Consider the following 144,179-nt stretch of genomic DNA (forward strand, 5'->3'; position numbering starts at 1 on the left):
GACTGTAATAAATCTCAACCCAGATAATTGGTACGATATACAAGAGGTGGATTATGACCAACATCCTTTTAAGTGAAAGGTATTTCATGAGTACAGACCCTTTGCTAGAAGCTACAAAATGAATATAAAGGAGTAAGTTACAAAGTCAAGTAGAAGAACAAGATCAATGGAAATAGTCCAAAAGGCGAAGAGGACTAGCCAAATAGACTAACCAACCATGATATAACAATCTAGAAGGGAACAAAGGAAAGGGCCTAGCTTCTCTAACCCAAGCAAAATTAGCTCCAAGAGAGGGTACTGACAATCAGGGTGCAACAAAGGCTAATACAAATAGTTTCGAAGTGCTCAACCTAGTTGAAGTGGAAGGTGAGATTCCTTCAAACAACATCCCTCCCTCTCTAGGGAGGGACTCCAAAGCCTCTCCTATTCTTCAAAAGGATTACATTCCACCCTTTAAGTATGCCATTGTCCATGTGACAGGCGAAATCAACTCTTCCTCGGGTGAGGGTGAGTTCCACTGTCCTAAGGTGGCTTAAACTAGCCCCTCCTTCACTAGTTAAACTTATGAAAAATTAGAGACAAAGAAAGAGAAGGAACATGATCACATTCAACGTAAAGTGGGAAGAAAAATGAACAAAGAGCTTCAAAAAAAAAAATATTTAAAGGAAAAAAAAAATTGGAAGATAAGGTAATCTGGACAAACACATTACAAGGAACCAAAATAAAAGGAAAGTATGCAATTCAAGCCTCAATCAAGGGGCCAAAAAATCTAATAGAAAATGATGAAACTAATCTCCTAGAATTGCAGAAGGTTGGGATTAGATAAAGGAATGTCAAAGGTTAAATCATTAGTTCAAAAAAGAAAAACAATGTATTCTCTTACTCCAAGAGACTAAAAATGGGGGATTAAGAGATTTCCCAAAACTAGTTTAAATTATGGAATGGTAATGATATTTCAACAATCACTTCAAGGGGGGTTGTCAGTGGTCTTGTACTCTCTAGGCTTCCTCATCTCTAATGCTTTTGGATCAACATTCCTCTTGATTCTGCTTGGCGATGCAATTTTTACAAAAAAGTAAGTTCGATAAAAAAAAATGGATTGCAAGGCTTCTCTAATGGGCTTAGGAGACTTAGAATATGGATCATATTGCATCATAGGAGGATATTTTAATACTACCCTATATTCCTAGGAAAAACAAGGAATATATATAGTCAAAGATCGGTTTCAATAACATATGGAGGATCTCATCATAAAATGAAATCCTTTCAATTTCAAGCCCTCCTCTGATAAATATACTCAGAGCAACAAAAGATTGGGCCATGGTCATATTGCTACTTTTTTGGATTGTTTTTTAGTATCAAATTCTCTTCTAGTTGAAGATTTTATATGTTCTTCTAAAATTTTGCCTTGGTGTAGCTCAGATCACAGACCAATTTCTCTTGAAATTATTGAAACTCAAGACTATGGTCTTATTCCCTTCAAATTCAATCCAATTTGGATTAAATCATAAGGATTCAATGATATAGTTAAATCAGTTTGAAGCCAGTGGATTGTAAGCAGTCTAATCACCATTTGGGAAGGAAAAATCAAGCTTCTAAAAGTAGCTTTGATAAGTTGGCCTAAGGTGCACAAGGATTAAACGTCCTCCAAAATGCTTCTCCTCCATTTTAAATTAGAATAAACCCAACTTGCTTTAGAACATGACATTGTGACCCACGATCTTCTTTTTCCACAAAAGATAGAGTTTGAGCAATATCATAGTGCGCTGAACGAAGAGGAAGAATAAAGGAGACTCAAATTGCGAAATCTCTAGCTCCAATCTAGTGATATGAATTAAAAAATATTCCATAATTAGGCAGAGAATCGAGTTTGGAAGAATAATATAAGAGAAATAATGGTTCAAGGAAACAAAATAGATGATTTCTCTCAAACACTATCAGAGGTTATTCTTCATTATAAAGATATTTTCATAAATGTGGGCCCAAGTAAAGAAGAATCTAAAAATTGGAGCACATATTATAACTGATCTCTTAGAAGGATAACTTTCTCTTCTAAAAGAAATTTCTAAAGAAGAAATCAAATCTGTTGTGTTCTCTTTTATCCCAAATGAGGCCCTTGGGCCGGATGAATTTTTTGCCCATTTTTATCATCAATATTGCAATGTCATAAAGTTTGACCTTTGTAAAATGATTGATTATTCCTTTAAACATAATTGCATTGGAGGGGGTATTAACTCGACATTTTTGGCTCTTGTCCCAAAGGAGTCTCATCCCTCCTCCTTTGCTTGGTTTAGGCCTATTACGTTGTGTAACATATCTTATAAAGTGATCTCTAAGGTTTTAATATCCATACTCAAACGTATTCTTCCAAAAATCATTACTAAAAATCAAGAGAGCTTTTTTCATCAACAACAAATCTTTGACAACATCGTTTTACTCCAGGAAGCTATACATTCATCAATCGAGATGATAAAGGAATGGTGATAAAACTGTTTTTTCCGAAAATGTCTTTGATCATGTCTAACATAGCTTCGTCTCCAAGGTAATGTCTAGATTTGATTTTGACAACAAATTTATACAACGAATTTCTCCTTAGATCTCGCCCCTAGTAAATGGGCGCTTTGTTGGGTTTTAAAAAGCATCCAGAGGTCTCCATTAAGGTTGTCCCATTCCCCCTTCCTCTATATTATTATTGCAGACTCCTTAAGTAGGCAAATGGAGTATGAAAGGAAAAATGGTTGTCTCCTGTGATTTTTTGTATAAGGGGAATCAAGAATATCAATCACTATCAATTTGTGAATTATACCTTGCTTCTGGGTGGAGCTTCAACTATAATTGCGAAGAGATTTAAAATTGTGTTAGATCATTTTCTTGATGCATCGGAGGTCTATTCAATTCTGGAAAATCACATATGTATTCTTGGAATATTAGCACAAGGAAGAAAAATCAAATTATCATTTTAGGATTTCACTTGTTGGAATCCTGAAAGGAATTTAAGTATCTTGATATCCCAATTTGTCTTAAAAAACACTCATCTCAACCCTAGGAAGGGACAATTAATAAGTTCAAAATCAAGTTTTCCTAATGGGGTGCTCACCGACTCAATTCAACGATTTGGTTGGTTTTGATTAAGAATGTTCTTACAACCCTTCCTCTTTATTAGTTTGTTACCTTACTTTCTCCTCAAAATATTCTTTAATAGTATGGAAAAGGCAATCAGTAAATTGCTTTCGAAAGGAGGAAAATCCAACACAAAGAAGTTTCATCTAAGTAAATGAGCCACAGTGTAATTGCCTAAACTACATGTGGGACTTAGTATAAGGGGTCTATTGTTAATGAAAAAAGTTATTGGGGCCAAACTGGTTTGGAGGTTCTTGTCCCCAAAAGAAGAATGGTGGAAAGAAGTGATGTGAGCAAAATATCTCCTTGGATGTTCTCTCTATTTGGACTCTCTTCATTTGCAGCACGAAGCTTCTTCCATTTGAAAGCTCTTTGTATCCTCTAACTATTTCATATATCTTTTGGAAGCTTAGGAATGGCATGGTATTAATATTTGGTCAAATAAAATCATGAAAAACCTCCCTTAGAAAGGAACAACAAACTTGTGCCCCTTAAGGAAGTATCTGCAGCCAACAACAAATACACATTAGTCGATATTTCAAGCAGGTATGCTGAAGGTAATTGGAATAGTTAGAAATTAGATTGCCTCCCCTCCCCCTCCTAAACCCCCTTTGTAGTGCATCCTGCCAAAGCCTTGTAGTCTCCTAGCTGGATAAGCTCCTTGGAATCAGGATGTTAAGGATGAGTGGTTGGAAGTCTTCGAATTATTCAATTCATGAAGGGTACTCGTCCCTCCTCTTCCCCCATGGAACTCTGTCAAAACCACGTTATTGGTCTAAGGTATGGCTTCCAAGCTGCCTCCCTAAAATCAACTCACTTTGTTAGTTGTTGGTTCACAAGAAGATTTTAACAGCAAAAAACTTGAAAAAGTGAGAGATCTAGGGTCCTTCTTAGTGCCCCTTGTGTAAACAAAATGAAGAGACCATAAAAAATATTTTCATATAAAACTCTTTCACAAGGGAAATCTAGGCTTGGGATTTGTCTCCTCTATTTGATAGATTGATTTTGACGGATTTGATCTCTGGATTATTTTCTTCCTGAGACTCAAAATATGTTAGAATATTCATTCAAAAGCACCTTCTCAAGAAAATCTAGGATGCATTACCAAATTTCATTTGTTGGAAACTTTGGCTAGCTCAAAACAAATGTATCTTTAATGATTCAAATTCACCTCCCCAGTCCATAGCATTGAAAGTGTTGTACATGTGCTCGTAATTTTGGTCCAATAAGACATTTAGAACTCTTTCCAACTATGGAATGAATCCTTCTGAAGTTGCATGACTCTCCAAAATTTCCTTTAATTCAGTTAAATCTCAAATTTTGGGGGTTGTTAAAAGGCCATATGCAGAGGCATGGAAGCTTTGTCTTTAGTGGATGGACTTCAAGAGTTGGAGGCAAGCCTCTTTTGACTACATTCTTAGCTTTAATGGTGCATCAAAAGGAAATCTAGGGGTGGAAAGAGAGGAAGGGGTCCTTTATGGGCCCAAAGAAACCAAAATTTTAGAGTATTTATGGGGCTTTGGGAAGATGAAAAATAATCAAGCATAAGCCTATGGTTTACTCCAAGGAATTCTTCTCACCAAAGAATTCCAGATCTCTTCTCTCATTATGTTGGGTGACTCCTTTTTAATAATTCAGTATTTGGTCAAAGGATCTTCCCCTAGAGACAAAGTTCTGGATAGTATCCTAAATCAAATGAAGGAGGTATCAAAAGATATCACAAATATTAGTTTCAAGAACATTCTAAGGGATAATAAGCATGAAGAAAATCAATTGTACCAACCAAGGTTAGAATTTGAAGTTTGGAGAGTTGATAGTTAATGGTCAATTAAGACCATCCTCCATCCCTTAGTGGACTAAGCAAGAATCCTATGTTCAAAAATCAAATAATTTGGGGGGCCTACTAATCAACATGGATTCGGGGAAATATGTTGTAATCAAGGACTATTTTTGAAGTATGTTATATGTATTGCGAGTTTTGTTTAATTTCGGGGCTCTATTGGAAGGTATTCACCTCCAAAGACTCGTATATACTTAGTATCAGTTGTATTCCTTTTCAAAATATATTTTTGGTTCAAGAGTATGTAAATTATACTGAAGATAGAATAAAATCACAATATAACTCCTAATGTACAATTGTGATTTATGCACATATTTGCAATTAATACAAATATTATCTCTCTCTCTCTCTCTCACTGTTATAGACATTTTTGTGCCTTACAGCTATAAGCATGAAATGTCCATAATTCAAGGGATCCAAAGTCCCTAAAGATGTTGTTACAACTCCTAAAGGAACAAGGTCAACCAATGACAGCTTCTCCCAGAAGTTCTCCACCAAAAACCACTCAGAAATAGTCAATTCAGGATCAATTCAGAGGCTCCACTAGCTGTCTGCGTTGAAATGCAGAGACTACACTGGCTAGGTGCACTGCAACGCAGGTGGAAGCACTACCAGGGTGCGCTGAGCGGGAAATGACAAATGGCAAGCTCATTCAATGAGGTGGAAAGACCCTGGAAGCTTCCAGAATCTTCTCCAATGACACTTGCCTCAATGAATTCGACTAGTGATGAGTAAGAGGCCCTCAACCTCCAAGTGGAAGCAAGAACTGACAGAGAGAAGCCACAAGTCAAAACATAAGCTGACTCATCCTCTCTGCTTGCATCTATATATGGATCTCTCACCCAGAGGTTCAGGAGGCTGGAATTTTGTATTTTGCAGAGAATTGCTGTTGGTTTGAGATTGAGATTAGCACATTGGGTGATTTATGCTTTGTTGGAGGAGAGGAAGGGATTCCTTTGCTCGGAGGTAGATGCTGGATCGGAACTCACTTGGTTGTATCTCCTCTTGGACTTTCTTATTCTATCAATAAACTATTTGAGTTTCTCCTACATGCTGTGTACCAATGATGTTTTGTTATGCTTACATGTTTAGCTTAATCTGATCTTGAGCTTTTTATGAATGTATATCTGTATCTTTGTGTAGTTTCTCTCTCTTGTGATCTTGCAGGAATTCGGTGAAGCTGGGTCGGTGAAGGAGCAAGGAGCTGAGAGCCACCGAAGAGAGGAGTGATTGGATCGACAAACTAGCGGAAGACACAGGTTAGTTACATCCTTCCTCCTCATTTACATTTCATAAAGAAGAATACTCAATTAGTTTACCTTGTTTGTTGCTAAGGCACTATCACACCCTAGAGTGGGATAGGGGCATTCCGAATTGGATACTTTTCCCAACAACACTCACACACACTATTTTTTTTTTTTTTTGTAAGCTTGATGGGACTACATCTTCATCATGTTCACTATATCACCCCAATTAGGGTGGGGAATTGAACCGGTGACTTCACATCAAGGAGTGCCTTAACAGAACACCTGATCACCGTCTATCCAAGACCCTCGTGGACACAATATTTTTATTTTTTTATTAATGAATCATTTTTTTAAATGAAAAAGCAACATATATTAATTATATCTACATATATATAAACATACTTGAATACATATCCAATAAAAGATGTTATTTTTTTCCTTTTAAATTATATATATGTGTGTGTGTGTGTGTGTGTTGTTTTCTCATTTAAAAAAATGATTATATGAGAAATACATCTATTAATGGGTGATTGTCTTAACATAAATCAATTTACCCACTAATTTAATGTTTATAACTATGTTTATCACCAACATGGATCCATCTTAACTTTGAATCTAACAAGCGTCGGGAGGGATCAAATCTCCTATCACTCCAAAAGAGGTTTGCATCTCAAGAGATTCGATATCTCTCAACGCTTAGTAGATCCAAAGTTAAGATGGATACAGGTTGGTTTACTTAATTATAATTATAATTCTATTTTTATTTTTATTTTATTTTGACCGAGTCAAAATGTTAAATAGGACATCACAACATCTCTACTATAGTGAGTTGGAGAATTTTATGTTTTATTTTTTCTACTTTATTTTTATTTTGTTTTGTTTTATTTTGACCGAGTCAAATTGTTTAACAAGACATTACAACATCTCTACCATACTAAGTTGGAGAGCACCTCTCGGTGCAACTAGATATAGCTTATTAATTAGTTTTTCAAAAATGACTTGCAAAAAAACTGCCTACTTGTGTCCACATAAAATTTCATATAAACAATGTAAAAGAAAAGAGAACAGTGTTCGTACCCTGACATCAAATAGAGGGGGATTAGAGGTTTTTTTCAACCTACCCATCCTCAACTCCCCTTGTAGTCTTGTCACGTTCTTGCTTTGTTGTTGAAGGTTGGCCCTTACCATCACAAATAATATGATTAGATAGGTGACATCTACACCATCATCCTGAAAATTGGGTTGCTTCCTCCTTTGTTATCGATGTGGCTGAGAAACCAATTCCAAAGACCCCTTTGCTCATTATTTCAAATCTTCCATGAAAATTACATGTTGTGTGTAAAGTGTCTTCATGGGTTGCTTGGGTCCTCTCCATGACTTGAGCTATTATGGTCTTTACCAACAAGTATGTGTTAGTAATTTTGAAATAAATTGTTTCCTAAGTGTGTGAATGGATTGAGTCAGGGACCATCCTTGAACCTCTTCAAGAATTTGGTCCTCTATCATGTTCTTCCTTCTTTCCTCCACCCATTTCTCAAGCTCCTCCATCTCTCTTTTATCGTCCACAAAGCACTTGTTATGGTAAAGTTCTTCCACCTCCCAGGCGCATCCCACAACTCTAGAGAGATGATTGTGATGTGCACAAAAGGAGGCCCTACAGGTCCTCAAGTTATTTTTTCGTTGTCTCCCTTCTTTGGTTTGTCCAATACACTACACCATTAAGCCTTGACACACAAAATTTCTCCCAACAACAACAACCTAATAGGGCGCACTTTCTACCACAACGAAAATATACGATGAGACTCAAAAGTAAAATGTGAGCTTGACAATCTCAGGCTAGCTTAGGAGAGAGCCCTTGGCTTTGTAAGGCCTTTGTCTCACCCCGTGACGCCAACAAGGCTGAAAAATCCATAAATAATGCAACAAAGACACAATGAAATGGAAAGATAGTGCCATTGAGAATCCAAAAAATTGTTAAAACATAGAACGAATGGGTACTCTCAAGAGCCAGTCAACCAAGAAAGGAGAGTGTTGCCTCCAAGTCCTTTAAAGTTACCATACTCGTAAGTTAGTTGATGCCCCTCACCTAGTCATGATGTATGCACCAAATTCTAACCATCCTTCATCTTGGGATCCAATTATCTAGGCCTCTCATTATTAGGTGCTTGCAGGACCTAGTTGAAAAACCTTTTCACACCATAATGGAGTCCAAACCTAAGAGGATATCGCACTCCTCCCCATCACTTCCCTATGTGTCAAACTATGGTGTCATAACCTCCCTTTTCCATGAAGATGATGGGAGTGTGACGACACACAAAGTGGCGGACGAACAACACACATGAGCAACGATGTCCCCATCTGTAGGAAAATCCATTTTAACTTAATAGATTCATTTTTATTAGTTTTTTTTGTTTATCTCAATACTAAATAAATCCACATATATATATCTTAATGTAAATCTATTTTATTTAAAATATTTTAAATCCAAAGTATTATTATTCCTGTCGCTGGCAAGTAATAACGTAATCGATTTGCGTTGAACAATGAATTAATTCAAGTTGACTAAAAATTAAACTTTCAATATATAAAGTCTACTTTATAAATGATTTTTTTTTTTTAATTTAAAATTTTGTTTATCTGTGTTTTGATTGGTGCAGAGGACTTCCCTCTTATTCTACAATGATGATTTTGCACTTCGATCGTACACTGTACATGGTACATTTATGTCTGACAATTCATAAAATAAGATATGAAAAGGGTGAAGGCTATTAATGACTATGCAAACAAGATATAAATGCATGCTCACCAAATGTGACACGTAACCAGAACAAGAAAGACTACGCTAACAAGATATAAATGCATGCTCACCAAACGTGACACGTAACCAGAACAAGAGAGGGAAAGATTTGAACATAACATAATTTGTAAAAGAAATTAAATGTTTTGCAGAAAAAATTAAATGTTTAGAAGAAAAAATTGCGTGTTGCGTACTTAATTTAGAGGGTTTCCATATATATGCTGACCAATATTCTTTGTCTGTTTTTTTTGGAGTAACTCCTCTTTATTTTCAACTAACTTCCATCATGTCCCTAATTTGTAGCTCCATTTAAGTTTGCACAAGAATGTCCTTATTCGAATAAAAAATAATACTATTTAAAAATAATTTATTTTACTCTAATCAAAATTTTAGTTCTTTTACATTTTAAATTTACATATGAATAAAAATAATTAAATAACAATCATAATTAACGAATAATAAACCATTTAATCAATTAATATATTAAATTAAAGTAAAATAATAGACCATTTTTTATTTTATAAATATATAAGTGAAATTAATCAATCTCAATTAAAATAAATAAAATGCAAAAAAAATCCATATTTTAATTATTCTACTTTAATTGTCCACGGGGTCTTGGATATACGAGGAATGGGTGCCTTGTTAAGGCATTCCTACATGTTAAGTCACTAGTTCAATTCCCCATCCTATTTGGGTGTTATTCTTGGACATGACAATTATGTAGCCTCACTGTTGCTGAACTCTCTCTCTCTATATATATATAATTTAGCTATATTTAAACTAAGCTAAATTTAAATTGAGTGGCAGGAAACGCTAGCTATGAAGCCTTGTTTTTTTGTGAATTAGACTATTTTTATATTACGAGATAGAGAGAGGCATTACATGTTCTTATTTTTTGGTTTCCCGCTAAGGAGACCATCTAGAAGTATTAAAACAATTTTCTATGTTTGTCTAGATATGCATAGTAATCACTAATGCCATGCCTATCTACTTGGTTGTGCAACCTTAATATTCTTCCAAAAACCAAAACCAAACTATATCTATCATTATTATTCATGAGCGAAATCCACCTTAGCAAGGGTTTGTGCTACATCATCTTCATGATTGTCGGGGAATTCCAACTTGGCCAACGTGGTGACCCACTATGGGGGGGGGGGGGGGTGTTGAGATTGGTTGATGCTACTTGAGAGCATTGATCCTTTAAGTGGATAGGAATGGACTCATTACATTGGAGGCAATAGGAGATCTATCATAGTCTAGGTCTTCATTTGCTAATTTGTTAGTGAGTTTGTTCCCTATTTGTTTTCCGTGGGAAGGAATGACCACATGTATTAAATTGAGAAGCTCACTAAGTCTTTCTATCCTTCTTGCCAAGCATCAACCAGATGAGACCTTCAAGGGGAGAGTTCCATGTAGAAGCCTTTTTTACCAAATGAGTAATGAGTTGTCAATGCCCTTTGATGACAAGGCTAGAAAAGTTGTACATAATGGAGATTCAAAGGTCGTGTTCTAGAGTAAATAGTTTTGCTACATGGTTAGAGTTTGAGCCTTAAGAGCATGCTTAGATGTGAAGAATGCAACCATGACTACTTTTGAAAGATCCACCATAACTCGTCGAGCTTAGGTTACCTTTAGAAACAATTTCGAAATTTAATTTGATGAAACCAGGGGGAGAGGTTAGCTAAGAGGCGGATGGAAGGGGATGGAGAATGGGGGGGATGGGGAAGGGAACATGATGGGGGATGGGAGAGATCCAGGGATTGGAGGATGATGGTTTCAGAGGGATTACTCTGCCAATTTTGGGAAGACCAAGGGGAGAGGAGAACAATTTCTTTGATAGAGTACATGATGCGATTCTGGATATTGTTCTCTGAGGCTTTGATTCCTTTGAAGATCTTATGATTTATTTCCTTAGATGTTTCCCATAGCAGAAAACCAATTAAAAGTTTCCAAGCCCAAGCAAAGTTTGGATGATTAAAGGCTTGGATGTTCTAGTGGGCAATGGTGGCTAATGCATCCTCCTTGTTATGATCATATTAATGAAATGAAGCAACCCTTTTATCCCATTATGAATGGGAAAAGGTGTTGCATTCTAAATGTAAGACCCTATGATTTCACCACCCTTTCATATGAGGTCTTGTTCTTCAATTTTATTTGCATATTTCCTTTGCCAAAACATGACCCATGATGCACATGGGCTTTCAATCCATCACTATTATGTTTTGGTGCCCAAGACTTTACTTGAAAGGTTTGGGTCATCTAAACCAAGTCCACATTTCCCTTTAGGGAAACAAAGTGTGTCCCCATATGGGCCCATTTCCTCTCTTTTTTTGGAACCTCGTGTAGTAAAAGAGTGTTGTGGATTTTAGATTTTATTAATTATGGTTTTGGGGAAGGGATGAGAAAAGGCAAAGAGGTATGGATTGTAAAAAATATTTCAAAAAAGGTTAGATGATCAACAATGTTAAGGTCCATCTCACAAGTTTGACTTCTAATTTGGACAACAAATCTTCCCATGTGGAGTGGTAGAGGGAATTCTTAATGAGTGGAGCTACAAGGTATTTTGATGGAAGGGAGCTCCTTTGTAAGCCCAAGATTTGAGTGATGAGAACTTTTGTAACAGCGCTGGTGAAAATTCCATGTAAAAAATATATAAGGCCACAGTTGATGGGACACGTATTCCAAGTTGAATGGTGGGGGAAACATCCTAGTGGGTGTTGATTTAGTTTATTATGGTTAAGGAAATTGGCAAAGGCAATGGCTAAGGCTCTGGAAATACAAAATGGCATTTTTGGCACATTTGTTTATGAGAATAAAGGAAATTAGGAGAAAAAGGAGTTGAAAGGTCACAGGTTGCATGCGAGGAGGAAATCAAAGGGAAATAATGGAAAATGAAGAAAATAGAGGCCTCATTATTAAAAAGGCTTTTGAGGATCAGTGGGCGGGACTTGGTCAGTTCAGTTTTAGAGCTCTCTCATTATTCTCTCTCTCTCATACTCTTGGAGAGTCAGAGTTTTCTTGGAGAACTCTTGGAGGGTGTGGCATACTTAAGTTCTTGGAGCAAGAAAGCAAAGGAAAATCAAGAAAGTGCAATAAGGCATCGAGACCAACACCTACATCAGATTTTCTTGCAGGTACCGAGTTGCATGTATGTTTCCTTCACTAGTTTTTGGCATGCATGGCATATGCATGTGGATTTTTGGTTGTGATCTGTCATTGGCATGGAGGATGGTCGAGATTGACAGTGGATTGCCTAGCCTTGCCATTTCCTGGATAGCAATGGGGTTTGTGGTTTTACTCTAATTGTTTGTTTTTGGTTGGTTCTCATGTTTCCTTAGCTTAGGTTGAGTTAGTAGTCCTGGAAGCCCTGATTGGACAAACGCTCTAAAAGCCCTGTAACAACTTGGGTTGAGTTACTAGTCCTGGAAGCCTTGGTTGGACAAATGCTCTGGAAGCCCTTGGTGGGTTGAGATACTAGTCCTGGGAGCCTTGGTTGGAAAAACGCTCAGAAAGCACTATACAAGTTGTGCATTGAGTTATTAGTCCTGGAACCTTGGTTGGACAAACGCTCTAGAATCCCTGGAAGGCTTGGATGGAGACCAATTTGATGATGGTTTTGGTGATGTCTGATTGGGTGGTGGAATCACTATTTTACGGGTTGAGGTGGATGGCCTCTCGAAGCCTTGGGTGAGTTTTGATTGATGTGTTCTATGATATCCCACATTCATGCTTGGAATATGGCACAGGGGTGAATGGTTTAAGAAAGACTTGGGTCAGCCATTCTACAGTCGGGTGGAACGTGGAAGTCCCATCCCAGGTTTGGATTTTGCATCATTAACAAAAGGTTATTTCTCCTTGTATTTCTATGAACATTTTGATGGATTATATGTGGTCTATATGGTTGTACTTCATAAGTATTTTTGTTGTTATTATGTTGGTTATGTATCAGTTTTATGATAACATCTATGTATGGATTTCACCATGTTTTTACTTGTAATTGAATGATCAATGATATCTATGGACTGATGGATGGAATGGCAGTTAATGTGTTGAGGCACCAATGCTTCATGGTGAATCTCAAATAAGTATGACACCCTTGTGCTCATATCTATTATTTACACCTGTAGTTTACATATTCGTGATATGTTTGATGAAATGCCTGTCATGGCTAGTAGGGGTCTAGTCAAGGTCTCAAACAAGAATATGCTTTATTACTATCATTTCCATGCTATCTTACTGTTCTGAAGGTATCATGAAATTATGGGTAGTGACTTGGGCTCTGAGCCTGAAAAAGTTGCTCAAATACGAGGGACACTGGCATAACATTGGCAAATTGGGTCTCTGGACACTGTCATGCATATAGCATGAGAGCAACTGAGGCTTAAGTTGTCCCAAAGCTCAGTGGGACCTAAGGGCAAGTTGTCTAAAGAGTTGGATTGGTTACTGAGGGTCCTGAAGATGATGTTGAATGTCTGTATGGTGTGTTTTCATCGGTTCCACTTCCTTAATGTGACTTAGGAGGTTGAAACATATCATAGTGGCCTCTCGTCGCATGTTTACCCCGACTGGCCAGTTTCTTGGGTAGATGTGGGAGGAGGGTGTTACAGAATGGCATCAGAGCATGGTTGTGCTCTCCTTGGGTTGTGTGTTTATCATGCTTTCATGTTGGTTGCATATGTGTTCCTTATGCATGTAGTCCATGTGTTTGTTGCATTTGCATGGTGTTGATCATGGTTGTAGTGATGTCGTCATGTGAAGGTTGAAGGTGTTGTCGTGGAGTATGTCTTCACGTGTGTATGGTTGATTATGCAGTTTGTAACAACCCTCCCTTGTGTGTCAAGCCATTACAAACCTAAGTTGAGGAAATCTAGGTATGATGTATAATATGAAAAGAAATTACATTATTAAATAATTAATAAATTGATCACTTGGAAAAGCGAGACACCAAGAGATGAGATTCTTGCCAAATCCCATTGAGGAATGGGATAGGAATAAATATTTCATGATAAAGCTTCTAGATGTGATTCTAGATAAGCTGGATGGATTGGAGATAAATATCCATCAGATGGATTGGAGATAAATATCCATCAAGAAAAACATAAAAGCTTTGCGAGAGATAAAGGCAAGCTTTTATGAGGAAAAGCCTTGCAGGAGATAAAGGTGAGCTTTTCCGAGAAAGGCCTAGGAAAATGGATAAAAATCCATAAAAGCGGGATGTCGCTAATGGAAACTATATCATGAAAGAGGGTATTAAATACCCATTGCATAGATCAATTGGAGGCAGTTGATCCATGGTAAGAACCTCAGCTCAAGGGGAATCAGAGGTGATTCATGGTTGGGTGGTGGTGCTCCGCTCTCCAAGTGGTGTTCTTCGTTTACTCTAGTCGGTTTTACTCACATGGAAAATGTTGTATGGTTATTTCTAACCTTTTTATGTTGTTAAATATTTTAGCTCATATGGATAATTGATGTGTTACCTATAAGCATGTGAATCTCTGCATGAATTATATGTACCAATTATACCTGAGTAGATTTACTTGTGTTAATGGTGTTTATGAGAATGATAGCAGTTTTATGCATGTGACTCCTTTTACATCCGTGAAAGAAGCTGCATGGGTACATAATTAGAACTACTTGTACTAATTGTGCTTATGAGATGGACATATATGGGTGCGTGGGATATCCAGTGAATCTAAACTTGAATATCATTAAAGTTAGCAAAGGAACCTAGTATGCTTATAACATGGTATCTCTAGTATTATGTGATAAGTTGGCCACTACTTATGCATGAGACATTGGTGCATGCCGAACAGTTATGGAATGTTGCTTCTAATTGTATAATCGGTGGTTAAGGATTTTTTATGCCATGCAAGTCATAAGAATTTGTATCCAAAGAGGCTAGATCAGCTGCTCTTTCATGTTGCATAAAAGTTATATTCACTAACCCTTTTGACTATGCATGTAGGTTTATGATCATGATTCCTAGCCATGCTATTTTACAGTAAACTCAAACATTATTCTATTTATGTTTGCATAGGTTTATCAAGAGTTTTATCAACTACATGCTATTATTAAATCCTTTCTCCAAGTTGTGAATGATCGAACTATCTTACAAGTCTTATATTTGAACCTAAATATAATGTTGGCAACGGGTGAATCTGAACTGTAAACAAAGAAAAATTACGAGTATGGGAGCCTAGTAGCTAAATCTCAGGGTAGGCTCAGGAGGTATGTTACAAATGGTATCAGAGCTTCAAGTTCAAACCTTTTAGCCTATGGGCCAATCCGCCTCTGCGGAATATGACAAAGTATGAAAACTAAATAAGAAAAATAACCCAATTTTTTTTTTTAAATGTGAAGTTAAATCTTGGAACTTAGAACATGTTAATATCATATTGATTTCTTGTCATTCAAAAAAGTTAGGATTCCTTAAGTTGAAACCAAATATTAACATGGTTTATTGAGGAATCATTAATATACATATGTTAATTCAATATATATGTAACACTTTATTACATCATGTAATTAAATTAAAGGGGAAGTTTCTATGAATTGGTGGAAGATGTTTGACTTCTACCCCATCTAGGTTGTATGCTGAAACATGTCCTCTCGAAAGACTATATGGTGTCCAAAAATTTAATATTGGGTCAGCTCTAAAAGAAGTCACAAGGGACTTCAACCAACCCTACCTCAAACAACTATCAAGATAAGGTGTGTCTCTATGAAGGGCTACATACAAAGGCTGCATTTATATGTGTGAGTACGTAGAATGATTTTTTAAAACTGCTCTCAGGTAGACCGAGACATGGTCTACGGGCTCTGGCGGAAAGCTCTGCAAGACAAGCAGAACTACAGCTAGCTCGTAGAGGATTTGCACCACATGGTTAGACATATCTCTGTTGCGTTATATAGAAGCATTATATAGCAGCGATGCTTCGTTATTTTTCTATGGAGCTCATCCAGAATGCAAAGGATAACCATCGTGCATTTGGTGTTCAACCTTTGTTGGAGTTGTAATTACAAGATAAGATAGCTGTAACTTTTACACTGTTGGTGTTCAATAATGAGATAGGAATTCAAAAACCCAATATCGATTCTATATGTAGCGTTGGACGCTTCATAGAGAAGAGGAAGGGTTTTAATGAAATCGGCAGGTTCGGATTACGGGGAAGGAGTAATATTGTCTTCAAATGAGTGCTCTATCCATCGATGTGTTGAAGCTACTCATAAGTAATTGAGCAAGCTCGGTTCTCTATAGACCTCGTTATGCTCTGCAGACAACATAGGGTAAGTGTGGTTTCTATTTCGATCGATTTTGCTTTGCTTGATCGAGTTTGATAAATATATATGTATGGATAGTGTGTTATAAAATTGTTCTCAAATCGTTTTTTGTTGTTGTTGAGGACATTATGAGAAACTGCGATGGTAGAATTTTCGTCTGCAAACTCTGTCTAGCAGAAAGAAAGAAAATAATGAACTACGTGCTGAGATAAATAATTATGGATTCGAAGAGAACCTGGGTATTCATTCCTTTTATTTAGAAACTGAATCAGGTTACAATTACGAGTCTTTATGTGCATCAATGTTGTTTCAAAATTGCTTGTGATGACAATTCATTGTCAGAGTCTTGCAATTGAAAAGTCGAAGTCAGCTGAATAATTTCCTGTATGGTCGACGATGGTATAAGTTATATATTTTTTTACGTTGAATATGCATTGAGTATTTTAACGCCAGGTGAGTCAAGACGCTCGCAGGTCTCGAATATAAAAGGTTGTGTGTTGCCGAAAGTTTTTTTTATAGCCTTTCATTGGTCATTAAGATGACATCATAAATTATTCATCTCCAATAATGTTAGTCATTGTTAACCATCATTTAAGTTGGTCGCACAGACCCATGATTATGGAAATATGAGGACATTCACAAGAGTTAGGAAGCATCACACCCTGTATCATTTTTGCAACCAGAAACATATTCTGTTCCCTTCAAGCCATTCCTCAAGGGAAAATCACTATCAAACCCGTCTGTGGTCGCTGTTGCACTCAAGCGATTTGATACCGTGTGAAAAATCAGCTGGACATAGTTATTTGAAATTAGTAAAAATGTGGTCATCAATGCAAGACTGACTTGCCATAAATTTATCTATATGAAAGGTTTCAAAATTTATCTATATGAATGATTTCAAAAGTGGGGTAAGCGAATAATTATATACCGCCTCGCAAATAATTCAGAGGTTTCATTGAGTAAAATCATCCTTGACGAGGCAAAAATATACTTTTGAATGTCTATGATATTATAGTAACAAAAAATCTGAATTCTGAAAGTACAGGCTATATTCGAAAACATGAAATAAATCCAACAAAAGATGTATGCGCAGGCTAGTACTTGCTTACAGTGGGTGAAAGCAATTTTATTAAAACTAGCTCTGGAATTAAGAATTGTATGAGTCAACACCATTCGGATTCAATGATTGGTAGAAAGGACAAATACCTAACCATAGCAATAGGTATTGTATGCTAAACTATAATGGGTGCAAGCACCACAACATGCCAATAACTATGTCATGGACAATGCTCTTTCCGATTTTCTACAACTTATTTAAGCAGCAACAAAAACGAGAGTACTGTAAAAACACCGTTTTGAATTGGCATGCCTCATTATGTTAAGTAGATAGTACCAGACTGAATAACATGAGGTTATCTGTGGCAAAAGCAAACTGCACATAAGCATGTGTACCTAAATTATTTTGTTCCATGCATAGCGTTAGGTAAGTTACTTTATTTATTGTGTGCTTGTGATAAGCAACACAGGAATGCATGACCAAATTATGAGCATTTTCTCATGTCTAAAACAATAGATTTAAGACACAATGGAAGAGACATAGTGACTTGATGAGTAACCGAGTAGGTATTAATCTGTTAGGTCCCTATACTAATAGTGTAACCCCTTATTGTTATTAGTGCAACCCCCTTATTGTTATTATTGTGCCCCATAGAAGCCCACTATTGTTATTGTTGTGCCCTTACATTATTATTGTTATGTCGGCTTTGATTATATTATGACCCCTTAGACTCCTATATATAGAAAGGAGGTCTTATCATTTGTATCATTCAAGAATTGTTCATTTGTGTAATGTAAAGGAGGTTGGCCCCTTAAAGAGGTTGATTTCTAAGTCAATGATCTATCTTTTCTATCTTTTTGTGAGTTTGTTTCATAACATTTGGCATCAGAGGCTTGGATTCTAGGGTTTCGCCGCTCCAAACATGTCATCATGGCATTTTCGCTATAATTTTTTTCTGTGACGTTTCAGAAGCTAAAAAAAACCATTTGAGCCGAAATTTCTCTGAACCTCCGGTCCGAATTTCAGATCTTGTCTCGCTATATTTTCAGAGATATGATCTGAGGAAGTTAGGGTTTTTGCAGACTCCCGAATTACATTCCAAACAGGTGACCTTGGGAAAATCGTCATAACTTTCTCTCTGAGCATCAAATTGAAATTTCGTTAGAAGTTCCAGAAAGAGGACGGACTGTAGTTTTCTGTGTATCTTTTTCGGATCCGAAGGTTGAAACAATGACATGTGGCACGTCGTATAATTTCGCTCTACTGCAAAAAAAAAAAAAACAAAACAAAACAAAACAAAACAAAACAAAACAAAAAAACAAAAAACAAAAAAAAAAAAAACAAAACAAAACAAAAACAAAAACAAAAAAAAAAAACAAAAAAAAAACAAAAACAAAAATAATATATATATATATATATATAATCAGGTCATCTTGGGAGATTGGGCATAACTCTTTCTTGGAGAATCTAATTTCGATCAGACTGATGGCATTGGAAAGAGGATGCAGAGGGCTACCACAGGTCGCAATTTCAGATCTTGGAGATCCAAAATTTCAGAGATACAACAGATTCAAGATCGAGATCCTAAAATCAAGAAAAAGTGATATGAGGAAGTTTGATGGCAAGGATCCGGTAAATTGGATACTACAGATGGAGCAATATTTCGATCTACATGATGTACAACTATTACAAAAGGTACATATTGCATCTTTATATTTAGAACAAAATCAGTTTGTATGGTATAGAGAGCTTTGTTTTCATAAACCTCTTGTCACCTGGACAATTTTCACGGAGGAAATGATAGCACATTATGAGGATACAAAGAGCAACACCTTCTTTAGCCAATTGATAAATCTCAAACAAAAGGGTTCAATGGCAGAGCACATTGAGGACTTTCAAAAATTGAATATAAGGGTAAATGATATTCTAGAGAAGCAAAGGATCGATGTCTTCATAGGGACTTTAAAGGATAACATTCAATATGAGGTTCGTCTTTGGGAACCTGATTCATTGGAGAAGGCATTCAGGTTGGCAAGAAAAATTGAAAGCATAATTATGGAAAGAAGGAATCCTACCACTCACAACTATAATATGGAAGTGTTTTTGCTCCTAGCCTTCCACAACCTACAAGGTTTACACCACAACAATTGGAAGAAAAAAGAGAAAAATGGATTTGTTACAGTTGTGATAGCAAATACGCTAAAGGTCATAAGTGTGCTGAGAATAAATTATTTTACATAGATTGTGAAGAGGAGGAAGAAAAGGATCAAGAAACGTCAAAAGAAGAGGATATACACCAGGAACCAACCCCAGAGAAAGAAGAAATGAATCCGACCATATCTTGTAAGGCATTGGCAATAATTACCACTCCTCAAACTCACAAGATAGAAGGACATATCAAGAAGAAAAATGTTCAAGAAGTGAAAGATCACATCGAGCATCAAGAAATGAATCCGACCATATCTTGTAATGCATTGGCACGAATTACCGCTCCTCAAACTCTCAATATAGAAGGACATATCAAGAAGAAAAAGGTCCAAGTAGTGAAAGATCACATCGAGCATAAACAACAAGTTCTCCAACTTTTAAAGGATAACCCCACTTTGGGGCAGAATCGAATGAAACAACAGGTAGATCAACATCACAGTGAAAGAGTTTTGATGTAGGTGATTGGATATTTTTACGCCTACATCCATACAAACAAATGTCTCTCAAGCAAGCTAAGAAGGATAATAAATTATCACCAAATTACTATGGTCCTTACAAGGTGATGCAAAATATTGGTACTATGGAATACAAATTGGAGCTTCCTACATCTTCCCAAGTTCCCCCAATTTTCCATGTTTCATGCTTAAAGAAGGTTATAGGTGACAAGCTCCCAGTTCAAACAATATTGTCGGAACTTGACGAGGAAGGAAAAATCATATTGGAACCTGAAGCAGTCACGGAAACAAGAACCCAACAGCTATGAAATCGATCAATTTCAGAGTATCTCATCAAGTGGAAGAACTTACCCGTTGAAGATTCCACATGGGAGGACGATAATTTTATACAGAAGCATCCATAACTACTCAAGCGTTGAGGACAAAACTTTTTGAAGGAGAGGGGCATGTTAGGTCCCTATACTACTAGTGTAACCCCTTATTGTTATTAGTGAAACCCCCTTATTATATTGTTGTGCCCATGTAGTCCCCATATTGTTATTATTGTGCCCCATAGAAGCCCACTATTGTTATTGTTGTGCCCTTACATTATTATTGTTATGTTGGCTCTAATTATATTATGACCCCTTAGACTCCTATGTATAGAAAGGAGGTCTTGTCATTTGTATCATTCAATAATTGTTCATTTGTGTAATGTAAAGGAGGTTGCCCCCTCGAAGAGGCTGATTTCTAAGTCATTGATCTATCTTTTCTATCTTTTTGTGAGCTGATTTCATAACATAATCCCTACAGTTATATATAAAGTCTTATAACTAAATTATTATTACATGCTTAAGAGCATACAAAAACTATATACCATAATGAACAAGTAGTTTAAAATGATGATGATAGATTTCGTTTAAATAAGTATGGTTATGGTATACAAATATTGCTTGAAGAATTGATGATATGCTATGTTGCATGCAATAAACAATGCTAAGTGGAGAGTTACCATGAGTTGCTTTATTGTGTCCCCTCCTAGACGAGGAACTTAAAATCTTTATAAGTTGTCAAAAATTAAGCCTTGAAAAATGATGCTTGCAAATATGTACAACATGGTAGATAAATAATAGATAACCATGGGAAAGCATGGTCATCAGATTAATACAATGTTAAAGATCGATAACAAGTAATGCATATAGGAGGAAGATATGATTACTTGAGTGGTACACTTACATGTGTTGCCTTCATGAGTGAAGGAATCACAATTATCATAAACTAAATTATGATAAAATCAAAGAGGAAGTTACCTTGTATGTGGGAGAATCTGGGGTGTAATTGGTTTTGGATAAGAAATCAAAGATTAAACTATGAGATCTTAACAATCATTAAATGAATATATGAGCAAATCATTACACCAATGATAAACATACAAGTTGTTGGATAGTTGTAGTGTATGGGGAAGAGAGACTCCCTGGAAAACTATAATGAAACAGGGTCAAAACTAATTAGTTTAGTAAGTAATAAGTATAGGTTTTAACCCCGTACAGAAATTACCTGCACACGAATTCTAAAACACAGAAAATAAATAATGTGAGAGCATAACACATAAAACACATATACACGGAGATTTTCCCCTAGATCCCAAAAACCGAGACTACCAGCTTGATTTTTCATTATGTTCCTTTCAATGTTATAATAAATATTTATACATGCCGAAGCATCTAATACCATGGACCGAAAACCATCGCGTCCAAAAAAACATGTGCGAAAATCATGCACAAAACCATAGGTGGGTCTGCCCAACCATAAAGTGGGGTTATGGGTACACCTCAAACCCCCTGTGACCCCCCCATGCTACACAATCAACGCAACGAAGGGGGGCTCCATCCCCCCCTCTAACCCCCTGATTAACTACGTGGGCTAGTCATGGAAAGAATATAACACAACCCAACAATAAGTGGTTGATAGATTTGATGACATAGTCATTATAACATATTTAAAATTTTAAGACTGTATGGTTGCCATATAAGGGAAAAGCCTAAATAAAATACCAACTCATGAATGTAATATAGTGATAAGTCATCTTATCCTATCTATATCTGAAATCAAATTATGAGTGTATGTTGTCCAAGAAAGAACATAACTTAAGGAAATTAAGTTATGCTAAGAAGGGATGGGAGATGTGAAAGACAAACTTTTATACGTAATATGAGACTAAGTACTTTAATGTTGTCTTTTAAGTTAAATGTGACTGTCAGATAAGGAACAACAAATGAACACAGTAGAAAACCAGCTCGCCATTATTGCCTCCACGCCCAACATTGATGGTTGGCGAAAAGTGGAGAAAAAGAAGGGCAGGAAGACTGAGGCCAGCTGGTTTTTGAGGGCTGCTCTCCGGTTAACTGGAGAGCCTTTTTCTTTATTATGCTTGTAGGCAAGAGTGTATCCTGCGGGCTGTATGATCCATTTTCATACAGTCAAATTGAATGCTTAACGCATATACTTGTAACTTTTTATTTTTATTAATAAAAAGTTCGTTTTTTTTCTTTGGAAAAAAAAAAGTTAAATGTGACTGTATTAACGAGTGTGCATGCAAGTCATGATGTAATTAGCCTTGGATATGGGTTGCCAATAAATGAATCATTTTAATAATAAAATGATCTAAATACACCTTAATGAAGGAAACCAAACCTTACCATAAAATTATGGTTAGTTAACATGCATAGGTTGGAATCTATGGGATTCCGGTTAAGTAAAGCAAGAGTCATAAAGTACATGATAATCTAACCTAAACCAGGAATGAGATTGTCAAGTGGGTGTGAAAATATGACACAACCTATTGTAAACATCATATATTAATAATGATGGTATGATAAGAAGGACAATGAATTGACACCAAAAGTACACCTAGTGTACATACATAGTGGAAATCTAGAAGAAAGTCCTGGTGCTTCTTCATTTATAATAAAAAGACAGTGTAAGCTTATACCTTCTCAACATACATCAAGTAAGATAAGAGAGGATAATTGATCTCTTAGTCTTAAGGGTGATTTAATGTTAAAAGAAGATGTTAACATGTAAATACCCTGGGGTCACACCCCCGAATACAGAGTCAAAGGGTGTGAAGTTGTGAATATTATAACTTTCACTTATAACTCCTACATGGGAGTTGTATGCAAGTGCATACTATTTAACCATAATGTTTAGACCTACATGAAACTTATCATAACCAACAAGGTGTTGGAAGAAGGAAATCATATGACATGATTATTTAAGTGTGAAATAATTATTAAGAAACTAACCAACTTTGTTCTAATGGGCATGAGACTTCAAATATATATGATAGACTAAGTATCATAGTTAATAGTTTGCTTTATGATGTATTTCATTGTTGTTAAAACTTGGTACAGGTGACAGATTTAATCCCAAAACTAAAAGTTATGGGTATGATTGAGTTATAGTGTGCATGATGACTGTTATGATACTATTATAGTGTGCATGATGATTGTTATAGAAATGGAACAGGTCCATGAAAGTCCTTAGCAAGAAACTAAACACAGTTTGTTCTACTTACCAGAAATAGATGAAGGAATGTTTGGCATAATGCTAACATGGTTGAAAACATGTGGATAAGTGTAGATGATGCTATGGACATTGGTAGGATATGCATTGGTACAAATTGTACTATGTACAAGCAGTACATATGGTACTAGTATGGATATATGTATGGCATGATTAAAACATGATATGTATAGCTATGTGTGTAATACACCTTGTGTGCAGGTATGCATGAAGACACTGGGTGGGTGTCTGGCAGGGCAACCGACCTGGAGGTTGCACAGAAGAAGGAAACTAAGAAGTGGTTCAAGGATAAGTAACAATGGTTTATTTGCAGTTTGGCATACATATGATTATGATGAGTATATATGGTTATGATGGTTATATGTGAGCTAACCTGTTATGATGTTTTATGCATATTGATTTGGAAAATATGCTCGTTGACTTACTATATGCAGAGAAACTACAGGAAGCAAGTGTTCGACAAAGAACACAAAGGCTTGGAAGAATGCAGGGTAGCAATGGAAGGAGATGTGCTCGGAACACTCCTTCTAACCAAGGCTATATATATATATATATATATATATATATATATATATATATATATCAGATGATTTGCATCATATGTCAAGGCCATAGAAGTTATGGATTCAGAGATAGCTACCTCAGAACTAGGATGCAGTAATACACCGAGGACGGTGTAAAATTTAAGGGGGGGAGTATGTAACACCCCTCCCTTGTGTGTCAAACCATTACAAACCTAAGTTGAGGAAAGCTAGGTATGATGTATAATATGAAAAGCAATTACATTATTAAATAATTAATAAATTGATCACTTGGAAAAGCAAGACACCAAGAGATGAGATTCTTGCCAAATCCCATTGAGGAATGGGATAGGAATAAATCTTTCATGATAAAGCTTCTAAATGTGATTCTAGATAAGCTGGATGGATTGGAGATAAATATCCATCAAGAAAAACATAAAAGCTTTGCGGGAGATAAAGGAAAGATTTTATGAGGAAAAGCCTCATGGGAGATAAAGGCGAGCTTTTCCGAGAAAGGCCTAGGCAAATGGATAAAAATCCATAAAAGCGGGACGCTGCTAATGGAAACTATATCATGAAAGAGGGTATTAAATACCCATTGCATAGATCAATTGGAGGGAGTTGATCCATGGCTAGAACCTCGGTTCTGGGGGAATCAGAGGTGATTCATGGTTGGGTGGTGGTGCTCCGCCCTCCAAGTGATGTTCTTCGTCTACTTTGGTCAATTTTACTTGCATGGAAAATGTTGTATGGTTATTTCTGACCTTTTTATGTTATTAAATCTTTTAACTCAGATGGATAGTTGATGTGTTATCTGTAAACGTGTGAATGTCTAAATGAATTATATGTACCAATTATACCTAACTAGATTTACTTGTGTTAATGGTTTTTATGAGAATGATAGCAATTTTATGCATGTGACTCCTTTTACATCCAAGTGCAGAGTTAATAGTAGAAGCATAGTATGTAGTTATAAATACTTGGACCAAGGATCCTCTTACTCATGAAAGAAGTTACGTGGGTACATAATTAGAACTACTTGTACTAACTGTGCTTATGAGATGGACATATATGGGTGTGTGGGATATTCAGTGAATCTAAACTTGAATATCATTAAAGTTAACAAAGGAACCTAGTATGCTTATAACATGATATCTCTAGTATTATGTGATAAGTTGGCCACTACTTATGCATGAGACATTGGTGCACACCGAACAGTTATGGAATGTTGCTTCTAATTGTATAATCGATGATTTAGGATTTTCTATGCCATGCAAGTCATAAGAATTTGTATCCAAAGAGGTTATATCAACTGCTCTTGCATGTTGCATAAAAGTTATATTCACTAACCCTTTTGACTATGCATGTAGGTTTATGATCATGATTCCTAGACATGCTAGTTTACAGTAAACTCAAACATTATTCTATTTATGTTTGTGTAGGGTTATCAAGAGTTTTATCAACTGCATGCTATTATTAAATCCTTTCTCTAAGTTGTGAATGATCGAATTGTCTTACAAGTCTTATAGTTGAACCTAAATATACTGTTGTCGACGAGTGAACCTAAACTTTAAACAAAGAAAATTTATGAGTATGGGAACCTAGTAGCTAAATCTCAGGGTAGGCTCAGGAGGTATGTTACACATTGTTAGGCATGTCAGTGTTCACATTTTATCAAGTGCAGTTAATGTCGCCATGCATGAGGTCATGGTTCGTGTAGTTGATGTCGTCATGCATTGATGACTGGACTCTAACTAGAATGATGTGTATATGGTTTTGTACTCGTGTTATACGTCTATATGCAGTTGTTATGCATGTATGGTCTTGGTTATAGTTATGCATGTATAGTAGGTCAAACATGCCTTGTGTAGTCATTGTATGCAATTTAAGTTATCCTGATGCTATTGGTATGTTAGGATGCTAATGTGTTGGACGAGATAGAACAGGAGATGCAGATCATCATAATGAGGTTGCAGCATTAGACTTTGGGATAAGAGCAGATCGTCATACATGTTTGCATGGTGGGCATGCAGGTAAGTAAGTTAAGGATTGTTATATGCATTAGGTTTATATACATTAGGTTTATGTACATGTACTTTTATGTTATGGTTACATAGATGATAGATGACAATTGGTTAGTATAGTCATATGCACATGTGTCAGATAGTCAAGAATGATAGTAACATGTGGTTGTATGCATTTCTATTGTTGTTTTATGTTAGATGATTTAATGATTGGGTTATATGTTGTTGACAGACATGATATATAGCTTGTTCTTGTTATATGCTAGTAACTTGATGATTAGGGTATTACATTAAGATCTTGATGTTATATGTATCATGTTAAATTGGATTGGCCTATGCAGATGGTTAGGGTTACGACATTCAGGTATGAGCCGACATATTTGTGATATGGTGTTGTACTAATCTAGATTGACTTTGCATATGTGTGAATGATAATTGTTTATGAGTTTTAGTGACTATTATGGATATCATGATCTTATTTATGTTTGGGTTGATATGTTGTGAAGTTATATCATGCTAACTAGATTGATTGTACAAACAAGATAGCCTCCCCTGAGACACATTAAGGTATGAGCTTGCTTATGTCATCTACTTTGTGCTTGACTATTTTATTATGTCGTCTATTTGGTATTTGAATGTATGGTGTCTAGTTGATTTATTTAACATGGTATGTTTGCAAGTTAGTTGAATGTTTGACGAATTGCATAATATGAGTATGTGTTCAAATGATCTTGTTTCAAGATGATTGTAATAACACATATGTGTTGAGACAATTGATATGTACTTGAATGTAGTCGACAGTTGTAGCATTTTGTCTAATGACAATGAGTTGACTATGGATTATGACATGATTGTTAGTTTTGGTAAAAGTTGATTTCAATTTGATAGATATGACTGTCTTGATATTTGGAACATGTCGTTGACATGTGTGAGCAGTTGCGGGGAACATGCTTGGTATTAGCGTGACAAGGTAATAGTTGATGTTTTTATATAACTAACAGTTGGGTGATGTGACAGTACATAGTAAGCCTCGATTGCAGCGAGGTAAAAAGGTAAAGGAAAGGAATTATACAATAATTCCTTTGGCTATGTTTGGAAACCCTAATTCCAAACGAATGAGTGTCTTGCATACAGGAAGTCTTCTTAACCTTGATTTTGTCTGACATTATGTGGATATGTGTTATAGTCATGAACATGTACTTGACAGGTATATTAGCTAGTCTCTAGTTATAGGTGGATTTGTCAAGGGAATTGGAGTCCCTTGAGAGATGGTGTGGATGTGTTCAGTTGCAAGCAAAGTGCTTGGCACAACAAGGTAAGGTAACTAGTGTATTGTTATATTTATTTATGCACTGACAGTTATGTGTTTATGGAAGTATGATGCAGGAGATTGCATGGCAAAGAGACTACCATGAAATCTTGAAGAAGGCTCGGGTTGAGATTTCCTTAGAAGCACTTGGAACCATGGGGATTGATTCATGGTGTTTGTTGTCAGTCTTGTGCTTTTGGTCTTTCTTGATTTGTTGTGCTTGGTTGGCGGCTTTGGTTGTGTCTAGTGTATGGCCATACCACTTTGTTTGTGGTGTCGTATTGTTGTGGTTTTCCATGGTTTTCTTCTTGTTTATTTCTTGGATTGCTTTTATGTTTTGAGTCTTGGGAATTGGATGGGAAAAGAGGAAAGTCAATGAAGCTCAGGGAGAGTTGAATGAAATCTAACATGAAATGTAAACACGAATGAAGCTCAGTGCATGAGTAAGCATAGCGGAAGGTAAGCGTATGACAACTAGTTGGATTGGTTGGGTCCACTGGTGTAAATGGACGATGGTAGAACATGCATGAGAAAAGTAATGAAGAAAGGTAAGGTGAATGGACTTGAGGTGTCATATGCCTTGGCTATGTTGGGAACTGTTATTCTCGATGTTGTGCATATGTTGCACACATAAAGGGAATTCTCTTGACCTTGACCTTATGATAGTTGGTAATTATGTTATTATTATGATTACGCTGATGTTCATATAGGTATACACATATGTATGTATGTATGTTGTGTCTAACAGGGTCGTCATGGATCATGGTTGCTTAATGCTAATGTTTATATGTATATATGTGTGTATGTATGTCATTGTCTAACAGGATCATGATTGTTTTATTCTAATGTTTATGCATTTGTATCCGTGTATCTATGTATCTATGTCAATGTTTGACAGGGTTGTGAGGGATCATTCTTGTGGAGGAATGATTACTTATGTAGGTGAATGGCATGACGAGGTTCCTAGTCTTATGGGAATCAAGTGGGAAGAGTAGTCATGAAAAATATATGAGGTCAGTAACATGTGGTTATGAGTTTGATATTACGTGATTATATTATGTCTATTATATGGACAGGTAACTCGAGGGATACATAAGTGAAATGAAAGCAGTGTGGTCTGCGACATGTTGGGACAAGCATGGATAAGACACTGGAAGCAAGGTTACTTGGTAAAGACAGTGTGGTTTGGATGTGTGGTACTACTATTATGTATATGTTTCATTTGTGATGTTGTGCGCATACGATGTTGTGTATATATAGTGTGTGCACATGTTGTTTATGCAATGTTATGTACATGGTGGCACAAATAGTGTTGTGTGAATGTTCCATATGCAGTGCTGGGTATAGATAGTGCCATGTACATGATGGATATGCCGCATTGTGTGCATATGGTGTTGTGCGCATGTTGGATATGCAGTGTTGTGTATGGTGCTATGTACATGTTGCAGTGCTATGTACATATGGCATTGTGTGCATGTTGTACACATGGTACTATGTACACATGGTGTTGTGTGCATGATTGTACAAGTGATGTTGTGAGCATGTGGTGTTGTGTACATGTGGTACAAATGGCATTGTGTTTAGGCGGTGTTGTGTACATGTCGTGCATGTGGCGTTGTGTACATGTGGTGTCGTGTACATGTCGTGCATGTGGCATTGTGTACAAGTGGTATGATGTACATGTGGCATTGTGCAGGTGGTGTCGTGTACATGTAATGTTGAGCACACGTTGTGCAAGTGGTGCTTTGTACAGTTGGTAATGTGTAAGTGTTGTACATATTGTACTGATGTACATGTGGTATTGTGTGCGTGTCGTACATGTTGTGTTGTGTACATGTGGTACTATGTATGTGTATTGTGCAGTTGTGGTATCGTGACATGCGTACTCGTTGTGTTATACTTTGTGTAGTACATGCATTTTGTTGTGTTATACACTAGGTGTAGGTACATGTATTGTGTGGCATTGTACATCGGAGTTGTGTTGTATATCGGGTGTATGTGTATGCATTTGTGGTGTTGCATGTTATGTGTGGATGCATGTCTTGTGATGTACATTGTGTATGTATACGCATTGTGTTGTGTTGTACACCAGGGGTAGGCATATGTATTGTGTTGTGTTGTACACTAGGTGTAGGTGTATGTGATGTATGTCAGGTGTAGAGGCATGTATTGCATGGTGTAGTATGTCGTGTGTGGTGGTATGGGTGTGATCCACACAATGTGTATGCACACACAATTGAGGAGAATTCATTGGGTGTTTGTTGGGTGTGGCAACCGATCCGGAGTGCGTACGGAATAAAAACAATGGTAGAAGCAAAGGATTGATGAAATGATAAGTATCAACATTTTATTTCAGTTTTATCATGCATGTAATATATGATTATGGTATATGATGGTTATATGTGATATATGATTATGGTTTATGATGGCTACGTGTGATTTATGATTTTAACCTATGATGGTTGTGTTTCGAGCTAACTTGATGTGATATGTTATATATGATGATTTGGTCAAAGATGTTAGTTTGACTTGTCGTGACAGGAAGCGAACATAATTGCAAGTATACATTATTGACGGGCTACCAATGAGGTATGATTTGAGCTTATTTCAATTTATTTTAAATCTAATGGAAGTTATATGCTTGGTATAGGAAGCACGGAAATGCCCGATTGAGTGGTTGAAATTGATTGCAAGAATTAGCAACAACAACAAAGGAATTGAAATAGGGAGCAGTATGTTGGTAAAGTACTTCAGGAGCAGGGCCACTGTGGGACACTGGTAACTAATAATGTCCATTGATTGGCATGAGCATGCTATGACTGGTATGATGGTTTTGAGGTAGGTATATGCCTTGATTTTGTATCTTTCGATGCGAGGAAGCCTTTCCAAGGGCTGGATTTCCTGGGATGGGGGTGCCGACAAAACTTGGAAGGTGAGTGATTGTACGAAAGGGGATGACTGGATTGCCTGAGGGACTGTATAGCAGAGAAGGGAAGTTCCTAGATGGATTTGTTTTGGTCATTAGCATTGCCAGATGGAATCAAATGCACATTAGGAGTGCGTCGTGGAACAATGAGTCAGTAACTGTTCACTGAGAGGACACGTAGCACGGTATTTTGGCGCTGGACATTGGATGCATATTTGACTTTACAGTGGATTCTAGACTTCACGGGAAGGAGGTGAATCCTAGTATTACTTTGAGGGTGGAGGTGTGAGCCTCTAGATTCCCTTGTTGCAGATGCATGCATCTTATCCTTTTATTTGTTGGTTGAGAAAATGTGCATATGTTTGTATTATTGTAAATGTTGTATCAAGCCGGATTTATAAAGCTCCATAGACATTATGGTTATTTGTTGGTTGAAGCAAATGTCTATGTGTATATGTGGTTATTGTAAGTACCGTAATGAGTTATGTTATAAAGCTCCAATAAATGGTATGTTTGTCATTTTTTCAACAATGATCATTATATATACTGCAACGAGCTATGTTATAAAGCTCCACGAGCAATATGTTTTATTTTTATCAGTCTTGTTGCTACTAGGTGTCATTGAACACCAAGGATGGTGTTCCCCCAAGGGGGAGGGCTATATATCAGCCCTAGTGAAAAATCCATTTAAAAAATATATAAGTCCACGGTCGATGGGACACGTATTCCAAGATGAATGGTGGGGGAAACATCCTAGTGATTGTTGATTCGGTTTATTATGGCTAAGGAAATTGGCAAAGGCAATGACTAAGGCTTTGGAAAAACAAAATGGCATTTTTGGCACATTTATTTATGAAAATAAAGGAAAATAGGAGAAAAAGGAGGTGAAAGGTCACAGGTTGCATGTGAGGAGGTAATTGAAGGAAAACAATGGAAAATGAAGAAAATAGAGGCCTCATTAATAAAAAGGCTTATGAGGATCAGTGGGCAGGACTTGGTCAGTTTAGTTTTGGAGCTCTCTCATGATTCTCTCTCTCTCTCTCATACTCTTGGAGACTTAGAGTTTTCTTGGAGCACTCTTGGAGGGTGTGGCATACTTGGATTCTTGGAGCAAGAAGGCAAAGGAAGAGCAGGAAAGTGCAAGAGGTGTTGGAAATAATACTGAGAGGGGGGGTGAATCAGTATTATCAGATCATTCAAACTTTTTCAATGCTCAAAACATATACGCTACTTCAGTTAAGTGAACCCGCGTGTACACGCTACTGTGTCTAAAGCAACTAGCGTATATCCAGAAATCTTATGATTCAGTTAGCTTATCTTCAGTAAATGCATCAGAACATTATTAAGCATATTAACAGTAAACAGGTGCAGAATAACAGAACAGAACATCACACAAGAGCCACACACATGAACACCATGATATAAGGTGGAAACCCAATGTGGGTGAAAACCACCTGCTGCAATTCGTCTCTTTCTTCTTTAATAAGAAACTTCTTTTACAATGCACTGGTGCAGTCATTTACCAGCACGCAGGCTGCAACCTGCAGAGGGCTACAACCCTCAAAGCTCTTGTACTAGCCGATCCATTTACTAGTACGTAGGTGCCAACCCTACAGAAGGCTACAACCTTCACTCGTTTTCCAGCTGCTCCTGGAAGGGAGCTACAACCCCCTTGGCTCTTGTACTGGCTGATATGTTTACCAGTACGTAGGTGCCGACCTACGATCTTCCCGGGACCACGTTTCATACATTTTCATACTGGATCCATGAAACAATCACCATTGTAGAACAACCTGCATCATCAATCACTGAAACACCCAATTCTGAATCACTGTAACCCTGTCAACAACAACCAGACAACATAACAACAACCAGATCCAACTTCATCTTCAAATATCATACTTCACATTGTATACGCTACTTGGATGAACCCAACCTGCGTGTATACGCTCTTTTACCAAAGCCAAACCGCGTACAGATCTGCAAATTCTAACTTATAACTCTGCAGCTATATCAGACATCAAAACATACCCAGATCACAATAATAAACATGCGTCAGTAGATCTGATCTATCCACAGGCAAACCATATGAAGATAATCAATCCAATCCTTGAGATCTCGTTCCATCATTCATCATCCTCCACATGAGTGAAACCTTGGTTCAGATCACCAACCCATAACCAGCACTTGGATCTCACACTTCCTCAGATCTTCATCACTCACACACTCTTGCACCTTGCTGACCTTCATTTGCCTAATGATCTTCTCCTTATATAGCCTTAGGCCCTTTACAATACCACGGTCCAAAACCATAGTAACACAATACCATCAACTTCAAAACTAGGGATCAACACGTCCGTCGAGACGCCATGGTCCAAAACCATAGGCACAACTTCCAAGGACTAACCGCCATGGACCAAAGGTACGTTTTCACATACACGCGCTTTTACTGAAGCCAACCTGCGTGTACACGCGACTTGGGCTTAACGAACCTGCGTGTATGAATTGTCTTGGCCTGCTATACTCAGATCTGTCCTCTGATTAAGTTGCCATCACCTGTACCACCTGTACCAACCTCTGAGCACCTGTACCAGCCTCTGAGTGAGTTGCCATCAAGGACAACAATTGAATCATAATGCCAACAATCTCCCCCTTTGGACTTGATGGCAACCACCACACCAAGTCACTCTCCCCCTTTGACATCAAGGGCAAAGGGCGTACCAAGATATCCTCTTCTTTGGTATACCTTCTGCTGTCCATACTCCCCCTGAGTACCTGCTGCAATCTCCAAATGTGCTCCCCCTTTGTGTATGCCAAAGTGTACCAATCTATCCATCCTGCTCTTGCTGAATTGTGCTGTTCATGCTCCCCTTGACTGTAGGCAAGATCTGCAAAAGATGTTCTTCAAGAAGAACAAGGACTTATACATCATAGAAGACCTTCCTATCACCAAAAGACTCAATACATACATTCATCACCCAACCTAGTGGGGATATACCAATATTGACTCATCTACCTAACCATGTGGAGATAAGAGTTTACTCATGATAAGACATGAACATTACATCATTCATCCCAGGCATAGTGGGGAAACCAACATAGGCCGTTACATGACCTTGACATCATAAAAGAGATACATGACATAGAGATGAAATATCTAGACCAGGACTTATGAAGGCCACCAGCAGCATCACGATTTGTACCATAAGCATCAGCCTGCAATACCATTCCTTTGATCAAACAGCAAGATGTATCATAGACTTTATCAACAGCTTCTAACCATAATGCCAACAATGCATTATTTGAAGTATATGCTCCCCCTGAGCCTGTGCCATAAGTATCAAGACATTTCCAGACATCCTCAGCAGACTGTAACTGTTAACCAATAGAACATACACTGGACTGGATCATATCAGACCCCTTTTCTGAGTCTGTCCCCACTGCTTTTTCACAAACTGACATATACGCGACTTTGTAGTGTGAAACTCGCGTATATACGCGGATTTGCTTCATGAAACTTGCGTATTAGAATTAGAACACTGAAGTTCTATGCCTTCAGCTCCCCCTGAGTCTGTTATGTCTGTGCTGTGCTGAGTACCCTGTGCTGTGCCACATCTTTCTGGCTGAACTTCCTTCTTCTTCCATATCTTCAAGCATGTTGATGATTTCTTCTTATCATGAGCTTTGTTCCTGCAATCCTTTGCTCTATGTCCAAACTTGTTACATGCATAGCATCTTACATGTTTCATATTCCTCCTATAGCAATCAGCAGCTTTGTGGCCAAACATATTGCAAGAAAAGCAATATCCATTAAAGTACCTTGAATGTGATGATCTTTCTGCATGATGGTCTTGAAACCTTCTTTTTCTACATATGGCTGCAACATGTCCAAGATTATGACATACATAACATTCAACATTATTCATGGGAGGAGTAAAAGATTTTCTTTGAGGAGTCTCTTTCCTTGATTGTTGATGAGGTTGACCTTTCATCTCCTTGTAGAGCCTTTCAGATTTTGCATGAGAGATTCTTGTCTTACTTTGTGAACCAGATTCACCTTCAATAGACTTATGAAAACCAAGACCAGTTTTGATAGCAGGGGACCTTTGACTACTAAGAATATCATCCAAGATCTTAGTACTATCTTGAAATCGTAATAGTTTATCCTTTTCTTCTAATTTACTTTTCAAGATATTTACCTCAACTTGATGTTGTTCTTCTTTGTCTAGACATTGCTTCTTCAAGGTCTCTTCAGCTTTCCTTCCTTCATCCAACTGATGCCTTAGTTTGAGGATCTCGTTTTCTTGCTCTTTATTCAGTGCTAGCAGCATTTGTCGAGTTCTGGAGGCACATTCCAACAGATCTTCTAATTTGATGATTTCTTCTTTGAGGGCATTCTCCTTTTTGCTAGGTAGATCTTGCTGATCTATGGTTTGATCTGATACTTCATTTGTTTGTCCATCTTCATTCTGAGGTGATTCAGGATCTGAATTCTTACTTCCACTCAACGGCAGGTTGTCATTGTTCCTTTGAGTTGTCTTCTTCTTCTGACGTGCTTTCTTCCCCATTGTTCTACGAATCTCCTTCAAGCGATCAAGCTTCTCTGAAGGACCTGCTCTGATACCAATTGTTGGAAATAATACTGAGAGGGGGGATGAATCAGTATTATCAGATCATTCAAACTTTTTTAATGCTCAAAACATATACGCTACTTCAGTTAAGTGAACCCGCGTGTACACGCTACTGTGTCTAAAGCAACTAGCGTATATCCAGAAATCTTATGATTCAGTTAGCTTATCTTCAGTAAATGCATCAGAACATTATTAAGCATATTAACAGTAAACAGGTGCAGAATAACAGAACAGAACATCACACAAGAGCCACACACATGAACACCATGATATAAGGTGGAAACCCAATGTGGGTGAAAACCACCTGCTGCAATTCGTCTCTTTCTTCTTTAATAAGAAACTTCTTTTACAATGCACTGGTGCAGTCATTTACCAGCACGCAGGCTGCAACCTGCAGAGGGCTACAACCCTCAAAGCTCTTGTACTAGCCGATCCATTTACTAGTACGTAGGTGCCAACCCTACAGAAGGCTACAACCTTCACTCGTTTTCCAGCTGCTCCTGGAAGGGAGCTACAACCCCCTTGGCTCTTGTACTGGCTGATATGTTTACCAGTACGTAGGTGCCGACCTACGATCTTCCCGGGACCACGTTTCATACATTTTCATACTGGATCCATGAAACAATCACCATTGTAGAACAACCTGCATCATCAATCACTGAAACACCCAATTCTGAATCACTGTAACCCTGTCAACAACAACCAGACAACATAACAACAACCAGATCCAACTTCATCTTCAAATATCATACTTCACATTGTATACGCTACTTGGATGAACCCAACCTGCGTGTATACGCTCTTTTACCAAAGCCAAACCGCGTACAGATCTGCAAATTCTAACTTATAACTCTGCAGCTATATCAGACATCAAAACATACCCAGATCACAATAATAAACATGCGTCAGTAGATCTGATCTATCCACAGGCAAACCATATGAAGATAATCAATCCAATCCTTGAGATCTCGTTCCATCATTCATCATCCTCCACATGAGTGAAACCTTGGTTCAGATCACCAACCCATAACCAGCACTTGGATCTCACACTTCCTCAGATCTTCATCACTCACACACTCTTGCACCTTGCTGACCTTCATTTGCCTAATGATCTTCTCCTTATATAGCCTTAGGCCCTTTACAATACCACGGTCCAAAACCATAGTAACACAATACCATCAACTTCAAAACTAGGGATCAACACGTCCGTCGAGACGCCATGGTCCAAAACCATAGGCACAACTTCCAAGGACTAACCGCCATGGACCAAAGGTACGTTTTCACATACACGCGCTTTTACTGAAGCCAACCTGCGTGTACACGCGACTTGGGCTTAACGAACCTGCGTGTATGAATTGTCTTGGCCTGCTATACTCAGATCTGTCCTCTGATTAAGTTGCCATCACCTGTACCACCTGTACCAACCTCTGAGCACCTGTACCAGCCTCTGAGTGAGTTGCCATCAAGGACAACAATTGAATCATAATGCCAACAAGAGGGCATTAGGATCATCGACTACATTAGATTTGCTTGCAAGTACCAAGTTGCATGTATGTTTCCTTCACTAGTTTTTGGCATGCATGGCATATGCATGTGGATTTTTGGTTGTGATTTGTCATTGGCATGGAGGGATGAGATTGACAGTGGATTGCCTAGCCTTGCCATTTCCTGGATAACCATGGTGATTGTGGGTTTACTTTCCTTGTTTGTTTTTGGTTGGTTCTCATGTTTCCTTAGCTTGGGTTGAGTTACTAGTCCTGGAAGCCCTAGTTGGACAAACACTCTAGAAGCCTTGTAACAACTTGGGTTGAGTTGCTAGTCGTGGAAGCCTTGGTTGGAAAAACGCTCTGGAAGTCCTTGGTAGGTTGAGTTACTAGTCCTAAATCCATGGTTCGACAAACGCTCTGGAAGCCCTGTATAAGTTGTGGGTTGAGTTACTAGTCCTAGAACCCTTGGTTGGAAAAACGCTCTAGAAGCCCTCGAAGGCTTGGATGGAGACTAATCTGAAGATGGTTTTGGTGATGTTCGACTGGGTGGTGGAATCACTATTTAACAAGTTGAGCTAGGTGGCCTCTGGAAGCCCTTAATGTGTTTTGATTGATGTGTTCTATGAGATCCCACATTCATGCTTGGAATATGGCACGGGGGTGAATGACTGAAGAGAGATTTGGCTCAGCCATTCTACGGTCGGGTGGAATGTGGAAGCCCCATTCTGAGTTTGGATTTTGCATCATTAATGAAAGGTTATTGTTCTACTCTTTCTTCAATTCCATCTTTTTACCAACAATATTGAGTTTCTCTTCTGAAAATGAAATAAACTACAATTTAAAGTATAAGGCTAATTATTGATTAATTCCTCTCTCGTCCACATTCCCCAACATCAAACAATGCAGGAGTGTAAAAGTTTCCACAACTCCAACCGAATAATGCATTTTGATGGATTATATGCAGTCTATATGGTTGTACTTTCATGAGTATTTTGTTGCTATTATGTTGGTTATGTATGGGCTTTATGACAACAACTATTTATGGTTTTCACCATGGTTGTATGATCAATTATATCTATGGACTAATGGATGGAATGACAGTTAATGTGTTGAGACATTGATTCTTCATGGCGAATCACAGATAAGTATGAGACCCCTATGCTCAAATATGTTATTTACACCTGTAGTTTACATATTCGTGATATGTTTGACGAAATGCCTATCATGGCTAGTAGGGGTCCATTCAAGGTCTTAAAAAAAAAATTCTTTAGTACTGTCATTTCCATGTTATCTTACTGTTTTGAAGGTATCATGAAATTCTCGGCAGTGACCTGGGCTTTGGGCTTGAAAAAGTGGCTGAAATCCCAGGGACGTTGGCATAACACTGGCAAATTGGGTCTTTAGATGTTGGCATGAAAGCCTGTTAGAGCGACTCTGGGTCTCTGGACATTGTCATACCAATAGCATGAGAGCGGTTAAGGCTTAAGTTGTCCAAAAGCTAAGTGGGACCCAAGGTCAATCTGTCTAAAGTGTTGGATTGGTTCCTGAGGGTCATGAAGCTGATGTTAAATGTCTGTATGGTGTGTTTCCATGGATTCCACTTCATTAACGTGACTTAGGAGGTCGAATCATATCATAGAGGCCTACTTGGCAGGTATATTAACTAGTCTCTAGTTATAGGTGGATTTGTCAAGGGAATTGGAGTCCCTTGAGAGATGGTGTGGATGTGTTCAGTTGCAAGCAAAGTGCTTGGCACAACAAGGTAAGGTAACTGGTGTATTGTTATATTTATTTATGCACTGATAGTTATGTGTTTATGGTAGTATGATGCAAGAGATTGCATGGAAAAGACACTGCCATGAAATCTTAAAGAAGGCTCAGGTTGAGATTTCCTTGGAAGCACCGAGAACCATGGGGATTGAGTCATGTCAGTCTTTTGCTTTTGTTCTTTCGTGATTTGTTGTGCTTGATTGGCAGATTTGGTTATGTCTAGTGTATGGCCATACCACTTTGTTTGTGGTGTCGTATTGTTGTGGTTTTCCATGGTTTTCTTCTTGTTTGTTTCTTGGCTTGATTTTATGTTTTGAGTCTTGGGAATTGGTTGGGAAAAGAGGAAATTTAATGAAGCTCGGGGAGAGCTGAATGAAACCTAACATGTAATGTAAGACACGAATGAATCTCGGTGCATGAGTAAGCGCAGTGGAAGGTAAGCGTATGACAACTAGTTGTACTGGTTGGGTCCATTGGTGTAAATGGACGATGGTAGAACATTCATGTGAAAAGTAATGAAGAAAGGTAATGTGAATGGACTTGAGGCATCATATGCCTTTGCTATGTTGGGAATTGTTGTTCTCGATGTTGCACATATGTTGCACGCATAAAGGGAATTCTCTTAACATTGACCTTATGATAGTTGGTAATTATGTTATGATTATGATTATGTTGATGTTTATATAGTTATACACGTATGTATGTATGTATGTCATGTTTAACAGGGTCATCATGGATCATGGTTGCTTAATGCTAATGTTTATATGTATATATTTGTGTATGTATGTCATTGTCTAACATGATCATGATCATTTTATGCTAATGTTTACGTAAGTGTATCTGTGTATCTATGTCATTGCCTGATAGGGTTGTCAGGGATCATTCTTGTGGAGGAATGATTGCTTATGCAAGTGAATGGCATGACGAGGTTTCGAGTCTTATGGGAATCAAGTGGGAAGAGTAGTCATGACAAATATATGAGGTCAGCATCATGTGGTTATGAGATGATATTATGTGATTATATTATGTCTATTCTATGGACAGGTTACTCGAGGGATAAATCAGCGAAATGAAAGCAGTGTGGTCTGCGACATGCTGGGACAAGGATGGATAAGACACTGAAAGCAAGGTTTCTTGGTAAAGACAATGTAGTTTGGATGTGTGGTACTATTATTGTGCATATGTTGTACATGTTTCACCTGTGATGTTGTGCACATGCGGTGTTGTGTATATATAGTGTGTGTACATGTTGTTTATGCAATGTTATGTACAGGGTGGTACAGATAGTGTTGTGTGAATGTTGCATATGCAGTGCTGGGTATAGACGGTGCTATGTACATGATGGATATGCGGTGTTGTGTGCATATGGTGTTGTGCGCATGTTGGATATGCAATGTTGTGTATGGTGCTATGTACATGTTGTATATGCAGTGCTATGTACATATGGCATTGTGTGCATGTTGTACATATGGTGCTATGTACATATGGTGTTGTGTGCATGATTGTACAAGTGGTGTTGTGAGCATGTGGTGTCGTGTACATGTGGTACAAGTGGTGTTGTGTGTAGGTGGTGTTGTGTACATGTCGTGCATGTGGCATTGTGTACATGTGGTGTCGTGTACATGTCGTGCATGTGGTACTGTGTATGTGTGGTATTGTGTAGTTGTACAGGTGGTACGATATACATGTGGCATTGTTTACACGTTGTGCGGGTGGTGCCGTGTACATGTAATGCTGAGCACACATTATATAGGTGGTGCTTTGTACATGTGGTATTGTGTATGTGTTGTACATATGGTATTCATGTACATGTGGTATTGTGTGCGTGTCGTACATGTTGTGTTGTGTACGTGCGGTACTATGTATGTGTATTGTGTAGTTGTGGTATCGTGCCATGCGTACTCGTTGTGTTGTGCTCTGTGTAGTACATGTATTTTGTTGTGTTGTACGCCAAGTGTAGGTACATGTATTGTGTGGTGTTGTACATCGAGAGTTGTGTTGTATATCAGGTGTATGTGTATGCGTTTGTGGTGTCGCAGGTTCTGTGTGGATTCATGTCTTATGATGTACATTGTGTACGTATACGCGCTGCGTTGTGTTGTACACTGGGTGTAGGCGTATGTATTGTGTTGTGTTGTACACTGGGTGCAGGCGTATGTATTGTGTTGTGTTGTACACTGGGTGTAGGTGTATGTGTTGTATGTCAGGTGTATATGCATGTATTGCATGGTGTGGTATGTCATGTGTGGTGGTATGGGTGTGATGCACACTATGTGTATGCGCACACGGTTGAGGAGAAGGCAATGGGTGTTTGTCGGGTGCGACAACGGATCCGAAGTGCGTACGGAATAAAGACAAAGGTAGAAGCTAAGGATTTATGAAAGGATAAGTATCAACATTTTATTTCAATTTTATCATGCATTTGATTTATTATTATGGTATATGATGATTATATGTGATCAATGATTTTGGTTTGTGATGGTTATGTGTGATTTGTGATTTTGATCTATGATGGTTGCGTTTCAGGCTACCCTGATGTGATATGTTATACATGATGATTTGGTCAAAGATGTTAGTTTGAATTGTTGTGCCAGTAAGAAAACATAATTGCAAGTATACCTTATTGACGAGCTACCAATGAAGTATGATATGAAGTTATTTCAATTTATTTTAAATCTAATGGAAGTTATATGCTTGGTACAAGAAGCACGGAAATGCTCGATTGGGTGGTTGAAATTGACTACAACAATTAGCAACAACAACAAAGGAATTGAAACATGCAGCAGTATGCTGGTAAAGTACTTTAGGATCAGGGCCATTGTGGGACACTAGTACCCAATAGTGTCCATTGATTGCCATGAGCATGTTATGATTGGTATGATTGTTTTGAGGCAAGTATATCTTCCGATGCGAGGAAGCCTTGCCAAGGGATGGATTGCCCGGGATGGCAGTGCCAACGAAACTGGGAAGGTGAGTGACTGCACGTAAGGGGATGACCAGATTACCTGAGGGATTGTATAGCAGAGAAGGGAAGGTTGTGGATGGGTTTTTTTGGTCATCAGCATTGCCAGATGGAATTAGATGCACATTGGGAGTACGCCCTGGATCAATGAGTCGGTAACTGTTCACGGAGAGGACAAGTGGAGCAGGATTTTGGCGCTGGACATTGGATGCATATTTGACTTTACAGTGGATTCTAGACTTCCTGGGAAGGAGGTGAATCCTGGTATTACTTTGAGGGTGGATGTGTGAGCCTCTGGATTCCCTTGTTGTAGATGTAGACATTGTATCCTTTTATTTGTTGGTTGAGAAAATGTGCATATGTGTGTATTATTGTAAATACTGTATCGAGCTAGATTTATAAAGCTCCATAGACAGTATGGTTATTTGATGGTTGAAGCAAATGTGTATGTGTATATGTTGTTATTGTAAATACCACAATGAGCTGTGTTATAAAGCTCCAGTAAACGATATGTTTGTCATGTTTCAACAATGGTCATTGTAAATATTGCAACGAGATATGTTATAAAGCTCCATGGGCAATATGTTTTGTTTTCGACAGTCTTATTGGTTTTATGTGTCATTGAACACTGAGGACGATGTTCCCCCAAGGGGGAGGGCTCTATAACAACCCTGGTGAAAATTTCATGTAAATAATATATAAGGCCATGGTCGATGGAACATGTATTCCAAGCTAAATGGTGGGGAAAACATCCTAGTGGGTGTTGATTCAGTTTATTATGGCTAAGGAAATTGGCAAAGGCAATGGCTAAGGCTTTGGAAAGACGAAATGTCACTTTTTGGCACATTTATTTATGAAAATAAAGGAAATTAGGAGAAAAAGGAAGTGAAAAGTCACAGGTTGCATGTGAGGATGAAATTGAAGGAAAACAATGGAAAATGAAGAAAATAGAGACCTCATTAATAAAAAGGCTTATGAGGATCAGTGGACAGGACTTGGTCAATTTAGTTTTGGATCTCTCTCATTATTCTCTCTCTCTCTCATACTCTTTGAGAGTTAGAGTTTTCTTGGAGCACTCTTGGAGGGTGTGGCATACTTGGAATCTTGGAGCAAGAAGCCAAAGGAAGAGCAGGGAAGCACAAGAGGGCATCAAGATCATCGACTACATTAGATTTGCTTGTAGGTACCGAGTTGCATGTATGTTTCCTTCACTAGTTTCTGTCATGCATGGCATATGCACATGGATTTTTGGTTGTGATCTGTCATTGGCATGGAGGATGGATGGGATTGACAGTGGATTACATAGCCTTGCCATTTCCTGGATAACCATGGTGATTGTGGGTTTACTTTCATTGTTTGTTTTTGGTTGGTTCTCATGTTTCCTTAGCTTGGGTTGAGTTACTAGTCCTGGAAGCCCTGGTTGGACAAACGCTCTAGAAGCCTTGTAACAACTTGGGTTGAGTTGCTAGTCGTGGAAGCCTTGGTTGGAAAAATGCTCTAAAATCCCTTGGTGGGTTGAGTTACTAGTCCTAAATCCATGGTTCGACAAATGCTTTAGAAGCCTGTATAAGTTGTGGGTTGAGTTGCTAATCCTGGAAGCCTTGGTTGGACAAACGCTCTGGAAGCCCTGGAAGGCTTGGATGGAGACCAATTTGATGATGGTTTTGGTGATGTCCGACTAGGTGGTGGAATCACTATTTAACGGGTTGAGGTGGATGGCCTCTAGAAGCCCTGAATGTTTTTTTATTGATGTGTTCTATGAGATCCCACATTCATGCTTGGAATATGGCACGGGGGTGAATGACTGAAGAGAGATTTGGCTCAGCCATTCTACAGTTGGGTGGAACGTGGAAGTCCCATCATGGGTTTGGATTTTGCATAATTAGTGAAAGGTTATTTATCCTTGTATTTCTATGAACATTTTGATGGATTATATGTGGTTTATATGGCTGTATTTTCATGAGTATTTTTGTTGCTATTATGCTAGTTATGTATGGGTTTTATGACAACAACTATGTATGGATTTCACCATGTTTTTAGTTGTAATTGAATGATCAATGATATCTATGGACTAATGGATGGAATGGCAATTAATGTGTTGAGGTACCAATGCTTCATGGCGAGTCTCAGATAAATATGAGACCCCTATGCTCAAATATGTTATTTACACTAGTAGTTTACATATTCGTGATGTGTATGACGAAATACCTGTCATGGCTAGTAGGGGTCCAGTGAAGGTCTTAAACAAGTATTTGTTGTAGTACTATCATTTCCATGTTATTTTACTGTTCTGAAGGTATCATGAAATTATGGGCGGTGACCTGGGCTCTCGGCTTGAAAAAGTTGCACAAATCTGGGGGATGTTCGCAGGCAAGCCTATGAGAGTGACTCTGGGTCTCCAGATGTTGTCGTGCCTATAGCATGAGAGCGACTGAGACTTAAGTTGTCCAAAAGCTCAGTGGGACCTAAGGGAAAGTTGTCTAAAGTGTTGGATTGGTTCTTGAGGGTCCTAAAGTTGATGTTGAATGTCTGTATGGCGTGTTTCCATCGGTTCCACTTCCTTAACGTGACTTAGGAGGTCGAGTCATATCATAGTGGCCTCTCATCGCATGTTTACCCCGCTGGCCGGTTGCTGGGGTAGATGTGGGAGGAGGGTTTTACAACTTCAACCATCAAAGGATTGTTAAAAAGGAAGATTTGGAATTTACTGTGGTTGATGACTATGCTTAAGGCCACCATGAATGTTTGTAAAACCTTTTTGGAGGAAACGACTTCCCAAACTGATGGGGATCCCATTAGGAGGGTTTAATCCATAAATTGCCAATGTTAAGTGGTTAGATGATTAACATAGGGATAAAGGCCTTATATTCTTCCACCAAGAACTTTCACTTTTAAGACTCAACCTGAACCATCTACCATTAAGATAAAAATAAATGAAGAAAGGGAGTTCGCTTGATGAATTCCCCGAGAGGGGTTGAAAGGGGAGGAAGGAGAGCCATTAACATGGATGGAAAAGAAATCCCACATTATAAGATACATTATCCAATGAATCCAGTTTTTAGGGAAATTAAAGGCTACCATCACATAAATATATTGCCAGCTAATTTTGTCGAGTTTTAGAAAGATCAATCTTGATGAGCATACCTGGCTTTTTGGTGGACTTCAAGGAGTGAACCGAGTCACAAGCAAGAATAATATTATCCATTATTTGTCGACCCTCCACGTATCTAGATTACTATTGAGAGATTAAAATGGGAAGAAAAGGCTTGAGATGGTTTGCAATAACCTTGGTTATAATCTTGTATATGACATTACATAGAGCAATTGGTCTAATTTTGGTTGAACCCATTGCACGATACTCTTTAGGGATGAGAGTAAAAAAGGTAACATCAAGAGCAATCAACAGAGAGGGAGTTTTCTTAGAGTTTTCCACTAGGCCCCATATGTCTTTTTGAATTATCAACCAACATGCTTGGAAGAAATCAATAGTAAAGCCATTAGGACTTGGAGTCTTTCGCTTTGGCATATCCATCACCACTTGCTCTATCTCTTAGAGGGTGATTTCATGAACAAGGGCCTTATTGTGCTACCCAATGACCAAAGAAGGGATATGATGAGTTATTTTCTAAATGGTCAGGTGTTGATATTATTGGGGCTAAGGAAGAAGAGTTTTATAGAATGAGATAAGTTCACTTTCAATGCCCTTATGATCTTCTAGATTGTTTCCTTGAGAGTCATCGATACAGGATATGTGATTGCGGGAGTCACTAGATCATTGAGCAATGGAAGAATTTAGAATTCCTTTCCTCCTCCTTTAACCATAAAATTCTTGATTTTTTCGTCCAAAGAGTTTCTTCTTGTTTGAGTCTTTTAGCTAGCTGCGAGTGAAGCTTTGTTTCCTGTTCCTCCAACTCATTTGTTCTCCCTTCCTTTATTATTTAAAGTTGAAGCTGGTCCATTTGGTTTGAAAGATCCTTTTGGGCTTTGAAGATATCCTCAAACTCCTGTTTATTCCATTGCCTTGGACAATATTTGTTTTATTTCTTTATAGAATCTACGCATAATGGTTCCACTGTTAACATGGGCCTTTGTCCACGATTTTTCTATGTTTTGCATAAAGGTCAGATGTTGGATTCAAAAACATTTGAAATGGAAAGGTTAGTTCTTTGGACCACCTTTCCAGTCCAACAATGCTTGATGACCCGATGATTAGAACCTGAATTTGGTAAAATAACAACATCTATAACAATTCCTAAAGCCATAAGACGTTCATAGATTATAAATTAGACTAAACAAAAGATAATTTGGTTGGATCCACCTTGCTTGTTATTCTAGGTGAACCTTCCATTACTTGTGTCCAAATCTACCATCTACCATCTGCATATCTTGAATTACTTCTTTAAAGAGACTAGAGTCAACGTCCAACCTTTGAAGGCCTACTTTTTCTCGTGTAGAGTTTTGATCACATTAGAGTCTCCTCCCACTATCTAGGGAGTGTCCCCTATCACTCGATTATGTATGATTTGCAGTTTGTGCAGAAAAAAGGAAGTTTTTCATTGAAATGTGGAGTCCATAAATAGTGGTTAGAAAGCCTTTTTCCTTAGAACCATGGAGATGGAAGTAACAGGTGAGTGTTTTATGAGTTGAAAAGAAATGGAAGATAATGATCTTGGAAGGGTTCCAAAGAAGAGATAAACCCCTTAAAGCACCTCGTGCATTGAAAGTTATGGTACGATGACCTTTCCATATGAAGGCTACTATTTTGGTTAGCATTTCAACAAAACATTTTGTCTCCTGGATCATTATAAACAAGGACATTTCTTTGAAGATTTTATTCTTCACAAGCCTATGTTTTTTTCGATTAAGATCCTTTATGTTCCAAGAAATGATCTTCATTGGGGGTTTAAAAGGGAGGGATGGATGGAGTCTTCATAAGAGAGATCCTCCCAAAGTTAACCAATATTCCTTTGAGATCTTGTAAGAGTTGTTTGCTACTCTTTCTGCTTATCTTTTTTTCCTCTTTGCCTATTTAATTGTTGTCCTCGGGGGGAATTCTTTTTAACTCCTAGAGAAGAGGATCGAGTGGGTTTGCCTTTAAATAAATGCTTCTACTTTTTATGGGATTTTATGCAAGCATTTGAGACCAGTCAAACTCGCTGGTCTAGTATGGAATAGGGGTTTCTTTCCTACCAACCTTTTGCAATGGTATGCAAATCCAAATCATCCAAATCCACATCATCTTCATCCTCTTCTATTATTAAGTCTTCTATTTCTTGGGCCATTTCTACATCTCCTCGCCCCTTAAATTTCCTTCTTTTTCTAGTTTCTTACGTTTGTTATTCTCATCTTCCTCTTTCATCGATTTAATTGGAATGACCTATGGGGATTCTGTCAGGCCAGGCAGTAACTCCATAAGGCAAAAATGATTCGTGTGTATTATTCCATCAGATAGGTCTTCATTATATACATGAGGGAGACACTGTTCAGTTCATCTCCCGATGACTGTTCATATTTCTTATTTATCTCTTAACATATATTTACCCAATCACAAGGATTAGGTGTCAACATTCCCCCCCCTTAATTCGAAGGGATGTTGGTGAGTCCAAGCATCATTCTGAATCGTTCAAGCTTTTCTCTTCCAAGCGCTTTGGTGAATATGTCTGTAATTTGCTCATTTGTGGAATAATGATGGAGATGGATTGTTTTGGCCTCAACATGATGTCGAATCAGATGATATTTAGTATTGATGTGCTTCGTTCGATCATGGAACTTTGGGTTCTTGGCCAGCTTTATTGCAGAGGTATTGTCAATCATGAGTGGAGTTGATTGTACTTGTTTTACCTGCAAATCTTCAAGAATTTTCCTGAGCCACACAATTTCTTTTGTTGCTTCAGCTGCTGCCACGTATTCTGCTTCTGTTGTGGAATCTGCTGGAACTGATTGTTTGCGTGATCTCCAGGAGACAGCTCCTGATCCAAGACTCATAGCATATCCTGAAGTAGATACCCCAGTTTCTTTGTCTCCATCGAAGTCTGAATCAGAGTATCCAATCAAGCTAAAGTCGTCCACCTGTGTATACTTGATTCCAAATTCTTGAGTTCCCTTCAAGTACCTTAGAACTCTTTTTGCAGCAGACCAATGTCCCTCACAAGGCTTTTGCATAAACCTGGAGAGGATTCCAACATCAAACGAAATGTCTGGTCTGGTAGTAGTTAGGTAGTTGAGACTTCCTACACGCTGTCTATACTTTGTTGCATCCTCAAATTCTTTTCCTTCAATAGATGTGAGCTTTAAGTTTTGTTCCATTGGAGTAGTAAGAGGATTGCACTCTGTCATGCCAAACCTGTTCAACAGATCTCCAATGTATTTCTTTTGAGAAAGAAATATGGACTTTGGATGTTGGGTTACTTCAATGCCAAGATAGTAATTAACATAGCCCAAATCAGTCATTTCAAAACTTTTCCCCAATTCCTTCTTTATGGATTCAATGTAGCTTTCATTGTTCCCTGTCATCAGAAGATCATCTACATATACCACAAGATATACAATTGTTTTGCCAACTTTCTTGACAAATAAAGTTGCATCATCAAGATCATAATGTTTGAAATTGAGTTTCAGAAGATGCTCAGTTAGTTTTTCATACCAGGCTTACGGTGCTTGTTTGAGGCCATACAAGGACTTCACCAGTTTGCATACTTTATGTTCATGTCCTTTCACAGCAAATCCTTCAGGCTGGGACATAAAAACATTCTCTTTTAGATCTCCATTTAAGAAAGCAGTTTTTACATCCATTTGGTGGACTTTCCAACCGTTCTGAGCTGCTAGTGCAAAGAGTGTCCGGATGGTAGCCCATTTTGTTGTGGGGGCAAAAGTCTCCTCATAATCGACCCCTTCCTTCTGTGCAAAACCTTTTGCCACAAGCCTAGCTTTGTGCTTGTCAAGTGAGCCATCAGCTTTATACTTGTTCTTGTAGACCCACTTGCAGCCAATTGGTTTGGTTCCTAATGGAGGATCAACCAGCTTCCAAGTGTCGTTCTTTATGAGGGCATCATACTCCTTTTGCATTGCTTCTTTCCATTCATCATGAGACGCAGCTTCTTTGAAGGAAGTTGGTTCAAAATCTGTAGACAAGTTCAATTCACAATCATAAGAAACATCCATATCAACAGGTGAATTAGAGTCATCCACATCACCTCCATTTTGCCGGTTTGAATTTCTAGTTCCTGTCTTTCCAACCTCATCAGGATGAACACTTTCAAGTGTCTTTGTCAGCCACTTTGGGGGACCTTTCTCAGATGGTCCAGGCTGCTCCGTTGATTGAGTTGGGACTGAATCAAGATTGAGTCTCCCAATTCTATCAATCACATCACTTAAAGCATCATCTGTTGTTGGAGTTTCATGCGGGGGAGAGTGTTCTTCAGAAGAAGATTCCACATGTTGATCTAGTATAGGAATCCCCCCTTCAAGATGTGGAATCTGATTATCAAATTCTTGAAATGATTTTGCTTTTGCGAATCTATCCAAGCGATCAAGTTGCCGCTCAACAACATTGTCAGTTTTGGATGATTCAAGGAAAATTACATCTCTAGATACAACAAACTTCTTATTTACTTCATCATAGAGGCGGTATGCTTTGGAGGTGTTTGAATACCCCAGAAAGATACACTTACGACTTCTAGCACCAAGTTTGTTTCTATGTACCTTTGGTATCAAGGCATAACAAGTGGAACCAAAGACCCTGAGATGCTTTACCGAAGGAACATGTCCATACCACATTTCATATGGAGTTTTGTTTCTTATAGCATTAGATGGACATCTATTCTTTATATATGCAGCACATAGCACATCATCAGCCCAAAACATTATCTTTACATTTTTTAAGAAGAGCATGGATCATACCATATTTAAGATTGTCCTATTCATTCTTTTAGCTACACCATTCTGTTGGGGATTATAAGGCACAATTGTTTGATGTTTGATCCCATGTTGGCGAAGATAGTCTTCAAATTCATTTGATTGTGTATTCTTTTCCATTATCAGTGCTAATAGACCCAATATGAGATTGTGCATCATTTTCAATCCATTTCTGAAAATTCTTGAATATTTGAAAAGCATCAGATTTGTTCTTCAATAAATAAACCCAACACATTCTGGTGTAGTTATCAATAAATGTCATGATATATTTATTTCCATTTGCAGAAGGAACATGCATTGGACCACATAAATATGAATGAATGAGTTCAAGTTTTCTATGTGCTCTTGAATGTGAATCATGAAGACATTGTTTGCTATGCTTTCCTAAAATGCAAGCATCACATTGCTTAAGTTTCCTAGGAATTGTAGGCAAATCAGCAACACCATTTTTCTTCAATAAGCGGAGACTGTCATAGTTCAAATGTCCAAATCTAACATGCCATAATAAACTTGATGGAAGTGTACCTTCTTCATGATGAGAATTGTATGAGAAATGTTGTGCACGAGCAGAGGTTCCTTGCAGCTTGAGAAGCCTTTCTTCTTCTATTCCCCTCATGACAAGTGAGTGGTCAGATGCTTTTCTTACCTCAAGCTTGCCATCAAACATATGAATGGAGTGACCTTGCTGGCGGATGTGGACCAAGGACAACAAGTTTCTCTTAAGCTGTGGGAGATATAGAACATGATGCAAAAGAAAGTCTGGAAGACCAGGCAGTTTAAGCCTGATTGTGCCAAGCCCTGATGGCTTGATTTTTGATTGGTCTGCAAAGTATACTGCTCCATCAACATTGTCAGTGAAATCTTCAAAAAAATATTTTCTATGAGTCATGTGGCAGGTTGCTCCTGAATCAAGCAACCAATCATTTTTCCAAGAAGCAAGTGAAGCATTAAATAAATCTTCATTTACTCCAATGTTACATTGTGCCACAACATAGTGAGCGGATTCAGGTGCTTTACCTTTGTCTGTATCATCAGTTTTACCTTTTTGTTGGTTTCTTTTCTGCTTAATTTTGTCCCATGGTAGCTTGCATGTAGAGGCATCATGTGATCCATTTATTTTGCAGCGAATGCAGTGCAAATCTGCCTTTTCTCCTTGAGAATGTCTGCCCCCCCTGCCTCTGAAATATCTTCCTCTTCCTCTTCGACCACCTCTTCCTCTTGAAGAATCTTGAGCAGGATGCTTTTCTTTATGAGCAAGGCACACAGCCTCTTCAGAAGATTCAGGGGCTGTCTTCTTTCCAAAAGCTTTCTCTCTTTCAACAAACTTTTTCACAAGAGAGTCAAAGGTTATATCTTTGAGATTTCCATTTGCTTGCAATGAGTCAAGATAATTGGAGTAAGTAGGATAAAGTGCCTTGAGAAAAGCGATAAGAGGAATATCCAATTCAACCTTAGTGGATTTGATATCATGCATTATAGACTTTACTTCAGATGCAAGAGCAAGAGGATCATTATTTTGTAGTTCAAGAGTGAAGAGTTTAATCATGAGTTGAACAACTTCAAGTGTAGAATGTGAGTCATAGAGTTCTTTCAGCTTTTGTAAGGCTTCAAAGGCAGTTAAATATGACAAAATATGGCGACTCACCTCTTCATTTACAGATGCTGCGATTAATGCATAAGCTTTGCTGTTCTTGTTTTCCCAAATGACAAGCTCTTTGTCTGAGGTAGGATGTACTGGTTCATTGTCTCCGTCTCCGACAAACACTCCTTTCCACAACTCATTGAAAATGAGGGTGTGTTTTATCATCCGGGACCATTTAGGATAGTTCTCCTTGCCAGTGAGAACTATTCCCACCATGGATATGATTGAATGCATTCTGTAAAAAATTCTGCTGATAGAAAAACACTGCTACCAATATACAGTAAAATTGTACTTCTGGTGGTAAATATATATATATATATATATATATATATATATATATATATATATATATATATATATGTAGTAATATTTATTCCAAGGACAAGATAATGGTAGACCACATTCAACAAGTTTTGTCACACTAACTGTTGAAACATTTGGAATTATCAAACCTCACAATTCTTCATAACTTTATGTTGGAGATGACAATTTCACTCTGCGATATCTTTGACAATCCGAGCAGAATCAATCGTTTTCTGATGCAATACTTGCTCCCTCGGTGACTTGGAGATGGGAACCCGCATGGGTTCCTTGCTGCATTACAATCTCAACTCTGCCAAATATGCCACGTCTACCTTCATGGTGGGTGCTGTATGGTCTATCCAGACATATGGCCGACGAAATTTGTGGAAATTTATAGGGTGGCTCGCACGGCCGACCCTCCAAAATCAATGTAAATAAATAATTTATATTCGGAGATCAAGGAAAAATTCCTTACTCTATACACGACCTCAACACTTGACGGCACCTCCACTTCTCAGATCTGGATCAGTCGATTCTGTTACACCTCGGCCCGACTTTAGATTCGAGACTATTCCCGATGGCCTACCTGCGGAGCAGGTCCGAACCTCCAAATTACCCGAGCTATGTCGGTCCTTGACTGATGACGTCCCTCTGTATTTCGACGGATTGCTATCTTTCCCGCAGAAGACTGCCAGGAAGCTTGGAATTCTCAGAGTGGCCTTATGGACGCACAGTGCTTGTGGACGCAGAGTGGCCTTCTCGTGGCTCTCAAAGGTATATATATTTATATATCGACTAACCCTACCCTCAGTAGATTAACACAGAACTAACTTTGAATTATGGCCTTGCTTGACAAATGGATACAAGGAAGACAACTTAGACAGCTTAGACAACGACGATGATTCTAGTTCTGTTGGTTCTGTGCACCAGTCCTATGGAAGTTCTTTGCATCTAGGCATGGGAGAGCAGATAGGCATGATGCCGAGGGGATATGGAGGGCAACAGTGCGTAGGAGGCCAGTCATTCAGTGAACGTTCAGGAATATGGCCACAAACAGTGGCATTTGATTTTCAAACTTCAGAATATCTTCATGTACCGCGAATCCCGGTAGACTTGGTTTGAATAGCTGACAATTGCCCTTTAGGCAACGTTCAGGGTCAGCATTCAGAAATAAAAACGCATATGACAGACAGGGCCAGCGTTCAGAAATAAAAATGCATATGACAGACAGGGCCAACGTTCAGAAATAAAAAATGCATATGACAAACCAGTGTATAGCACACAGCAACAACAATGAAGGGGAGAGAGAGCAGTAGGCAGTGGACAGAGAGCAATAGGCAGAAGGGAGTTACAACTATTTTGGGAGTTGGCTCTGATACCATGTCAGGCCAGGCAATAACTCCATAAGGCAAAAATGATTCGTGTGTATTATTCCATCAGATAGGTCTTCATTATATACATGAGGGAGAGACTGTTCAGTTCATCTTCCGATGACTATTCATATTTCTTATTTATCTCTTTACATATATTTACCCAATCACAAGGATTAGGTGTCAACAGATTCTAATATATTTTCTTTCAATTTAGTGGTCTCCATTACATAATTATTCAAAGCTTCATATTTATTGTTGGTTTTAGGACCATTGGAGGTAGTTGGTCTTATGGATTTTTCTAAGGTTCTCCTTCTACAATGAACTTTCTTAGAGCCATATTGATCTTTCTCAGCCTAGGCTTTGGGTGGGATAGGTTGGGCATTTAAGGGACAATCTATGAATAAAAGACAATGTTCATGGCATCTGTGAGAATGAAAAGAGATGTGCTCATTGCCTATGAGTTAGAGCCAATCATTATTTATATAACTTGCAAATGAAGGCCAATAGGGGTTTTGAGATATCTATGTAAACATAGATTCTTGCATATGAAGTATATCTACCTTATTTGGTTGCCTCTAAGAGCATGACAAATGAGCCAAGGGCATTACCAATTCCTTTAAGATGTTTTGGGTCCAAAATTCTTGGGGTAAAGAATAAAGTCGTAATCAAATTGGAGCTGACGAGAAGTCTTCTTTATTGGGACATAATCTCTCCACCTAGAAGTGAAGGTATAACCCCGTTGAATTGGAAAAATATGGTCCATTCTAAAGGACTTTGTCCTTGTCTTCAAGATTATGAAATATAACAGTGAAAAAAACTCCGAAGCCTAGTTTTAGGTCCACATTACCTTTTGGTTGCCAAAATTTTTGAATCCATGCTTCCTAAGTTCTCTCCATTGACCAGATGCCCACAAACTTACCGATGAACTCGTGGTCCTGTATATACTGGTCGTTTTCAATGATTTTGGTTGAGGTAATCTTATACTTCAAGGTGAATTCGGTTCATGGAATACATGAGCTAGTTTTCAGCTTCTGAGCAACATTTGGGCTGTCTTCAATGGATGCGACTGTTTTCTCCTTGGATGCTATTTGAGGTTTCTAAGTGACAAGATTTTTGCCTTTAGAGCTACCACTATCCATGCTATTGGATCCATGAAAATTTGTTATTGCCCCTCTTTCAACGACAACATTACAGCATTTCAATAAGAAAGAATTACACCCCTCCACTTATGGCTGTCATTATGAATGACCTGTAATCCTAAAAAACATTTAAAACCTAATTCTATTCCCAAAAAATATATCAAATTAAATTTAACCTTTTCGGATTACAAGACATCATCCCATTTTAAATCCAAAATTATAATAAATATATATTATTTATTAATGTATGTCCATTTTAATTAAGATATTTTAAATAAGAAAGATTTATATAGCAATGTAGACCTATTTTGGCTATAAAAAAATCTTTATCATCGAATACAATGAATTTAAGATTAAGACGGATGGGTCCCACACACTTGAGTACCAAAACAGCTAAAATACACTCATCCTACTCCTCAGCCCATGCCATGCCACGGTGGAATTAGGGTTTTTTGGCAGGAGCTCTAAACAGCTGTATTGATGTATGATTGACGAAAGATTCTATCGGTATGAAAATAAAGATACCAACAATGTTGCATGTACAAAACTATACAATATTACAGAGAAAAACCTAAACAAATTTATTTATATTCAAGTCAAAAAGTTGGGGAAAAGCCGGAAGAGTGTAGAACAACTAGTCACAGAGAGAGCGAGTGCGTATATAAAATCTGAGAGGGCTTGGAGTAGGTATATGTGAGTTCAGCAATGGCAGAAGTTCAGAATGGATCGCCGATGAACAAGTCCCCAGAGTCCGTGAAACTGTTCGTGGGTCAGGTGCCCAAGCACATGACAGAGTCCCAGCTCGTCTCGTTATTTGAGGAAGTAGGTATAGGAAACATTCAGGAAGTCAACATTATCAAAGACAAGCTCACCAAGGCCTCCAGAGGTATGGATAAATAACTTCGCATGCACTAGCTGGACTTCTATTTTAATGAGTGTTTGTCTCTAGTTGCTGAATCTGGCATTTGCTGGGATTCGGCGGCGCCGCCTTTTTAGGATTATGCCTCCAGGGTTTGGAAGGAACCGCAGTATCTTGGCTTTAAACTGTAAACGAGTCATTATGCCAGGATTCTTGGTTATTTGATATTTTTAAGCATGGTGAGTCTAGGTCTGATTGAACTGCCAAATAAATTTGTCCAAAGATCTCAGGAACGGTTTCTGGAGTCCCTGTTTATGGAGTTTCATTGAACTATTAGTTAGTATTAATGCACCGAGCTTTAGATTTGAAGTTGGTGAGATTGAGGGTTCAAATACAGTCCCAATACTTTTTGCAGAAGAATACTGCAATGCGATGTAAGCTGTTTCGTCCCATAGGCCAGTATGCCCCGTGGGCGTTTTAACGAATTCTATTTTATATTCCATGGTCATCTTGACCAGAAGGCTGCACAGCGGCATGATAGCATCCTAGACTTTTAAATCTTTCCTTAGCAGTTCCGATGATTCTGCAATTCGTCAAAATCACACGTCCGATGCTTTGATAGACTCGACCAAGGTTTGTGTGCGGCATAGCTCCAGGCCAGTATTTTGACCACTGCGCAGTATACTTAAGATATGTAGCATCTTATGTATGTATACGTGTGTTTATCCGGTCATTGCGTGTCCCCTAGTTTTTGCTGCCTTGTAAGATTTATCTTTTCTTTTTTAATTTTTTAAAGATTTGGGTAAATTTTTGTTAATAAAATTACTCTGCTGGAGTTAGTTCTCTGGACCTTTTTTAAAACGTAGCCTGATGTATAATAAGTAACTGTACCATTCTAAAGATAAATTTCAGCAATGATAGATGTTAACCTCATGATTAGTAACTGCACCATTCCAAAATACATTGCTGCAATGGTAGACATATAAATTAGAATCTGGGCACGTTTCACTAAATTAGACATCACTATCAACGAAATTGCGCCTACAAAATATGAAGTTTAGCATAGAGACCTATTCAATCGGAAGTTGTTTTTTGGCTTTATATTAATATACCAGCTAACGAGTTCACTGCCCTCGGACCTATGCTGAGCTAGTCATAGGTGCACCACTGCACTTGTATTGAAGCATGCTTGGTCATATGTTGCACTAGTCTTAGGCACACTTATTGAATTGCCAGACTGATAACTGGTACACTGGAACGGGGATTTAGATTTTTGTGATGGGCCTTTCAAGTTTTAAAGTGAAAATATTTCATCAAAATTGAAATAGGACATTTTCATTGCACCATAAGCCTTCTTGGTTTGAATCGATGCTTTAAAAGAATAATAAGGAAATAATTTATAGAATTTGATTAATGGTACACACAATGACAATTATGACCCCGTCACTTGGTCTAGTGTCAACACCTATTATGTGGTTGCATTTCTAGTTAGATGCCCATGACCAGAACAAAATAGGGTCACTCGACCTTTTCGGCATCGCTTTCTGCTTTATTGGTTTACGAACCAGTGTACATATTTTTGATTCACCCAGATTGGCATTCCACTTTCAGAGATTGTTTTTTCAGGCTTTAGCTTAGATCCATACTTCACTCACTGTATCTTGCTTGTTATAGGAGCAGTTTAGCTTCATGTTTGTGGTGAACCAAAGTTGTCACTTTATCACTTCCCACCACTAGATTTATTTGAATACATGCTAACATACACCAAACTAAATTTCATTCAATCTAATAGGATCTACTATCTACTCTTATTTTTGAAATCTATGCTTGCAAACAATTTGATATATGTTTCATTTAATTTCCTAGTATTCTTTATCTGTTGTTGTGTCCAATGATGTGGGCCATTTTCTAATCTTTTGCTTGTCATTGGACAGGATGTTGCTTTATAACATGCCCAGCAAGACAAGAAGCAGACAAGGCCATCACTTTATTTCACAATAAGCGAACTCTACCAGGGGTATGCTTTCATTTTTGCTGTGAAAGATTTATCTTCATGTAATGCTTGACATGGTGACTCACACCATCATAATTGTTGTATGCTAATGATGAATATGTTTATGGAAGGCATTGTCATCATGCCAGGTCTTCATGTGTGTGTGTACACAATTGATTCTCCAAAAGTGATAATGTTTCACCGTATTGCATAAATATGTGTAGAGAGAAGGAAAGAAAAGGTTATTATTGCTAACTAGTAGTCAAATGTGATTAATGGGATTGATAGTATATAGTAATAGAATGATACAAATAGTATGAAAAATTAAGTGCATAAGAAGTCAACCTGCTAACAATAAGCTCCTCACTAGAAGGCCAACGAGAAGAACAGGGATGTCAATAGAAGTGTTTGAAGAGTATCCTTAAGTTGGTGGATCAATTGATGGCTCTCTAAGAGGTAGATTTGAGGTTGGTATGGTGTCTATTTTAACATCCCAAAGTCAGTGCAGATTCCAGAAGGAAGAAGTTGGTGTCTATGAACTTTGAAGTGCTAGTTACTTTCAAAGATGAGACTCTGTTGTTCATTCTCTTTGACTAGGTCTATTGAGTTCGGGGGTTACTAGATTGGTAGTACATTGTTTGGTTGACCTTTGTGTTTCTCTTCTTGCTTTGGTTCTCATGGATTGAGAAAAATATGAAATGATTAGTTGATGCCTTGATATAAAAAAAGGGGGCTTGCGTGTAAGTTTGCATTGGTAAAAGGGTGCTCTCTCAAGCAAAGAGATTGAGGTTCCTTGGATGTGGATATTGGAAGAAGGGTGTTCTCTCAAGCAAAGAGATTGAGGTGCCTTGGATGTAGATATTGGAAGAACGCATGAAATAAGTTTAGTTCACTGGAACAAGTATTATTTTGAGTGTGGGAATTTTGTGCCCTCTTGTGGTCTAAGGATCTGAACTATTTTGGGGAAGATTTTGAGTGTCTTCTGTGCTCTCCAAGTGGGTATCATTCATGTGCCTAGGATAGTCTAATGATTTCATTGGGTGTAGTTGGCCTGGTATTTATATCTCTGAGTGTACATATAACATAATATGGATAATTTTGAACAAGTGCTCAACATAGTGGAGCTGAGATAATGAGGATCCAGAATCCATGTAAAACAATCATATTGTTGATGGATATGATATATGATTTCATATCCTTTTTCGTTTTGAGGAGGTGAGACAATGCATATAACATTTCGCAGGGAGTTAGACAGTCTATAGTGATACCTATTGTCTGGAGAATTAGTACACCCTGGCATATAGTTGTTGTTGATTAGTGGAGTGATCTAAAATTGGTGAATGCTGTTGAGAAAACAGAACCAATAAAGAATATCAATCTTGCCATAAGGGAAAGATATTGAACAATGGCAGCATTTTGTTTTACATAATTGTGATAATTCAACTGTGTAATGTCCTAGGGTAATTTTTATTTTTCCATAGGGTTCCTCTGTTTGTCTATGGTTTCCCAATAATTTACTAACAGAACACATTTATGCCTTCATATAACAGTGGACATCCGATCAACAGTAAATTCCTGCAAAGATGCCCAATATAGTTCTGTGAATCTGTCAGTACTTCATTTTTTTTTTAATCTAGGTCACTGTTCCATATCATTGAAAGTAAGATGATTCCACAATAAATTAGGACTGGTTGCCCACAAACACAGTGGACCAGTTCCACTCAAAAAACCATTAGAATTCAAAAACATTGAGACCAAATCAAATACTGTTCACAACAATCCACAACTTGCTATAATTTAACACTGAAACTTAGCTTTAAAAGGACTTCCACATGGACTACGCCCCCTGATCTGCCTCCCCCAGTCCAGATCAGCTTCTGTAGAGAGTTTGCTGTGTACAGGTACAAAAGTAGGCTGAATATAAGGATACCAAGTCTGCCAAAACTGCTTCACTGTCCCAAATTCTTGGATGGGGTTCCTTGATCAAAGTTCAAACAGACCCTATTTGCGTCTTCAAATATGCTGCTGTACCAGGTTTGCTGTCTCAGCAATGCCCAGAATTTGGGCTGAACAGAACCGAAATTTGGCCCTCCTCTGGCCCTGTGGCTGCCGGCGGCCTTTGACCCAGATCACTTTGTTGCACCTAAAATACTAACAACTGCCCAGAAAACCACCGAAACTGTCCTCAAGAGATGTCCGGATTTTGCCTTAGGAAACCACCGAATCTCTGCCATAGAGATGTTCGAGTTTCTTCCTTAGAAATGCTACGAACTTCGCTGTTTTTCCAGATAGATGAATTCCATGATTTTCAGATCAGAATAAAAGATAAATGAGAATATTACTAACTAGGGTGGAATCTTTCGCCTCCGAAACTAGTAGAGGAAAAGAGGTCTTAAAACCCTCGGAGCCACAGCACAAAAAATCAGAGATATTCCAACCCAAATTGATGATTTCAAATTGATTCCAACTCCCCTCTATTTATAGATTCCCTCAAGGGGTTTCTCAAATGTGCAGCCCCCAATTTGGGCCTTTTTTGCCCCAGCCGAACTGATATTTTCTCAATGTTACCCAAACATCAGAAAAATTGGGTTTTCCCCTTTTATCAAGACTATAGCCTACGGGGTTGGATCGGCTATTTTGTCCTTCTTAGGGCAATTTATTAGAAAGGGACATCACAAACTGCACGAAGTTTTGGGAATATAATCAAGAAAAGAATTATCAACATAATCATGATTTCAAACAGTGTATAAAGTCATGTCTTGAACCTGTGCTGCTGTGTCTGCTGAGCTGAGTTGAGTTGGTTCATTAAGAACTTGCTGCTGGTGAATCAAGCATGCTGGTTGTGAGTCTGAACAGAGTAATCACATGTATATTAGACCTGGTTAGTCAAACTTGTCCTGAAAATCTCGTATCTTTGATGTTTTCATGTTTTCTTTTGCTTTGTAGTATCTTTGTAGCCTGGTACTCCTACAGAACAGTATCACTGCTTGTATTTCCTGGATCTATTGGCTTACTTTTGGTCATTAATTAAACTATTCCATATTATCTCAGGTATATCACGGTATACAATAGGATCTCCCAAGAGCTTATTCTAATTTTATCCATCAGATAATATAAGTTTTGAACAAAACAGACACTATAAAAGACTTCAAATTGTGTCCATCTTACAGCTTTCCCTAGTTCAAGTTTTACACCATTATTGTAGGGGTTTGTCAAGAGGGTTGCGTCTCAGAAGCATTGAGTTCAATGTTGACAGAACTGTGTTAGATAGGATAATAAGATGAGATAATTTTACTAATGTGCCCAACAAATGACCGAATCAGAGGTATAATCCATTGCAAATACATAGTGGGAGTGCAAATGCAACTCCTAACACAAAACTACAAAAAAGTGAAATGGCTAAACAAAACAACAATATGAAGCATGATAAATGATGATGACAAAACAGCTATCTGTTTTGAGTCAAATGGTCAAAATATATATGTCAGGGATTGAAATAGAAAGAGAGGGGAAGAGGAAGATGATATCCTTGCTGAATCACCAACCATAGAGAAGGAGCTTCGATACACAATACACTGTCTGATAATGTCCTCTGGAGAAAATTCACAGCAAGTATGTCTGGAAGAGTTCACTGGTTCATTATCTAAGGGTCACAAGAAACCCATATTTCTTCACCGAATTGGTCTCTTGTCAATGTTGACTTAAACAACAGTCTTGAATTTCTTTCCATCATGAAATTCCAAGGTAAAAATTGGATCAGATCTGAGTTTCTGTGTTTTTATCTGAACAAAATCGAGGTTGTCATTTATTAATAATTTTTTTGCAACAGAGAATTTGGTGGGGTTTTAACTTGCACAGGTTAATAACCAGTTTATGTTGATAATTTGCATTGTATGGAGTCTGGATATGGAAAATTTTCATATCAATCAGTTATTGTAATCAGATTTTAATTTTGTTTCTAATGTACATTTGTTAAGTTTCCATTGTCCAAGTCTGAGTGGAACTCTCACTTAGCTCCAAAGTTGTTTGCGTGAGCTGAGTATCAACTTTGATTGAAAATGTAGAAGCTATCAATTCAAATATTGCCATGTGAACAAATCAAATACTATAATTGGTTCATGTCTCTTGGAGTCAGATTAGTACCATCTTGATGATAAATATTAATGTTAACATCTTGAATGGTAATTCTAGTCGTTTAAGAAATATCAGATTATTGTAGCTAGTATTGTTACGGTTCCACAAAGTTTGTATGTCATTTAATCCTCCAAATGCATCTAAAACACTTTTGATTATGATAATGATTTGAATGCACATTTCGGGTTCCTGACAGTTTGTCATATTTAATAGTGAAATATTTTATAAATACTTTTGATTGTGATAATAGTTTGAACAAAATTTTCTGACATTTTGCTTTTACAGTTCATCTGGTTCTTTTATCAAACAAAAATTATTCGATGAAACCTTGCAAGATGCTTGAAAGTTTTTAATTTTGGAATATCACAACTGAAGGCTTTATTCCTTTAAATTCTGTACAGGCATCCAGTCCAATGCAAGTCAAATATGCAGATGGTGAATTGGAAAGAATAGGTAAGTAATGCGTGATATCCTATCTAGAATTGCATTTCTTTTCTGCAAGGTTAACTTTTTTGGGAAGATTGAATTTATTTATAAATGTCCTACAGATACATTAGGGCATAGTTTAGCTCTCCCCTTTCTGTTGTTGTTGTTTTTTTTGTTTAATTTTTTAATTTTACCTTTATTCAATTCCTTAAAGAAACATGCCCTGAGGAGCTGCACTGCGAAACTGGACTTGCTTTGTCTTACATGCTCGATCTGATGGATAACTATTGCACCAAAATTGCCTGGATTGTGCGCTTGGCCTTATTTATTTTAAATATATGCCATACAATGGAGGCAGATTGTAGGGAGAGTGGAACCAAGCCATGCCGCTTAACTATTTGCCTGCAATAGGGACATAGTTGCTATGTAGCTCTGGCCCGTGCTTCTACTTACAGACTGATATAACTTTACGTGCCCTTGTATCATTATAATTAGAGAAAGAAATGAGATTTATTAAACATAAATATCGGAGAACCATTTCTCCAAACTTTCATTTGGGGCACACTGGGCCAGATCAATCATCTTATGCAGCAGGAGCATAAAGTCAAGCCACATGGCCTAAGTCCTTTTCAGAGCAAAGACAATTACCTTAGAGTTATCTTCAATATCCTGTTGCATTGCAGCAATCTTGGCTAGGAACTTATGTTTTTTGATCATTGATAATTGTCAGCTTGTCCAAACGGTAGCAAATGTTCTGTTGACTATTTCTTTTGCATGTCATATATTGGATAGCACAATATATATTGTGCAAGCTCTTTCCACTCTGTACCATGGAAGCGTTTTAATTTATTTTGCCTTAGATATTTAACTTAGTTCTAGAGTGGCCCCATGTCATGTTGTCTTTTCATGAGGTTGCTACTGGAGGATCTAATTGACCTTTCTAAAGAGTTCTAATGGATCTTTCTGAAGAGCTCCTATCAATAAGAGTAGCTCCTAAAGCGAACTCCTTTCCTTATTTGCTATTTATGTTTTCACGTGTTTTTGATTTTAGCTTTTAGCTTCATTTATAATGGTCATGTTGTATCACTGTGTTATATTGTACATACACTTTTAATGATAAATTTAGTATAGAGTAGTTCATCAATGCATGAATGCCTCCTCGACAATGGTCCTAAGCTTGAAAATATGATTAGTAGTCTACTGCTCTTGGAAGTTTGAACCGATGTTGCTGGAGTGTCATAGGAGAGTTAGTAATATCTTTATATTCCATATGAGGACATGCTACAGTCCTCAAGGGACTATTAGACAGCAAGGACGACAAGGCACGAACCCATTACAAGGATATATTCATTATGAGCTCACCATATCACAAGTTAGAATTGAACTTGGGTGGGGAGTATAACAACTTTCTCCCAACCAACCGAGCTACATGTAGAATGCCAAATTACTTACATACAAACGAAACCCAAAAAACTCAAATTTCTAACTCTTGAAAATCCACCCTGCATTACCTCTATGCTGGAACATATTGTCTACAGGACTTGCAAACTAATGGCTACACTCTCCTTTGTTGTTGTTGCAATTCTTCTCTTGCTCGAAATAAAAAACACCTTGTTTTGATTTCATCTCTCTTTCTCAAAATCCTTCTTGAGAAAATAATTGATTGATTCCAGTCTTTCACTTGGCTTCCTTTTATAATTTTAAGTTGGGCCAAATCTCTAATCTCAATGGGCAAGATTAAATCTAGTCTTGAATTGCGATCAATGGTCCAAATTCAACTTAAATCACTAGTACCCAAACTTAGGCACTTATTTAAATTAAACTCATTTTATAAAAAGATGTTCACTTTATTAGTTAATTAATAAAGTGAACACTCAAGTCAAAGAGTCATTTAATGATGAATCCTGCAACTTGTGCTTTGCTTTTGTGGAAATATCTGTCAGAGCTACAATCATCAACACTCCCTCTTAGCGAGGAAGGTATTCTCCATCACTTCAAGATTATCTTGAAAGAAGACAAACTTTCCTTTTGCCAAAGGTTTGGTGAGTATGTCTGCAACTTGCTCATCTTCCGGAATGTACTTGAACTTGACTGCTCCCTTCAGGACCTTGTCTTTGATGAAATGGTATTTGATATTGATGTGTTTGACTTGTCATGAAATACATGATTCTTTGAGAGTTTCATGCAACTCTCATTGTCATAATGAATAACCGTAGGCTCTAGCTCTTTATCAAACAATCATGTAAGCAGCTTGCTAAGCCAAATTGCTTCATAACTAGCCAAATTGGCTGCTATGTACTCACATTCTGTCAAACTGAGTGCTACTAAAGTTTCCTTCTTGCTGAACTGGGAAATCATCGCAGACCCCAAACTAAACCAACATGCAAAGGTGCTCTTTTGATCTGGATCACTCCCTGCCCCATATGAATTTGAATAGCCCTGTAACTTCACCACATTCCGCCAAGGGACCACAAGCCATACTCTACTGTGCCCTGGAAGTATATGAGCAGATGCTTTGTTGCGATCCAATGCACCTGCCTTGGCTTCACCATGTACTGCCTCAAGGTGTTAACAACATAACAAATCTCTGGTCAAGTGTTGATTAGAGACATCAATGAGCCAGTCAACTGCGTGTAAGGTTTGCTCAAACCATCTAGGCCTCCTATCTGATTTGGAGGGGGCTAATCCCCCCTCTTCAGTTGAAGACTGGCCCCTTGCACATTAGAAGTCTGTGAACTTTGCTCATCGTCTGGATCCACCTGTTGGATATCCTTTGCAATTGTAGGCAGACCATGCGATTTTTTGGAGGTCAAGTCTTCATCGAACTTGACATCCTTGCTCACAATTGTCTTCAACTGTGTTGGTATAAAGATCTTGTATGCCTTAGACTCTTCATTGTATCCAATGAATGACCTTCTCACCTGAGGGCTCGAACTTTGTTCTCTTCTCTTCTCCACAAGCACATAGATATGGACTGGACAACCAAAAATCCTGGGATGTCTTATCTTAGGTATCACCTCTAGGAATGCTTCCTTCGGGGTCTTGTCCTCGAGAATCTTGTGAGGATTCCTATTTTGCAAGTAACATGACTGTGTTGCATGCTTTTGCCAATAGAAACATCGACAAACTCTGATCTTGGATATTGGCCTTCACAAAACTGATGATGGATTTGTTCTTCCTCTCTACAACCCCATTTTGCTTCGGGTTGTATGTAACTATCTTCTCCTTCTTGATTCCTGCATCCTCACATAAATCTTTAAACTCATTGGAGGTATACTCACCCCCATTGTTAGATCTCAACAATTTGATCTTCTTCCCTGTCAAGCTCTCCACCTGAACTTTGAACTTCTTGAATTGACTGAAGACCTCATCTTTGGTCTTCATGAAGTAGATCCAACTCTTCTTGGAGAAATCATCAATGAATGTGACATAATAGGATGCATCCTTCATTGATGCCACTGACATAGCCTCACAAACATCAAAATGTATTAGTTCCAAAATCCCTTTGGATTGAGTCCCACTGCTGGGAAATGAAGCCTTGACAGACTTGCCAAGCGCACAACCCCTGAAGATCCAGATTGAACTTTGGAAGTCCAGTAACGTTCTGTCTCAGTATGGGTAGTGTCCTATAATGCAGATGCCCCATCCTCTTGTGCCAAAGCTTGCATAGGCTCTCACTGTCATGCACCAGGGCCTAAACAAACTTGCCTTGTAGCCTGTATAAGTTGCCTTCCATGATTCCAATCCTCACAGTTGTGTATGGATTTGGCTCCCTAAGGGCATATGAACGCCTGCCATTTCTGGAACGCAAATGCATAACTTTTGTCCTCCATGACTGAGATGGATAACAGATTCTTCTTCACACCAGGTACATAAAACACCTTTTTGAGCAGCAAACGATCCCCCTGACTGAAGTTGGAATTGGATGGTCCCTTGTCCCCTCACTGCATATTTGGCAACTTGGCATCATTGCCAAGCTCCACATTGATCTCTTAGTCATCCTCTGAAAGTTGATTGAACAACTCTCATGCTTTAGTCATGTGGCAGGAGGCACCATTGTCCAGGTACCAAGCACTATTGACAATATTGCTGGTAGAAAGGCAAGAAACATGGGAAAAATTGTTCTCTAACTTCGTTGCAAATTCACTCAGATCGGTCTTTGTTGTTGTTGCTACTTGTTGTGTCTTCCCTTTGCCTTCTTCTTCTCTGGACAGTGAGAGGCATAGTGACTTGGCTTATGGCAAACAAAGCACTTGATCTTGCTCATGCCTTACTTCTTTCCCGGCTGATGCCCTTCTCCTTTACTTACCCTTCTTGGTGAAAAATTTCCCTTTCCCCCTTTTTGTCTTGTTGATGAGGGCCAAGTTTTTTCATCACCACTTCCATGCTTGTTGGCTCTGAACTCCTCTTGAGTCTCCTGTTGAATGCAGTCATCTCATAGTCTTTGCCAGTTTGGAATGTTCTCCTGGGCACAGATTCCCTTCAAAAATGGTTCGCAAGGTTTGGTGAACCCATTTAGAGCTACATTCACTAGCTCTGCAACCACGATCTTTTCTCTGACTGCTGCAAGTTGATCATGGATCTGTGTGATTGTCATAAGGTAATTGATAACATTGTCAGATTTGGTCATTCGACACTCTCAAAGTTTGTTCTTCAGAATCAGCTTTCGATTCAGATTGTCACTATGGAAGAGACCAACATGGGCATGAAACATTTTCTTGGCTGTGGTTGTTTTTTCGACATGTAGGATCAGGTGATATTTCACAACATCTAATATCATCCTTTGTGCTCTAACCTCCTTCCTGTCTAGTGCTGCTTCATCTGCAAGATCTGCTTGCACTGGAAGGAACTTCTCTGCAATTGCCCACAAGTCTTGCTCTTTCAAGAGCAGTGTGACTCTTGCTTTTGAAGACATGAAATTTGAAGCCCCATTTAGTTTGTCCTCGAACCTGAGACTGGTTCCTACCATGGTTGTCTTGTGCTTAATCCTCTAAGCACTCTGTAGATCAGATGTTGAGACCTCCAGATTTGATAGATTTGCACTCAACAATTTTGGATCTGCTTTTCTCATCAAAGTCCAAGCTCTGATACCATGTTGATTTTTGGAAAGCGGCAAATAGATCAAATCTAGATTTATGCTACTAGAATTCTTTAACCAAATAAAGCAGTGGAAAAACTTAGAAAAGCAAAATAGCAAATCTCGTGCATGTACAATTTTTTTTGCTCTTTCACATCAGTTCAACATTCAAATAACTTTTGGACTTAGAGGAGCCGCATACTGGGAAAATGGCTTTGATGAAAAATACAAACCAAACCCAGCAAACCTGAATCCCCAGCCCTTATAAATCTGCCCTAGATCATGTCTATGTTGGTTAGTATGGTCTGTATTACTTGCAAACCAATGGCTGCCCTCTCCTTCGCTGTTGCTGCAATTCTTCTCCTTACCTGGAAAATAAAAAAGTCATTAAGATGGTGTCTTATTGATGATTGAAATGGAATGAACGACATCGAGATGGTCTTAATCTAGGCTTGGTCAAGGCTAAGGTCCTTCAAATCCAAAGTCTTGTGGACGAAAGCATGTCTTGACTTCAATGGATTCTTCAAAAATAAGGGGGAGCCTACGAACTCTTAGGTTGATTTCCTTGGTCCACATCTTTGACCTCATTAAATGGGAGCGTGTTTCTTCCCCTTGACTAACTGGGTCCATGAAGACATGGATGTTTTTAATGTTTTAGAGATTTTAGAGCAGAGGGAAGCAACTTTGTTTAATGGGTGATAAAGGGATAGTTCTAAGTTACCAGGATTCGGATACGGATACGGATCCGGATCCGCTAGTTTTTTGAAAATCTAAGATCCGGATACGGCAAGGATACGTCACGTACAATATATATATATATATATATATATATATATATATATTTATATTTAAACTTTTAAAAAACACCTTAAAGCTAAAAAATCAAATACTCCATGAAACGATCAAACATTTTTAGAACATTGAATGATAAAATCATAAATATGAAGATTAAAACATTGAAATGGTGCATCGTCCCTCATACAAAGACTAAAGTAACAAAAAGGTCCAAGGATCATGATTCATAATATCATGAATGATATAGTAAATACATTTACATATCCTCAAATGGATCTATATCTTCTGCATATTGCAACTCTACATCATGAATAGATGATGGGGGTCCTGGAATGTAGGAAGTTGCATCAGTAGGCTGGACTGGTGGTGGAACAATATCCTCAAGTAGGTTGAGGTGAGTCATGGCATTTAGTGTCAGGTTCAAGTCAGAGATCTCAGGCTCCACATCCCACATCCTGCTCGGACCTTTTTTATACTCTGGTTCAACATGTGATAGAAGACGAAGGTTGGAATGAACATAAACAAGGTCCTCAGCCTTTGCCGCTCCCAACCTGTTTCGCTTCACTGAATGGATGAAGCCATATGTACTCCAATTCCTCTCAGCTGATGAGGAACTAGCAACTTGTGATAACAACCTGGTGGCTAGGGTAAGCAGATGAATGCTATTCCCACCATGGAAGCCCCACCAAGTAATAGGATCAAGATGTCCTCGATCATCCATAGCTACTGGATTTGAAAAGCTACCAGTAGACTGTACAAACCCTCCAAATTCTTGGCGGACTTCCATTGCAACTCCCATATCTCTATAAATTTTCTTCAAGGTTGTCTTGTATCCTTGTACCACTTCAGAATCTTTGTTTGGTGCTGCTCTACCAGGTAAAGACAAAATTTTAGAATGATAGTATTTAGGGTGCAATGCATATGCCAGAAGGTGTAATGGCGTGGTCATTTTGTTCCACCTTTCTGTAACTATGTCCTTCACTAAATAATAGAATGTTTCATGAGGGTCATTTTCACTTGCCCTGATAATTTCCCTTATCCTCTCCAACATACTATCAATGTTTTCATAAACTTCCCCCAAGCAAGGTGTATCTGTATCAAATGCCCTGATCAAGGTCAAGATTGGTTCAGTGAACCGTAGAAGATATTGAACCTTGTCCCACCATGCATCATCAAGAATGATGTACTTGATTTTTTGCCCTCTATCAGAAGTGGAAGTCCTCCATGATTCCCAAAGAGGGTCAATGACCATTGCTTGTAGTGCTTGTCTCACCTCCACAAGTCTCTTTATGACAAGAGTGTGGGAGGCAAAACGAGTTTCAGCAACCTATAAGTTTCAAAAGGCCAAATCTCAAATGAGAAACCATATATAAATTTGTAATTAAAAATAAGAATTTCATTATTTCTAATACAAATAGTAATGATCAAAAAAATTACCTTCAGTAGCTCCAACTTTGCAAAACCCCGATAAATGGCTTGGGACATTGAATGATTTGTTATGAACATTTGGATTTCTTTTGATGCTACATATATTTCATTAATCCATTCAATCTCACCAATCTTGGCAAGCATAAGGTTCAATGAATGGACTGCACATGGAGTCCAAAAGATGTGATCATATCGACCCTCCACAATCAAACCTGCAGCTTTACAAACCTGTGCGTTGTCTGTAATGACTTGGACAACATTATGTGGCCCCACACTTTCTATTGCATCAATAAGAATTGTGGATATGAAAGATGCATCTTTCTCTATTCCACTGCAATCAACAGCCTTCAAAAACATTGCCCCTTGGGGGCATACTGCAACAACATTAATTAATGGGCGGTTTCTTTGGTCTCTCCATCCATCAGAAATGATGGACACCCCTGTTTCTGCCCATGTATCCCGGATTGCCTGTAGCTGTCTATCCACGGATTGCCTTTCTGGTGCCAACAAGGTAGTGCGGACCTTTTCATATCCAGGGCTTTTGTACCCCTTTGGTGCTTCATTAACTGCCTTAATCATTTGTTCCCAGTAAGGGGAACGCACCAAATTGAATGCTAGCCCATTTGCATAGATGCAACGAGTTACATGTTCATCAGCGATGTCTCTACCTTGATTATTGAAACACGCTTCAAGAGGGCCTAGAGTGGCCCTTTTATTAGATGTAGCAGCAGGCCTAGATGGCAATGGAGGCCTAGTTGTAGAACTTTGCACAGGGTGTTTTCCCTTAGCAAGTTTCCTATCAGTAGCTTCTTGCAAAGATGCATAGAATTTCATTTTTCCAGGACTCAAACCTTGGCCAGGTTTGCCATTTGCATCTTTTGGCCCGGTGCATACTTGCACCCCTGTGTTAGTTTGACCGGTGAGATGGGCCTTCACTCTAGTATATGAGCCATTTTTTATATCTTGGCATTCATTGCACTTCCATTTAAATGAACCACCTCCGGGATATTTTCCAATAATCTCCACATACTGCCATAGAGGAGATTTTGGGTCTGTTTTGATGATTTCCCCTTCACCATGCTCATGTTGTGAATCTTGTGATGGTTCCATTATGATAATGGTATAGACTCTATTGGTTACTTGCAACTGCATTTAAAAATCAAATTATAATATATTAATATTATCCATAAACAATTAAAAATTAAATTGTCAATACATTAAAAAAATTAAATTTAAATTTTAAATACATTTTAAAAATTTAAATAACATGATGACTTAAAATTTTAAATAACATATATCAAATATTAATATAAATGTTATTATTATGTTATATAACATATATATATTAATATTAAATAATAAATACACGAATATAATATATATAACTGTTATATTAATATATATTATCACTGTTATTAAACATTAATTATTAAACAACAAACAACAAATAACAGTTATATAACATAACATAACAGTTATATAACATAACTATATTAAACAACGAACAACAAATAAATATTAAAATCACTGTTTATTATGTTATATAACATATATATACGAACGTGTAATATATTATATAACAGCGAACAGCAAATAAATATTAAAATCACTGTTTATTATGTTATATAACATATATATACGAACGTGTAATATATATATATTTTTTTTCCTCTGGAAAAATCATTATATATTTCAATAATAAGCAGTTTTTATGTTAGGGTCCCACCCTAACCCCCTTATTTATGTCATGGGATCACGTCATAGTCAAGAGTCAATAAAGCCCATATTAATAATTGTAAGTGGTTAACCCGCAGTTAATGTCGGGACCACAGTTAGTTGCAAATGGGTGGTAGTATTAGTTAGAGTCAATGCCCATATTAATAATTGTAAGTGGTTAACCCGCAGTTAATGACGGGACCACAGTTAGTTGCAAATGGGCGGTAGTATTAGATAGATATTGCATGTATGAGTCATATATAAAGGATAGAGACTCCCTGCGAGGAGCATTGTGTCTTGTTTTGTAATCGAGCTCTGCTCTATTGGAGGTTGCCCCCTCGAAGAGGCCTGTGAACATTTCTCTCTGGATAATAAAATCATTGCTATTCTGTGCTCTGGGTATATTTTCTTCGCATATTTTTGTGTCTCGGTATCTTTTCTTCGCTATTTCTATGTCTGGGTCTCGCTTTGCAGGTTAAGAAGCATAACATTTTACATAAGAGTCTGTTATATACAGAGTATCTTCATAAGCTGTATGATGCAACACCACGCAGGGCATGCTATCAGTTCATTATATTATGCTGTTCATCCTAACAAAATCCAAAATAACAGTATTTTTCTGTGGAGAGCTGTCAACAATAAATATATTTAGTGTGCTATTTGCTGATCCAGGTTTGGGTATCCTGGATCTATATATGGCCGGTGGTAGAATTTTTGCTCGTGTTGATCAATGATCTCTGTAATCTCCCATAGTCCTCTGTCCATCAATGCTGCCTCCTTGGAAAGTTTGTCGGCACCCTTATTGTGTTCCCTGTATATATGAGAGATAGAAATATGGTTAAATGCTGCTTTGAGATCGAGTGCTTCTTGTAGAATGGTGCTGAGAGAGTGCATGTGACATGTAGCTGTGCCATTAATCCAATTAATAATGATCTGTGAATCTCCAAAAATATTGATGCTAATGCAATGGTGCCTTAATGCAAAGTGTAGAAGGTGGCGAAGAGTAATCAGTTCAACAAAGTTGTTTGTTTCGACCCCCAGGCCAGCCTTAATTTTGTAATGATGGTTTTCTGTAACATGGAGGATGAAACCTCCTCCGCAGCTCTGTTGGTTTGCAGCACCGTCGAAAAATGCCCAAGGCATGCTTGGGTCGATGGGAGGAGGCGGAACGGGATGTCGAGATGGCGGAGGGGTAGGTTCGGGTAGTTCCTTCAGGGCAGCAACAATACTAGCCTCGAGCAAGGGCCAGTGGATAGGCTTTTCATAAAAAATGGCTCGGTTCCTTGATTTCCAAATAGCCCAGTTAACAATGATGGGAAGGTTTATCACTTTCGTCCCTTTATTTTTCTTTTCCCAATCATTCCATGCGCTTATGATATCCTGTCCCCCCCAATCTCCTGCGTAATTTGTATGCGCCTTGAGATTTCGCCACAGGTCTATGGTCGCTCGACATCTCATGAATATGTGTTCTATCAATTCCGAGGCTTCCTTGCAGAGCACGCACCAAGTGGGTCCGTGTATAGCTCTTTTCATGAGTTGATCACCAGTGGGAACTTTGTTCCTTAGTATGCACCAACTGAATAACTTTGATCGAGGGGAGGCGGCATATTTCCATATGTTCTGCCACCAGTTTGCGATTTCTTCAGGCTTCCGTTGATCGATGAGGTGTATATAGCCATCCTTGGGTGTGTATACACCGTGCTCTGCTCGATGCCAAACAAGTTCATCCGGTCCCTCTGAGATGCGAATATGAGCTTCCGCTAACGCATCTCTGTATTCATCCCATACAGTGTGCCATCTTCTCGGGATATTTAATTGGATTGCCGATTTCCATGCTTGATGGAATATGTCTGATTGAGCTGGGTCTGCAATCTGCGAGATGACCTTTATGTTTTGAGCAGATAGAAATGCAATTAGCTCTTGAGGGAGTGTATGTCTGCCTCCACTTCCGGACCAAGGATCAAGTCCAATTCTTGCACTGTTACCGTCTCTGATGCGCCATATTAGGTTGTCCCTGATGAGGGGTAAGGAGTGCAGAAGGGCCTTCCAAATCGATGATATACCTGCTTTGTTCCAGGTAGGCAGTCTTACCCAATCGCTGATGCTGAGAGGCCAGATATATTTGTGGAAAGTGATATTTGTCCACAGACTGTGGGTTATCAGGAGGGCCCATCCCATTTTTCCAGCCAGAGCTTTTGCAAATATCGGGAGTTCCTTCAGCCCCCATCCTCCCCATTTCTTAGGCAGGGCAATCTTGTTCCATCCGATCCATGCGAAGATTCGTTTGTCTTGATTCCCAGCCCAAAGGTATCGATTGCACAATTGTTGAAGTTTAGCCAATATGTTCCGGGGTATCCATGCCAGAGCCATCCAGAATACAGGGGTGGCTTCTAGAACAGCTTTTATCAAGATTAGTCTCCCAGCCCTTGAGAGATATCTGTGACTCCAGCATGTTAATCTTTTTTCTATCTTCGCCACGAGCCATACCCAATCAGCAATCTTCTGACTTGTCGGTTTGAGCCAGTACCCCAGGTATTTGAGCCCTCTATCCAGAGGCTGAGGGTTATAGGGAAAAACCGTTCTAGCAACATGTGATTCATTTACAGTGGTGCCAACCATAGTGATGGAAGATTTTGATCTGTTCACTTCCATACCCGTTGCTCTTGAGAACAGGTCGAGGATGTGAGAGAAAGTGGTCGTGTCCTGTATGCTTCCATCCAATAATATCAAGACATCGTCCACAAATAAGAGATGAGTGAGGAAACAGATGTCTGATATTTTAAGGCCTCGGATAGATCCCTCCCTGTTAGCGGAAATCAGGAGCCTACTGAGCGCTTCTATTACCAAGAGAAAGAGCAGTGGCGAGAGTGGGCAGCCTTGACGAAGCCCTCTTTCAGAGTGAAAGAAGTGAGAGGCAGATCCATTGATCAGAATACTGAAGGTGGGGGAGGTAATGCATGCCATAATCCAATTGATTAATGAGTGAGGGAAGCCAATATGGATGAGGATCATTTTGATGTACAACCAGCTAGCACGATCAAATGCCTTGGAGAGATCTATTTTCAGCAGAATACATTTGAGGTGTTTGGTCCAGATGGAGTGGATTGCTTCTTGAGCTGATCCAATGGCTTCATGAATCTGTCTATTCTCCAGAAAAGCAAATTGTTGAGGGGAGATATGTCTGTAGAGAATGGGCTTGATCCTGTTAGCAATGATCTTAGAGATAATCTTATAGAGCACATTGCAGAGGGATATGGGGCGAAAATCATCGAATGAGGATGGATTGTCAGATTTTGGAATGAGGGCTATAAATGTAGAGTTAATGGCATGATAGATACTTCCCGAGATCCTACTCTCCTCAACAACTTTGAGAATATCTCCTCCCAGAAGTTCAAAGAATGCAGAGTAGAACTCTATAGTCCATCCATCCGGTCCCGGGCTCTTCTCCTTCTTGAACCATTTTATGGTGCTTTCCAATTCTGCCATGGTGACAGGAGCTTCCAGATCCTCTAAATCATCTTCCTCTACAAATCTGGGGAATTTGGTGGCCACATTGATGATTTCCGCCAGATTTGTGCCCACAGGGCTCTTGTATAGATTTCTGAAGTGTGAGGTACCCAGATTAGATAGCTTGTTGAATGTATCTGCCTGGCCTCCCTCGGGGAGGGGGAGGTTCCAAATGGTATTTGCCACTTTCCTTCCTTTGGCGAAATTATGGAAGAATCTGGAGTTCTCATCTCCAGCTTTCAGCCATGTAGCTCTACTGCGAAGCCTGATAGATTCCTCCCTTCCCTTTAGGATAACATTCTTCTGATTTTCCAGATCCACCAGTCGAGCCTTGTCATCCTGTGATAAGAACCCTAGATTTCTCTCGTCCAGAAGGCCCTTCAAGTCGTCCTCCACCTTGATAAGCTGTTCATCTTTGATCTTCTTTTTCTCCTTAGCCTAGTTGACCACTATATGTTTTAGCTCTGTTAGGTTTTTCACAAATCCCCTTGCCAACGAAGATTCTCGATCAATGGGGTGACCTCTCCAGTATGTTGTGATCAAGTTTATGAAGCTAGGGTCTTGTAGCCACAGATGGTTGAATTTATAAGGAGCCTTTGGTTTTTGTTCCGGACCCCGAATTTCCAAGGCTATAGGGGTGTGATCTGAGATGCCTCCATTGCTTACCCACTGTTTGTATGAATGCAGCCGGTTAATCAGAGGTTCTTTCATTAGGAATCTATCCAATCTTCTGGCCAAGGCTGCCTCTCCTGTTCTTCTATTTCTCCAAGTAGGCTGAAGCTTCTGTACAGGGATATCAATGAAATCGTGCTGCTCCAATAATTGTCTCATGTAATTTGTGATGGGGTCAATCTGGGCCGCCTCTCCCCATGACTCACTGAAGCCCAGGGAGAAATTCAAGTCTCCCCCGATGATGATGTGCTCGAGAGATAGGAGGTTGCAGCTGAGTATTTTTCTCCAGAAATCTTCCCTCTGATGACAAGGTCCATAAATATTGATAATCCAGAGGGGGAGCCCGAGTTCGATGGAGATGATGTCTGCTCCTAGGAATCCCTGTCCGCCCCAGGATGATACCAGTTTGATTAAGCTGGGGTTAAAACCGAGCGCCAGACCCCCCGATCTTCCCATGGCATCCATGGCAATGAAATTCCATCGAGCCCCTACAGAGGCTAGTGTGCGAGAACAAGATTCTGCCGATCCAAGGGTTTCTTGTAACAAAATGATATCCGGTGACTCGACCTCAAAAAGTCGTTTAAGGGCTAGCTTTTTAGGGGCGCTGGCCATTCCCCTACAATTGAAGGAGATGTACTTCATGGTGGACCAATCTTAGGGGGGTTTGTAGCTCTAAGGACCCCTATAATGGTAGCTTGGCGCCCAGCAGCAACTTCTGCGCCCGCATGTCTAATAGCTTTATTGAGGTTTGATTTACGACCCCGGGTAGAATGGTACCCAGTGTCAAGAGGGACAATACCCAGACCAGCAATGGTTTTAGATGCCTCCGGACGAGGTGCCCGAGGGCGAAGGGAGTAGGGGTGAGATGAAGACGACCGGGATGATATAGGCGAGAGGGGCGGAGATGAGAAAGGCAGAGAAGGCGGAGCAGGGGAGGTCGACGGGGGGGGAGGGGGAATATCACAATGAACCATAGTGCAAGCAATTGAATTTTTGTGCACAAGAGAGATATCAGATGAGATAGATTGAGAGATAGGAAAGTTACACGGATCTTTCGCGGCCGCTGCTGCTGCCCGTGCCCGAGTCATTGGAGGCGATAGCGGGCCTTTTTGATGCTCAAGCACTTTTGCAGGGGTTCCTCGGGGATCCGCACTGTTCTTGGGCGTACGAGGAATTGTTGGAGGAGCATTATTCCTTGGTGGTCGCGGAGTATTTGGGGGTGCCCTGCCTGAGTCCGATAGTGCTTGTTTGGGCGATCCATCCTGGCTGATGATTAATGGACAATCCTTGTATACATGACCGACTTGGTGGCACCAGTTGCATTTGAAGGGAACTCCTTCATAATCCAATATCTGTGTTCTGCTGAATTTCCCCCATCTCAGGGTCATTTTACCCTCTAGTCCTTCCCTGGTATCCAGGTGTACCAGAATTCTGGCCATGAGTTGATCATTTGTCTCCTTGTATGATCGATCGTGGTCTAGGTATGTTCCCAGCGCATTCCCAATCTTGATGAATGCCTCCTCAGACCAGTATTGTAGTGGTAACCCTGGCAATCGAACCCATATAGGTCCTGCTCCGATCTGCTCACGTTCCGGGTCAAATAGAGGACTCCATCTTTTCAAAAGTACTGGTGCCAATTCTATGTGCCAGTACTGTGCCAGAACGGTGTTCGTGTGCTCCTCTTTTGCGAAATGAAGTGAGAACCAGCCTCTAGGATGCCTTTGTACCTCCGGCAGCTCCGTGAACAATTCTCCCCAAATTTCTTTCACCCATGATTTCAGTCTTTCCGCCGTGAAAGTTCGCCCTCTCACATGGCCTACCAGAGTCGTTCGAGCCAGTGCCATGGTCTCCTCAAAGTTGGATGGATCACCAAATGATACTGTTATGTCCTTCACGGTTTCTCTGATGCACTTTGTCTTCTTTGAGCGAGGAGCTGTGGGATGATCGACGAGTGGATTTGATGTCCCGACCCCCGGAGAGGGTTTAACAAGATGGGGGTGAATGGCTGGTGTGCTAAAGCTGCTCGAAGGCCTGATATCTGCGGAGCTCAAGGGGTTTTGCCCCGGCGGTCTAATTTCCCCGGGATGATTCGAAAGATCTGCAACGGGGGGGATCACTACATGAGCGGAGGGAGGGTATACATCAGCCCTAGTCTCTGCAAGATCAACGATAGGGAGGTTTTCTACTGGAGCAATAGGAGGGTTTTCTTCAGCCCTAGCCTTCGATGGAACGGAGGGGTCATTGCTACGGGGCGGCGAGGAGAAATCGAAAGCGAAATCATCGGGCAAGTAAGATGATAAGAGAAGGGCGGTACCTGGAGAGAGGGGAGGTGCCTCCAATGCGGGCTGAATGGGTGAGTTTGGCAGCGAAACCACAGGTAGAGGGAGCTGAACGGCGATGTTGGCAGCAGCTGGTGCAGGAGGATGGTTAGGGTTACCAAAAATGGCGATGCCTTCAAGTGGGTCCGCCGAATAATCTACCTGCTCCATTTCCTTGATATCCTCCATACCGGTCAACTGTTAGTTAACCGCAATCGCTATCAGCTGTCGGAAACCCAAGCTTCCAGATCGCCGATTCCTCCAATCCATCTTCTGCGCTGTCCGGTCGGCAAGGCTTCCGTGAACCTGTGTATCCTGCGGCTGGAGTCTAGCCCTATCCAGTAGCCCCGTGACCGCTCGACAAAGTACCCGATGACCTGCGGCTCCTGCGGCTAAGATCGCTCCTGCGGCTAAGTTAACCTAGCCCTCTTCGATAGCTCCGCGCCATCTCCACGAAAGTGTAATATATTATATAACTGTAACTATTGTTAAACAATAAACATTAATATAATACATATATTAACCGTGTGCTACGCTATGCTTTATAACTGATAATAGTAATGTATTTAAATTTAATTACCTGGTTAACGCTTAAACCCTCGGCGTGAATAATGCTGCCCGACTGTGTTAAGACTGCGTGCAGGGGAACCGGCGGCCTGACCAAAGTGAACGACGCTGCGTGCAGTGGGGCTGGCGGTAAGCCCGCAACCAAAAATTTGTGTGCAGGAGGGGCCGACTGTGAGCCCAGATCAAATCAATGTGTGCAGGAGGGATCGACTGTTGGAATGGCGACAAAAGAAAAGGATATAATATATGCGGGACCCCAAAATATCTAAACCTAAAACCTAAAAAATATCTGCGTTTTTAACTTTTTTCTGCCACCTATCACCGCTTCCGGCAGCCACCGACGGGATCCATATCCTGTGAAAGCTAGCCGTTTCCAAAAACTGCGTTTTTAAAAAATACGTATTTTTCACCGTATTTTGGAGTATCCAGATCCGGATCCGTTTCAGATCCGTGGATCCGGCAATACTCCACCTGCCTGTGCCGGATCTGGTAACATAGGGATAGTTTCTCTTCTTCTCACTTCTGTGACTTCTTGTTGGAGGCTATGGTTTTCAAATTCAACTTCCACAATTTGTTTGGTAAGTCATTAGTAAATGCATGTAACTTCTTGCTCACAAATACCAGAAAGTTCAGGCTTGCTAGGATAACTTCGTATTAGGATAGCCAAAGGGAGATGTCTGCTAATGAGGGATGGCTAAGCTCAATGAAAGAGGAGATAGGGATGAAATTCTTAAGTCCATGCAACTTGGGTTTTGTTGTAATCAGGATAGTCACTCCATGTAGATCATTTGTTGTTGTTTGCTATTACATTTACAAATTGTAGTTTGCGGTTGGAGTAGTTGGGGGAGGGGTGGTAGAAGGGGTAGGATGGGGTCATCAAGGTTGAATGTGCTGAAGCCTAAAGGGATGCACGATAGTGGGATAATGTTATTGCAAGAAGACTGGGATGTTGAAGGAGGTAGAGAGGGAATAAAAGGGTTGGTGGATTGAAGAGCGGCCAAAGAAAGATGAGGAGGATGGGCAAAAACTGGGAGTATGGGATTGAGAAAGGATGAGGATGATGGGAAAATTGACGGGGAAGGGCCAGGAGCAGTTGGGGAAATTTGGGGGATTATAGAGAGAGCAATAGGAATTAGGTGGTTTCGCAACGAAGATAGGAGATGTGGGTGAGGTTGAGAGGGAGGTGGGGGAAGAACTAAGTTACCAGGATTCGGATCAGGATTCGGATACGGATACGGATACGGATCCGGATCTGGATCCGCTAGTTTTTTGAAAATCTAAGATCCGGATACGGCAAGGATACGTCACGTACAATATATATATATATATATATATATATATATATATATATATTTAAACTTTTAAAAAACACCTTAAAGCTAAAAAATCAAATACTCCATGAAACCATCAAACATTTTTAGAACATTGAATGATAAAATCATAAATATGAAGATTAAAACATTGAAATTGTGCATCGTCCCTCATACAAAGACTAAAGTAACAAAAAGGTCCAAGGATCATGATTCATAATATCATGAATGATAATAGTAAATACATTTACATATCCTCAAATGGATCTATATCTTCTGCATATTGCAACTCTACATCATGAATAGATGATGGGGGTCTTGGAATGTAGGAAGTTGCATCAGTAGGCTGGACTGGTGGTGGAACAATATCCTCAAGTAGGTTGAGGTGAGTCATGGCATTCAGTGTCAGGTTCAAGTCAGAGATCTCAGGCTCCACATCCCACATCTTGCTCGGACCTTTTTGTTACTCTAGTTCAACATGTGATAGAAGACGAAGGTTGGAATGAACATAAACAAGGTCCTCAGCCTTTGCCGCTCCCAACTTGTTTCGCTTCACTGAATGGATGAAGCCATATGTACTCCAATTCCTCTCAGCTGATGAGGAACTAGCAACCTGTGATAACAACCTGGTGGCTAGAGTAGACAGATGAATGCTATCCCCACCATGGAAGCCCCACCAAGTAATAGGATCAAGATGTCCTCGATCATCCATAGCTACTGGATCTGAAAAGCTACCAGTAGACTGTACAAACCCTCCAAATTCTTGGCGGACTTCCATTGCAACTCCCATATATCTATAAATTTTCTTCAAGGCTGTCTTGTATCCTTGTACCACTTCAGAATCTTTGTTTGGTGCTGCTCTACCAGGTAAAGACAATTTTAGAATGATAGTATTTAGGGTGCAATGCATATGCCAGAAGGTGTAATGGCGTGGTCATTTTGTTCCACCTTTCTGTAACTATGTCCTTCACTAAATAATAAAATGTTTCATGAGGGTCATTTTCACTTGCCCTGATAATTTCCCTTATCCTCTTCAACATACTATCAATGTTTTCATAAACTTCCCCCAAGCAAGGTGTATCTGTATCAAATGCCCTGATCAAGGTCAAGATTGGTTCAGTGAACCGTAGAAGATATTGAACCTTGTCCCACCATGCATCATCAAGAATGATGTACTTGATTTTTTGCCCTCTATCAGAAGTGGAAGTCCTCCATGATTCCCAAAGAGGGTCAATGACCATTGCTTGTAGTGCTTGTCTCACCTCCACAAGTCTCTTTATGACAAGAGTGTGGGAGGCAAAACGAGTTTCAGCAACCTATAAGTTTCAAAAGGCCAAATCTCAAATGAGAAACCATATATAAATTTGTAATTAAAAATAAGAATTTCATTATTTCTAATACAAATAGTAATGATCAAAAAAATTACCTTCAGTAGCTCCAACTTTGCAAAACCCCGATAAATGGCTTGGGACATTGAATGATTTGTTATGAACATTTGGATTTCTTTTGATGCTACATATATTTCATTAATCCATTCAATCTCACCAATCTTGGCAAGCATAAGGTTCAATGAATGGACTGCACATGGAGTCCAAAAGATGTGATCATATCGACCCTCCACAATCAAACCTGCAGCTTTACAAACCTGTGCGTTGTCGGTAATGACTTGGACAACATTATGTGGCCCCACACTTTCTATTGCATCAATAAGAATTGTGGATATGAAAGATGCATCTTTCTCTATTCCACTGCAATCAACAGCCTTCAAAAACATTGCCCCTTGGGGGCATACTGCAACAACATTAATTAATGGGCGGTTTCTTTGGTCTCTCCATCCATCAGAAATGATTGACACCCCTGTTTCTGCCCATGTATCCTGGATTGCCTGTAGCTGTCTATCCACGGATTGCCTTTCTGATGCCAACAAGGTAGTGCGGACCTTTTCATATCCAGGGCTTTTGTACCCCTTTGGTGCTTCATTAAATGCCTTAATCATTTGTTGCCAGTAAGGGGAACGCACCAAATTGAATGCTAGCCCATTTGCATAGATGCAACGAGCTACATGTTCATCAGCGATGTCTCTACCTTGATTATTGAAACACGTTTCAAGAGGGCCTAGAGTGGCCCTTTTATTAGATGTAGCAGCAGGCCTAGATGGCAATGGAGGCCTAGTTGTAGAACTTTGCACAGGGTGTTTTCCCTTAGCAAGTTTCCTATCAGCAGCTTCTTGCAAAGATGCATAGAATTTCATTTTTCCAGGACTCAAACCTTGGCCAGGTTTGCCATTTGCATCTTTTGGCCCGGTGCATACTTACACCCCTGTGTTAGTTTGACCGGTGAGATGGGTCTTCACCTATGTTACCGGATCCGTCAACCCTGATGGCTGGATCCGCGGATCCCCGGATCAGAAACGGATTCGGATCCGGATCCGTAGAGATCCGTCCGTCTTCTCTCCGTGTGTAAATATATTGTATGTCGGAAAAATTTTCTCTCGGTGGGTAGAAAACTGTAATTCAGCACAAAATTTTTAAACAGAAATATCAACGCAAGTGAATTTCGAATGTTCAGAAATGGTTTAAAAATAACAGAAATATCAACGCAAGTGAATTTCGAATGTTCAGAAATGGTTTAAAAATCCCTCCGCGAAAATAAACTGAGTTGTTGGACGTCATAATTTACATTGAAATGTATTATTTTTAATACAATATGTTATAAACTTTAATTCAAGTGAATGACGCTAATGATAAGACCGAGCGGATATGAAGTCCAAGAGGGAGTTAGCGGGCCACAATTTATTTGACTGTATTATAAACTTTAATACAAAGATATATTATAAACTTTATATTATTTAATACAAATACATATTATAAACTTTATATTATTTAATACAAATATATATTATAAACTTTAATACAAAGATATATTATAAACTTTATATTATTTAATACAAATACATGTTATAAACTTTAATACATGTGACGTCAAGACCTACTTCTATTTATTTAGAAAATATTTTATTTAAAGTTTGAAAAGTAAGTTTATATTTTAATAAATTTTCAAGTTTAAAAATAGTTTTTCTAAAATAAGTTTAATAATTTGCTTAATATAAATAGTTATAGCTAATAATTAATGTTTAAATATTTATAAATGATGCATTAATTATATTATGATTACTTAATAATTATTTTTAAAATATTATATTGAATTTATATATTTAAAAATTTACATATGTTTTTTTATTTTTATATAAATTTAATTAATATTTATAAATGATACCTTAGGAATTACTTATATAATAATTATTTATTGTATATAAAAATTACATATTAAAAAATTATGTTTTTAATTTTATATTTATATAAATTTTAATTTTAAAAATTATAAAATATTTTATATTTGCTTGTACTTGCCGTTTCCTTGCCGTTTCCGGATCCTGGCTTTTCAAAAAACTGGCGGATCCGTATCCGAATCCGGATCCGGATCCGTATCCGGATCCGTATTCTGGTAACTTAGGTCTTCACTCTAGTATATGAGCCATTTTTTATATCTTGGCATTCATTGCACTTCCATTTAAATGAACCACCTCCGGGATTTTTTCCAATAATCTCCACATACTGCCATAGAGGAGATTTTGGGTCTGTTTTGATGATTTCCCCTTCACCATGCTCATGTTGTGAATCTTGTGATGGTTTCATTATGATAATGGTATAGACTCTATTGGTTACTTGCAACTGCATTTAAAAATCAAATTATAATATATTAATATTATCCATAAACAATTAAAAATTAAATTGTAAATACATTAAAAAAAATTAAATTTAAATTTTAAATACATTTTAAAAATTTAAATAACATGATGACTTAAAATTTTAAATAACATATATCAAATATTAATATAACTGTTATTATTATGTTATATAACATATATATATATAAATATTAAATAATAAATACACGAATATAATATATATAACTGTTATATTAATATATATTATCACTGTTATTAAACATTAATATATTAAACAGCAAACAGCAAATAACAGTTATATAACATAACATAACAGTTATATAACATAACTATATTAAACAGCGAACAGCAAATAAATATTAAAATCACTGTTTATTATGTTATATAACATATATATACGAACGTGTAATATATTATATAACAGCGAACAGCAAATAAATATTAAAATCACTGTTTATTATGTTATATAACATATATATATGAACGTGTAATATATTATATAACTGTAACTATTGTTAAACAATAAACATTAATATAATACATATATTAACCGTGTGCTACGCTAACCGTTGTTTATAACTGATAACAGTAATGTATTTAAATTTAATTACCTGGTTAACGCTTAAACCCTCGGCGTGAATAATGCTGCCCGTCTGTGTTAAGACTGCGTGCTGCGTGCAGGGGAACCGGCGGCCTGACCAAAGTGAACGGCGCTGCGTGCAGTGGGGCCGGCGGTAAGCCCGCAACCAAAAATTCGTGTGCAGGAGGGGCCGGCTGTGAGCCCAGATCGAATCAATGTGTGCAGGAGGGGTCGACTGTTGGAATGGCGACAAAAGAAAAGGATATAATATATGCGGGACCCCAAAATATCTAAACCTAAAACCTAAAAAATATCTGCGTTTTTAACTTTTTTCTGCCACCTATCACCGCTTCCGGCAGCCACCGACGGGATCCATATCCTGTGAAAGCTAGCCGTTTCCAAAAACTGCGTTTTTAAAAAATACGTATTTTTCACCGTATTTTGGAGTATCCGGATCCGGATCCGTTTCAGATCTGTGGATCTGGCAATACTCCACCTGCCTGTGCCGGATCCGGTAACATAGGGGAAGAGTCTGTGGAGTTCACCAATCAACAAAATTTTATCAGCAGGTTGGGGTGGGGAGGATCAAGGAAAAATGGGAAGCATAGCGGGGTAATGTCAGCTCGGGACACAAGAGACTGAACCTTATCAGTGGTTGACAGTAAAAGACAAAAGAAACAAAGAAAATTGTGAAAACTGACAGCTGAGTTTTGTATTACACCACACCAAATAGTTAGAGCTAAACTGTGATTAATATGTGCGAGTTAAAGCTACCTATAAAAGAGCATTTTTTTCTTAACAAGAACAAATACTTTATATATATTCAAAATCTGGAATTACGTGGCCATAACCGCATTTCCAAAAATTTCATCAAAATTGGCCTCAGTTTGTGCATCAATTTCCAGATCCCAGTACATCCACAAAACTAATTTCTTCCTTCTACATGCCTTGACCACTATTACATAACACTGATAATTCCCATAATATCTATAAAACAGACCTAATATAAACACAAAGCGACATAACATATGACAAACATTAAATTGAGCTTAACTTCCCGGCTTCCTTTCCATTCCTCCTCCTGCCTGCTTGATCCAGCACCTGCATCTCCTGCGTCGTCTCGAGTCGGCAATTGAACAATGACCTCCTCAGGCAACCCAACTATGATCTCTTGCACTTCGCTGAATATGCTATCACTTATCAGCTCTGAGTTGGAGGAAAGCAAGTCTGTTTCCATCTTCACAATTCTCCTTTCCAGAGTGGCTTCCACACTTTCGAACTTGGCATTAATTCGCTCAGCATTCGCTGAACAATCTTTCTCCAGTAACTCAACATGGTGTGTAAGGAGGTCCATCCTGCCCATGAGCAGTTTGAACAGGAACTCTGCAGCCCTCTTCCACCTAGTTAAGTCCTCCACCAGGGGCTTCTCACCCTGAGCATTCTGCGACTCCATCATGATATCCTCCCAAATTAAACTATGCTCACACTCACGCTCTCTGATTACCTCATCAATGAGATTCGACAGAGGCTGCATCCATTTATATACCAGAACTTTCGTTTCATCCTTCACTCATGCTCGTGCCATAATCACTTGTATATCCTCGATTTGAAGGCCCATTAAATAATTTTGCAGGCCGATGGATCTATCGAACCACCCCTGCAGCCAATTCCCCGTAGGATAAGATGGCCATCGCTTCACCATTAAATTACCTCTGATTTTTGCAAGCTCAATTCCTTGCTGAAAGGACGAGGGCGCTGCTTCTCTCTGAATGAGAATAAACCAAACCTTGTGCGAGTGAACAAAACGAATGTCCTAGGGATCCGCATGAGCTTCATGCATTAATACCATACATCTTATCCACCATCTGTCTGACCACCTTGCCACGAGTTCGCACATCTTCCAACCCTCAGGCTGATCGAGGGTGATCTCAACTGCTCTGATCAACATATTCTTATGGGATGGGGGTGAGGCATATTGCCCCTCCATCTGTTTCGCACTCACCAACTTAACTGCTCTGATCAACATATTCTTATGGGATGGGGTGAGGCATATTTCCCCCCCATTTGTCTTGCACTCACCAACACCCAAGAAAACGCCACAATTTGCCAAACTGTTGGCAGTGGAATTGTGGACGAAAAATGTGAAACAACTCAAATTTTTAATTTTTTTTTTATTGAAAATCAATTCTTAATACAAGGGTTGACTTTGAATTTGCAACGAAAGGAGAGAACATCCTTAAGGCTAATACGGAATCACCGTTCACTTTAATGTTTTTTTATCCCCCGGGATAGAGATATTTCCAAGCCTGTCCACATTGCTAACAATTCAGCTTTGTTGTTTGTTGCTACTCCTAATCCCCATGAGTATTTTGTTCCAACTTGTTTGCCAGGGCAAAAAAGTACCCTTCTTGCTCCTGCCGCCCCTTACCTCTAAAAGAGCATTGGCAAATGATTGTAGTGTGACAACAAGTGGTGGAGTAAATAGAACATGGAATGGCATCAATATTCAAACAAATTTGATTATTGTATTATTATTTGACCTGGCTTCCTCTTATCGTGATGAGGCTAATGTGCCCAGATAGCTTTATGGGGGAGGGGGGGGGGGGGGGACATTATTGCCATTCAATTTTGATGCCTTAAGCTTGGAATTCATGAACATGGGGTATTTATTCCACCAAAACCCCAATCACTACTGTGTGCTTGCATGCATCCACAAGATGAGCAGAGTTGTAAGCATGTCACTTCAAACTTGGTAGGAATTGAACCGTGGTGGGAACTATATTAGCTACCTTCTTTCACTGACCTTGCAAGCTACTGTTGACATTTGTTTGTATTATATATTAATAAACATTTACAAGGTTATTCTTTGCTTATACAGCTTATTCTTATGGCCCTGTTGTAGTTGTTCTATAGTTCAGGTTGTTGCTTAATCTAATAAATGTTTAAACTTTATATACGTATTGAGAACATTGGATATTTAAAAACCCATGTCATATCTTTAGTTCAATGTTTTTTGTGCAGAGCATAAACTTTTTATTGGGATGCTTCCAAAGACTGTTACAGATGCTGAAGTGACTGCAGTTTTTGCCAGCTATGGGACAATAAAAGAATTGCAAATTTTGCGAGGATCTCAGCAAACAAGTAAAGGTGTAAATGATTTTCTCGGCTGTATTCCTCTTGATTAGACTCACCCTATTATTTACAGGGTTAGGTAGTAAATGCCAGTTAGATCCCAATTTTTATTTCATTTGTTAATCTTGAGCAAATTTTCTGCAGCTGGATGTGCTTTTTTGAAGTACGAGACAAGGGATCAAGCTGTGGCTGCTCTCGAAGCTGTAAATGGAAAACACAAAATGGAGGTTTGTTTTGCCCTATTTCCTGCTTTGGTTTGCTGAGCGAGTTTAGTTTGAAATATGCATATCTGAGTTCTGGATGGAATTTTCATCATTGCCTTGTACATTAAAGTGGACTTGGCATATGTAACATAGTGTAATCTATATCTTGCAGGGTTCAAGTCTACCATTGGTTGTAAAATGGGCAGATACTGAAAAGGAGAGACAAGCACGAAGGGCTCAAAAATCTCAGTCACAACCTCCTAACACACCTAACGCGGACTCTGGACAACAACCTTCCTTGTTTGGCGCAATGCCAATGGGATATATGCCACCTTCTTCATACAATGGCTATGGATACCAGGTTGTAGTGTTTATTCTTCAATTATTGCAAAGTAATTTGTTTATGTATTAATTTTGTGTAAGTCCTTTCATTTGACTATGTCATTTGATGTTTAGATTATTGATGCCAAGTTCAAATATTGAAAAAATGATGGAAAAATAACAACACAAAATTAATTGCATCTGGCCTAATTATACATATCTGGTCTCCCCTCTGGTTTAAAAAACTGAAGAATTCCCTCTTGTTTATGAAATTTAAAAGTTTGAATTTTAAATAAAATAATCATGAAATTAAAATGGTAAAACATATTAGAAAAATGCTACTAGAATGATAGTCTTATTGTATTCCTGTTTTATATTAAAAGGGAAAAACAGTAACTTAACATTATATTGACATTTTAAATATTATCAAGATACATCTCTTTCCTAAATCACGACGCTTGGACACAGGAATGTATGTGTCCATCATGGGACACATAGACCCCCTGAAATTGGACCAGGTGAGACAGGTAGATCCCCCAAAACATGAGACACTCACACATACAAAAAAATTATAAACAAATAAATTTACAGAAATAAAATATAGAGATGAACTTTGAAATTGTAAATTCGTTGAACATGAGAATATTGAACTACCGTGGACACACATTGGGACATACCTGCACGCATTCTAATTTTTTTGAATGTTTTCAGTCTTCCTAAGCATTGGACATGTGGGGCCTGAGTGTTGTACATGTTTGGTACACTTTCATCCTGAACAGGATATATGTCCTGTGACTTGGTGCATTTCAATATTAAAATGGAACTATTCTTACCGTTAGACCAATGTTAAGGTTCTATTGAACTAAGTGCTACATATTGTCTGTTGGTGTATCTTTGTGTTTATGTGACAGAGATGGGGAGAGGAAGCAAGACTGAACCCTTATCGACCGACCCCTGTATTCCATATTTTTGAAACTTCATAATTTGAAACATTTGTATATTTTAATGTGAAGTCAATGAATTGTCATGTAGAGCTGGTAATTTCCACCAGCTTTCAATATCTAGATATGGTTGATCCATCGTCAATTTTAGAGCTAAAGAAATCTCCCATCACGGTATGACAAATTTACAATTCCCTTCTACTGTAGATGACATCAATAAAATGGAACTCTTAACTGAGGAAATATACTGATACTCTTAGGATCAGGCCTCTCACATTAAACATAATGAAATTATAAATATTGATCCACAATGTGCACAGTATTGATACTTGTCTACTATGGCATATATTACAAGAATTTTCAATGCTTTTACAATTCCCTGTAATCCACCTTCTAATTGTATAGTTTTTGAAACAAGAGACAGCTGTCCAATTATACTTTTACAATTCTGTAAGAATTGAGGAGTGTGCGATGAACTAGATCTGAGTCACATGGTCTGGGTTTGAGTTCGTGTTTGGCAACAATTAAATTTGATTCGGGTTTGAATTTTCCAACAAGGTTTGACAGAGGTTCCGCTATACACATTTTTCATTCATATATATATATATATATAATTTTAATATATAATATAAACTGTATATGTAGAGTAATATAAAAAAGATATAATATAAAATAAATAACGTATAATATAAAACTAGAAAAAAATCATAAATAACCACTTGTATTTGTTTCCGGTAGTCTGTGAGCAGGCACTCCTTAGTTGCGACGATGTCACCATTGCCAGCAGTGAATCACAGCCATTGCCACAGGCCCACAGGGAGGAAGGCACAGTCACCCAGTGCAGCGAATTGGCAGCACCACAATATAGAGATGAGACCCATTGGTTAAAACTGGTTTGGTTGGTAGTATGGAGAAGACTCCCAAATGGCGACATATGGAAGTGTCTGGCAGTGGAAAACCTCGTCAAACCGTTCATGGAACCAGAATGAACTTGTCAGCCAGCGAATCACAACCATTGCCACAGGCCCACAGGGAGGAATGCACAGTCACCCAGTGCAACGAATTGGCAGCACCACAATATAGAGATGAGACCCAACGGTTAAAACTGGTTTGGTTGGTAGTATGGAGAAGACGCGCAGATGGCGACATATGGAAGTGGCTGGCAGTGGAAAACCTCGACAAACCATTCATCGAACCAGAATGAACTTGAAGTTTTCTTTCGGGTTTGTCGAATTTCAAACTTCAACCTTGAAGTTCGACGAACCCTGTGACTTGGAACTAGTTGTGTATGAAGTACACAATAGGCACAATAGACAGCTTCCTTGTTTTAGTTTATTTTGGCACAATGATTATTTCAATTAAGAATCTGCAAACAATCACCTTTTCCATCCTGCCATTTCAGTACATTCTTATTTCACCTCCCTGCACAGGTTTCTCATTGTAAATTTCATCTGAAATCGGTTTTCAAAGTTTGATATGTTCTTGGTTTTCAGTGTTAAAGTGGCCAGAAAGTGCCAATTCAAGAAGTGCTTTCAGTACATTCTTATTTCACCTCCCTGCACAGGTTTCTCATCGTAAATTTCATCTGAAATCGGTTTTCAAAGTTTGATATGTTCTTTGTTTTCAGTGTTAAAGTGGCCAGAAAGTGCCAATTCAAGAAGTGCTAGTGATAGTTTTGTGACTTTTTTGAAAGTCAGAAAGGACTGCTTGTATTTTAATCTTTGCAGCCCTTTCTGTGTGTTCTAATATACTGCTTATTATGTTCATCTCTTTGAATGTAGATTGTAGAAGTTGGTGGTTGCTTTAGCCTTTTTGTGTTGTATGCCCGCTGTTATTTTTTAGAAACTTAGTTTATGAGAATTATTTTTGAATTTTAAAATAGAGACATTTTAATTAATGGTATTAAATCTAACATTTTCTGATTTTTATGCATTTGTCGGTTGTCAGGCTCCTGGGACATATGGCCTAATGCAATATCCTTTGCCTACTTTGCCAAATCAGCCAGCTTTACATAATATGGTGGCTGCTATCAATCCAGCTAACACTTTGCCTGGTGCTGCCCCCAATATTGTCACTGGTATGACACATGCTAACTTTGCTGCAATGCCATCAGCAGGATACATGAACTCAGGATACCCTGCTATGTCTGGTGTTCAGTACCCTATGGGATATCAAGGGGCAGTGATGGGTCATGCCACACTGCCTGTTGGACATGGTTCTGTTGGACCAGCAATGGTAAATGCAAACTCAACAGCTGGAAATGTGAAAACAAGCTCTGGGGCACAGGTTGAGGGTAAGAAAGAGGCTGTTATCCCAGTCATTTAGCAGTTTGCAAAATCTATAATCCCCATGTTTCAGATTAGTAATAATGTCTTGAGTCTTGATGTTGCTAACTATAGGCCCACCTGGAGCAAATTTATTCATTTATCACATTCCGCAAGAGTTTGGTGATCAAGAACTATCTAATGCTTTTTCATCCTTTGGAAAAGTCATAAGTGCAAAGGTTTTTGTTGACAAGGCTACTGGTGTCAGCAAATGCTTTGGTAATATTTACCTCTGTTTTTTCCTTAAATTACTCCTGATTGTTTGTATCTCATATCTTAGTTTGAAAACATGGTATTTTAAAAACCTCTGATTGTTATTTATCTTTCATTTTTAAATTTTTTTTTTTTTATCGTGTTCAGGATTTGTCAGTTATGACAATGCTGCAGCTGCACAAGCTGCTATCAATGTGATGAATGGGTTTCAGTTAAGTGGAAAGAAGCTGAAGGTCCAACATAAGCGAGACAACAAACAAAACAAGCCCTATTGAACTTATATTAATCAACATACGAAGAGGAGGTTGAGGATGCTGTTAATTTTCAAACTATGACTGTTGCATTTAAGGATGTGACAGTTTTGTGCACCATTTATCTTCAGGGTTAAAATGGCATGATATATGATATTGGAAGGGGAAATTGAAGATTATGCATGCATATATAGGTGGCTCCAAAGCCATCATGTGACAAAGGTGGGAAGCAGTAGCTCCCTTTGAAGATGATTGAAGGCTTGAAAATCATTGAATCATTTGTGCTTTTTGCAGACAAAAGCTTGTAATTTGTGGACTGTTTTTTCTTTTCTTACCTGGCTTTAGTAGAAGAAACTCAGATATGTTAAGTTAATTGAGGTTTATGAATGCCAGTTTTTTTTGTTTATCATGCATTATTCCTTTCTCACGTAAAAGTTACATCATATTTTTAAAGTGTATATAATAATTGTATGTTCTATAGATTTGCTATCATTCGCTGTGACTTTTGCTACGAGGACCAATTCATGCCGCAGACAATTGTGTTTTAGTCATGTAATCATGTAAATCACTATCTTTTTTGAAAACTGTTCTACACGTCTGGTTACCCTTTGTGTTTAAGTGCTTCAGTGGATGTGAGCTATTGTGTTCTTCATATAACGTGCTTTCCATTTTGTTTAATTTTTGTGTTTTTGTGTTTTTGTTTTTTGGTATCTGAAAGATATGCTTGCTTGATCCTGTGCCATTGTTTTCCTTCATCTGTTTTTCCTATTTGTGAGAACACTTGTGATACACGTCAGGAAAGTTGGAGCCGCCCAGTAATTACGGCCATTCTTGTCTCTCCAAAGTTTTTGCATGGCTGTTTCAAAGTCAAAAGTTATGTTGACGTACTCTGTGTTCGTCGTGTAATTACCGTTGGAAGACAAACATTACGATGTGCAGTGAGTGCCAGGTATTGTGTACCCTTTGTACTTGCAGTCTTGTATGTGTACTTAAGTTTGTTTTATTGTCTTTTTTGTCTTGTCTCCAAATAGTAATGTATGGGTGTTGATGCAGTGTATTATCCCTATGTTATTATATCCGGATGAATTTTTTCAGTGACGTCAGCTGTTTTGACTAATGTTGTTTGAACACAGCAATTACTCTTAGCATAGTTCTACTAGACAGTTCTATGTAAATGACTAGTTTTTTCTGACATTACGTTTTTTATGTGCAGGGGAGGGGATGGGTCACTTCCGACGGTTTTGGTGCTTTAACATTGCGATTAATTTCTAGTGTGGTATGGTTCTCATAAAGTGACCTCAGGTAAGAAGAGACAGGTTAGCAAATACCGAATGAATGTGCATGATTTATGGTTGGGAACTCAATGGTTAGAGATATATTACATGCTGATCCGTTTCTGCTTCCTTCAAATCCCATTGAAGATAGGATTATTTTCATTTGTCTTCAGAAGAGGATTTAGCTGACTAGTTCCTATACGGGGGTGCACATGGTCACATAAAATTATCTGGTAAAGGTATCTACCCAGGCTATGATCTGAAATGAAATATCTTACGAGTTACGACTTACAACTACAAGGTAAAGAATTAAGAACTGAGTTTAAACAAATGACATGTATATAGACACCAATTTCCCGTTCTTATCTTCAATGCTTCTTCAGGAACTTTATTCACTTTTAATTTGCAAGACTTTGTGCTTAAATTGTCTCATCATATTACTATATTATTGCATTCATACCTCCCTCGTAGGCTTCATGATACATTTTTTTTGACAGTCATTCTCATCAGTCCTTAGTGAACCTGCATTCAGCACTGTTTAGAAAGGATCAGTTTCAAGCATGATTTCTAAAATGCTAAGTGCACTGTGGATTGTTGGCCTTTGGCTTGAGGTGCAGCTACTCCATATGTGTGATCAATGGTCAAGTGCAAGGAAGATATAAAAAGTATTATGGTCTGACACTATCCAAACCGAGAGATGCCATTGATAAACAGCAAGCTTGCCATGTTTCCTAGGTGAGATTATTAGTTTGTTATTTCCAGTGGCTTTGTATTTCTAAAATCCAGGGTTGGGGTTGCAGTGATTAGATACAAAGTATCTTGTTTTTGTTTTGTTTTGGACTGCCCAAACTATTAATTTATTTTCACTTCCTATGCTGAATGGGTTTCGCAGGTCTTGTGTTTGGCTACTATTCTTCTATCTTTCTTTATAGGTTACCTATCCCTTTTCCAATTTTTCGGCTGGTCTTTTTCTTTGATGTTTAGCTGCTGTTTTTTAATCTAAATTTTCCTTTATTCTATTTAATTTTTTAGCTGGTGGATTGTGTAAGCCAGTGTTTTTTTTATTTTTTTCTATTTCATTTCTTTCGTCGTTTTTCTTTTCCCTGGCTAATTGCATTTCTTCTTTTCTCTAGTTTTTTTCTGTTTTCTCAGCTGCTGTTTATCTTGGGCTTTGCAGGTGGCAGGCCCTTTTTTCTTTGAGGTTCTTCACATTCTCATTTGCTTTCATAAATATTATTTCATGCCGACAAGAAACATTTCTTGGATGTAAGTTGAGATGAAACTGTTGAGAATCTGCTTTTGATGCCTCTATTCAAATGCAGTTGTGTATTCAATTCAATCAAGGTGCAGAAAGCTGTTTCTACTTTAATAATGAATATTACACTGGGCTGATCAGAGGATGCCGATTTTCAATTGAAAGGAACTACGAATTTAAGCCATACCCTGAAACAAACTAGTCGTGGAAATTGAGGCTTACCAGACTGACCACAAAACTAACAGCAGGAAACATAACACTAGAAGGAAGCAATAAATTTTTGCCACTGGCTAAGTGGAGCACCAAGCCTCTAGGGAAGACATGTTGAAAACAATAGAGCTATTCCAGCTTCACGCATGCAAAAAGCAAAACCCACAATCTAATAAAATGTTTTATCTATGCATATAACAGTTTGTCTAAAGCTATTCTTTACACAACTTATAGAGACAACTGAAAGTCTTATTGCTGCCATGATTGGCCGGTAACTTACCTACAGTGCCAGCAGCCTGGTTGGCTTGGAACTTGCAGGTTGCTCGAGTTCCTTCACTTTTTGTGTGCTGCCCATAACTTGCATACGTCATTCGGTAAAAGGCCATATTCCGGTACTTGAATAGGCAGCTAAACATTAAGTGGCTTGCCTCGTTTACTCCCTTTAAAATCTTAGTTAGTCATGATAGTTGCATTAAGATGGTTCTAATTATGGCACATTGCATAATGATAATTATAATTCTAGTGCAAGATTATGGCTTTCTTCGTTCAGTTCTAGTTTTTGAGGAACACTAGGCTTTTCAGAGTTCTCTTGGCATGGAATTCCTTTTTAACACCACATGTCATATTAGGTGGTGGATTATGCATTGCTTCTCCACTCCACCTAAATATTAAATATGTAATTAGTGCTAAATATCTAATGCAAACTATGACGGTGGGAGCTTACAACCTTCTTATGAGTTACATAAATTAAAGACAACTCATAATTTGTCCTTATGAGTTACGTCCTAAATATTAAATATGTAATTGGTGCTAAATATTTAATGCAAACTATGACGGTGGGAGCTTACAACCTTCTTATGAGTTACATAAATTACTTCTTATGAGTTACATAAATTAAAGACAACTCATTATTTGTCTTATAATTGCATCGAGAAGTGCTCTCCAGCCCAGTATGGAAGAGATGGAATGTCCTGTCTTCTTATGTAAACATTTTAACTCGGTCTCTTATGAGTTACATAAATTACTTCTTATGAGTTTAATTTACTTTTTATGAGTTACATAAATTAAAGACAACTCATTATTTGTCTTATAATTGCATCGAGAAGTGCTCTCCAGCCCAGTATGGAAGAGATATGGAAGAGATGGAATGTCTTGTCTTGTTATGTAAACATTTTAACTCGGTTACTCATAATTTGTCTTATAATTTCATTGAGAAGTGCTCTCCAGCGTAGTATGGAAGAGATGTAATGTCCTGTACTGTTATGTAAACATTTTAACTCAGTCAAATTACATAAAAATTAAGATTTTTGGGGTGCAAATCTCTTTTAGAGTGAAAACAAATTTGATCCCTCTTGGTGTTTGGTAGATCCGGAGTTAAGATGGATCTAGGCTGGGCTCTAGCAATATGCAGGTTGACACATTTTAGCTTTGTTATTTTGTTCAACCACTGACCAATCATCTTGTACATTTAGCTCTATGAATGGGAGGTACCATTTTGACTAGATCAATGATGTGATTAACATATATATATCAAAATGAATTTGTCGATCAAAATCTAGCTTCCGAAATTCTCTGGAATGGAATGTCACATGTCACATTGCCTGGGTGACATGATTAACATATATATATCAAAATGAATTTGTCGATCAAAATCTAGCTTCCGAAATTCTCTGGAATGGAATGTTACATGTCACATTGCCTGGGTGAAATTCTTGAACTAGCTAGTATTGTAGAGTGATTTTTCATTCTTGAACTAGCTAGTATTGTAGAGTGATTTTTCTTATACAAAGAAAATTGCCTGATTAATTGCCCGCTTAATCAAATGGCAAAATTTTTTGTTGCAAGGTGTTTAAGCTGTTGTGACAAATTGGAGCTAAACCATGCTCGACTGTGAAAAATGATCATTTTGCTGCAATTTGCAATTAATTATCAATTTTGAAAATATATGTGGAAGTAATTCAGGCGGAGATTATGAAATTGCATCTCTCACTGAAATTGTTCCATATATGAAGATGGATTATGAGCCCTAATTAACAATTATATTAAAATAATATTGAATAAATAACAATATTCTTGTGGATGTACTCGATAATATTAAAGTTTGAAGTACCACATTTTCATGATAACGACAGCTCTACTTCGCTAAACTGCATTTCTACAAGGATATTGTTCTTTGTTCTTATGATGTGATTACATTTTTATGCCATATGCCCACTTTATTATTAAGTGTGTTGGCTTGGAAAATGTGTTTTAATTTCTTTTCCGAGAAAAATCTCGATTACTTTATATTAAATTTATTTGGTTGGAAAATGTGTTTTCTTTTCCTTTTGAATGAGAATCTTGTGAGTTCCTTGGAATATTTGGATGGCAATTGGTGCAACCACCAGTTAAGCTGGAAGAACATCAATCATATTTGAACTTGTTATGGCCTGTGTAGGCACCAAGGCCCTTCGGGAAAGTGGTTTAACCGATTGAACCCATCCAAGGTTTCTTAGATAAAATCACCAAGGTAATGTGAGCCATGCAGCTAGGGAGATATGGAGCGAGAGTTTAAATATTTGTGTCAATTGTGAAAGAATTCATTCTTCAACGAAGCAAACTAGCACCTAGTGCAATTTAGAATACTTATGGTTTAACAGATGATCCCTCGGTTATGGTGTAGTATAGATTATCTACAATTTTTTACGCAGTTGTCTTTAAAGAGACTTTTTGGAGTTCTTCCGGTGGGTTTTTCGGGTCAAAATCCAGCAGCAATTTATTGTAATCGCAAGTTTGATAGTTAATTTTTGCACAATCAAAGCGTCCCATGAGTTTTTCAGGGTGCTGAATTCAAATATGCAGTTAAAAAACCATTTTAAATAATACAAATCAAGATTTAACCTCATTTTTTTCCGCCGGATTTCGTCACCGGAATCTCCAAAAAGTCGCACTAAAGACAATTCCATTTTTTTTGGTCCTCGGTTATGGAGGGAAATTTTAGATTGAAGGCGTTGTCGGGCCATGTAATGCTCAATTATAATCTGTTGGCCCAATTATAATAATCTGTTTTGGTTGGCCAGTGCCCTGAGATTTGCTTATCAAATCTTTAGATGGAATATATAACATATTTTGTTGCAGTAAATTTGCATTCTCGTGCGTTGTTAGGTCAAGTGTTTTTTTGTTTGTTTGTTTTATAAAATAGAATTTTGTTGATTTGTCTTCTTTGTTGAAATTTTACAGATCATTTTTTTAAAAATAATTTTTATTCTATGATTATAAATATTCTTGTAGTTTTGGTTGATCAGTCCTTTGAGATTTGCTTACCATATTTTTAGATGGAACATATAACATATTTTGTTGCAGTAAATTTGCATTTTCATGTGACCTTATTAGGTTGTGTCTGTTTTCCTTTTTAAATATAATTATGTGGATTTGTTTTTTTTGTTTTTTCTTTTTTCTTAATATAAATATAATTACTTTGATTTGTGTCTTCTCTGCCGAAATATGTGGATTTGTTTTTTTTTTTTTTCTTAATATAAATATAATTACATTGATTTGTGTTTTCTGTGCTGAAATTTTACAGATTCAGTTTTTTTAAAATAATTTATTTTATAAATATTCTCAGTCTCATCAAAGGATGAATTTTCAAATATTTATCTGTATCTCTAAAGTCATGTTTATCTTCACATTTACCTAATGCAATTATGAAATTATGATGCAAATTACTAAATAATCAAATAGCATATGTCATCCCCTATAAAAACAAATAACAAATGGTATCAATGTTTTTAATTTTAAAGGGAGGAAAATGATGCAAATTGGGTATATCAACCATGTTTGTTAATGTGGTTGTGCTAGTTGATGCAAATTTTAATAATGTTGTGTTTGTTCTATAATGTACATTGTTAATAAATTCTACATGAACAATAAAAAGTTCAAATGGAAGCCTATTATTGAAATTTCATGGTTATTGAATTTTATATTAACAAGAAGCAGTTGAAATTGGAAAAACAATTGAACAAGAAATTGGAAAAAAAATCGAACATGGAAACATTACTTGATGAGTGCTGAAACACTTTTTAAAGCTTGTCAAAATTGGTAAGCCATAAAAAAGGGTTTCAAGCTTCACTACAACTAAAGGAGGATGGGAGAAATTGGAAAAACAACTGAACAAGAAATTGGAAAAATAACTGAACATGGAATCGTGTAGAAACATTACTTGATGAGTGCGGAAACACTTTTTAAAGCTTCTCAAAATTGGTAAGCCAAAAAAAAATGCTATGGTATTGCGAAGGGTTTCAAGCTTCACTACAACTAAAGGAGGATGGAAGGGGTATCATTTTGCCAACATCTAAATTGAAAACCGATATTCATGTTCACATCTTTTAGTCTAGAATTTTTGGGAGATTTCATTTGGTGTATGGTTTGGAAAGTCTTAGGAAATATATGTATCAACAGAAATTTTGAGCTTAAATTCGGTAAAATATGTATTAGTAGAAGCATTTTCTTTTCCAAATATTGTACCCCATGAAAGTTAAAACAATGATGTACACAAACAAGTTCATTTAGTCATTAAAAGATTGCATTGCAAGTTCTTCGCTCGAATGAAATTGTCACATAAATATACTAGATTTTTGCACCTTGCTAGGTGTAGACTTATGAAAGAGACCATTTAAAAGACATTGCAATCAATTACCTATATTTGATGAGTGGTGTCCAAGTTGAAGTTTAATGTATCCTTTTGGAGACCATTTATCCATCGTTGGTGGTATTAGTGGTGTTGGAGCAATCTTTGTGCATTAACTACTTTTTTTTCAACTGACATAATTTTGACTTATTATTTGTTTTTAATCATAATTTCTCTTTTGTATGATTTTTAATGAAGGTTTTCTTTGTCCATTTTGAATCACCATTTTGGGTTTTCTTTATGATGTTGATGTTATTTTGTTTTATTATTCATTGAGTCTCTTTTAGGAGGTTTTCTTCTTTTGTTTTTGAGTCACAATTGTGATTTTGGAGACTTTCTAATGTTTATAGGGACATTAAGTTGTTCGCTAAATCTAATCTAACATTGTTCAAAGCTATTTAACATCTTTCTTTTTCAGTGTTCATGAATCTAATGAGTTCACAATCTCTATGGTGATGCATCACAAGGTTTTTTTGACAATGTTTTGTTACACTCGTATTGATGGATAGCCACAAGATTTGAATAAAACAAAAGCTATAACATGAGTACTTGAGAAGGTAAATTATATTGATAGGGAAGTGCAATTTGAGAAAAGTATGTAAGATTATGGAGATGTTGAATGTTAAAGAGTTCGTTTGAAAATGGAGGTTTAGTTTGGGAAGTAAATGTTGGTAACTATCTAGTTTATATTATATTAAAATTTATTTGCTTTTGGAAATCAATTTTTAAAAATTGATAATAGCTGAAGATTGACATCTATTTAACGAAACACCATTCGTGTTTAATTTCGTTTCAATATTCTTAGATATTGTCTTTCAAAATATGTTCATTCCCACACAACAAGGATTTGTGTCAATTAAGTTTATTGTGTACTTTGTAGGAATGATTATCCTTTTCTCTAGGTTTTGTTCTCAAGTGGCACGTTGAACTCATATTGATTATATTGTTATAGTGGATTCTCGCTTTGTCGTTGAACAATGTTGAGTTTTGAAAAATCTCTTTCTTGTTAACAAGTTGGAGGGTAGGGTGCCTAGTTACATGGAAAATAAATAGTGATAACACAAGGACTCGTGAATTCGGTAGAGCAAAATAATATTGCATTTATTTTTTCATGAAGGAAAAGCATTATCACTTTAAGTTTGAGCCAAGGGACTATACAACTTAGTTGTACAAATATTTAAATAAACATTTAAAACATTTTGGCTATGATCTATGTATAGAATGACATGAAATCTTTACCTATTTTTTAATGTTACAAATTTATGTTACACATTAAATATAGGATGTGTGAAGGATATGAATTTTATAAGAAATTTAATTTAATTTAACTCTTTTATTTATTTAATAATTTTTGCGTAGGATAAGATTTTTTTTTTTTTTTAATATTTTTCTCCGAGGAAAATCCTAATGGTAGATTCACTTAAAGGGATCACATCTTGTTAGGAAAACTAATTAGAGCCTAACCTTGAGGGCGTCAAGGAGAATTGACCTTGTGACCTCCTAATGGCGGGGACTTCGACCAATTGAGTTAACCCTTGTGGTAAATTATAGGAAATTTTCATCAAAGAATCACATATACTTTTTTATAAACATATGTTACTTCCATGCTTGACATACAAAAGTGATAGAATCTCTGATCAACAGCAAAAATATGAATATTCTATGGATAAGTGTTCATTTTCATTAATGCAATTTGTTATCAAGTGAAGTGTGATTCTCCTATTGAGGGAAAAAGTAAGAATATTCAATGAATTTATGTTCATTTTGTCTAATGTAGTTTGTTATTGAGGTAAGCAAAGAGGGATTTGAATTCAAGTGAGGATGGTAACAATATTTTTCACAAGTAAAATTTAAGTAATTTCACTCATGTTAAATACAATGAAAGAAAATTATTCACAGAATGTTCCATTACATTCATTGGAAACTTCCCTTTATTTTGAGGATGGTATGTAGTGTAAAACAAGTAGTGCACATTACAGTATGTTGACTTGACATGGATATGGAGTTGGTTTCACAATGCACAACTACATGAGCTAATTTGTTAGGGGGTATGTATATATATGTGCGTGTTATTGCTTAAAATAAAGTTGGAGTGGTTGTTATGAAAATGAATTAGGCCTAAATTTCTGTGGGTGTGCTCTTCCCTTGTGGGATTTGTTGGATGTGATCATTGAATATAATATACATTGTTTTTTTCAATAGACACTTTGTATTATCATAATAAAAAAGAATTGTGCAACATGAAGTTTCCTTGCTTTGGTTTAGTTTTGAGGAAGGCTGGAGAGAAGATTGAACATTGAAATCTTTAGTTGTGATTATTTTGCTTGATTAAATCATTAGGTAAACAAAAAGACCACAGGGTATGAGGATTAAATAGATTAAGACTGAAGATGAATTGATAGAGAAAATACATAGAAAATTCTTAAAGAAGGTGATGAGACAACATGTTGATTGTTAGCTAGATCTTGCTTGGAATCTAAAGTATTCCTTGATAAGGTGTGACTGCACATCTTGTGGAGGATATTGAGCTTTTGATTCATTATTTCTTGTTTGTCTTCAAATTTTGTGATCTTGTGAATGTTTTGTTGTTGTTTTGTGTGATAATTTCCTAAGATGCATCTAGGAAGAATCTTAGTGTGTTAGTAGACATTGATTGCTTGCATGTAACTAGCATGCTTGGCCCAAGTGGAAAGTGCTCGTGTTTGGGATCTAGTGTTGAGTTTCAACTTGCACACGATGATAAGGGGGTACCTGTGATCTTGCCTAACTAGGGCTTCGTAACGGGCAATTTCTCGACACACTAGTTTTGGAGTGATTTTCTCATATTGAGCGTGGGATTCTTCGGCTTGATTTGTGGCTCTTTGCTAGACAACAAGGGGAGGAATCCACACTGAAGAATCCAAAGAGTGGTTCAATTATTACGAATTTGGGGCAATGAAGTTAAGATGTAGTGAGAGTGATGTTATCTTGGTGTTGGAAGAGTGCATAGTGAAGAGGTGGATGATCCAGCGTGGCACTACTTGTAGTGTTGATGGATTTTAAAAGAATTCCTAGGTTGAAGTGGATTGGGTGCTAGAGTTATGTGGCATGATCTTGATAAGGAGGCAAAGGTAGCTCGATCGGGAGAATTTTGTTAAGATCAAGAGTAGGCATTTTATCTATTGTCAGAATGCAACATAGTAGTCTAAAAGAAATCTTCGCTTGAGCAGATCTGCTTCTAGGAATGTGCCTGGTACCGAGGCTATAATTATGGGAGGTGATGTTGGTGCTCTTGCCCTTGAAGGATTGAGGAGAGGGTGTCTAATTATGATGAGAAGTGATTATTCTTGAATGATGTAATAGAAAGACCAATCCTTGTTACTAGGTGGTGAGGTGGTGTTGCATAAGCTTAATATTGTTTGGTACATTTGAGCTTGATGATGTTGTGAGATTGTTGGAGTGAGCATAGTGTAAATGATTTGCTCATATTGAGTGTGGGAGTCTCGGGCTTGATTTGTGGCTCTTTGCTAGACAAGAAGGGGAGGAATCCACATTAAAGAATCCAAAGAGTGGTCCAATTATTACGAATTCGAGGCAATGAAGTTGAGATGCAGTGAGAGTGATCATATTGTGGTGTTGGAAGCGTGCATGGTGAAGAGATGGATGATCCAAAATGCCACTACTTGTAGCGTCGATGGTCTTTAAAAGAATTCCCAGGTTGAAGTGGATGGGGTGCTAGAGTTATGTGGCATGGTCTTGATAAGGAGGCAAGGGCATCTCGATTGAGAGAATTTTGTTAAGATCAAGAGTAGGCATTTGTTCTATTGTTAAAATGCAACATATTAGTCTAAAAGAAATCTTCGCTTGAGCAGATCTGCTTCTAGGAATGTGCCTGGTATTGAGGCTATAATTATGGGAGGTGATGTTGGTGCTCTTGCTGTCCAAGGATTGAGGAGAGGGTGTCTGATTATGATGAGAAGTGATTATTCTTGAATGATGTAATAGAAAGACCAATCCTCGTTGCGAGGTGGTGTTGCATAAGCTTAATATTGCCTGGTGCATTTGAGCTTGATGATGTTGTGAGATTGTTGGAGTGAGCATAGCGCAAATGACTTGTTGAGTAGAGGTGCGACGAGTGGCATGCATGCCTCTTCCCATCCGATCATGAATTCTCATTGGATCATTGTAGATATACTATACATTGTTGATATAACATTTAGGTGGATTATTGTGCAACCTTGATAGTGAAGCAACATACGTCATTCTTCATTTGAAGTGTCAAGATTTCCCAACTAGAGTTCCCATCTTTATAATTTTTTTCGTTGAATTTATTTATTTATTGTTTAACAAGTGTTTGATATTTTAGACCTGAAATCAAATTATACGATCAATTGCTTTAATTGCCCTCTTTAAGTCCTAAAGACCACTTTCCATACAAAAGGAATTAATAAATTTTCAACTTATCTTACATTTACTTAATTCAATCACATTTATGCCTTATTTTGCCTCCTCTTTCGGTCCAAAGCACCAAAAATACACAAACAAGAAGCATTACTTTAGGCCATAATACCAACTTGATAGAAAACATCCAAATACAATGAATTTTCCATGTCATTTGATTTCTCTTTCATATGTTGATAGCCATGCTTATTTTAGAATTGGGCTTCCAAAATTTTACTTTATCAATAATTATTAAGTGGATGGTAGGGCTCTGACCTCCATGGAATATTCTAGAATATTATTAGTATATACAAATCAATTGTTGAGATTTATTTACAAAGTAATTACACTTTTTTTTTTCTTTAATTAAATTAATTAATTAAAAAAATGTTATATGAACAAGTGTCATATGAAACGAGTTACATTCTTTTGGTTATTTGGTATTGATAAATTATTGTTTTGTAACAAAGTCTATTTATAGTTGAAGAATCTCCATTGTAAAGTGGGGTTAATCTCCATGTATAAGAATCCTATGACATGTTTTTTCAAATGCACATGTTTAGCATATATATTAATTCCTTTTATAATGATACTAATAATAAAGTTATAATTTTGTTAGTTTTATGATTTTTTAATTTTAATAACATATGCATTTTGAAGTGCTTTTACGTTTATTATAGATCGATGCTTGTCAGTGTTTATCAACCATTTAATTTATATGACTGTGCTAGTTATAATTAAATTATTTAATCTCTTAGAAATACATATCTTAAGTAGAGCTATTGGGTATTTTCATTCCAAGGATGATGCTCAAGGAAAATTGAAACTTTTAGGGGTCAAAATTGTTATGATAATATAATTGTTAAGAGTTCGAGATGTTATTTGTTGGATTTGACTTTGGGTGGAGATGATAACACTCACGTTGTCTATGGTGTCAGACCCAATTTAAAGTTTTGGAACATATATCCCAAGAAACCTTTGAGCACTTACCTTCATTATGAGGATGACACTTGGGCTAAACCATATTCTCCAATGTTCAAGGTTGTATTAACATTTTACTAGTGAGAATAGAACTTGCGTGAGGAGGATAATTATCATTTCTCCAAACTCAAACAAACCCAATCCACCATCTTCTATTTGAACATTACCACAAAGTTTGAACAATTTTGAAATAGAGTTCACCACATTGAACCGATGTTTAGAAAAATGTCCTCTTTTGCTAAAACAATATTTTTAGAGATTTTGGAAAATAGAAAATTAAATCCTCTATAAATGTGCGTAATTTGGATGAAATTTACTTTTATCTCAAACAACTTGTTCATTATTGGAACAAGTACCAAATCCACAATTTGGCATTGGGCATTTGCTATCACATGAGTAGTTTGAATCTCCTAGGGAGTAGCCATAAAGTGTAGAATTTATTTTTATTGTTTGTTTCTTGCGAAATTGCAATACTTCATAGACATATAGTTATTTTACTCTAAAATAAAATACCCCACACACCATACGTACATTATGTTTCTTGATAGCCAACGAAAAAAGCCCCATGTTTTTGGATAATTGATATACACTGTTTGAGCTTTATATTTTCTAGGTTCGGATAACCTTGATAATAAAATTTTATTTGGGGTATTAACTACTTATGTTGATTGCCCTTTACTTGAAATATCATGGTTTTGGTGATCTGTATATCAAAAAAAACCCAAGCAAGGCAATGCTTTTGGAGCTGCTTTAAATTTCTCATAAAACCTTTTCCCAAAACATCGTGTCAACAAATTTTTCTCCTCTTTGTTCTTACCATCATGTAAATTTCATTAGATTATTGAAGATCTTCATTCCAATTCTTTAGAGAGGACATTTTACAGAAAGAGGATCAACTATTTCTTCATTATCTTTTCATAGAAGACACCTTCCAAGCCTAAGTAAGTGTTTCTTTTCCCTGTTGTACCAACTTAAGATTTGATTTTACAATGCGAGCCCATTAAGATTCTTGTAGTAAAGGGCGCTATTAAGTTTCACATTATGTTCCACCAGGGTAATCCCCCACTTTATCATTCTTCTTTTGATTTGATAGCATAACCCTTACAAAATTCCATCCTTGTCCTTGTCCTCATTCCTTTACCTAAGTTGGCGAGGAAGAATTTTCGAATTAGAAAATCCTTGAGTCATGTAGAGTTTCAAGTCAAGGACCAAAAAACCTATAATTAATTTAGCATCCTATCTAAGGCTCTAATCTAACATTGTTTCCTCTTCTTGCCTTTCATATTAACTAATTGCCTACTACGAGAAAACTTTGACCAATGGTTCCCAAATTATAGACTCTCTTTATAGATTTCCTTTCTATTATTATCCATTCTTCTATAGAGATTTCTTTAATATTTTCTTTTTCATATTTTGCACCCCCCCTCAAGTCAAGATTGTGGATCATCAAGGCTTGACTAAATATATAAATGTGCTTCAATGTCTATACACTTGCCTCATTTTGATTAGCTAATGTAAACCATTTTACTAGAATCCTATCTAAGGTTCTAATCTAACATTGTTTCCTCTTCTTGCCTTTCATGTTAACTAATTTCCTACTACGAGAAAACTTTGACCAATGGTTCCCAAATTATAGACTCTCTTTATAGATTTCCTTTCTATTATTATCCATTCTTCTATAGAGATTTCTTTAATATTTTCTTTTTCATATTTTGCACCCCTCTCAAGTCAAGATTGTGGATCATCAAGGCTTGACTAAAGATATAAATGTGCTTCAATGTCTATACACTTGCCTCATTTTGATTAGCTAATTTAAACCATTTTACTAGAGGAATCCCTTCTTTTTTGGCTTACCTATCCATATAAAGCTAAAGCATTTGATTCTAATTTTATTTTTATGTAGCATTCCTTTGGGAATGTATACTATTGGGTAGCTAGGGTTTGTTAATGCAGGGTGACAAACAACGGGGTAACAGGTTTGCAGGCGATCTAACTCGGGCAAAGCGGGTCTTTTTAGGATGGCAAAGTTAGATTTGACCGACTTCTCAGAAAGCCTTGGTCATAAGGGTATTTTTATACTTGACAACAAATTTAGACGACAAAGGGAAACTGTAAATTGATTACTTAGGATTTTAGAAGGGGGTTGGTTCATGTTGAAAGGGTGTTTTTCTATGGAGTCTCAGATTTTTTGGCCTGGAGTTTGGTGGTCAAGGGTTTCATGCTAGCGGTTTTCCTTTGGGTTCTCAGTTTTTGACCCCTCCTTTAGCATGTAGTGATGGTCTGAAGCTGGTGGGGTCGAGGAATCAAAATCTATGGGTCCCCTCTTCTTGTGGAGGGTTTCTTTCTATAGATTTTGGGATGAATCTCGAGGGGTATTAGGTGTTTGGGCTTGATAACCACTTGGTTTATTCTTAGGGCGAGGGTTTCTTACCCCTTTTAGAAGTGGGAGGTGGCTTACAATCCTTGGTTTCAGGGCTGGTTTTGGACGCTGAGCGGGTGTAGGAGGATTTTCAACCAACTATGAGTAGTCTCCTAAAGAATTTTCTAGTGCAGGGGATGGTGGCGATAATTAGGATAAGCAAGAAGTATGTGAAAACCTTGTAAAGGGAGATGTGGGGTGAAAAAGTATCACATTCACCTTTTAATGGTCTTTGTGGTTCTGGGCCCAAACTAAAGGAGGATAAGATCTTGAAGCGTGCTAAAAATTCAGTCGCTTACCAACTTAGCGTGGGGGTTGACGTTGAGATAGAAAATGTAGAGTCGCTGGTGGAAAGGTCCCTGGTCGGTTGAGCTAGGGTTCGAAAATTCAGTATTGATGTATTGCAGGAGTGGCTCAGATTCAAGATTTTCCGCATGGTACAATTCATTCCTGAGATCTTGTTGGCAAAAGGGTGGATTCAAATAAATTTTGAATGTCATGTAGAGGCTGAAAGAATTGCAAATTTTGTATGGTCTATTGAATCGAACCCTATTTTGTTCAAATTTTGGAATACACTTTTTGACGCAAGTTCGAAGAGGCTTGATGTGGTTCCAATATGAGTTAGGTTGCTTGGTTTACCATCCCACATGTGGAACAAAAGAGTTTTAAGGATCTTGGAAATATTCTAGGGCTCTACCTAAAAGCGGATTACTCCTTTAAAGAAACTAAGAATATATCCATGGCTAGGATCATCCCACATGTGCAACAAAAGAGTTTTAAGGATCTTGGAAATATTCTAGGGGTCTACCTAAAAACGGATTACTCCTTCAAAGAAACCAAGAATATGTCCATGGCTAGGATCCTGGTGAGTCTAGATTTGCGTGATGGCCTCTTTGAAACCATAAATATTGGCAGAGGCGTTGAAAGACACTAGGTGCTCGACTATGAAGGGGTACAGTTTAGATGCAAATGATGCCATAAGTATGGGCATACAGTTTGATATTGCAATCTCCCTTTCTAAAAAGGATCATCGTAGGGGGTAGCTAAGAAGAAGCTAAAGGTGGATTCCAAACAGATTTGGGGACTTTTTCGAAGGATGGGGAGGTGGCTCTGATGGTGGTGGCGAAAGATTTGGAGGAACAACTTGATTTTGACATGCAGGAATCAGGGCCGCTCTTAGGATATGGTTGATGGCGAAGGTGTTCCTACTTAGGCTGCTGGTGGGATGTTGTCCTCGGTCGCACCTTCTCCGAGTTCTACTCCCTCCCTTTCTAACATCTCTTTTATTGCATTATTCTTTTCAAGTCTGGGCTTTGATTGGGGGCTTGTTACTGAGGGTATGGGGTTTGTTACATCTCATTCTGTTTCTAGGGTTGTTTTGGCCCAAGTAAACTGTCTTGTTCCCCCTCATTGATTTCCCTTCCCTCTTCGAGAACCTCTTTTCCTCAAGTCATTTTGACCATTTAGGGGATTATGATGTTGGTGAGATCCTTTACAATTTACGCTCTAGACAAGTTTTTCCCTCTTCTGATGGTTAGTATGGTGGTTTAGGCCAAATCATGCTTTCCTCTTTATGTAAGTCTCAAGGGCGGGAATCTATATTGTCTAAAGCAAAAGAAAAAGCTAGGGAAGAGATGGTTGTTGGTAGACAATTATCTATTACTGGGGCGCTTAGAGCTTTGAACTCCCAGGGTTTGGTTTCCGTCGATAGTTTGATTAAGTTGGAAAAACTAAACTATATAACTTGAATCTTGTTATTGTAATAAGAAAATGAGATAGATTTCTCGATATATGCTAAAAGGTTTTTTGTTTTTAATTTTTATTTAATTTTTTTTTATTAACTAGACATTAAAGAAAACATAAAAGAAAAGGAATATGTACACTTATGCACATATATTCACAACATGGTAAGAAATTAACAATAATAATAAAAAAAGAAAATTCAGATTTAAATGACGAGCTAGTCAGGGTTATAGACCCAAACCTGAAAATTATGTAGAGCATAAGTTGTGAAAAAAAAACATTTGGCAGATTTAAGAAAATGTGAGAGGTATGTAAAAATACAGATTACATTGAACAATAGATTTACTTTATTATTATGATATTCAAATCTCAACAACATGTCTATGCGAAGACCTTTTACTAGTTCAAGGACTTAGACTACTGCAATCTATTAACTCATATACAATAGCCAAGGAAATCCAATAAAAATGACAACGTAATGATCCTTCAAGCAATTTGTGTGAGTGGGCAGCCTGCGTTCTGCGAAAAGATCACTATTAGCATTGATAAAATATAAATCAAACCTACTGAACAACAAATGAATAATAAAAAAACAGACAAGATACCTTCATAAATCCTTGAATGACTAAGGGAAGTCACCAAAATTTATCTCTCCTTTGGAGTTAGAACTGTTGTCACCATTAAGATCAACTCTAACTTTTAGAAAATAAAAATATAGGAAAAAGAACAACCTAGTTTTGCTGTAGTGTACCTCTTTACAACTTTCTCTCCCTTGCCTAGATCTCCCTTCGTTTTAAAGATGTCTAAAGTAGTTTTGACAATTTTCAAATTAGATTTGTTATTTCCTAACCAGTGTGATTAGGGTCAAGAGGAGAGGCTTTTAAAGGTTGATTTAAAAGTTTTCCTAAATTTAAAATTAGACACTAATAGGTGGGACCCTCATTACCATTTGACTAGGCCTCATTGCTTATGTATTAGATTTAAACCATCATGTTATATATCTCCTCGATATTGGCCACTACTAATCATACAAAATCATGCCATAACCATAATCCATTAAAAATAAATACTCATGATATAAAGTCATCACATTGTAAACCCCAAAAAACAAAACCTTGTTCCTCATAACATGATATAAACTTAAAGTGGCACCACCTAATATACTGGAGAAACAAGTATGTATGTATATATATATATACTTGTCTCTCTAGTCTTTAAGTATCATAAAAAATGTAAAATTGCATCCAACAGATAATATGGAAAATGATGTGCCAACAACCAGTGAACGACAATATCCACAAAAAGTAACATGTGCCATCAATAGAACCACAACTAGTTTTCTTGCCTGTGAGGGCGTTGATTCTGCTTGCTATTCTCCTTGTTGCAAATGTGAAGACACTGAATGTGTTGATCCATGAGATGAACCAGAAGAATCATTCTGCCCATGCTTGCTAACAATAGGTGAAGGGATGGCAAGGAGTTTGGATGGCTGAGCAACAAGATTAGATAGGGCTCTATGTGATTGAGAAGCTTGCCTTGAAGAAGAAGCATGATGTAAGAGAGGAGTGGATGGTTGGGGTGCAGCAGGAGGCATGTGAATAATGCGAGAGGCAACAGATTGTAGGCAAGATGCATGAGCCTAAGGAGGACAAATAGGAAGTGCGAAATTTGACCAACCTTACTCAAGTGCAAAGGTTGTGTAGGGATGATCTGTTCCCAACCATCATTGTTCGGGTTGACTAGAGGGGAAGATGCATGCAGGGGAGTAGGGATACCAACATGAGGAGGCTGTTGAGACAAGCACTGTTGTGACCAAGTGTGTGCTTCAGACTGATTTTGGGGAAACTCTAGTAAATTAGCTATTTAAAAATGTAATAGTGCCCTTAATAATTGTGAATTTGTGTTAAAATGGATTAAGATTCTAGGTCCCATCTCCCCTCTGACACGTAGGTGTTGATTTATGTTTGTATTTCGTCTACCCATGCCCATGCCCATGCCCATGCCCATGCCCCTGTTACGATTAAAGAAACTCATTGTGCAATAAATTAAATTGATTTTTATTAAACATAGGTGACAAATGACATCATTTGTCAACATATGAACAAAATACTGATTTTTTTTAAAAAACAACACATGGAATCATAAAGCAGAGAATAAGAAATGCTATCATATATACACATAATTGAACTCGACAATGACTATGAATAACAATAGGAAGGCTTGACACCCTTTTTAAAACAGAGAGTCTACTTAAAGTCCTTAAAAATATAATAATGAATAATAGGAAATAATGATCAATGTGTATAACTGGCGATATGGTCCATCCGTAAGGGCCATGTACCTTGACCATATTTGTGATAGAGACCTCGCGAACCAAAATAAAACATTGCGAGCGCTGCAAAATAACACACGATATATATACATAGTCTAGGTTGCGAATAATGGCATGGACCCTAAGTATCTGGGTGAAATCGAATTAGAACGAGAAAAATGCCAAAGCATAGATATCATCATGCCGGTACATTTGACAACAAAATTGATTATGAATTGAAGAGGGTTCCTTGTGCATGGCCTTTGCATAGTTTCCATTCCCGAAGCCTTTAGGCCTCAAAGGCTCCCTCATGTGGTGTGGTGAGTAAATTTGCAAATAAATCATAATTCTGAATGTTGTCACTAAGTGTCAGAGTTATATATTATATGACGTGCTCTAGAAGAGACTATATAAGGCTTGTATAATTTTGTTTTCTTTTTTTTAATAACTATGCCAATAACACATTAACGCTGTGAAACCATGACCATAACATAATGGCCCGCAAATACGTGGTTGATCATCGTATACAACTTCATAACCAACACATAGTCATCGCGGTGTCCCACATTACAAAACTGCAAGGTTTACCAAAATCATTGCAACATTACCGACCCAAAGTCTTGACATATAGTTTTTAACACAACGACCATTAACATCAGACCCAAGGGTCGATGCCATTTGTATTTCTGACCAAATATCATTTGAACTGTTCCTAATTGAACATAAATATGTATATCATAACCAAATAACACCAAAAGGTCATAAATAAAATGATATCCAACCAAATTTTATAGGTGATGTAAATGTGGTTGTAAACGATAAGTTTACCCTTATTCCAATGCTAGATAGTCACATAATATACATGTCTTCAAACATTTGTATGTAAGCCAATGATTATCAAATGAAGCATCCTCGCTAGAGAGACAAACTTGGTTTTAAAGGTAGTGTCGTTATGGCCAACAAATTTTCTTGTGAGAGGAGTCTCAATTATTAGGTCTTCAATAGTCAATCAAATATAACTGACAATGTTAAGGAGAGCTTTAATTTTAAATTTGCAATGGTTTGTGAATGAGATTAGTGTTGACTATCATCGATATTGGTGATTTCATAGGGAGACTCGCAAAGAAAATCAGGACTCAGAATCTTTGGTTGTGCGGAAAATAAGTGATTGTGAAAGAGTAGGTTGTAGGTTGTTCAAGGGAAAGGAAGTATGCACAACAAGAAATGGGACTGAGAAATAGATATTATAGTGACACATGCATTTAATGATAGGATCAAACAAGTTAAGGAATGTCCCTATATTGATAGGGAGGTATACTTGTCTTTTTTGCAAGAGGTTCTGTTGCAAGAATGCCATTTAAAAAAAATAGTACTTTTAAAAGTTCAATAAAGATATCAAAAAAACATTTTCCGTTTATAATGATTATTCGCTGAAGGATATGCTGCCAACAAGATTCCCTGGTTGTTAGAGTAGACAAGCATTAGCAAATATAATTAGCCGTTTCAAAGACATGAAGTCTGCAAAGAAGTTGTCTACAACAAAATACCAAATTTTAGAAGAAAACCGAAGTTCAAAAAGTTAAACAAAAAGAGGTGAAACATGATAAAATTAAAGGAAATCAATAAAAGAAACTATGTACAGAGTGATGATATGATTAAAGTGATTTATTCTCATTTACCTTCCACAAATGGCTTCAAGTATGAGCCATTAGTGGTGTAAAGGAGGAGGCGATCATTGAGGTCTTTGAAGAGATAAGTATTAGGTCCAACCAATGCAAAAATTTTGAAAGCACCAATCCATAATCTTTGAAATTTGTGTTTTCCCTTATCAGTGTGAGCCGTGTCCCAGAGAACGACCTTTTGGTCAACAACGAAATTAACATTCTTGGATTTAAGTATTTTATAACAATTTTCATTCTTTTACGTAGATTTTCCAGGTAATGATTTCGTTGCTCTTATAAGGGATTTCACTCGAGGTCAATTCTTCAACTTGTACAGTTAGGCGAAGAGATAAGATTTCTAATTCGGTAGGAAAAATTGACTCTTGTCCATAAACAAGCTGAAAAGGGGAGGCACCTATGTTGGACTTAATAGCGGTGCGGTCTACCCATAGTACAAATTTCAACATAGTATGCCAAATACGTGGTTTGTTATTGATTAGTTTCTTTAGAATTATGATAATATTCTTGTTAATAGATTCAACCAAACCGTTACCTTGAGGATAATATGTAGATGATGTTGAATGCTTAACATGATATTGGTCACAAATTCGAGTGAAATGAGCAGAAATGAAAGCAAGCCCGTTATCAAAGATTAATTCAAGAAGTAATCCAAAGTGTGAGAAAATGTTATCCTCTACAAATTCGATCACTTGTTCATCACAAGCATTTTTCGGAAGGACAACTTCTGACCATTTGGTGAAATAAACAGTGGCAGTAAGGATAAAAATGTGACGTGGAAAAGAGGGAGGATTTATAAGGCCAATGAAATCTAATCCCCATTTGGCGAATGGGAACTCAAGAAGTACAGGGTGGAGAAGCAAGACATGAAATCTTTCTCTTCCTGCTACTTGCTGGCAATCTTTGCAGGTTTTCACATACTATAATATTCAGTAAAAATCGTAGGCCGATAAAAAAAATAGATATGAGAATTTTATGAGCAGTGGCCTTGGTTGCAAAATAACCACCCATGTGAAAATATTCTTGGGATGAACCATGAGAAATTGGTTACTAGCAACAACCTTATCATCTACGCATTTGAGTAACAATTCATCATAAGTTCTACGATACAACATTGTGTTTAGAATCAAATACTTAGAAGAATCTAAGCATAAATGACTATGAATTTTATCAATATTTTCAGGGCATTTTTGGTTTTGAAGATAAAACATGAGGTCACTATACCAAGGGTGATCTGCTACATCGATTGATTGCTCATTGACTAAGAACATGGAAAACAATGACTCATCATCGTCAGTTGAAAGGCTTAGCTCAAGATATTGTGCTAGGCGCAATGCCAAGTCGTGTCCCTTTATAGTCTTGGAGGTTGAAATGGTCAAATCATGTTCTTGAATCTTGGCCAACCAGCGAGGAAGCTTTCATAAAAGCAAATTTTGTGACAATAGAAATTTAACAACATGCAAAGGGACTTTAACTTGCATATGCTTGCCAAGAATATAATGTCTAAATTTTTCAATTGCTTTTACCAAGGAAAATTCATGTTTCTTAATTAAAGAATACTTTAATTCTTCATCAGATAAAATTTGACTCATAAAAGTAATCAAATTTTCTTTCCCTAGATCACTTGATTGCAGAGAATTCCAAAGACAACTTCTTTAGTGGCATTAGTTTAAATGTTGAATTCTTTAGTGAAATCCAGTTTGGATAAAACAAGAGCAGATGCAATAACTTCTTTGATCTTTTTTTTCCACTGGAAAAATCCGTAACTTTCATTATGTAGAAAATTACATATTGTAAATGCTATGCGCATATGCGTGAGGTCACTGTACACAATGTGTCTGTTAGATACAAATAGGTTTCTGTTCATATATATCAGATCAAATGTACCTCGCAGGGTCATCTTTCAATATTCTATACTATTTCTGTTTACAAAAAATGCCTTTCGGCTTGCCTAGCTGTTCAATACATGTTTAAATATTAACAAAAACTGTTTCAGATATGAACAAAAATTTATCAGAAGATTTATTGCTCCGGTGCATGCTGATATCTCGGGTCAATGTATGGGCGATGGTAGTATTTGTACTCCTGTTGGCCTTGAACCTCTGTGATCTCCCATACTCCTCTGTCCATCATCGTGGCCTCCTTGGATAGTTTGTCAGCACTCTCGTTATGTTCCCTGTAGATGTGTGAACATGTGATGTTGTTAAAAGCTGCTTTGAATTCAAGAATTTCATTCAATATAATGCTGAGTGTGTGAATGTGACAATTTGATATGTTGTTGAACCAATTTATGATGGTTTTTGAATCCCCGTAGATGTTAATGCATGAGATATGATGACTCAAAGCAAAATGAAGTAAATGACGGAGGGTAATGAGCTCTGCAAAATTGTTTGTTCCCATTCCCAGGCCTGCTTTTATTCTGTAATAATGCTGTTCGGATTTGTAAATGATGAAACCACCCCCACAGCTCTGCTGGTTTGCGGCCCCATCAAAATATGCCCACGGGGTGTCTTGATCTATTCGGGGAGGTGGGTGAGGTTGACGCACATGCGGGGGCGGGGGCTCTGGCAGTTCACCATAAGCAGCGATAATACCAGCCTCCACCAATTGCCAGATAACAGGTTGGTCATGGAATATGATTCGGTTTCGTGCTTTCCAAATGTGCCAATTTACGATAATAGGAAGGTTAACAGTCTTTGTTCCCTTGTGCCTCGACACCCAGTCTGTCCAAGCCTCAGTTAGATTTGTGCCTGCCCAGATTCCAGAGTAGGAAATGGTGTTTTTGATGGCTGACCACAGATCCTGTATCATCCTGCATTGCATGAACAGATGTTCTGTGGTTTCGGATGCTTCTTTGCAGATCGCACACCAGGTAGGTCCGTGATAAGCTCTGTGCAATAGATTTTCTCCTGTGGGCACCTTGTTCCTAAGAACACACCAGAAGAAGAGCTTGGATCTCGGGGATGCGGTGAGCTTCCAGATGCTGTGCCACCAATTTGATATAACCTCTGGCTTTTTGTGACTAATAAGAAGGGTGTAACCAGCCTTTGGAGTGTAAAAACCGCTTTCAGACTGGCTCCAAATTAGTTCGTCCGGCCCCTCAATGATTCTGATGTGTGATTCCATCAGGGCCTCCCTGAAAGTCTGCCATGCCTGATGCCATCTAGGAGGGAGGTTTAATTGATGTGCTGTCCTCCAGGCCTGATGAAATATATCAGAGGATTCCCTGTCGGCAATCTGGGCAAACACTTTGATATTGCGAGCAAGTAGGTAATCAACCAAGTCTTGAGGCAGAATGTGCCTACCACCACTACCAGCCCATGGGTCAATGCCAATCCTAGCCAAGGTCCCGTCTCTAATCTTCCAGGCCAAGTTGTCTCTGATCATAGGCATTGAGTGTAGTAGGGCTTTCCAAATTGAAGATACCCCTGTTCTGTTCCAATTTGGGAGCCTGATCCAATCCAGTGTGCCAAGGGGCCATATATATTTGTGGTAAGAGAGGCGGGTCCATAAGTTCTGGCTGTTTATCAATGCCCAGCTCATCTTTGCTGCCAATGCTTGTGCGAACAGTGGAAGGTCTTTTAGGCCCCATCCTCCCCACTTCTTTGGGAGTGCGATCTTCTGCCAGCCTATCCACGCAAAAATGCGTTTGTCTTGACTTCCCGCCCAGAGATATCTGTTGCAGATTTGCTGGAGGCGTGCCAGAGTGTGTCTAGGAATCCATGCTAGAGCCATCCAGAAAACCGGGGTTGCTTCCAGCACAGATTTGATGAGGATTAATCGGCCTGCTCTGGAGAGGTATCTATGGCTCCAACAGGAGAGCCTTTTTTCTAATTTGGATACCAGCCAAGTCCAATCTGCAATCTTCTGGCAAGTGGGTTTTAACCAGAAACCTAGATATTTTAGACCCCTGTCCAATGGATGTATGATATAAGGGAAGGCCTGCAGAGCAAATTGTGCTTCATTGACAGTGGTACGGGCCAGTGATATGGTAGATTTCTCTCTGTTTACCTGCATCCCTGTGGCCTGAGAGAAGAGCTGAAGTATGCGGGAAAATGACAGTGAGTCTCTAATGCTACCATCCAAAAGAATGAGTACATCGTCCACGAACAACAGGTGTGTGAGGTAGCATTCTTCCGTGATCTTGAGGCCTTTTAGAGACCCTTCCCTTGTAGCAGAGATGATTAAGCGGCTCAGACCTTCCATGACCAAAAGAAATAGAAGAGGTGATAGGGGGCAGCCCTGCCGAAGCCCCCTTTCAGAGTGAAAGAAATGGGAGGTTGATCCATTGATCAGGATGCTGAATGTAGGAGTGGTGATACAGGCCATGATCCAGTTTATGAAAGGGAGAGGGAAGCCCAGATGTATAAGGAGCATCTTAATGTAAAGCCAGCTGACTCGGTCGAATGCTTTAGAAAGATCGATTTTCAAGAGAGTGCACTTGAGATGTTTAGACCAGATGGAGTGCAGGGCTTCCTGGGCGGACCCAATAGCTTCATGAATCTGCCTATCCTCAAGGAAAGCAAATTGCTGGGGAGCAATGTGAGTTGATAGGATAGGTTTGAGCCGGTTAGCTATAATCTTAGATATAATCTTGTAGAGTACATTACAGAGAGAGATGGGGCGGAAGTCATCAAATGAAGATGGGGAGTCAGACTTGGGGATGAGGGCAATGAATGTGGAGTTTATAGCGTGATATAAACACCCAGATGATCTGCTTTCCTCTATCACACTTATCAGGTCCTGTCCCAGCAGGTCATAGAAGGCAAGGTAAAATTCGATGGACCAACCGTCAGGTCCGGGGCTCTTGTCCCTCTTGAACCACTTGAGTGTGCTTTCCAGCTCCTCCATTGTTACCGGGGCCGAGAGTCCAGCCGAGTCCTCCTCGTTTACAAATCTTGGAAAATGTGAGGCCACATCAATGATCTCTGCCAAGTTTGTACCAGGAGGGCATCTGTACAGGCTTCGAAAGTGTGAAGTGCCCAGCTGGGAGAGTTTATTGAAAGTGTCTGCAAGGCCCCCTTCTGGTAGGGGAAGATTCCAAATAGTGTTGGCCACTTTCCTTCCTTTAGCATAGTTGTGGAAAAATCTCGAGTTTTCATCCCCTGCTTTTAGCCAAATAGCTCAGCTACGTAATCTGAGAGATTCCTCTTTATGTCTAAGTAAAGTAGACCTCTGATTTTCCAATTTTATCAGTCGAGTCTTGTCCACTGCCGAGGTGAATCCAAGGTTTCGCTCATCTAGCAGGGAGCTCAACTCTTCTTCAACAGATGTGAGCTGGGCAGATTCCTTTCTGTTCTTCTCCTTGGCCCAATTTATGATGATATGCTTTAGCTCAGAGAGGTTCTTACAGAAACCCTTAGACAAAGAAGCCTCTCTGTTAATGCGGTGTGCCTTCCAGTAATCATAGACCAATTTAATGAAGTCTTGGTCTTGGAGCCAGATATGGTTGAATTTGTAAGGAGCTTTTGGCTTGTGATGAGGCCCCAGGATTTCCAGAAAGATGGGGGAGTGGTCTGATAAACCCCCAGATCCAACCCATTGTTTGAAGTGGTGAAGTTGCTGAATCAGGGGTCCTTTGAGAAGGAATCTGTCTAGTCTGCGTGCCAAAGCAGCATCTCCCACCCTCCTGTTCCTCCATGTAGGCATGGGCTTCTGCATGGGGATATCCACGAAATCAGTTTGTTCTAGGGTATTCCTCATGAAATCAGTGATGGAGTCCACTTGTGCCATGGAACCCCAAGATTCTCAGAAGCCCAACGAAAAATTTAGGTCACCCCCCAGAATGGTGTGGTCCGCAGCAAGTAGGGTGAGATTTAGCAGATGCCTCTAGAATGGCTCCCTGAGGTGGCAAGGACCGTATACATTCACAATACGGAATGCTAGTCCAAGATCTGCAGCGAAAATGTCCACCCCCATGAATCCTTGTCCACCCCAGGATGAATCGATTCTGATTGACCTAGGGTTGTATCCTAGTGCCAGACCCCCCGATCGACCCGAGGCATCCGAGGCCAAGAACCTCCATCGCGGAGCCAGTGAATTTAAGCATTGAGAGATGTCCTCTGCCGGACCCAGAGTCTCTTGAAGGAGGATGATGTCAGGTTGCTCAATCTCAAAGAGTCTCCGGATGGCTAGTTTTTTGGGGGCACTAGCCAAGCCCCTGCAGTTGAATGATAAGCACTTCATGGAGGACCGCCCCGGGGGGTAGTGGCTGCTCTAAGGACCCCATCAATAGTGGACTGCCGGCCAGATGCGACCTCCGCACCGGCCCTCCATATGGCTTTGGAGAGATCAGATTTTCTACCTCTGGAGGTCAGAGGTCCCATACCCAGAGGGACAATGCCCAGGCCTCCCTGAGAGCCCGGTAGCTGAGGACGAGGTCGAAGGGAGTATGGGTGGGAGGATGACCGCGAGGAGGATGACAGAGATGATGAGGAGGGGAAGGAAGGCATGGATGGAGGAGCAGTAGAGGCACATAGAGGGGGAGACGATAGCGGGCAATGTGCCATAGTGCAAGGTGCAGATGATGAAACAAATGCAGATGAGCTACAAAGAGATAAAGAGGAGGGGATGAGAACAATACCCGAGGCCTGTGCAGCTGCTGCAGCGGCCCGAGCCCTTGTCAAAGGGGGTGATGACGGACCTGGCCCCTTCATCCCAGTCTTCACCGGCGAGTCCTGTACAGTTGCCTCCCCCTGAGATGGGCGGAAGATAATCGGGGATGCCTCTCGTGCAGAAATGGGAGAGATCTTAGGGGACGCCTCAGGGCTCTTATTCAGTGGACAGTCCTTGAATAGGTGTCCCACTTGATGACAGCGATTGCAGCGAAATGGAACTCCTTCGTAGTCGAGTATTTGTGTCCTGCAGTATTTTCCCCATTGTAATGTGATCTTCTCCTCTAATCCTTCACGCGTGTCCAGGTGAACCAGCACACGAGCTAGGGTTCGCTTCTTGGATTCAACATACGTGCGATCATGGTCCAGATACGTGCCCAGTGCATTTCCTATCTTGATGAGTGCTTCCTCGCTCCAATACTGTAATGGTAAACCGGGCAATCGTACCCACAGGGGGCCTGCACCGATCTGTTCGCGTTCTGGGTCGAAGAGGGGGCTCCACCTCTTTAACAGGACAGGTGCAGTTTCAATGTGCCAATATTTTGCCAAAACTAAATCAGTGTAGTCCTCTTTTGTGAAATGGAGGGAGAACCACCCACGAGGGAGAACATGTACCTCCGGGAGTTCCATGAGCAGGCCTCCCCAGATCTCCTTCACCCATTGAGTCAGTCGACTTGCTGTGTAGGCGCGTCCCCTCACATGTCCAACCAAAACCGTTCGGGCCATGGGAACCGCTTCCCCGATATCCGATGGATCGCCAAAAGGGATCGTAATCTCTTTGTTTGTCGCCTTAATGCACCTGGATTTCCTCTTCTTAGTGCGAGGTACAGAGGGGTGGTCGACAAAGGGGTTTGTAGTACCTTCAGGGGGGATGGGCTTAGAGGGTTTCACATTAACCGCCGGGGTGCTAAAACATCCGGAGGGCCAGATCCCAGAGGTGGGGAGGGTTTGTGGTTCCGTGACCGTGGAGTCCACGGCAGAGGGCGGATGATCCGGGGGAAGATACGCGACTTGTTCGAAAGGTAGGATCTGAGGAGAAAGCGAAGCGAGGAGCTGTTCAGTACCGGGAGATAGAGAAGGGACTTCAAAGCCGGGGGGGGGGAAACCGGGGTGACTTCAGGGGCGGAACGGTTAGTGAGCGAACTAGGGTTTGCGACCACAGGCGGGGAAACCGGAGAGCAGAGAGCAGAGGCGGTTTGTGAGGCTGTAACCGAGGCGGCGAAGTGAGGGTTATCGAAAATGATGCGGTCTTCAAATGGATCCGCGGAATAATCCACAAGATCCGTTTCCATGTGGCCTTCCATGACGGTAACAGGTGAGACGAGCAGTGAAACGGCGAAGGACGACTTTGTTGGGCCGGTAGGGGAAAACGGGTGACCGGAGACCGCGACTGCCTGCAGCTATCAGCGAAGCCTAGAGAGCTAACCTAGACCCGTGCGTTCCTGAGGCGCCTGTAGCTCCATCGCTCCCCCGATCATATATATATATATATATGGTAACTTCTTTGATCTTTATAAAGGCATGTTGAGCAATCATTCCACTTAAATTCTTGATTTTTCTTAGTTAGGTTATGGATAGGCTTGAATATCTTAGCAAAATAATTAACAAAGCCTCATACAAAATTAATCTTACCCATTAAAGACTGAATTTCTTTTTTGGAATTTGGTGGAGGAAGGTTTTTTATTGTTGCAACCTAATCAGGGTCAATGCAAATGCTTGCTTCTAAGACAATATGTCATAATATATTCCCAGTTGTGACACCAAATACAAATTTCTTAGGATTAAGGGAAATACCAAAACATGTACCTTGTAAAAGAACACGTCTAAGATGTTTAAAGTGTCAACTCAAAGCTTGGAGTAAATAATCATGTCATCGAGATAGATTTGAATAATCTCTCAATGAGGTCGCCAAAAGCCAACTGCATGACCCTTTTGAAGGTGGCACATGCATTAATTAAGCCAAATGGCATACGTTCAAAAGCAAAGGTACCCCAATGCGTGGTAAAGGTGGTTTTGAACTTATCAGCCTTTTTGAGTTAGATCTGGTTGTAGCTAGAGAATCTGTCTAGGAGTGACATCATTTCAGATCCAACGACCTATTGTAAAATTTGGTCCATATCTGGCAACGAGAAATTGTCCTTCACACTAGCTTTGTTTAGAGACCTATAATCAACAAAAAGGCGAATATCCCCATTTTTCTTCCTAGGACCAGGTTAGCTACCCACTCCGAATACTTCATAGGAAAAATGATATGTGCATTCAACATCTTTTCTATCTCTTTGTGGATGGTTGCTTAGAGGGAAGGAGTAATAGGTCTTTGTCTTTGTCTAACTGGATTCACATCTGGTTTAATGGGAATAGCATGCTGTATAATACTAGGATCAAAACCACGAATATCCTTGTATGATCAGGCGAATACATCTGAGAATTCCTTAAAAAGGGAAATATATTTCTCTTTTTGCTGATAAGAACATTGGGCTCCAATTTGCAGTATTTTAGGATTGTCAATGGTTCCAATGTTAATTGAGATGGTGTTGGGTCCTTCGTTTGAAAATTGAGGTTTGACCAGTTGACCACATTTTTTCCGAAAATAACTGTTGGGAAGTCGTGGAGGAGACAACTGGAGCAAAGGAAGGAACTCGAAAAATACTAGCAGTTGTGAAAGGATGACCATAGGTATCTAGACTCAAGCAAGAAACAATCGAGCAACAGATAAAACCGAGCAAAGAAGAGAAATGACAACCAAGGAAGAAAGAAACAACCGAGCAACAAATGCAACCAAAAGGGAAAGAGGCGGAGCAACCAAGAGAGAAGTGGTAGTTCAAGCGAGTGAGAGACTTAAGAAGGGCAAGGAGAAATCCGAGAAGAGGAGGATAGATTGGGGGATACAAGAACGCTGTTATGGAGCTGTTTGAGCGCGATTTGTATCTTGTTTCCTTAATCATGTACTGTTATGTTATGTTGATCACTGTTCTATCTGGGGGGCCTTCAAGCTTGATGTAATGTTATATTGTTGTGGTTTTAATGGAAGGAATGTGTACAGGGATATTTGAGAAACCTGTGAATGATTCTTTGTGGCTTTCTATTTTTTTTTAATATGCTTGCATATGTCTGATATTTATCCTTTGGATATGCTGGTTCATTAGGATTGGTTCCCAACTGTTATATTTCTGATTTATTGTCATTGCTAGTTACTTTGGGTTTATCTTGACACGTGATTCCAGTCCCTCAACTAACTAAGGTCATGACATGCCTTGGGTGAGACGACGTCAGGAGCTTTGGATTTCGCTATTGTAATATTAACGACGAAGATCGTGGACGCATTGACATTCTCGTTCTTGGTTAATGAGAAGCTCACGTTGATCGACTTTGTCAATTTCGCGGGCTATTATAGACCAATCATGATTTAATTCATAGATAGTAGATGTGTTATACAATATATAATCAAGTAATGAAATGACAATGTTCCTTTGATCATTTAATTGAGGGATAAGACCAAGTTGTAAATTTTATCAAATTTCCATGAATTAAACTTACAAGATTACAAATGATCAGGATGTTGAAGTACTTGTCTTTGCAAGGATAGCCTCCTTTCTTCTAATTCAATATCTCGGGAGATAATGGCTCACTTCCTAGCAAATTCCTCGTTAGAAAGTGATTTTTTCAAAATGAAATAGAGTAAGAAATGAACAATATTAGTTTGGTCACAGATCCAAGAGCCAATATTAGGCTCTTTCAGGGAATGAATAGTCATGGAAATAATGAGATTTTGAAATATTGAGGGAGTGAATCATTCCCTGTTATCGTCGCTAAAAGATGTTGATAGTTTGATTAAGTTGGACAAACTAAACTACACAACTCCTCGAATCTTGTTATCGTAACAGGAAAATGAGACAAATTACTCGATATATGTTAAAAGGAAATTTAATTTTACTTACTGGACATTAAAGAAAAAAGAAAAGCAAAGGAATATGTACACTTATGGAGATATATTCACAACATGGTAAGAAGTTAACAATTAAAAAAAAGAAAATTCATATTTAAATGACATCGAGCTAGTTAGGATTACAGACCCAAACCTAAAAACCCTGTAGAGCATAAGTTGTGAAAAAAAATAGTAGGCAGATTTAAGAAAATGCGAGAGGTATGTGAAAGTATAGATTGCATTGAACAAAAGACTGATTTTATTATTATTATAGTCAAATCCCAACAATAGGTCTCTGTGAAGACCTTTGACTAGTTCAAGGATTCAAACTACTGCGATGTATTAACTCATATACAACAACCAAGGAAATCCAATAAAAATGACAATGTAATGATCCTTCAAGCAATTTGCATGAGTGGGCATCCTGCTTTCTGTGAAAATATCACCGTTAGCACTGAGAAAATAGAAATCAGACCTTTAGAATAGCAAATGAATAATGGGAAAACATACAAGATACCTTTAGAAATATTTGAATGATTATGGGAAGTCACCAAAATTGATCTCTCCTTTGGAGTTAGAACTGATGTCAACATTAAGATCAACTCTCTAACTTTCAGAAAATAAAATAAGAGGAAAATGAACAACTTAGTTTCGCTGTAGCATACCTGTGTTCACAACTTTCTCTCCCTTGCCTTCATAGATCTCCCCTCTTTTTAAAGAGGCCTCAAGTAGTTTTGACAATTTTCAAATCAGATTAGTTATTACATAATTAGTGTGATTACGGTCTAGAGGAGAGGCAATTAAAATCTGATTTAAAAGTTTTCCTAATTTTAATATTAGACACTAATAGGTGGGACCCTCATTACCATTCGACTATGCCTATTGTTTTCATGTATTAGATGTAAACCATCAATTTATTTATCTGCTAGATATTTCCTACTAGTAATCATAAAAAAATCATGCCATATTCACATTCCAATAAAAATAAATACACATCATGATATAAAGTAATCCCATTGTAAACTCCAAAAAACAAAATCTTGTTCCTCCTCATTTCCTTGTTTCCCCTCATATCATGATATAACTTAAAGTGGCACCACCATATATATACACACACACACTTGTTTCTTGAGTATTTAAATATCATCAAAAATGTAAAATTGCATCCAACATATAATTTGGAAAATGATGTGCCAACAACCGATAATCAACAATATCCACAAAAAGTAACCCATGCCATCAATAGAACCATAACTCATTTTCCTGTTTGTGAGAGGGGGATGCTTCTGCTTGTTGTTCTCCTTGCTGCAAACGTGAAGACACTGAATGTGTTGATCCATGAGATGAACTAGAAGAATAAGCTAGATCATTCTATCCATGCTCTCTAGCAACAAGTAAAGGGATGACAAGGAGTTTGGATGGTTGAGAAATAAGATTAGACAAGGCTCTATGTTGTTGAGAAACTTGCCCTGCAGAAGAACCATGATGTGAGAGAGGAGTGGATTGTTGGGGTGTAGCAGGAGGCACGTGAACAATGCAAGAGACAACATATTGTAGGTGAGATGCATGAGCCTGAGGAGGACGACAAGGAAGTGGAAAATCTAAACAACCTTGCCTCGAGTGCAGAGATTGTGTAGGGATGATCTATTCCCAACCATCATTGTTTGGGTTGACTAGAGGGGCAGATGTATGCTGGGGAATAGGGATACCAACATGAGGAGGCTACTAAGACACAAGTTGTTGTGACCGAGGGTGTGCTTCAAATTGATTTTGGGGAAACCGTAGTAGATTAGCCATTTGAGAATGTAACAGTTCCCTTAATAATTGTGAATTTGCATTAAAATGGAATGAGATGCTAGGTCCCATCTCCCATATGGCACCTAGGTGTTGATTTATGTTTTCATTTCCTATGCCCTTGCCCCTTCCCCTGTTACGATTAAAGAAACTCATTCTGCAATAAATTAAATTGTTTTTTTATTACACACAACTGACATATGACATCATTCATTAACATACGAACAAAATATTGAATCTTTTTGAAAAAACAACATAGGGAATAATTAAATCATGGAATAATAAATGAAATCATATATACACATCACTGAACTCAACAATGACTGTGAATAACAACAGGAAGGGCCGACACCCTATTTGAAACAAAGAGTCTATGCAAAGCCCTTAACAATATAATAATGAATAATAGACAATAATGACCAATGTGAATAGCTGCTGGTATGGTCAATCCGTAAGGGCCATGTACCTTGACCATATTTGTGACAGAGACCTTGTGAACCAAAATAAAACATCGCGAGCGCTGTAAAATAACATGTGATATATATACATAAAGACAGTTGTGAATAATGGCATGAAACCTAAGTATCCGGGCGAAATCAAATTAGAAAGAGAAAAATTCCAAAGCATAGATATCATCACATCAATACATTTGACAGTGAAATTGATCATGAATTGAAGAGGGTTCCCTGTGCACGAATTTTGCGTAGGTTCCTTGCTCGAAGCCTTTAGGCCTCGAAGGCTCCCTCATTCGGTGTGGTGAGTAAATTTTCAAACAAATCAGACTTTGGTTAAGAGCTATCAAAACTATGTTGTTTTGTTGTAAAATGCAAATGTAGGTAGGGTTTTAAGAAATATTAAAATGACCCAACAACCATTAAAACACAACAAACTTTGTCAAGCAATTCATTACATAAAATATAACGAACAATTCGAAATTATTGTTTAAATTATAATTAATCGAGCGGGTGGATAATTATGAACTCTGGTAAACATATACATCCAAACACCTTTCAAATAATTTCTAGACCACTTAATCCCAAGGCCTCAGATCCTAGAAGGATTTTAGTCATAATGCATAGGAAATCACCATAAGAAACTAGATACAATTCGTCACTGAGAGGAGTTTGTCATCGAGACTGAATTTGAAGGGGAAATTCTTTTTCCAACTGAGAAAGGAAAGGCATACCTATGTTTGCATGGAACCATCGAAAGGGAAACAAGGCAAAGTAAAGGGAGAAATAACTCAATATCATTCTTAGGAGAACAAATAATAGTCACTTGGTACACATCATGTGAGAAAAAGAATGGAAACACAGAGCTAAGCTTTTACATTACTTAGTGAACAATGTTCCTGAGCTCAAGGTACAACAAACCCTCAGGGACCACCCACACTTGATTATTAAGATAAAATGATTATACAAAGGCAAAAATGGCAACATAATTAGGTTTTAGAGTTTGTCAAGAATCAAAGGGGATGAGCCCGAGATGAAGGAGAATTCAGGAGTAAAACGTGGACATACCTCATTAATGGAGGCATATTTCTAATGTAAAACTCACGTATGCCAACTGTGTATGTTGGAGCGACAGGATGCTGATGTGGAAAAGCATTGTGCGGGAGACTTAATTAGTAGGAAAGGGTTAGTTCAAATCATCGGTGGGCTAGACAATCAATTTTTTCAAAATGGCGCAAGTCAGATACCAACCATGACAGTAAACAACTATGCATAGGTTCAAAAACTGCACCAGATTAATTATAAATCATGTCGCTTTACATCACATAGTTCCCAACGCAAATGGAGTAAATTTACCGGCGGTAAGGATCCGATTGATAAACGAAACGATGACCGTTAATCAATGTAGAAACTTATTAATTCAATATTCCTCATTTCCATATAACATGCATTTCCAATTAAAATTTATAACCAAATAATTTTGCTACATCCACAGGTTGACACAATTTTGATTATCCCACCAATATTAACATATAATCCTTATGATAAAACGAACTGAAATGATTCTGAACATTGTCAATAAGTGTCATATTTATAGGTTATATGATGTGCTCCTACCAAGACTGTATAAGGTTTGTATAAGTTTTTTTTTTTAAACTATGACAACACACATTAATGCCGTGAAACCATGACCATAACATAATGACCCACAAATACGTGGTTTATGATCATATACAACTTCATAACTAAATAATCATTGCCGTGTCTCACATTACACAAGTGCAAGGTTTACCCAAATCATTGCAACATTACTGACCCAAAGTCTTGACATCTAATTTTTAATCCAAACACCCATTAACATCAGACCCAGTGATGGTGCCATATGTACCTAAGTTATGACCAAAAATCATTCAAACTCTTCTGAAATGAGCACAAATATGTATATCATAACCAAATAACACTGAAAGGTCATGAAGAAAATGATATCCAACCAAAATTTATAGGTGATGTAAATGTGTCTGCAAATGATAATTTTACCCTTATTCCAATGCTAGATAGCCACATAATGTACACATCTTCAAACATTTGTAGCCAATCATTTTCCAATGAAGCATCCTTACGAGGGAGACAAACTTGGTTTTAAAGGTAGTGTCTTTGTGGCCAACAAATTTTCTTATGAGAGGAGTCTCACCTATTAGGTCTTTAATAGTCAATAAAATATAACTAACAATGTTAAGGAGAGCTTTAATTTTAAATATGCAATGGTTTGCGAATGAGATTAGTGTTGAATATCATCAATAGTTTCCTAATTAAATTCTTATCCTTTAACTGTATAGGGTTGGCAAGTTCCCAAAAAAACTTATGCTTAAGAGGCTGGTTCAGGTAGAGTGTCCATATATTATTTTTCTTCTAAAAAATTTGGGTTCTGGGGATGTTGTTTCAAAAATGTTGGAATCGCTGTTGGGCTTTGTGAAGGCCGTGTGTATTTTTGGAACTATTTAGTGGAGATGAAGGTAATTGAAGCTGAGAATTTGATTATTGGAGGGGATCTAAATTTCTCCTTGGGTGCTGCGGAGACTTGGGCCCCCAAGGCTATAGTTGATAACCTCCTTGCTTTCTTTATTAGCAATCTCATGGCAAAAAATGTCGGATGTAGAGCCAGTAAAGCTCAAAACTTCTTAGAGAAACTATCGTATTGGGGAGGATCATATAACTAAAAGGATTGATAGATTTTTACTGACGGAAGCGATGGTGGCGAGATTTATAAATCTTCGACAATAGATTGACTCTGGGGTGATTCCTACCACTCCCCCATTCTGATGGAACTTAAAAATTTTGGGCCCAAGCCTAGTAGCCCTTTTAAATTAAATTCTTCATGGATCAAAGATAAATAATTTGTCAACTTGTTCAAGGAAGTTTAGATCCATTATGATCCTAAGATTGGTTCATCGGTTGCGCAACAGTTTGAAGATATCCTTAAATGAGTCAAAAGATTAAGTGTGGATTGGGTAAACAAAAATCACAATAGATGGAGCAAGAATTGGTTGTTATTTAAAGGGAGATTCATTATGTCTATGATTCTAGAGAAGGGGACTTTTTGGATGATTGATTTCCCGCAGAAAGGCCATCCTTGAAGGTGTTTTAAGAGTAGAGCCATTTGGTTAGGAGGGGATGATAAGACAATTTTTTCAAGCTTATGAAAAGGGAAGGAAGATGTGCAATACAATTTGGAATCTTCAAGATGAGGAAGGTAGGGAAGTCTCAAATTTTGAAGGTCTTGCATCTTTAAGCCATGCAAATTTGCAAAATTTAAGGAGCCTGAAAGGGTTAGTACTGTTGAAGTTATCAGGGTTGATCAACTATTCCTAATGCTTGTGGATGATGAAGACAATAAAGCTTTGATGGAAGAGGTATCTGAAGAAGAATTGAAGGTTGTTATTGTAAGTTTTCAGAAAGACAAAAGTCCCGGTCCTGATGGGTGGAGGATAGAGTTTTTTGAAGGATTTTATGAGATTACTGGTACAAATTTGTTGGGTCTCATAAATGAATCAAGGAGGGAAGGCAAAGTATTGATGACATTCAACTCTACCTTTATTTCTCTCACCCCCAAACTGGATAAGCCTATATCTTTTGAGGACTTCCACCCTATATCTCTATGCAATTGTATCTACAAGGTCATTTCCAAAGTTATTTCCAGGAGATTAAAGTTGGTACTATCAAATTCAATATGAAAAGAACAATTTAGCTTTCTTGAAGGAAGACAAATCCATGAGGCGATTGGGGTGGGCCAAGAGGATCTCAAGAGTTTCAAAACTCTCAGACTAAAAGGAGTTGTAATTAAAATTACTATATCTAAATCTTATTCATGATCATGTGAGTTGGATGTACATTAGACTTCTTTTGACCTACTTCAGCTTCAAGATTGATTTTATAAATTGGGCGATGGGTTGTATTTAATCGATTTCTTATGATGTCGTGATAAATGGGCCAGCCTCCCATTTCTTCCATCCTCAAATAGGTCTATGAAAAAGATGCCCTATGTTCCCTTTATTTTTCCTGTTAGTTGTTGAAGCTATTAGTTGGTTTTTAGAAGGTTCAAAACACAAGGGTGATTTCCAGGGTGCTATCATTGTATATAACCTTGCAGTCACTCATTTATTGTCTGTTGATGATATTCTCTTTTTTCTGTAATGGTTCTTGTAGAGATGTTGCTAAATTATGTGAGATTATTGATCTGTTTGGAAAAGCTACATGAATGGTTTTAATGATAGGAAACCATCTATTTATGCTAAAAAATTGGTTGGTCATGAATTACATAATCTCAATATTTTTTTCCCATTTCACTTATTAGAGATTAATGTAGGCATTAAATATCTGTGTTTTCATCTGAAACCTAACTGCTACAAGAAGGGAACTTGGTCTTGGTTAAATGCTAAGATTGAAAAAAGATTAAAAGGTTGGTGCTTGAGATGGCTGTATAGAGCAGGGAGACTTGTCCTAGCTAAATCAGTGTTGGAAACCATCCCTATTTTTTGGATTTTTGCAGCTTAGATCCCTAGGGTAGTTTTAGAAAAAGTAAGAAGAATATGTTTCAAATTCTTGTGGGCTTGAACTCAGGAGGAATTTTTTCTCCTTTGGGTAAGATGGGAGTGCATTGCTATGCCCAAAATGCTTGGTGGTTGGGGTCTTAAAAGCATATTTTTGTTCTCTCATGCATTAGCAACAAAATGTGGTTGGAGACTATTATCCACTCACAACTTGTGGACTCAGGTGGTATACCAGAAGTACATTCACATCTTCTCTTTGGAAGATTGGTTTAGGTTGAGGGACAAGCAATGTATCAACATTTATATCATATGGATCAGGACCCTTAGCCAGGTAGCAAAAAATCCTATCGCTTGCCTCAAGCTCTCATTGACTAGCTCAAAGATAGTGGGTTTTCAAGACTTTCCCATATCAACAACCCTACTTGGACCTCTATTTGGCGTCAAGGTTGGTTATCTACTAGGGATCTGTAAATAGATCAATAATTTTGAGAAAGTTGGAGAGTTTATTTAGATGCTCTAGCTGTTGCACATATAAGACTATCCAAAAATGATAATGAGTTGGTATGGATTCACTCTTTAATGGGAACTTATTCTCCCAAAATGGGGTATATGCATCTAATTATGGTTGACATTGTAGCTGAATGAGAGTGGTTTTGGAAAGGTGTTTGGAAGGTTAAGTGCCTGAAAACGTACTGTTTTTTTATGTGGTGTCTCCTTGCTAAAAAAATCCCACTTGGGATATATTGTAGAGGCGCCATAAGATTGGCCCTGGTTGGTGATCCTTATACAAGTCATACGGTGAATCAATTGAGCAATTATTTGGTGAATGTCCTTTTTCCTGTCATGTATGGAATATATGTAGCACAATATTTGGCTGTGATTGTATATGGCAAGGTCCTTGTTTTGAGGAGAGGTGGAGGATATGGGTACAAAACAAGAATACAAAACCATTTAGGGCCTTGCCTCTTCTCACCTTTTGGGGTACATGTTTAGCAAGATTTTTTTTGTTTTTTTTTTGAAATGAGCCATCTTGTCTAGATCGAGTGGCCACTGAATTCACCACTATTCTTTCACATTTCCTAAACTTTTCTCTTCCCCCAGATTGTTATTCCAAAGAAGCTTCATAAATCATGCCCATGGGGTTTCTTTGATGGCGCCGAGCAGGGTGATGTTCTCAAATGTGGAGGTGGTTTTATTCTATACTTATCTGAGCAACATTTTTTCAAAGTTAGAATAGGTTTAGGGAAGGGAACGAACAACCTGACTGAACTATTAACATATCATTCATTATTGGCATTCGCTAGAGAAAAGAGTTGTGATCAATTACAAGTTTTTAGTGATTCTTTGTTGGTCATAAACTGGGTTAATAAGATTCAACAGTGTCACAACTTACACCTTCTACATATTTTGGAGGATTTGTGAAGGATGAAACTCACTTATGTGTCATTTTTCTGCACTCATATTTATAGGGAGAAAAATTGGGAGGAAAATCAGGTTTCCAAGGAAGGTCTTCATCTTGATAAGGGGTTATGGTCTGTTGAATAAATGATGAATGGGGAACACTACCGTTTTTTCCATCATCTATTCATGGACAATCCTGATATCTGAATATAGTACCTTGTTACATTTATGTTATTTTCATATAGCATATTTTGTTTTTTTCAGTACCTACTTGGCACTATGATTCAAGCCTTAAAGTTTAAATATAATGATATCTTTGTTAGCTTGTATATTCTATTTAGTTATCTCTTTTTGATGGGATATTTACAGACCCTTATGGGTAAATGTTGTATATGTTGATCATGACTGATGGATTGTAGTTTCTATTTTCCCGCCATTGATTGGATTTGGGTAGATCCTTCTTGAATACACACTTGGATGTGTGTATAAAAAATGTATTTTTGTTCACTCTATAAATGAAATTACGTCTTTTTTCCCTAGGAAAAACATGTGTGCAATTGATATCCAATAAATGGGAATGCCTTACAAAGTAGTTTTAACTAGTGCCAACCTATATTCGTGAAACAATTATAATGGTATTAAAAGGATTCTGTTTAATGGGAAAAAATGAGCTACTTTCCTTTCTATTGCTTCTTCTAAACCATTGGAAAATATGAATATTTTTTTACATATTTAACTCCCTGATCTAAAGTATTTTGAAGTTTGACATATGTAGAATAATATCCAAACCAAAAAGCATGGTACCTGTTAGGGTCCTATAAATATAGATAATTATAATTTGTGTCCAATTATTTATATTGGGAATATGCTTGTGAAGTTTAGCCTATGAGTCATTGGGTGTCATAGCCTAAAGATTTACTTGTCAAAGAAGCTATTTAGTCCTTGAAGTCTTGTGATCAAATCAGTCTTAGGTTGGGAAGGTTTTTTGCTTGTCAAGCTTCTATAAAATCATCTTGTAGATGTTTCCATGATGAAATTCTCAAAAGCAACTTTCTAACAGTATATTTAGTTCTTTAAACTGAATTCTTGAGCAAAATTTATAACAGATTGAAGTTTACTCTTCAAAAGTAGAAAACAAGTGAAAATGCCTAAGTGTTGAAAATCCTACGTCCCGCTGTTTGGAAGTGCATGGCTATATCAACGATCAAAGGTTCCAAATACTGCATCCCGGAGGTTTTGGAGAAATAAAGCAGTGGGCAACAGAGAAAAATTAGTGATTAGCGATTGCCAGGATTACAATCGACGATCAGGGGTTCCAAATCCTGCACCCCAGAGGTTCATGGTTAGTTGGCAGTCAACAGGGTCTGCAATCGACGATTCACAATGGAGGCAGGGTGGTCACATTTCAAAATCACCGAGATTGAGGGAAAAAGGCCTCCAGTGTTAAAGTGTCGTGGAAGTCCAAGCAAATTTACAAAGGAATTGGTCCTAGGTCCCCTAGCCCTGATTATATAGTTTCTACCTAAGCCCCGGGGGCTAAGGCTCATAGATCAACGACCATCATTCATTTTCAGACCCCCTATGTTTTCCAAAGTTTAACAAAGAGGGGGGGGGGGGGGGGGGTCTGAAAAGTGGTTTTGATGAAACCATTTTTGTATATGTGGAAATCTATGGTGAATTTCGCACCCCTCGACTTGAAACCACATATTGCCAAGGGGCCCCGCAAAATCCGTCAGTGGTTTTAGGGGAAAATTTTTAGGCTGATGCAGTAATTGGAAAATAGGGAAGGCTGGGCCTTTTCTCTCTCCTCCTAAAGGGACGTGTGTCGCATGCTCATTGGTTCTAGTATGACAAGTGACGACTAACGTCATCATGACGTGGCCGTATGGTGGACACGTGGCAAGAAGATTCAACATTTACAAGGGTTAGAGGAGGCTGAAAAAGGGTGACACGTGCCACCACTCATAGGATGACACGTGGTAATGAAGTGGAATTGATGGCGTAACGTGTTGGAAATCGACAATCAGAGGTTGAAGTGTGTTGTGCAGTATAATGAAACCGCTGATTAGAAATTATCGGGAGAGGAGCTCCGATGTGGGGGCTGGCTTATGGTCACGTGAGGAACCAAAGGATGAGGCACTAAGTTGAAAGTTGATTAGCTTTCGACGATCGACAGAGGTGTATTGTATATCATATTGAAAATTGGCGATTGGAAATTGCTGGGAGAGGAGCTCCGATAAGGGGCCTATAACGTGGTCACGTGAAGCATCATAGGACTATGGGATTAGTAAAAAAGGTGATCAACACTCGCAATCGGAAAAAATGAAATGCATACCAAGTTGAAACCGCCGATTAGAAATTGTCAGGAGAGGAGCTCCGATGTGGGGGCTAGCTCAGGGTTATAAAGAGTTCAAAGAATCAGGAGATATCGGCACAAGGACCCAGGCTCGTATACTATGGTCCCATGCAGTGCAATATTATAAGGAATCGACCCCTTCTCTAGCTAAAGAGTTTTAACACGTTAAGGGACTTTGGCCCTGAAATTTCACTTGAGCCCCGGGGTCTAGGCACATCGGAGATTTCACACCCCGCGTAAAATAAAGTGTCACACAATGAAATCCTCCGATTGTGATATTCTAATAATATAAAGGGCCCAGACATATATATGTGTGGTCCCATGTGTTTTATGTTGGGACCGATATAACGCAATGTTTCAAAGAATCGACCCTTGTTCACAGCTAAAAGGGATTAACCTCGAAGGACTGATCTTATCGATATTTTATCATTTTGATTGTTTCGATAAGGCATCAAGAGGGTTTTGGCACTATGAAAAGCCGTTTTAGTTTTCCTGAGAAAAATGAATGAAACAATAAAGCAAGAATTTCTCTGATAGACCATGCATACGTGTTAACAAATGAATGGGTAGACAACTTTTGAAACACAGGAAAAGAGGGGATATAGTTTGGAAAGGGAAACTCATGAGCTGGCGCAAAAGCAACTACAACCACTCTAGATTTAAAGGATAAATATTTTCTCAGCAGTTCGATATTTATTTCACTTTTCATTGATTGTTTTCATTTTTAGTGTATGGTTCAGTTATTTCTTCCAGAAATATATAGCCACAGTCAGTAACAATTTTCCTCTAAAAATTCAACAAAACAACCAAATTTAACCAGATTTCCTATTATCCAATTTTGTTTCAAGAAATATCTATGCCTCTGATATATGTTATTTTGTAATAAGTTTTGATTTGAAGTCTGAATTTATTCAAGACAGTCTATAAATACTTTGTAATAAGAATCAGAATAGGTTGGAATTTGAGGGGTTAAGTTGGAAATTGTATGAAAAAAGGTTGTACATTGATGTAAGTTGTACATTGTACCAAAATGGATCAATTTACAGTAATACAGGGAGCTTTGTTCTAGGATTCCCATGTCAAACAATTGGTGATGTACTTTCTCTTGTGAAATTGTTTATTCTCTCATTTTTCCATATGTTTTCTATCTTTATTGTTTGAAGAAGATTAAGGGCCAAATTTCCTTAATTGTACTTTGCTATGGCTTGTAAATAATATCAATGTTTTATGTATGATGTTAGATATAGAATTCATCTCAGTATGCTCTATATTTAATTGAATCCGAATCATATTCATCCTCTTCACTCCACAAACACTCTATAAGATCCAAAAGCTCTCCTGTCCGGCCATGTTACAACTGCTTTATTATTTTGTGATTGATTACCTATAGTTTCATGACTCCATGCCCAATGGACTTTCCCTGCATCTTTCAACCAAATCTTTGAAAAATCCCACCTCAAGCTTTCATAACTAGCCTAATATCTTGAACAAAAATTTAAATCAGATAGAGAGATCCCTCTTTGAAGATGGAAGGGCTAGATCCCAACTTCCAAAGTGGTTTTGTGGTTACCTCTGGGTTTATCTCCTTAGCCTAGGGAAATTACGGAGTGATAACAATACTATTGACAAACACTAAATGAGTGATGTTAAGAGTTATTAATATCTTGATACCGTTAATTAGCCCCTTAATTTGCATTAAAAATCAATCTTCTCAACCCCTTAGCCACTAATAAGAACAAGAAAGGAGACAATAGACATCCTTGTCAAATTCACCTTGACGCATGAAAGAACCTTGAACGAGAGCCATTAGTGAGGATTGCAAAATAATTTAATGAAAACGAACCATTATACAAGTCACTACTAAATATGCATGTCTATTCAAATCAACAAATACTTGAAATGAAACTAACTTACCTTATAATATGCTTTTGCAAGTTTTTCTTTTTATTGTATAATTTTTCTATCATTATAGAGTGCATCTTCTTGAACTGTGGGGATTGTGTCATGAATCCCCTTGTTGAACAAAAAACCAAATTGTTCTTATGAAATGACACCTAATATTATTAGTTTCATCATGTTAGCTATAATCTTCCAAAAGAGTTTACAGATTAAATTAAATAATGAAATAGCCTTGAAATCTTTAAAGGAGCTTGGCTCATTCTATTTTAGGATTAATGTTATAAAAGTAGAATTTAGAGTGTCTATAATTTTCTTCCTCCATTAATTTTGGCCTTATTGAATGATTTTGGCATTAAATTTAGCTCTTCCTTAGAAATTTATGCTTCCATGTACTTATTCATATTATCATTTTAGCAACTACTTTGACAATTTTTTCTACTGCAAAAATCAGTTCAACTTTTAGGGTATTTCCTTGGAATAAAATTCGTCCAACACTCGAGCATTTAAGTTAAGATGAGATCATTGGTACCTTGTCAACCCCCATCAACAATCAACTCATGAAAATCCTAGTGAACATGTCACAAGCAAGATTTGGACCTCGATGGATATGAGATCAATGTCTCCTCTTAATCTCTCATATTACGATGAATTGACACACACACACACACACATGAAGTATAATTGGCTATGGTTGGTTGACTACAACTTGGTTTATTTTGACTAGGAAAGTGTCATGGAAATGACATTTTACTTAGGTATGACTCATTGCACAATGGTTATTCATAGTATGTCGGTTTCAAATTGAAGTAATTCTAACTCAATGGGAAGGCGAGTTAAATAATTCACATAGTTTCTAAACCTTTAAAATTCATTCCCAATAGAACATCTTCTTTAGGATTTTTCTACTTATAGGCCTCAAAATTTGGAGCCATTTTTATAATTAGCATGATAATTTTTTTTTTTGGCTAAAAGAAAATATTTATATTTTATTAAATGAAATATATGTGTTCCAACCTTTGCAAATAGTTCCATGCTTCATTTGGAGTGATTTGTCATTTCTCTTTTTCTTCATAATTATAGAAAAGGTTAATAAAATCCATGTTCATCCTGTTGTTTATTACTCTTTAGTATATACTAAAACTTGATGTGACATTCTACATTTCGAAATGAGACAAAATGAGAATAAAAGGTCTTTGTGTCTTCTCTATCAATACTCTCCCATATACTGAATGAGTTAGGTGGAAGTTTTAAAGATTTTTCAAATAACCATTCTACTTCTTTTCAAATTTTAAAATGTGCTTGAAAGAGATTCGGTTGAAGAACTATATGGACTCCTCTATGATGAAGAAGATTGGGTAACCATAAGTTTTCCATAGTAATATATTTGTTGGACCATTTTATAACCATAAAGGAGTCATCAAACACCTGCAATGTTTTTAGACCTTTGTTTTTTGCCACCTCCAAAATTGACCACAAGCCAAAGAACTCAACCTTACTATTTGTGCCTCTTCAATGCACATATCTAACATGAACAATGTGGTTTTGTGCTATAAAAAGGACCACACCAATGCCACTGATAGGTGGATCACCCTAGCATGCTACATTTAGGAAACCCCATGGTATGGCTTTGTTAATGTAAGATGGTATTTAGATTCTAGGCTTCTTAATTTTTATGAATAAACTCATTTTTCGTAGTCATTTTGATGAAATAAAGAAATGTGATCTCTAGGGGAATCTCCATTTTGCGAAACATGATAGAATTTAGAGCCCGCCAGATGTTATAGATGAAAATACATGGAAACCCTTCAAAGCTAGAGACAACTAAGTTTGATATCCAAACCCGAAAATGTTCCTGAAGGGAAGGTTTATCATAACTAATAAAGTTAATAAGTTTGAAAGTATTATTATCATCTTTAAAAAAAAATAAAAATAAACATTGAGTTTTTTGTATTTTGTTGGAAAAAACTTAATTAAGGCATGATAACATACTAATATAATCTAATTAATTCATAATTGGCTCTTAAAAAATATAATTAAGTTTTCATTTGACATAAAAAACCCTAAATTATGTGAAACTTTTAGTACACTATACTTGTACATTTTAATCTTTTTTTTTAAACAAAAATGAGTACTTCTATTAAGTCCACGCTCGATCACAACAAAACATTTGGGGAATGCTCACATTCCTTTTCCATACAACTGCTCCTTCGAAGGAAGATTGAGAGGTGAAACCAAAACTTCTATTATCAAAACAACTGCTATAAATGAGCTACATACTGCATACAATCGACAAACATATAGCTTGCAAAATTGACCCAATAAAAGGATATATTTAGAGTAGGAATTCATGGACTAGAGAGAGAGGTAAAAATTCAGGGGCATATTGAGATCGATTGACAAGCTTCCATGAGGCTTGTTGGAAACCTACTTGCTAAGCATTGAATTTCTCCTGCTGCTACCTATATTTGCTTGCCACTAATAATCCTGTGTAGGGAATCCATTTCATCATCCTGTCTTTGGAATTTGGCCTTGAAAGAGTTAAATTATTCAACGAGGAAGACAATTGTCTTTTATTTTTGGTGTAATTTCCAGTTTAAATCCCTGTTATCAAGGTGTAAATATTCCATACTTTGAGGACCCCTGCTTCCAATATTGCTATCACCTACAAAATATTGTAATTATTTTCTTAGTTCCATTGACCATTTATGAGTTGTGGGGAGACAATTTGTAGTAATAAGATGAGTTGGGGATCCAATGGTTGAAAGGGGTGCCAAATGGCCTAATGAGGGAAATTGAGAGGACCAAGGAGGGGTAGAGGGGGAACCAGAGAACCCCTAACTCTGAAAATGCAGAGATATTTTCCTAATTGATAAATAAAACTTAGATTGAAAAGGGTTACTATAGGCAAAGAAGATATCAACCAATCAAACATAGGGATACCTGGAGGCCAGAGACAATTCAAATTGGATGTGAATCCCTTCATAGATACGAACCTTGAGGCCAGTTGCTTCGCCCCGCCCAATTAGCCCGTTATTCAATGACTTCGAAAAAGTAGATGTAGAGTTTTGGACCAAATTGGGGGGAGCTACAGGGGGATTCGCCATGCATCCAAGCTAGAAAGTCCACAACACACCATAATTTCCAATACCCTCATCTCTAGCATTTCCATTGACCAGGAAAATGGACCAGTTATTCCCCAATTTACCAATTAGAACATTAAAAATTACAAAGATAGTATTTCCACTCAAGGAGGTCTGTTGACCTCGTAACAAGATTAACCCCCCTGAAGGCCATATATAGAGCGGCCGAGTGTTTCCGATAAATTTAATTCAAGTGCCAGAGTATTCATATGGAGAACATATCTCATTGCCATTAATTTTGATGATAAACCACCATGTTAAAGCCATCAACACTTCAGGTGCTAAATCTGAATTGAGGTTATGGCGCTGTCTGGCTTGAGTTCCCTCTGCATGCAAGGTCTTATGGGGAGGGGCCTCAACATGATGTGCCTGCATTCCAATCACCACATTATACTTTATGAAGAGCCAAGTTGTTAATGAAAGTTCCATATTGATGAAGTTATATATGGGAGGGGGAGAGTATAGTAAGTGTCCTCAATTTTCTTGTCATACGTTTCAATAATAGTTCAAATGGATTTGTTCTAAAAGGATGTAGGAAGGAACTTTTTGGAGAAATAGGAGTCATGGAACATTTTTCCATTCCTGCAAATTTTTGATGTCACCTTCGCCTAGTTTTAGAAGGCAAGTAAGGTTTGCTTGCTCATCCGCTTCCTTATTTAAAGATCTTAGGATATGGAAGAAAGTCTTGTGTTGAAATTGATTAAGGGCCCCAATAATTCTATGAAGTAGGAGCTTTCGCTAATTATATTTAGGAAATGATATTTTATATAGATGTTGGATAGTGAGAAGAGAATCACCTAAAATTACAAGCTTAGTGATCCCCATTTCCTTTGCCAGACACATTCCGAGCAAGAGACCATACATTTCAGCTTGATTGTTGGTCCTCTTACCTAGCCCCTAGGAGTACTTAGTTACTTGCTCTCCCTCAGGATTTGTACATTTATAATCTTGAACAACTTGACACAACTTAATTGTATGATATCAAACCCTAATACACCAAGTATTCACATAGTAAACCTTAATTATATGCTTTAAGTCTTGATTAATTAAGAAACCATAACTAAATCATAGGGTGACATTAAAATAATCAGAATTAACTAAAAGGAAACCTTAATTATATATTATATATGCTCATCGACATAAAGGAACCTAAGTCAAATTCTAATTATATGCATTAAAAAAACATAATTAATTTAAGGGAAACTTTAATTACATATTATATATGCTCATTAACATAAAGAAACCTAAGTCAAATGCTAATTATTTGTGAATAAACTCAAATGAAACCTTGAATAAGATTAATACATGCCATTTAACCTAAAGGAAGTGGGATTCCATTAGAATTCATTGAGTTTGTATTGATGAAGGAGAGTGACCTTCATGACTCTACCATTAATGATTGAGTAAGATTTTTGGCTTATGGTTTGATGGTATGGATTGAGGTTGGACAACAATAAAGAATATAACATATAGTTGAACCTATGGTTGCATGAAAAGTGGTTTACCCTTTATTAATTGAAGGAAACTACACACCATGATCATATAAGTTCCCTTGTGGACTTCAAATCTATAATGTAAATTATGTTATTTTAAATAAAAAATATGTTAATGGTTGTGTATATTTATTTCATTGTTTACTGAAGCGAATGTGATATTGTAATGTATATATGATGGTTACTCTCTTAATGGAATGCCATTATTTAAAAGACTATGGCTGAAAAGATAAGGGATGTCAACCCCCTTAGCTTCTTGAGAAACCACGATGGTTAATTATTTGTGGAAGACTCTTATTGGGTTACAACCATGGGAGTTGGGTTTGCTCTAGATAGGCAAGAGAAGCCTTGAATTTGTTGCTTATGTGTAGAGTGTCAAATCGATGAAGTGGACCTTATGTAAGAGTAAATGCCTTGGTTGTAAAGTGGAGACTTAGAGGGAGGAGTCTTTACATAATATTTGGCATCAAGTACTAAAGAGTCCATTAATGAACTTGTGAACTAACAGAAATATGTTGAAATACTTTATTAGTCCTTGAATTCCTTTAGAATGATTGCAAATGCTAATAATCCCTCTAGGGGACAATTGTGTGGTTGAGAATCTAATGTGTATCCTTGTTTTGGGATAAGAAGGCTTGGAGTTTTTGTTGTATTTATGCTTGAAAGAAATCATGACAATGTTGATATCTCAGAGATTGGGCCTAGTTAATTCCCCCCTTCAACTGGTATTGTTTTTGGCTTGAATCCTTGTGTTTATCTGTTTGAAATGAGTGAGGTCGATGTTTCACTTAGATGGGGAAAAGAGAATAAGTGGTAAGTGACCTAATTTAACTAGTAGGGAAAAAGGACTAATAAATGTTTGTTTAGATGCCTTTATGGTTTTGGGAGGGCCTCAATGTACTTAGAGGGACATGGGAAAAGTAATTGTCCCTTTTTGAATATGGTTGGTTAAGAGGAGATGTCATTTTTAAAAATTATTAAGGAGACTTACAAAAATGCCCAAGTTTGATGCCCAAAAGTTAGCCCTATCCCTTAGTCACATGGGCTAGCCGTAGTTATGAGTGAGGCCTAGCATGAAGGTGAGGGGCTAAGGAGGTGAAATTCTGACAAAATTCAGATGTCTTGGATATTCTGATACACAGATGTTTGGGCATATCAAATTTTGTTGTGTGGAATTCTAGTAGAGATTGGATATCCTAAACATTTGTATATTTGGGAATTTGAAACTTTACTTAAATTTCGACCTTTGGAATATTTGGATCTGGTGGTTGGATGGGAAAAGCCTTGATGTATGAAACCTAAGGCGTAATGGAACCTTGAGAACAAATTTACATAAAGGATTGGGATCAAGAGCATCTTTAAAAAGCCAAAATGAATTGAAAAGTATTAAACCTTGACTTGGATGCCAGGTAGGAAGAACATGATGTGGAAACATGGAGTCCACATAAGAAAACCCCATTTCATGTAGTTAGACAAGGGGAGGTGACAAGTCTGTTAACATGACACATGATGTGGCAACTACATGGACCCCCCTATGATGAACCTTAGCTTGTGCAGGAAGCAAAAGGGTTAATGTGGCATGGTGAGATGGACTCACTAATGTGGCATGTTGACGTAGCATGCCAACATGTCATGATTGATGTGGCAGGATGAACTAATGTGGTGGTCAAGGTTGCATTGTTCATGGAAGGTGATGTGGATAAAAGAACCCCAAAATTTGAAATTTTGGAAAAATGTACTTTTTAGTCATTTTGGATGTTGGATGATTCGTATATTCAAGGAAGTATATATCCAAAAGTGTGGAGGTCAACCATATTGACGAGGATGATAATGTTGCAGTACATAATGTGGAATCCAGATTTTGGGGATCCAACATTTCTAATTAAATGGATTTATTGGATCATCTGGATGTTGGATCTTCTGGATATTTGGGATCCAAATATATGGAAATTCAACCTTTTAAATAAAGAGGATATATTGAAACATTTGGATATATTGATGTTGACCATTTACTAAGAACCTTTCTCAGGGTTGAATGAAATTGGAAAATTTGGATATCCAAAGATTTGGAAGAATAGGAAATAGTTGTGGAGGAAAAAAATGAGAACCCAAATTTATATGTGACTTGGAAGTGGATGCATCCAACTTGTAATTTGGCACTGTATGATGGTGACACGTGGGCATAGGTCAACCACATGTAAGTTTTATGGTATGCCAATGTGGCATAACTAATGAGTCTTCTGAAGGACATAACTTTGTGTCCAGAGCTCAAAATGAGATGAAATTTCTATCATTGAAAATCTCTCGATGAACAAAAGAAAATGGTGGTATGAGAAATAGGTATAAGATGGTTAAAATAACTCACCTCCATAAAGATACCTTGGGTGTTGGGCACGTGTACCCCATAAATTTATAGAGGCTTAGAGGGGATTGGGTATGTTCATGGAAGCTTTGTATATCCTTGATGATGGGTGGAGCATCCACTTGAAACATCAGATATTTCTCATATTCCACATAGTTGTTTCCAGAAAAAGTTTGTCAATATGGAATTGTGTATGTTACAATGAGGTATCAAAGCTATGGTTCAAACACTAAAATTTTAGGGCCAGGGACATACCACATAGGTGAATTTCAAGCAAGATAGGGAGTTTGTTGGCTATATTTTGTCAGTAGGGGAACTACCTGAGATTACCTTGGATAGGTCTTCTTTCTTGAGATGGAGCAATTGTGAAAAGGTTCCTTGAGGACATTTATTTTAAGGAATCCACCTCCTTTGAATGGTACCAATGTAGAAATAAACAAGATATAATTATTCGAATTCAAGCTTCTGTGATCCATATCATAATGTATAAAATATTTTTCAGAAGAATTCACATTGAAGATTTTGGTCGACGCGTTTCGAACCACCAAGTGTGGTTCATCTTCAGGACAAGATGGAATATGAAAAATGTAATAATTTCACTTGGATGCATGTTAGATGCATATGGATGTAGATATGTTGGTAGTTTTGGATGTCTTGGTTTAAGGAAATGTTAGAGTGCATTGTTGATATGAATGGTGTGGTAGTGGCCATACTTGAATATCATTAAAATGATTTCATTATTGGTTGGATGATGTAGTTGTTATTATGAAATTCCATTTAGGATGAGAAGTATTGTTGAAAAATGCAGCAAGAAATTCTCAATTTCATTTTGCCTTAATTAAATTGAGAAAATTTGAATTTCCACATCAATAAACAACTTGGATGCAGTTAACTTGTGTGCCATGGCTTGTGTCACTCAGTTTACTCGCTAATTTGAGTTGGAGGAGTTATAGTTTAGTTAAGCATGTGTGATTTCTAATTTGCAGTAATCAAGTTCAATTATTTCAAGTTGTTTTAAGCTAAACTAGTTCAAACTATTGGAGGAACTAGTGGAAAGTCAGTTGTGCAGTGGGACTTCAGTGAAAATCATTGATCATCCAGTTAACTAATCAATCAACCCAAAATATCTAGTGCATGCAGAGAATTCAAGTTCCCCATATGTGGTGGAGATTCCAAGGTAGTGTAACATCAATTGTAGACTAGTCTTGAGTGGAGGAATTTCCTAAATAATAGGGGACTAATTTCTCAAGGAATTGCACAAGGAAATAGGGGTTGAATTAGAGGCACAAATTGACTAATTCTAGGTCAGATCTTCTTATTGAGCAGAGAGATATGTTATTCACTTGTAGGTTGTGCTCAGTTGAGAAAATCAGTTGTAATACATCTCTATTCATCAGATTAATGCAAGTAGGCATTGTGGTTTTTAGCAGATTTCTTTCCCCTGGAAATATACTATGTGCATGTGTGTTATTTCTCATTGCATGTTTGTGATTGATGTTCTAAATTGTGAATTCAATTCTGCAGAGCAATAGAGTAGGTTTGTGTCTTGTGATTTTGATTAAAATTTCACGAGTAATTGCAAATATACACCATAATTTCTACATGGTATCAGAGCAAGATTCACATTAGAGCAGGAATTTTGAATTTGTTTCTCAGGAGGATCGAATTTTCAGTTCAATGTAGCAGGATCTCTTTAGGGTTGATGATATGATCTTCAACAGGCTATGGCTAGAGTATGCCTTGGAAGGCAACTCTAATTTCATCGCATGGAAGGATCACATGGAGGTGTTATTGGATGAAAATGAACTGCTAGAATACATAAAGAAAGATGTGCAAAACTAGAAGCATCTAATGCCCAAAACCTTGCTCAGTGGAAGAAAGATGTAGCCAAAGTGAGGAGAATAATATTGCAGGGACTACGGGGCCACATTTTCACCAATCTCCATGGGAAATAAACTCCTTATGCAATGTGGCAGGCACTGACATATATGTTCTAGAATAACAATGACCATAGGAAACTAGCGTTGAAGGATAAACTTCGAAATATCAAGATGCGAAAGAATGACACTATTAAGCAATATCTGAGAGGGTTCACACAAGTTTGTGATGAGCTTGCAAGAGTTAGTGTTACTGTTTTAGATGATGATTTGGTAAGACTAGCCCTTCTAGGCCTTCCCAAGAGATGGAATAGATACCAATATTCTATGAACAAGATGGAGAAATTATCGAATTGGGAACAATTATGATCCGATTCGGTACAGGAGGAAATAAGGTGAAATACTAGAGACGAGATTTCATCCAAAGGCAAGGATGAATAAAATATTGCATTGGTTGGAAAGGGAAAGGAGGGAAAAGGGAAGAAATATCAAACCAAACCAGAATCCAGCCAGGGGGAAGAAGAAAGATTTGTCCAAAATTAAATGCTTCCAATGTCATGAATTCAGGCACTATGCCACAAAGTGTCCACACAAAAAGACAAGCAAGAAGACCTCATGAAGAGTAGCAGGTGAAACATTGGCTTCATATTTCAAGCTTGAATTTATCCTTATCGCATGCATAACTAGCACAATTATGGGGAGCGTGTGGTACTTGGACTCAGGTGCATCATTCCACATGACAAGGTGTACAGAGTCTTTTAGGGACTCGAAGGAGAAATATTTGCAGATGCACATCGAGCTGGGGGACAATGGAAGGTACAACATGACCGAGATTGGTACAGTCACCTTTCAGACCCATAACAGAATGGTGTATATGAGAGAAAGAACCGTAGCATTGTGGTAGTAGTGAGGGCGATGTTGCATGACCAAGGCCTTACCCTGCACTTGTGGGCAGAGGCACGCAACACAACAATCTATTTACTAAACTAGAGTCCTCATCGGATTATAGGCATGATTATACTGGAATATGATTTCTTGGGGAGAAAGCTGAATGTGTCGCGCTCCAGGGATTTTGGAGCCTTTGTCTACTGCCAAGTCTCCAAAGAATCAAGGAAGAAGCTTGAGCCGACAACAAAATTGGGGGTATTTGTGGGTTACACAGAAACTCCCCACAACTACCATGTGTACTTCCCATCCCTTAAAATGATAGTTCTGTGAAGGGATGTAAAGTTTGATGAGGAGAAAGCGATGCGGTGCTATTTTGAGAGGGAGCT

The 144,179-nt window shown here is 37.9% G+C and overlaps 1 protein-coding gene across 4 annotated transcripts; it reads left to right on the forward strand.

Annotated features, from left to right (window-relative positions):
- Nucleotides 1-54,101: 54,101 nt before the first annotated feature.
- On the forward strand, nucleotides 54,102-94,671 carry LOC149202371 (RNA-binding protein BRN1-like). 4 transcript variants are annotated; one of them, XR_016253899.1, is made up of 11 exons: nucleotides 54,102-54,459; nucleotides 56,367-56,449; nucleotides 60,961-61,012; nucleotides 85,725-85,850; nucleotides 85,980-86,062; nucleotides 86,211-86,402; nucleotides 89,248-89,593; nucleotides 89,700-89,843; nucleotides 89,985-90,310; nucleotides 91,302-91,390; nucleotides 91,536-94,671. XR_016253899.1 is itself a non-coding variant. In XM_089403158.1 (9 exons), the coding sequence occupies exons 1-9, from the start codon at nucleotides 54,279-54,281 to the stop codon at nucleotides 90,110-90,112; spliced, it is 1,335 nt and encodes a 444-aa protein (XP_089259284.1). In that variant the 5' UTR covers nucleotides 54,102-54,278; the 3' UTR covers nucleotides 90,113-90,494. The 4 variants fall into 4 exon arrangements, 2 of the variants coding, with proteins under 2 accessions (XP_089259284.1, XP_089259285.1); XR_016253898.1 differs by having other exon boundaries at nucleotides 91,302-94,671; XM_089403158.1 differs by lacking the exons at nucleotides 91,302-91,390; nucleotides 91,536-94,671 and having other exon boundaries at nucleotides 89,985-90,494.
- Nucleotides 94,672-144,179: the final 49,508 nt, after the last annotated feature.

Source organism: Pinus tabuliformis, chromosome 2_1, assembly GCF_031772625.1.
Source record: "Pinus tabuliformis cultivar Carrire ecotype Pingquan chromosome 2_1, CPIR1, whole genome shotgun sequence".
Lineage (NCBI taxonomy): Eukaryota > Viridiplantae > Streptophyta > Pinopsida > Pinales > Pinaceae > Pinus > Pinus tabuliformis.

Coding starts and splice junctions, on each gene's coding strand:
- LOC149202371 (XM_089403158.1), top strand. CDS start 54,279: ATGGCAGAAGTTCAGAATGGATCGCCGATGAACAAGTCCCCAGAGTCC. Junction 54,460..56,366: donor GCTCACCAAGGCCTCCAGAG/GTATGGATAAAT, acceptor GTCATTGGACAG/GATGTTGCTTTATAACATGC. Junction 89,594..89,699: donor CTCTGGGGCACAGGTTGAGG/GTAAGAAAGAGG, acceptor TGCTAACTATAG/GCCCACCTGGAGCAAATTTA.